At 41.6% G+C, this 143,493-nt stretch overlaps 4 protein-coding genes across 6 annotated transcripts in view; 2 read left to right on the top strand and 2 right to left on the bottom strand.

Moving 5' to 3' along the window:
• The window catches only part of LOC129364909 (uncharacterized), a 23,530-nt gene extending 5,387 nt beyond the window's left edge, over positions 1-18,143 (bottom strand). Inside the window, 20 exon segments of the mRNA XM_055037859.1 lie at positions 295-681; positions 7,255-7,287; positions 7,406-7,660; positions 7,935-8,237; positions 8,566-8,952; positions 9,426-9,458; positions 9,577-9,831; positions 10,106-10,405; positions 10,748-11,134; positions 11,323-11,410; positions 14,186-14,225; positions 15,016-15,100; positions 15,515-15,550; positions 15,676-15,835; positions 15,838-15,929; positions 16,006-16,151; positions 16,153-16,306; positions 16,582-17,094; positions 17,273-17,360; positions 18,012-18,143. Coding sequence (XP_054893834.1) covers positions 295-681; positions 7,255-7,287; positions 7,406-7,660; positions 7,935-8,237; positions 8,566-8,952; positions 9,426-9,458; positions 9,577-9,831; positions 10,106-10,405; positions 10,748-11,134; positions 11,323-11,410; positions 14,186-14,225; positions 15,016-15,100; positions 15,515-15,550; positions 15,676-15,835; positions 15,838-15,929; positions 16,006-16,151; positions 16,153-16,306; positions 16,582-17,094; positions 17,273-17,357 — 3,739 coding nt within the window. The 5' untranslated portion in view covers positions 17,358-17,360; positions 18,012-18,143.
• A 15,890-nt stretch (positions 18,144-34,033) lies between these two features.
• aoc1 (amine oxidase copper containing 1) lies at positions 34,034-39,215 on the bottom strand. Of its 2 annotated transcripts, none has more exons than XM_055037834.1 (5): positions 39,100-39,215; positions 37,052-38,590; positions 36,053-36,341; positions 35,620-35,752; positions 34,034-35,343 (listed from the first exon to the last, which is right to left on the bottom strand). In XM_055037834.1, exons 2-5 carry the CDS (start codon positions 38,586-38,588, stop codon positions 35,074-35,076), a joined length of 2,229 nt encoding a protein of 742 aa, XP_054893809.1. In that variant the 5' UTR covers positions 38,589-38,590; positions 39,100-39,215; the 3' UTR covers positions 34,034-35,073. The 2 variants fall into 2 exon arrangements, with proteins under 2 accessions (XP_054893809.1, XP_054893810.1); XM_055037835.1 differs by lacking the exon at positions 39,100-39,215 and adding an exon at positions 39,001-39,056.
• A 2,782-nt stretch (positions 39,216-41,997) lies between these two features.
• On the top strand, positions 41,998-109,691 carry sspo (SCO-spondin). The gene is made up of 118 exons (XM_055037722.1): positions 41,998-42,074; positions 42,351-42,435; positions 43,203-43,412; positions 43,885-43,967; positions 44,162-44,332; positions 44,434-44,657; positions 44,763-44,865; positions 45,675-45,833; positions 45,937-46,022; positions 46,211-46,336; positions 46,972-47,128; positions 47,258-47,510; positions 47,607-47,748; positions 47,838-47,979; positions 49,261-49,433; positions 49,595-49,813; positions 49,892-50,060; positions 50,224-50,485; positions 51,726-51,936; positions 52,877-52,971; positions 53,046-53,302; positions 53,852-53,986; positions 54,103-54,305; positions 54,389-54,516; positions 54,742-54,851; positions 55,630-55,779; positions 56,211-56,304; positions 56,404-56,613; positions 57,318-57,523; positions 57,672-57,786; positions 58,121-58,242; positions 58,472-58,627; positions 59,219-59,452; positions 59,548-59,670; positions 60,447-60,544; positions 60,742-60,973; positions 61,070-61,222; positions 61,983-62,120; positions 62,270-62,452; positions 62,799-62,949; positions 63,122-63,281; positions 63,977-64,025; positions 64,216-64,317; positions 64,400-64,527; positions 64,722-64,842; positions 64,989-65,116; positions 65,202-65,343; positions 65,431-65,601; positions 66,259-66,436; positions 66,525-66,600; positions 66,856-66,877; positions 66,961-67,081; positions 67,450-67,663; positions 67,759-67,900; positions 68,356-68,517; positions 68,594-68,773; positions 68,862-68,939; positions 69,029-69,184; positions 69,773-69,931; positions 70,016-70,180; positions 70,252-70,443; positions 70,590-70,712; positions 71,017-71,146; positions 71,262-71,387; positions 72,126-72,217; positions 72,350-72,553; positions 72,946-73,116; positions 73,219-73,474; positions 74,097-74,143; positions 74,258-74,428; positions 74,521-74,655; positions 74,913-75,049; positions 75,994-76,088; positions 76,167-76,216; positions 76,294-76,464; positions 76,621-76,791; positions 77,369-77,448; positions 77,657-77,826; positions 77,928-77,974; positions 78,287-78,487; positions 79,149-79,319; positions 79,465-79,665; positions 79,768-79,867; positions 79,960-80,180; positions 80,319-80,471; positions 80,940-81,106; positions 81,191-81,336; positions 81,421-81,641; positions 81,726-81,761; positions 82,469-82,633; positions 83,379-83,585; positions 83,665-83,832; positions 84,067-84,201; positions 84,797-85,034; positions 85,362-85,514; positions 85,621-85,667; positions 86,141-86,311; positions 86,805-86,981; positions 87,184-87,339; positions 87,492-87,616; positions 88,177-88,316; positions 89,071-89,117; positions 89,195-89,434; positions 90,227-90,388; positions 93,590-93,706; positions 93,808-93,946; positions 94,133-94,329; positions 94,419-94,589; positions 95,635-95,762; positions 95,852-96,006; positions 96,659-96,705; positions 98,571-98,735; positions 99,665-99,882; positions 101,490-101,585; positions 106,578-106,638; positions 107,111-107,241; positions 107,730-107,880; positions 109,287-109,691. The coding sequence occupies exons 2-118, from the start codon at positions 42,377-42,379 to the stop codon at positions 109,307-109,309; spliced, it is 17,211 nt and encodes a 5,736-aa protein (XP_054893697.1). The 5' UTR covers positions 41,998-42,074; positions 42,351-42,376; the 3' UTR covers positions 109,310-109,691.
• Positions 109,692-112,253: 2,562 nt separating this feature from the next.
• Positions 112,254-143,493, top strand: part of kcnh2b (potassium voltage-gated channel, subfamily H (eag-related), member 2b) — a 192,224-nt gene continuing 160,984 nt past the window's right edge. Inside the window, exons 1-3 of one of the 2 annotated variants that reach the window (XM_055037476.1) lie at positions 112,254-112,320; positions 113,038-113,657; positions 136,235-136,465. In XM_055037476.1, the coding sequence (XP_054893451.1) occupies positions 113,582-113,657; positions 136,235-136,465 (307 nt within the window). In that variant the 5' untranslated portion in view covers positions 112,254-112,320; positions 113,038-113,581. Of the gene's footprint in view, positions 112,321-112,967; positions 113,658-136,234; positions 136,466-143,493 lie in introns of those variants that run through there. The other variant, XM_055037475.1, reaches the window with a different exon arrangement.

Genomic DNA, 143,493 nt, shown 5'->3' with positions numbered 1-143,493 from the left:
TTTTACACAGTGAGATACAGCATACTGACTCCTCCTTAGACACTTGTTGGGCATAACAAGATGGCGGATGATAAATATGACAGTTAGAGCACATTGAAAGATAAAGTTAGATAAAATATCCACTTTGTGTTCACAAATTGCTTTCTTTAACTCTCGACTCTGATCCTGTTGTCCAGAAGATGTGTAATTTTGCAGTGAAAACTCAGCTCATGGAATTTGTTTTACATCAAAAATGCATAATTCATTTTCTCGACATCTAAATATCAAATATAAATGAAAATAAAAGGCTCTCACCTCTAATTATTAAAAGAACAGGATCACAGACAGCAAACGATCTGAGCAGCCCATTCTCAATAATGAAGAAGTAACGGTCTGTATGACTTGGATGTATATTAGAAAACACAGTTGTGCAGTTTCTCTCACTCAGATTTCCAATCATTTTCATTTCATATTTGTTTTTTGACCAACTGCTGTTGAAAACCACAAGATGTGCATAACTGTCAACCCAGACTGCAGCTCTTATCCAAATTCCTGATGGTTTTGTGTTGTCATCAAACTTCATTGTCTTGTCGTCAGTAAAGCTACATGGAATTAGCAAACAGGATCCACTCAGAGCGCTAAGATGCTTTGGCGCAGTAATGTTGATTCCCTTGTGAGTCGAATGACATTCAGTCTGAACTCCTGTAAAAGTAGAGTAAAGATGGACACAATGTGAATCAATTGTGTCCATCTCCAGTGTGAATGATACCCAATGTGGCCTGGGTATCCGACGAGTATCGGATACCCAGGGGATACGTATCATGAAGAGAAGTTTCCTAACCTGTAAAGCACTGAAACAAAATCAAGATCTATCTCTTGGAACAAGAAAAATATATGTTTCCAGTAATGTCTTCAAATAACAGTGAGTGAACTAAGGCTGTGTTTACACTGCAGCCTGAAGTGATCCAATTCCATTTTTTTTGATGTAATGCGACCAGTATCTGATCTTTTCATTACAGTCTGAACACCACAGGTCGGATTCTTTTTGAATGTGACCCAGGCCACTTGGGTATCCGATACATATCCGGTTCAAATGTCATCCAACCTGAACATTATTGATACTCGACAAAAGACACTATTCCGCGTTCTGATACGACCGAGCGGGAAGACAATAATGAGGATTAAGCTATTAATATGGTGCTCCGATCAGACAACTTCAAATGGCAATTGGCAAAACACAGAGAACACTGACGTTATTGCGTCCTCTACTGCGCATGCGAGACACTTTCAGGTCATTTTCCCATTCACACTGGAGAACACAGACAGGTCACATATATCTGGAAGTGTGAAGAGTCACCGCAAAAAAATCCGATTTGACAAAATATCGGAATTGGGTCACTTCAGGCGCCAGTGACCCGATTCCTGGCTCACCTGGAAGAAACAAGACACTCAATAACACACTGAATGTCAGCACGTTCTCAGTCAAGGATGCCATCACTCTGTTATATTCCTCCATCAGCTCACAGAGACAAGATGAAAGAAAATCGTAAGTTTAAAGAAATCATTAATTGAAATATCAAGTTATGTCAGAGAAATGTCACATTTAATACAAAATGCATAAAAAAAGAGTAAAACAAAAATATTAAAATTCTGGCATTACACAATTAGTTAACAAAATTAGTAGAATAATAAGACTGTATAATATCTGATCATATATTACTATTTGACTTATTTACGTCATTAATCCATATAACCAACGTTATCTTTGACATAAATAGCATATATTGCACATTCAAAGACTATCATCCTATTGGTAAATAAAACATTACTTTCTATCAAAACTTAAAACATACCTAATGAGAGAAAAAGTTAAGCAAGTGGTTAAGATCAGTCCAGCAGCTTCTGCCCCTACAGATTAAATAGAATCCATTAAATAACCATAAACAGTCCCCACGACACAGCAATGGCTCCCAATGAACAGTTGACAACAGTTAACAGTTGGAAAATTAAACACAGTAAAAAATAACATTAGTTCTGATAACAGTTAAAAACATATTCAAAATGGCAAAACATGGCAAAATTACACATGAAAACCTGTATTTAGTTAAGTTAGTCTGAACTATATACTAAAAAAAAAACACAGAACTGATTCCCATACATACCAGTTTCAGATGGCAACAGAAAAAGGGAATGATCCCAGTTACTAGTTACTACGGTAACCATTAAGTATCAAGGGTAACATAACTTATATAGAATATAGAAGAATAGAATGTACTTTATTGGTCCCCAAGGGGAAATTGCTTATTAGTTGACAAGCTACTCCATCCAAATACTCCATGAAATATTAATAAAACAAATATATCCATAATAGATAAAAGGAAGGTGGGTTCCTCCACCGTCAGAGTGACGCAAGTAATTCAATATGACAGAATAAAAATAAACTAGCAAGCATGTACATGCAAATATGTTAAATCTATAAATAATCAGTTCATCAGAGAAAATTAGATTTTAGTTGATAAGAGTTGGGCATTGCAGAGTTTGATGACATTGAGCTGCAGGTGGTTCAGCCCACACCATGTGACAAAGCCATGCAGCTGCCCTGTCCTCAGTCTCATCACCCTTACTGATACAACCAACCGCAGCTGAGTCATCTGAGAACTTCTGTAGATGACAGGTCTCAGTGCAATAGCTGAAGTCTAATGTATAGATGCTGAAGAGGAAGGGAGAGAAGACAGTCTGTTGTGCAGTCTCTGTGTGTCTGACACACAGTGTCACAGGCGCACAAAGTGTAATTTGCCAATTAGATAGTCCACAATCCAGGACTATCTAACTACAGGTAGGCGATCCACCTGAATTGCCGTCGTCTTCTCACCCAGTAGAACAGGACGGATGAACAAGAGAAGTCACAAAACATAATTCTCACCATCATCACCGGTTGGTCGAGGTGAGTATATACACGGTTGAGCAGGAAGATGATGGCGCCCTCAACTCCAAGTTTGGATGATAGGTAAACTGCAAGGGTCCAAAGTGTGATTGTACCAGGGGTAGGAGCTGTGCTGGACGAGTCTCTCCACAGACTTCATGATGTGGGAGGTCAGCGCTACAGACCTGTAATCCTTGGAAACACAAGGATGCTGCATTTTTGGCACCGGAACAATGCAGGATTTTTTCTACATCACAGAGACCCTCTCAAGGAATAGGCTCATGTTGAAGATATGCTGGAAGACAACACAGAAGTTGATAGCAGAGGGTGGAACACCCTCTGGCTCACACCATTAGGGCCAAATTAGAAAATCAGTTCATATATTAAATGTTTTTTTAACCATTTTGATGGCGACATACAGACAAGAGGAACATGTTCCCATCAAATGGCAGCCAGGGCAATTCGGGAGAGTTCGTGGAATCCAAGGTGAAGCTCAGCTCTTTGCTGCCTCTCCACTTACGCTTCCAAACATTTTAACGGAAAATCCTGTTTTCAGATTGAAAATGTATGCTCCTGGATTATGACATAAAAATTCCACCAAGAGAGCGGAGAGCTTTGCAAGCAAAGATTTGCTCCGAGCAGTAAGCACAAGGACACGTATTGAAAAGAAAGACAGGAAGACTTGCTTTTGAAATTAAAATGTAAGCAGAAGTATGAAAAGTTTTGAGAACAAAAGACATGAAATCCTCCTTTCAGACTGAAAATTTGTGCTCTTGGATTATGGCAGAAAAAAAATCCTCCATACCTAAGTGACTGTCATTATTACAAAGGCCAATGGTTTTGTTGTGATGAAAAGAAGCTTCCAATCATTTAACAGTTAGCAGTAAGAAACCAGACATTAGGTTCATTAGACCAAAAGAGGTCTGTGTTTATTCCCTTGTGTGTTGATGACCTCTGGGCAGTCAGACTCTGCTGAGCTGCTTTTCACCTTGGAGATCTGTGTGTATGCCGTCTCCTGTTGCTGTCTGCATGGAAGAAGCTGTTTAAGCAAGAGGTTAAGATCCTCATGTTAAACAGCTCCCTCAGTGGTACTGGCTCACAATTCAAGGCCCAGTTAGTCAATAAATCTATGGGAAATTAGAAGGGAAAACAGAAAATATAAAAACAAAATCAGATAAAACTGTCATGGTTACCATCAGCTGAATTTCACTAATTTAAAGAGCATACACCATGTTCCAAATTATTATGCAAGTGATATTTTCTCAGATTTTCCTTAACAGTCAATGCAAATGATGGTCAAAGTTCATAACTTTCAAGTCATGAACTATTACTATTACCGCATAAATCAAATTTTCCTGAACAAAGCTCCCTGTGAGAACTGCATTTTTTTCAAAAATAAAAAACTCAAAATGTACTGTTCCAAATTACTACACACAACAGATTTTCTAAACATTTTATGGATTACAAAGAACTGCCAACGGCCATTCTTTGAATGTGCAGCATTAAGTGGTCACATGTACAGAAATCAAGAGTTGTTTCAAATAAAAACATCTTAACAGACCGAGTTATATGTTAACATAGGATCTTTCTTTGATATCACCTGCACAATTCTTGCATCAATTGAAACTGTGAGTTTGTTGAAAGTTTCTGCATGAATTTCTTTGCAGGATGTCAGAATACCTTCCCAAAGCTGCTCAGAAAAGATCTGAGGGTGGGATATGAACTGCATCCCACCCTCAGATCTTCTGCTTGAGGAAACTCCAAAGGTTCTCAATAGGGTTGAGGTCAGAGGAGAATGGTGACCACGCCATGAGTTTCTTCCCTTTATGCTCATAGCAGCCAATGACACAGCCAGTGATATTCCTTGCAGCATGAGATGGTGAATTTTTATGCATGAACATGAGTTCGCTACGTAAGGTACGGCTCTTCTTTTTAAACCATGAAAAAAAGTGATAATCAGAAAGTCCATATACTTTGCTGAGGTCATTTTTACACTTTTGGGGACTCTGAAGGGGCTGACCAGCCCTCTCTCTCCCCATAATTTCGGCCCAAAATATGACTCCACCATCTCCTTGCTGACATCACAGCCATGTTGGGACGTGGTGGCCATCCAGCACCAATCCACTACTGCGTCCATCTGGACCATCCAGGGTTGCACAGCAGTCATCTGTGAACAAGTCTGTTTGAAAATTAATCTTCATCTATGGCTGGACCCATTGCGACCATTTGAGCACTGGTTAGGGGTGGCCTAACCTCCAAACCTCTGGAGGATCCTCCACCTTGAGGTTCCGGAGGCACCAGCAGCTTCAAATAACTTTTTTCAGCTTTTTAACAGCTGAACTCTTAATCCGATGAATTTGTCCAACAGAAACCTTCCTCATTATGTTTTTTTCTGTACAAACCCATCTTTGTTCTGAATCAGCCACAAATCTCTTCAGTTTTCGTTTCATACCTTGTCATACGGCACTACACTATCTGATGATTTTTGTCAGCAGAGGGATCCTTTCTCTTTCCCATATTATGTGAAACATGTGGCCTGTTTAATAATGTGGAACATCCTTTTTAAGTAGATTTCCTTTTATTGAGCTCACCAGACAAATTAATCAACCCAGCTCTCTGAAATTAATTATAGTGATTCAAATATCATCTATAAATTTGATAGCACAACAAAAATGCAATCTTTATGACACTTAGATCCAATTTGCATAATAATTTGGAACACGGTGTATTGATACATCATTTGTTTGGGGAGATTTTCTATCATGAGAACAGTGTAGTGCTACACCTACACCAAGCTGTTATGCAGTTTCGGGTGTCTTCCTGTGAAACCTGGAAGAAATTACAGAGCAGTCAGAATTATTGTTGTGTTTGGTGATATGGGAGAAGAACCAGTTCTGAAATTAGTAGTGAGTGAGTCTGTAGGATGCAGATGTTTTTGGAGCTATTAATGTAGTAGCTGTGGATGGAAAAAATATATTATACTCAGAAAAGTGAGCAATAACCTATGCCATTTATATATTTATAGCCTGGAGGAAGTCTGACCAGACAGGACCGACCCTCCTAGCACTTCAGCAGAGCTTTCATTTTCTCTTCTTTCAATTAAGAAGTTTATTTGAATTACCATTATGAACAATGGTATATTTTGATGATACAGAGTAAATGTCATGTCAAAGTTTTAGTAGAAAGTTGCACAGTTGATTTAGAAAAAAAAAATAGATGAGGTAAAAAGATATATATATTTTCTTTATTTATCAGTTACAGTTTCAATAAAGGTTTTCACTTGAAAAGTATTTAAGGTTTTACTTTTACACAAGTACCAACATTGTTATATTTAACTGTGGACCTATTCTTGATTTATTTTTCTTTGCATTTACTTATGTGAATACTTTGAGTTTTCTGTTTGTTAAATTTTTCCAGAATTTGCACAATACATTTTTTGCCCCACATCATCATAATAGGGGATCTCTGTCGAATTTGTTTAGAAAAGAAATAATTTAGTACATTTAGGACTAAGAAAATATTGAACCAAATGAAGGAACAGTGAAGTAACTTTAATAGACTTAAGTACACTTCTAAGTACACAAACTCACCATAGGATGATTTTCAGAACACAGGCAATCATCACAATCCCTAACGTTGTCAGAACTGGGATTTGGACTTCAGAACTATCAATTCCTGGGAAAATAAGAAATGAAAAAACTGAATACATGCAAGATATAACAGCAGAATATACATTAAAATCTACAATTGTAATGGCTTTCAAAAGTATGGAAGTACTGTACGTTCTGCAAAACTTCCTTTTCCTCCTAAACTGCTAGGCATCATATTTTTGTTTCATTAATTTTTTTGATGACTCAAACAAATAAAATTAGCTACTTTGCATCAATGAAAAAGAAAAAGTGAGTGCAAAGAAAATTCTTCAGAGAAGTATTTGAGTACCTTTTTTTCCAAGAACTTCAGAGTCCTCAAACCCTGAATGGAGAAAAAATAAATCGGAATCAATCTGATTCCTTTAAAAATAAATGCTTCTGATAAAAATTACTTATTTTTTAGAATTCTTGATCTAAGACTTGAGTTTGAAATTTATATCACAAGCAAAAATTGAGAAATGATCTGACAATAATTCTTGAGTCCTCACTTTAATGCTGAATCTAAAATCTGCAATTGTAACAGCTTTGAAAAGTATGGAGGTACTGTATGCTCTGCAAAACTTCATTTTCCAAATATGATGATAGGCATCATATTTTTGTTTCATTCACTTGTTGCTGATTCAGACAAATAAAATGAGCTAGTTTGCCACAATCCAAAAAAAGTGACTCCACAGAAAATTCTTCAGAAAAGTATTTGAGTACCTTTTGTTCCAAGAACGTCAGAGTCCTCAAACCCTGAATGGAGAAAAAATAAATCGGAATCAATCTGATTCCTTTAATGTTTCCATCTGTAACTTTCAAATGATCCTGGTGACTCAGTCACAGTAACATCCTTCCATATTCCTCTATTTACCTATTGCTGGAAGAGTCAGACGAATCTCTGGAGATGTCTGACTACCAACATCATTCCTGGCCACACAGTGATAAGTTGTCCCCTCAGTGACATGGACTCCATAATTTTCTCCTTCACCTACTTCCATGGCTCCATTTGCGGTGTTCTTGAACCAGGTGAAGATGCTGACAGGAGGATTGGCTCTGCTGGAGCAACGCAGTTCCACCCATCTACCTTTTCTTAAAGTGATGGATGCTGAGGTGTTCTTGGGAGAATCTGAGGAAAATGTAACACACCTCAAGATTATTGATGGGAACCAGCTGAACCATGATGTTCCATCAGGATCATTTACAGCAGCTGTGCCCAAAGTCGGCATCCTGCATGTTTTTGTTCTCTCCCTGGTGGTAGAAACAACCGTTTCCGGATGTCAATGTTCCACTTAGGCCTTCTAATGAGCCGTCATTTAATCCAGGTGGATTAAACCAGAAAGGGAACTAAAACATGCAGTATGTCGGCCATCCAGGATCAACTTTGGGCACCATTGACTTACAGGAAACACTGAGAGTCACATCTGTATTTGCTGTCTTGTGTTTTCCTCCAGCTACAGGATATCTGGCAAAGCAGGTGATCTTGTATCCATCATGGATCTCTGACAGAATGATGTTCTGCTGGATTATACTTGTAAATGTTCCATCTGTGTTCCTCTCCATTTGTCTGTGAGGGTTTGGTTGGAGGTTCAAGGTGAGTTCAGGAGGTGATTGTGGACAGGGAGTGAGAGCGGAGCAGGTTACGGTGACAGACTTCTTCTCCCTCAAGTCACCTGAGATTTCAATCCTGGGGCTCCAGGCAGAATCTGTGCTTTCACATCACACACATTTTACACAGTGAGATACAGCAGACTGACTCCACTTCAGACAGGTGAAGTATAACAAGATGACATATTATAACGAAAAGATCACATTGAAAAAAAATTACATCAAGCATCCTCTTTTATGTTGACAAGCTGCTTTCTTTAACTCTGGTTTCTGATTCTGTTGATGATCAGAAACCAGAGTATGCTATGTTTAGCTTTCACGGTAAAGCTAAACATAGCAGATGTTTAGCACTCAGTTTATGGAGTTTTTCTTAACCGTAATTCATTCTCTCTTAATATCACATACATAAAAATAAAATGCTCTCACCTTTAACTACTACTTGAACAGGATCACAGGAAGCAAATGATCTGAATGGCCCGCTTTCAACTCTGAAGTAGTATTTACCTCGATCGACGTTAGACATACGAGAAAACAAAGTTGTGCAGTTTCTCTCACTCAGATTTCCAATAATATTGATTCCATATGGGCTTTCTGACCAACTGCTGTTGTAAACTATCTTATTTGAATGAGTGACAATATACATTGTAGTTTTTGTCCAGATTCCAAATGTTTGACTTCGGCCGTCAAACTTCATTATCTTGTCGTCAGTAAAGCTACATGGAATTAGCAAACAGGATCCACTCAGAGCATTAAGATGCTTTGGCACAGAAATGTTGATTCCCCTGTGAGTCGAATGACATTCAGTCTGAACTCCTGTAAAAGTAGAGTAAAGATGGACACAATTTGAATCAAAATGGTCATAAAGAGAAGGTTCCTCACCTGTAAACTGCAGCCTTTCACGTGAGGACCATTTAAACAGAACAGGATCTATTTCTTGGGACTAGAAAAATAAATGCTTCTGATAAAAATTACTTATTTTTTAGAATTCTTGATCTAAGACTTGAGTTTGAAATTCATATCACAAGCAAAAATTGAGAAATGATCTGACAATAAACAATTCTTGAGTCCTCACTTTAATGCTGAATCTAAAATCTGCAATTGTAACAGCTTTGAAAAGTATGGAGGTACTGTATGCTCTGCAAAACTTCATTTTCCAAATATGATGATAGGCATCATATTTTTGTTTCATTCACTTGTTGCTGATTCAGACAACTAAAATGAGCTAGTTTGCCACAATCCAAAAAAAGTGACTCCACAGAAAATTCTTCAGAAAAGTATTTGAGTACCTTTTGTTCCAAGAACTTCAGAGTCCTCAAACCCTGAATGGAGAAAAAATAAATCGGAATCAATCTGATTCCTTTAATGTTTCCATCTGTAACTTTCAAATGATCCTGGTGACTCAGTCACAGTAACATCCTTCCATATTCCTCTATTTACCTATTGCTGGAAGAGTCAGACGAATCTCTGGAGATGTCTGACTACCAACATCATTCCTGGCCACACAGTGATAAGTTGTCCCCTCAGTGACATGGACTCCATAATTTTCTCCTTCACCTACTTCTATGGCTCCATTTGCGGTGTTCTTGAACCAGGTGAAGATGCTGACAGGAGGATTGGCTCTGCTGGAGCAACGCAGTTCCACCCATCTACCTTTTCTTAAAGTGATGGATGCTGAGGTGTTCTTGGGAGAATCTGAGGAAAATGTAACACACCTCAAGATTATTGATGGGAACCAGCTGAACCATGATGTTCCATCAGGATCATTTACAGCAGCTGTGCCCAAAGTCGGCATCCTGCATGTTTTTGTTCTCTCCCTGGTGGTAGAAACAACCGTTTCCGGATGTCAATGTTCCACTTAGGCCTTCTAATGAGCCGTCATTTAATCCAGGTGGATTAAACCAGAAAGGGAACTAAAACATGCAGTATGTCGGCCATCCAGGATCAACTTTGGGCACCATTGACTTACAGGAAACACTGAGAGTCACATCTGTATTTGCTGTCTTGTGTTTTCCTCCAGCTACAGGATATCTGGCAAAGCAGGTGATCTTGTATCCATCATGGATCTCTGACAGAATGTTCTGCTGGATTATACTTGTAAATGTTCCATCTGTGTTCCTCTCCATTTGTCTGTGAGGGTTTGGTTGGAGGTTCAAGGTGAGTTCAGGAGGTGATTGTGGACAGGGAGTGAGAGCGGAGCAGGTTACGGTGACAGACTTCTTCTCCCTCAAGTCACCTGAGATTTCAATCCTGGGGCTCCAGGCAGAATCTGTGCTTTCACATCACACACATTTTACACAGTGAGATACAGCAGACTGACTCCACTTCAGACAGGTGAAGTATAACAAGATGACATATTATAACGAAAAGATCACATTGAAAAATAAAATTACATCAAGCATCCACTTTTATGTTGACAAGCTGCTTTCTTTAACTCTGGTTTCTGATTCTGTTGATGATCAGAAACCAGAGTATGCTATGTTTAGCTTTCACGGTAAAGCTAAACATAGCAGATGTTTAGCTTTACCGTCAATACTCAGTTTATGGAGTTTTTCTTAACCGTAATTCATTCTCTCTTAATATCACATACATAAAAATAAAATGCTCTCACCTTTAACTACTACTTGAACAGGATCACAGGAAGCAAATGATCTGAATGGCCCGCTTTCAACTCTGAAGTAGTATTTACCTCGATCAGCATTAGACATATGAGAAAACATAGTTGTGCAGTTTTTCTCACTCAGATTTCCAATAATATTGATTCCATATGGGCTTTCTGACCAACTGCTGTTGTAAACTATCTTATTTGAATGAGTGACAATATACATTGTAGTTTTTGTCCAGATTCCAAATGTTTGTCTTCGGCCGTCAAACTTCATTATCTTGTCGTCAGTAAAGCTACATGGAATTAGCAAACAGGATCCACTCAGAGCGCTAAGATGCTTTGGCGCAGTAATGTTGATTCCCCTGTGAGTCGAATGACATTTAGTCTGAACTCCTGTAAAAGTAGAGTAAAGATGGACACAATGTGAATCAAAATGGTAATGAAGTCAAGTTTCCTCACCTGTAAACTGCAGCCTTTCACATGTGAACCATTTAAACAGAACAGGATCTATTTATTGGGACTAGAAAAATAAGTGCTTCCAGTAATGTCTCCAAATGAAAGTGAGAGAAGTAACAGTTCACCTGGAAGAAAAAAGACACTCAGTAACATGCAGACTGGCAGCAAGTTCTCAGATAGGGGTGCCATCACTCTCGTATGTCCCTCCATCAGCTCACAGAGACAAGATGAAAGAAAAGTTTCAGTTTAAATAAACCTGGATAATTAAATAGAATACCATCTGAATGCCACAGCATAAATTGAGACTCATCTGACCAGGCAACATTTTCCAATCTTCAATTGTCCAATTTTGCCTGTGCGAATTATATAGTCAGCTAAGAGCACACCGACAACCAGTGTGGTCATCTGCTGCTGTAACCCATTCATTCGCCTCAGGGTTCGATCGATGTTTTGCACATTCAGAGTTTCTCGTCTGCATACCTCGGATGTACGGAGTGGTTATTTGAGCTCGAATCAGTCTGGCCATTCGCCTCTGACCTCTCAACAAGAGATTTGCGCCCACAGAACTTTTGCTCACTGGATATTTTCTCTTTTTCGGACCACTCTCTGTGAGCCCCAGACATGGTTGCGCATGAAAACCTCAGTAGATCAGCAGTTTCTGAAATACTCAGAGCGGCCTCTGTGGCACCAACAACTACACCACGTTCAAGGTCACCTTCATTCCCCATTTTGATGCTCGGTGTGAACTACAGCAGATCGTCTTGGCCATGTCTGCATGCCTAAATGTATCGAGTTGCTTCCATATGATTGGCTGATTTGACATTCAGCAGTTGGACAAGTGGAGCTACTAAAGTGGCCGATGAGTGTATCTCACATTCAAAGACTGTCAGACAAATGACAGTCTTTGAATGACACACAAATGATTATTTCGTATCAAGATTTATAACATACCTAACAGGAAAAAAGGTGAAGTTGGTGGATCAGTCCAGCAGCGTCTGAACCTAAAGAATAAATAAAAATTCAATAAATAACCATAAACTATCCCGACTACCGAACAATGCTTCACTGAACAGCTAATGCCAATTAACATTAAACACAGTAAAAAAAAAAAAAATGACATTATAACGGTTAACGTACATACAAAACTTGGCAAAATTACACATGAAACACAATATGAAACTAAATTTGTCTAAAATATAACACTTGTAAAGAAAACATCGAAGCAATCCTCGAACATACCGCAGTTACAGATGTTAAGACAAGGGCTCGAGATGACGGTTATTGGTTGCTCTGGTAACCACCCACTGTAGCTTGGTATAGGTTACGTTCACACGGAAGTGACGCAATTCCAATTTTTTTTTTGACAGATCGGGTTTTCTTGGCGCGCTCATTCGCATTTCCAAATATATGCGACTCGTACGTCATCTCCGGTGTGAACTGCAAAGACCTGAAAGTGTCCCGCATGCGCACCAGAGGGCGCAATAAACACACACGTAGGCTTGATTATTCTCATTGCGTTTTAATATTTGTGACATGATGTGGTTTTATCTGTCACAATTCGTGTCTTCTGATTAAACCTGCCAGGTTTTTGCGTTGTGTCTCGAGCGCACCAGGGCGTCTCTTCTCCTGCATCTTAATGTATGATTCTGCTGATGTTTATTATCATTCTGTTATATTTTTTCCCTGGACAGTTCTATGTTTGCTTATGAAGCATTTGAGAACAACATGGTTGTCCAAAGTGATACAGAATAAGTCACCCGCTCTGTTCATCGTGACACTGCTACAGTTCGTTGTTTCACAGCAGGTCTGATAGTCAGAGTGAAAGTGGTGCTAATTTGCCCTGATTGGCTCATGGGTTAGAGAGTAACCAATCAGGAATCAAGGAAGCCCTACAGCCCTTGTCCTGGTTGGTTAATTGACTCATGTATTGCTGCTTTACTCTTAGGGGTTTGGGGTACCCTGTACAGTCCCATCACATAGGTTTCTATCTGTTAAAAAAACTATGTAAGTAGGTCAGTGACCCCTTGTAATGCTTTGCTGAGCTTTTTTGTTAGATCATATTACCAGAGGTTTCTTTTCCTTTATTTTTCACTAGATGACAGTTAGGCCCTGTTTTGTTTTATTTTCTTTGGCACAAGCTAATTGTCAGAACAAGTTGTGCAACCTTTTGGGATTTTTGCAAAAAAAAAAATCTTTATTTTTTTTAGAAGGACTCAACTTGAGCCCAACTCAAGAGGATCTGGGAAAGCTGTAGACTGGTTTTAATAATCTGTCAACAAAACTGTGATAATGAAAAGAAGTAACGTCTTAAACAGTCTGTGCAAATAATCAATCTAAATGTGATTCACTTCACGAATGCACTTTTTAAATATTCAAATTCCTTGAATATGACTATAGATTTCTTTTCAAGATTGAATGAAGACTTTTGTTCAAAAATTGCATAGTTATTTCCATGAATCCTAAATAATTTCGGGCATAAATTTCAAACAGATGAATTGGATCTGTTTCGAAATTTACTACAAAATTAGGCCAATGTTTTTGGTTGTGAATAGAGCTTCAAATTATTTTAACAAGTTGCTGTAAAATCCCAATAAAACAGGTTTTCCAATGAGAAACAGACATTCCACAGAAAGAGGTCAATGTTTATTCCCTCTGGGCAGTCAGACTCTGCTGAGCTGCTATTTCTTAGAGATCTGGAGATTTGTGTTTACATCGTCTCCTGTCGCTGTCTGCAGTTACGCGTGGAGGAAGTTGTTTAATCAAGAGGTTTAGATCCTCATGGTAAACATTTCCCTCAGTGGTACTGGCTCACAATTTAAGACCCAGTTAGTCATCAAGTGAAGCCTGTGGGAAATCAGAAGGAAAAACAGAAATATATATAGAAAAACTGCCATGGATACCAACAGGTGATTTTGATTCTTTTCAGAAGCATAATTATACATCATTTGTTCATTCTCTATAATGAGAACAGTCTACTACTGCACTTACATTGACCTGTTTTGGAGTTTTATGCCTGAACTTATAAACCCTGGAAGAAATAATAGAACAGACAGAATCATTCTTGTGTTTCATGATCCAAGACAGGAACAAGTTCTAAAATTAGTAGTAAGTGAGTCTGTAGGATTTATACTTTTTTGGAGCTCAAACTACAAAGATATATTTTTACACATAAAAAGTTCAAGTACAACAGCACATTCGGAAAATATTCATAGCGACTTATTTTTTTATTTGTTACAGCCTTATTCCCAAAGAAATTTTGGGGTGTTTTGTAAATTTATATATATAAAAAAACAACAACAGAGAAATCACATTTATATAAGTATTCATAATCTCTGCTTAGATAGGCTTAAGGGCCCTGATAATGGCTGATCAAATTGTACTAATTGGTCACCGTCTCTAAAACACAATTTATGCACAAATATTTTTATTTTATTTTAAAGCAATCTAAACACATGTGAGGACATATGAAGGTCCATCAGGCATTGCAGGGTCTACTAAAAATACACTACTGAAAATATACCAAGCCTCCTGGCACTTCGTCAGAGCCTTTATTTTATCTTCTTAAAAGTGAGAAGTCAAATCCATTTACCATTGTGGAAACGAAATAAGCAGTGTTAATATTGTGTTCCCAATTATGTTATAATTCAGTGTTAGATACAACTTCTTTTCTCTCATACTGATGGATTTGTGTGCAGGAAAGTAATTAATTTAATACAATTAGAAATAAGAAAGTATTCAACGTAATGTAGAAACAGGCAAGTGTTGGGAACAGACTCAACGTCACTTCTTTGTACACTTACTCAAATTCTCACACTCACCACAAGATGATTTTGAGCAGACAGACAAGGACAAGGACCCCCACCCCTGAAAATATTGTCATCTGAATATGTTGAGAGTCAGCTCCTGGAAAAATAAATAGTGAATAAAACTGAAGATATGTACAGTATTTTTAGAGTTCATATATTTCTGGTTCAGTCTTTTGAGAAAACTTCATGCAATGTGATACCATTTGATAACCACAGACTTTTAAAGAGAAGTTCAGCATGGCTGGAACACTAATGACAGCTAACCTTTACTGTGAAGTAGAATATAAAACTTGAAAATTTAATAAGTCTAGAAAACTATGGAGCAAATGCAGTCTGACCAAAACTTCACCAAAACATTTTCTTTAGGAACACCTTATTCCTAAAGAAATTCATTTTAGAAATAAAATGTTTTTGTTTTTTTTAACTGAAAAAGGACAAAGAATTTAAGCTAGTTTGCAACAATTAAGAGAAATGAGTGAACAGAACATTTTCCAGTGAAGCAGATGAGTACCTTTTCTTTCAACAACTTCATCAGCTGGCTCATACGCTGAATGGAGAAAAACAAAGGGAATATGTTAAGAAACATATTCCTTAAATATGTTTCCATCTGTAACTTTCAAATGATCCTGGTGACTCAGTCACAGTAACATCCTTCCATATTCCTCTATTTACCTATTGCTGGAAGAGTCAGACGAATCTCTGGAGATGTCTGACTACCAACATCATTCCTGGCCACACAGTGATAAGTTGTCCCCTCAGTGACATTGACTCCATAATTTTCTCCTTCACCTACTTCCATGGCTCCATTTGCGGTGTTCTTGAACCAGTGAAGATGCTGACAGGAGGATTGGCTCTGCTGGAGCAACGCAGTTCCACCCATCTACCTTTTCTTAAAGTGATGGATGCTGAGGTGTTCTTGGGAGAATCTGAGGAAAATGTAACACACCTCAAGATTATTGATGGGAACCAGCTGAACCATGATGTCCTGACAGGATTATTTACAGGAAACACTGAGAGTCACATCTGTATTTGCTGTCTTGTGTTTTCCTCCAGCTACAGGATATCTGGCAAAGCAGGTGATGATGTATCCATCATGGATCTCTGACAGAATGATGTTCTGCTGGATTATACTTGTAAATGTCCATGTGTGTCCTCTCCATTTGTCTGTGAGGGTTTGGTTGGAGGTTCAAGGTGAGTTCAGGAGGTGATTGTGGACAGGGAGTGAGAGCGGAGCAGGTTACGGTGACAGACTTCTTCTCCCTCAAGTCACCTGAGATTTCAATCCTGGGGCTCCAGGCAGAATCTATGCTTTCACATCACACACATTTTACACAGTGAGATACAGCAGACCGACTCCACTTCAGACATGTGGAGCATAAAAAATAGAGAAGTGAAGGTAAGAATTCACTGAAAAATACATTTAGATTAAACATCCACTTTGTGCTCACAAACCGCTTTCTTTAACTCTGATCCTGTTGATGTTTAACTTTATAATAAAGTCTCAGTTAATGCATCATAATTTTTTTCCCTCTGTTCAACATGAACATTACACATAAATCAAAACGAAAACTTTCTCACCTCTAATTGTTATTTGAACAGGATCACAGACTGCCGTGGCCCTGAACGGCCCATTCTCCATCCTGAAGTAGAATTTCGTCGCTTGAATAGGTTGTATGCTAGAAAAGAGGGTGGTGCAGTTCTTCTCTTTCAGGTTCCCAATAATGTTCACGGTGTATCTGTTTTGTGACCGACTGCTGTTATAAATCGCATTTTGATGAAAGGACTCAACCCTGTGTTTGTCTGTTATCCAAACTCCAGTCGTTTCTCTCTTGTCGTCAAACTTTTCCAGGTTTCGAGTCGTGTCCATTTCTTTTGGATGACTGCTGTTGTGAGTCACATTCTTTGAATCCTCTTCAAAGTCTGGGTGACTTTGAAGCAAAACTTCAAATTTTTCTCTCTCCTTATCAGACGTTTCTCTTGGTATCTCCAGAAAACTGCATGGGATGAGCAAACAGGATCCGCTCAGACCTTCCAGTCTTTTTGGTGCAGTTATACTGAGGGATAAGTTCTTGGAACATCCAGTCTGAACTACTGTAAAAGCAGAGTAAACATTAATAGAATGTGAGGCAAAATATTGTTTGGGAAAACTTCCTGACCCATAAACTGCAGCCTGTTACATGCAGCGCCTTTAAGAAAACCAGAATCTATTTCTTGAGATGACAAATACTGCCAGTAATGTCTAATGAAAGTAAGAGGACAAACAGCTCACCTGGAAGAAACAAGACACTCAGTAACACACTGACTGTCAGCACCTTCTCTGTCAGGGCTGCCATCACTCTCTTATATCCCTCCATCAGCTCACAGGGACAAGATGAAAGAAAAATTTTGACTTCAGTTTAAATAAAAGTGGATGACTAATTAAGTTATGTCAAATTTGAATCTGCCAAACAAAATGCATGAAAAAAGGGTCAAACCCAAATATCCAAATTCTGTCATTACACAGTAAGTTAACAAAATTAGTAGAGTGATCATTATTCTCACTGGGACTCTATGGTCTTCTGTTGACCAGCAGGAAAACAAACCCCACAATTACTCTGGTTAAAAGAACTTCATTTCCTGCTTGTTTTGTTTCAAAATAGGAAGTCATTTTTCTGTAAGGTTTTTCTAGGTATGGGCAGGCAACTCTTATTTGTTCATCAAAGGTCCAATAGGTTCACCATATTTTTTTCTAACAAGGACAAACAAAATCAAGTTGGTTTCTAACATCGGCTCTGTGACTTCTACCCCAAAGTCGCAGAAGGCAACAGAAAAAGGGGCTCTGACTGTGAGCGTATGGTGATGTCTGGTAAATTCACATCACTAATCCACATAATCTTATCTTTAACATAAATAGCAATGAATTTACATGTTTTTAGAACAGGAAATAAAATCGCTCTTATATTTCAGAATCAGAGACGATCACACAATCAGCATATAAAACATTAATTTGAATAAAAATTAAAACATACCCAACAAGAGAAAAAGTGAAGTTAGTAGTTAAGATCAGTCCAGCAGCTTCTGCCCCTACAGATTAAATAAAATCCAATAAATAACCATAAACAGTCCCCACGACACAGCAATGGATCCCAATGAACAGTTGACAACAGTTAACAGTTGGAAAATTAAACACAGCAAAAAAATAAAAAAAAACAACGACATTAATGATGATAACTGTTAAAACCGCATTCAAAACATGGCAAAATTATTCATGAAAGCCTGTATTTAGTTAAGTTAGTCTAAAATATATACTAAAATATAACACTTGTAAAACACACAGACCTTATCCCGATACATACCAGTTTCAACAGAAAAAGGGAATGATCCCAGTTACTAGTTACTATGGTAACCACTCAGCGTCAAAAACAGAATATTCTACTGGTCGTCAAGAGATAAATGTGTTTTAGTTGGCAAGCTACTATACATTTCTATTATTATATTTATAATAGAAATGTAATAATAAAAGATAAAATTAATAAAATGTACAAAAAATTCATAGAAATAATTACAAATAGCTAGAAATAAATCTCTCTCTCTCTCTCTCTCTCCACACATATACATGTATATATATCCACATATATATATGTGGTAACTTAAACTGGTGTGGTAACTTAAGCTGAAGTTGAAAAGTTATTCAGTAACTTCACAGACATCACCTTTTATTCAGTTGTCTGCAGATGATCTGAATCCATCAGAGGAATCTGACAGAAAGGAAAGGTCTATTCACCGGAAGAAGAGAATAGTTATCCTCCAGTAAAATGTTTGCAGGCCATTGTGGGCAACATTACCAAGTCAGGGTCACTTCAACTTCTTATTACTTCCAACACAGATTGTTTTGCATTTGAGTTCCACAGAATAAATGTCACATTGTTCATAGAAATGTTTTAATATTATTTCTTTTGCCTCAAAGATTTCCCAGACACCATTGATTCTGTTGCTCCCATTAAGGTGAAACTGTTCTCTTCCCCATGGCGTAATTGTCAAGGACACTATGATATGGCCCAAAATGGAAATGAATTCACACTCATGCCCTAAGAGATCAGTCTGGTAAAAATAATCTACAACATTCAAGGAGAAGTCTATGTTTTTATGCCAAATTGAGAGTTTATTAAAGCACAGAATACAAATAGAGTAGAAGAGCTAAGACCTTACATTACTCAATGAGGGATGATATTGTTGGAGACTGAACTGTTAGAGGCGGATGTTTGTTCTACATGTATCAGGTAATATTCTGCTCATTTATTGCTGCTAAGATTTAGCTATAAAAATCTTCCTGAAACATTTAATATCTCATTTAATATCTCACATAAACACCACTCACACTGAGTCCAACAGCTGGAACGTACTGAAGAAATACTTCTAATTGGCTCTCAAGCATTTCATTTGCCCTCAGATTTTAAATATATGGACCAATATTAGGACTATATGTGTGTGTAGGAAATAAAAACTTCTGTAAGTGAGAACAGCTGTGTGATGTAAAGAGACATCAGAACGCAGTGAAGAGGGATTGTGTGAACAGTGAACAGTTGTTCGTGAAGCTCAGATCTCGGTCACTCTGTTGTCGTCGTCTGCTTCTTCTGTGTCCTGAGGAAACGAGACAGCAGGAAGGTCCTGGTGTAAATTCACTGCAGGGACAAACCCAGCTGCAGACTTCCCGTCCCTCACCTTCTCTTGTATCATACACTCTTAAGACATTTGAGTCAAAAACTATCTGAAGTGGTTACTTTGCTAACCCAGGCTAAGGTTTATTTAGCAAAACAAAAAGATGCTGTGGGTCGACTCAGCATTCACTACACTGAGCTCTGACTGGTGCATTAAAGAGGCCTGTCATCCTCTTTAGCCATTGTGTAGCAAGGTTCAAAGGTTAAGGACTGTTTTCAATGTAACGTTTTTTATTTCAATAACGTGACAGATGTAGTAGGTCTGAAGTCAGAAGTCTGAAGTTTCAGGCACAAATTCACAAAATGTGGTTTTTATAGCAAAGAGAAGTCAAGATACTTTAATAAGACTCCAACTTCTTACTTTTGGCTCGATGGTCAGTGTCTCTATGTCTAAAACCTTTAGTTCCTGAGCTTCACTTTCCTCAGTGGAAACTATTTCTACACACAGTTACTGTAATGCGTCAGATTTATATTTCAATAGGATTTCAGTGTCTTTTAATTCGTGTGGCTGCAGATTTTTTTTTTTGACTGACTGACTGTCCTCTCCTTCCTGACCTCACCTCTCAGCAAAGAAAAGCGTTTAACTTTATGTCATATTTATTGCTGTTTCATATTTGGTTACTGTATTTTTTAAAATCTTTTTTATCATGTAAGGCAAGTTGATCTGCTTGTTGCTTACATATGCAATATAAACTTGACTCGACATGTATCAGGTAAAAATCAATGTTTTTGTTTTTATTTGGGCAAAAGTTTGAAATGTAATATTGAGCAGGAACACAAAGTTAAGTGTTAAAACACTTAGCACAAATCACAAGGAACACAGGGAGCTCTGACTCTGTGTTCCTTGTGATTTTGTCTTTTTGTTCATTTTTCATTAAAACAACAAAGTATTTGTTGTATTTTTCCCTTTTTCTTCTCTGCACATTTAAAACAGGAATTGATCAAATGGACAGAAAAGTTTCCACTTTTTAACTTTGACCAGGGAACTGAAAAATTGAGACCTGACAGGGCTCAGAAAAGAGGTCGTACATATTGTTTTACATCCTCATACTCAAATAGATTTCAAGCAAAAACAAATATTTTTAGAATATTTGTTTGAAAAACATTGCGCATAGAAACACTCTCACTCACACACACACACACACACACACACACACACACACACACCACACACACACACACACACGCACGCACACACACACACGCACGCACGCACGCACGCACGCACACACACACACACACACACACACACACACACACACACACACACACCACACACACACACACACACTCCAAAATGTCTACTAGCCACAGAACTTTTAATAACTCAGCTTTAGAACTGAACCTGAAGTCGCTTTATGTTTCTGCTTCTGTCTGTGCAGGTAGTAAAAACACAAATTCAGTATTTTTTTTCCAGATTAATAGGTTATTGTGTGACTCATGTGCTTTAGAGGTTATATGGCATTTAATGGAGGCGGTTCCAAACCGCACAGCTAAACTATTTAATGTGAAACAATAAATGAGGGGTTGTAGTTTAAAACTGTAGGGCCGGGATGTCAAAGTCAAATACACTGAGGGCCAAAAAAATAAATTTGCTGCAAGCCGAGGCCAAACACAGTGTATATTATTGGATAATTAAATGAATAAAGCAATATTTTCTTCTGGATCTGTCAGTAACCTCAAGGAAAACATGTTCTACAGGCAAACAGCAAAAAATTTAATTGTTTTGAAAAACTAAATATGTTTCTTAATATCAAGATAAATACATAAATTAAAGTGCATAATAATCTGAAACTACATTATTGTGCTGCTCTATGATGTTTATGTTCTTGTCTTTGTGTGTTAGTGCCTTAGATTATACTCATTACAGCCGGACTATCTACACACAGGCAGTGACTGCAGAGTTACTTTGAAAAAGTAACTTTTATCAGATTACTGATTACTCCTTGAAATAGGAATTTAGATTACTGACTACTTTATTTGGAAAGTAACTAAGTGACATTAACAGTAACTATTTACTGTTCGATAGTTATTTACTGTAGCTATTTAACAGTAAATAACTATTTGTTAGAGCCATAAATAGAAAATATGTAAGTAATTTGTTTGATGGTTTCTTTTTTATTTTATTACACTTAGATAAGATTATTTGTTCATACAATTTTTATTGTGAAGTTTAGTTTTATTTTGAAAGCCTTACTTCCTGTTGGGAATACGTTGTCAAGGAACAATTCTATTAACAGTTTGGCACTTAACGGATTATTTAGACACGGTGCAATACAGTTTTTGACCGTGTAAACTGTGTATTGTTAGAAAAGAAGGAAAAGGAAATTGTAAACGGTAGCTCTAATTTTTGTATTTATATAATTTTTATAGATAAATATTTTTCGTTAAAATTCAGTTTCACGTCCTTTACTCTCCGTGTCTAAGGAATGACACAGATATTGGATCTGTTGCCATAACATTAGTCAAAAACTCGCTGTCTCCAAGAGGAGAAAGAAACGAAGCGGAGGAAACGTTGAGAAGACGAGAGGTTAAGAGCCATTGTCAAAACTTGATTACCGTTAGATCTGCTAACTGAGGGAGCTACCAGTTACACTGCTTAAGTCGTTTGCAAGTCAAAGAGACATTAGAGCTGAAAATATTTTACGTTTATGGACTACAAAGACTTTTGTGAACATATGACAGTGTGTCTGAAGATATATTGGACCTTGATTAATAAATGGAGGAGAAACGATCGTTTGTTGCCGCATCAGACGCAATGCTGGCGGATGACCACAAGAGGGAGCCAAAATACACACAAAAGGCACTCGAGGAGAAACTCTGCATGCTTATTGGACAAAGAAGGGCAAAAATGGCTCAGATAACGACTAAAATGAAGGAAATAAACAGCATGAAAAATAATGAAGAGCATGTGGATAAAGTAAAATCGGAAACACATCAAAGTTTTCACAAGCTGCACGAAGAGTTCATATTGCTAAACAACAATGTTGCACTGATGTTACCTGAAGATGAAGCCAAAACAGATCAGTGCAACTGGTGTAACGGGTATTAAGATGAAATTCTTGCTAAAATATGTTTTGTAATTACCATGTGATGAATGGTTTTTGGCGCCCCCTACTGGTTGCCTATAAATAGAAAGCTAAACCGTAAATTCCTCGCAGTCTGTTCAGCGCTCTACTGTGGTAAGTCACCAAATCCAGTTCTTTTCTGAATAGTCATAGTAGGTGTGCTCAAAGACTGACGTGGAGTTTTATTACAGTATGCGGAGAGCTGATGGACCAGTAGTGGAGCTCACTGTGCTAATTTTTGTTGACCATTTATTACAGGTAATTATATTATATTATTTATTAGTAAATTATTTTGTCAGTTATGTTTGTCAGTTTTCTTCAGTTGAGTTGTCGGTTTGCTGTATTTACCAGCTTGTCAGTTTGTTTGTTCCCTGTTTCAGTTAGAAGTTACTGTTAAATAGTTTATTAGTTAAATTTGATTGTTGTCTGTCTATTTTTTTTGTTTTTCTTCTTTATTTATAGGAAATAGACCAGATTGTATTAAATTAATTTTAAAGAAGTATTAATAATCAAATATCACTATACGATCATTTGTTAGAAAAATATGTTGTTAAGCCAGATTGTAATGATTGTTTGTGAGGCAGTCTGTTCAGCGCTCTACTGTGTATGCGGAGAGCTGATGGACCAGTAGTGGAGCTCACTGTACTAATTTGTTGACCATTTATTACAGTTATTACAGAAAATTCAACCAACTGGCCTCCTCTGTGTGTATGACGGAACGGGCATAAAGGGGAAGCTGTCAGGGTCTGTGTTTTTCTTTTGTTCCTTTTTGTTTTTTCCTTTTTTTTTCTGTTGTGTCTCCCTGGAGCACCTGCTGCTTCCCATGGCATCCACCAGGTGCCGCTAGGATGCAGAGCCCCTGGAGTTGTGCCATGTCAACCCCGTCGACACACCTGCAGCTTGTTCGGAGGGCTCAGCCTGGGTGTTTATAGGAGCGGCGGAACGACTCCTCTCCGCCTGAGTGTTTTGTTTACCTCGGTAACGATCGTTACATGAAAGGCCCCCCGAGATCTACGTCGATTTAACCTCTGTTTTTTCTGACATTAGGTGAACCCGCCGTCTCCCTGTTGATTCCCCGAGTGGGCCGTCTGCCCCGGAACCCTTAGCCTCCAGTTTTACTCGATCGCCTCGGACGCCTCTCCAAGAAAGCAGGACTCCCTGACCGAGCTTGGATCCACCTGGAGGTGCCTTGGCCTGGGTCTAGACGGATCTCGTTCTGATCGCTTTACCTGTCCGCCCTCCCTCCAGCCCAGTTCTCCAGTGCTCTGCCAGCCGTCATACTCACACCCTCCAAAGTAAGATCCACTCTGTTTATTCCGGAGAACCTCTCTCCAACCCACTAACTAACCCGAACCATCTCATTGACAGTCTGACGAACCGGTGACCCGTTCCAGGGACCATCCCTCTTTCCTTTTCCCTCAAACTCAATAAATCATCATTGTTCATTAACCGCTCACCTGATTGTGTCCTTGCATGTGGGTTCGAAACCTTAGAGACACCATGACAGAAGCTGTTACACTGGTACGAGTCAAAGGCATCTACTATTAAACAGTTTTTGCAGGAGACTGAAAGTTGGATTCAAGAACGTAAAAGACATGTTCTAAATGAAGAGGAGGTTACTCCACATGACAGTGTTTTCGTGATAGCTGATCTTCATTGTCAAAGAAGTAATAGCAGATTGAGTTCTAGCATTGCAAGATCTTCAGTTGTGTCAAACACTAGTTCAGTGGCTCGCATGAAAGAGGAGGCTAAAAGAGCAGCTCTTCTAGCACAAGCTGAATCACTAAAAGGAAAAAAGTGATACAACTGCAGGAAGCAAAGTTAAAGGCTGAGTTGGAGGAGCTAGAGATTGAAACTGCAATAGCAGCCTCTACTGCTAAGCTCAAGGTTTTCTAGAACCATGAAGAACCCCGAGATGCAATGAATGAATATTTGAAATACAGGCTGGAAGAACCTCTGTCAAGTCTCCCAAGATCCCAACCTGTAAATGAATTCCATGCTCCAATAAAGGCTCATGATGAAGAGAGGAAAGATCATCCGATTTCTGATGTGTATGCTAGTATCACAAAACATTAGTCTCATGCATATTTGTGTCATCAGGATCACTTGGAAGGAGCCCCACCTACCGGTCTTCAGGACCCACATCTGAGAACACAGGAATGTCTCTCTTGGGTAGGAGTGATAGGCTTTGCTGCTTGACCAACATTTCAGTGATCAGGTTCTGATGATGCATCACTTCATAAAATGAAGTGATGCATAAAATGAAGTGATGCATCATCAGAACCTGATCACTGAAATGTTGGTCAAGCAGCAAAGCCTATCACTCCTACCCAAGAGAGACATTCCTGTGTTCTCAGGTGATCCACTCACATATAGATCTTTTCTCAGAGCATTTGACAATGCTATTGACAATAAGACAGAAAACGAGAAAGATAAACTCTTCTTTCTGGAGCAATATACACGTGGAGAGCCACAAGATCTGGTGAGAAGCTGTGAACACATGATCCCAGAAAAAGGTTACAGAGAAGCCAGACAACTACTTCATAAGCAATATGGCAATAATTTAAAAATAGCCATGGCTTATATCGAAAAGGCTTTAAAATGGCCACAAATAAAAACAGATGATGTTAAGGGCTTAAATGCTTACTCTCTCTTCCTGATTGGTTGTCGAAACTCAATGCAAGATGTTGACTATATGGAAGAGATGGACAATCCAACAAACATGAGAGTCATTCTGACCAAATTGCCATATAAGATGAGAGAGCGATGGCGTAATGTGGCATTTGAAATGCAGGAGGCCAGAGGAAGAAGAGCAAGGTTCACGGATCTGGTAGATTACATTGACAGACAAACAAAGATCATCTCAGATCCATTGTTTGGTGATCTCCAGGAAGTCAGTTTATCTACAAAGCAAAAGGAAAATGGTTGTTTTGAGAGGAAAGCAAAAGAACATACACCAAGAAGAAGCAGTTTTGCTACAAGTGTTGACACAGAAAAACAGAAATTTTCACAGTCAAACCAAATCACAAAGACTGATAATGGCAAAGTATCTCAGAATAATTGTTTGTTCTGTGGCAAGAATCACAGTCTGGACAATTGTGAAAAGTTCCAGAAGCAAGCACAGAAAGAAAAGATTGAATATTTGAAATCCAAAGGTTTGTGTTTTGGATGCCTTGTTCAAGGTCATTTGAGTAAAGATTGTTCAAGAAGACTGACATGTCAGTTATGTTCGCGGAAACATCCAAGCATCCTACATGTACAAAGAGAAGAAATGACATCACCTAAAAAGGAAAGAAACACCATGTCTGAATCTCCGACCATTAGTGCTGTAAGCCAGGAGATGTGTGGATACACTGGGGCCGGAAGCAAAGAAGAAGTTTTGGCCATTGTTCCGGTAAAACTCAAGTCCAAGAAAAGCACACAAATAATTGAGACATACGCCTTTATAGATCCTGGCAGTTCAGCGACGTTTTGCACAGAACAGATCAGGAGAGCACTGAACTTAAGAGGCAGAAAGACGGACATTTTGCTCCGAACTATGGGACAGGAGAAGCTTGTCCATAGTCACATCCTGTCAGAACTGGAAGTCAGTGGATTCGAAGAAGAAAAATACATTGACTTACCTTCAGTGTTCACACAACATGAAATTCCTGTCAAAAAGGCGAACATTCCCGATCAGAAAGACCTCCGGAAGTGGACATATTTGGATGAGGTGCACCTTCCAAGTATTAACGCAGAAATTGGCCTCTTGATAGGTGCTAATTCTCACAAAGCCGTGGAAAGTCATCAATAGCCAAGGAAGTGGTCCCTATGCAGTAAAAACATCAATTGGCTGGATTGTCAATGGTCCTGTGAAAGGGGAAGAAAACGTTCAACACTGTGAGAATGAGTTGCCAAGTTTAACAGCAAACAGGATATCAGTAGCCAGAATTGAGGAATTGTTGACACAGCAATATAATTTGGATTTCACAGAGCGTAGCCGTGAAGACAAAACAGAGATGTCACAAAATGATTGGCAATTTATGAAAGATGTGGAACAGTCTTGTCAGTTCGTTGATGGACATTACTGTATAAGTCTCCCATTTAAGAACAAGTCTCTAAAGATGCCCAATAATCGCAGTCTGGCTGAGCAGAGAGCTATCAGTCTCAAGAAAAAACTCATAAAGAACCCAGAGTTTCATGCTGACTACAAAGCCTTCATGTATGACATCATAGCAAAGGGTTATGCAGAAAAGGTGCCTGAAGACAGTCAGTGCAACAACGGTGAGGTGTGGTACATCCCACATCATGGGGTGTATCATCCAAAAAAGAAGAAAATCAGAGTTGTTTTTGACTGCACTGCAACATATCAGGGAGTGTCACTGAACAACCAGTTCAGTGATACAATTTTTATTTTTTATTGTGAAGTTTAGTTTTATTTTGAAAGGCTTACTTCCTGTTGGGAATATGTTGTCAAGGAACAATTCTATTAACAGTTTTGCACTTAACGGATTATTTAGACAGTGCAATACAGTTTTTTGACCGTGTAAACTGTGTATTGTTAGAAAAGAAGGAAAAGGAAATTGTAAACGGTAGCTCTAATTTTTGTATTTATATAATTTTTATAGATAAATATTTTTCGTTAAAATTCAGTTTCACGCGTCCTTTACTCTCCGTGTCTAAGGAATGACACAGATATTGGATCTGTTGCCATAACACTATTTATTTAACCGTTATTTAAATAACAGTAAATAGTTATTTACTAGTTAAATAGTTAGAGTAAATTTTATAATGATTACATCAACACTGTATCTCCAGTTATAAGGTTAAACTGAAGGGAAAACAGTACAAACAAGACTTTGGTAATTTGTGCGTCTTTTTGTGTTTCTATTGTCTGGAAAACTATCAATAGGATTTCAACAACACCTAAAACAACAACAAGTGACTTTAAAAAACCAAAACAAGCCCAAATAATCGGACGTTTGGAGTCGAACTCAAAATGCGCATCTGCCTCCACTGTTCATGTTTCTGGCGCATAAACTCTCCCGGAGCCGCAGAGAGGAAGTCAAATTTAATCACAAAGAAAATAGTAACACAAAGTGAGTTTGATAAGTCACTGTAGTCTGACTACTGGGTTTGAAAAAGCAACGCGTTAGTTACTGAATCAGTGGTTCGAAGTCAGTACTGACATCACAGCACACAGGTTTGTCTTTTAACTCCGTGAACATGAACTCTGCTTCCCGCCAGAAACCCTCTGTCCTCAGCGTCCGCTAACCATTCCATCATTCTTGAGGAGGGGGACCTGGAAGTTGATCTCTGCTCTGATTGCTGATGAAATGAAGCCACTTGTGCTGCAGCGGCTTCATTGGCCGGATCACAGGCCTTGACTTTGACATGTGCTGTAGAAAATGTAGAACCAACAGCAAACAGAAAAAGGAAATCCCACCTGAAAAAGTTCTGTCCGTCTGTCCTTCCATCCGTCTGTCTATCCGTCCTTCCATCCATCCATCCAATCGTCCATCCATCCATCTTTCCTTCCATTCATCCATCCATCCATCCTTCCATCCATCCGTCCGTCCATCCATCCGTCCGTCCATCCATCCGTCTGTCCATCCGTCCTTCCATCCATACATCCAATCGTCCATCCATCCGTCCATCCATTCATCCATCCGTCCGTCCATCCACCCATCCATCCATCCATCCATCCATCCATCCATCCATCCGTCCATTCGTCCGTCCATCCGTCCTTCCATCCATCCGTCTGTCCGTCCATCCGTCCGTCCGTCCTTCCGTTTGTCAGTCCATCCGTTCGTCCGTCCGTCCATTGTCTGCCACTAATCCAGGTCGGGTCTCGGGGGAAGCAGCTTCAGAAAGGAGGCCCAGTCTTTCCTGTCCCCAGCCACTTCTTGCAGCTCCTCTGGGGAACCCGAAGTCGTTCCCAGGCCAGCAGAGAGACATGGTCCCTCCAGCGTGTCCTGGGTCTTCCCCGGGTCTCCCTGGTCAAACGAGAGCTGCTGATCACGTCCTGATGGAGCCAATAGGACCACATCATCCACAAAAAGCAGAGAAGTGATCCTAAGTCCAACAGAACGGATCTCCTCAACACCCTGACTGCGCCTAGAAATTCTGTCCATGAAGTGATGAACAGAATCACTGAGGGCAGCCCTGCTGGAGTCCAACTCTCACTGGGAACAAGTCCGACTAACTGCCGGCAATGCAGACCAGACACCTCCGGGACCCTGCTGGGGGTGTAGAGCTGGTCCAGTGTTCCACGACCAGAACCAGAACCACACTGCTCTTCCACAATCCGAGGTCCCACTATCAGACGGAGCCTCCTCTCCGAAACTCTTCCATCGTTCAACCCAGACCTGCTCTCTGGTAGAGACCCCAACACCAACAATGCTTCAGAGAGTCGGGCGTGCTTTTTCTCAAAATTTGTTTTTTTGAGAAAAACATGGCACTCTTAAAATATCCATGATGGCACCCAGTATTTCAAAGTTTCTGAATCATACATTGTTCGAAAAGCACGCCCGACTCTCTGAAACATTGTTGGTGTTGTTTCTTCTGGCGTGTTTTCTTCAGTTTCCTTTGTGGTTGTTACAGTTTTCTCAATCTTGTTTAATTTGTCTTTGGCTTTCACTTGATCTAGTTTTAATCTTTAACACCACGATTTCCTTATTTAATTTGATGTTTTCCGCCTCCATCCAGACCCGATCTCTGGCGCTTTCCATTAATGAAAAGTGGGCGTGTCGCCGAATGGATATATGTGTCTGCTGCAGTTGTTGATTTGTGCGGGAAATGTTCTTAACCTCTTTTTTTAAAGATTTAATTGTGGCTCTCGCCTCCTGCAAATCCACATTCAGGGCCTTGATTCTATAGTCATTTTCCTTTTTTAGACTCAGAAGCCTCCTGTTCTGCTCCTCCATAAACATGAAATTGCTGTCAGAGCTGTTGGACAGGTGTTCAATTTTTGATCTGACTTTCTCCACGGTCATTTTGAGCTGCAAGTTTTCTTCTTCTAAATCCTTGAAGCGCTTCTCTAAAACTTTCACTGTTGCAGCTAAACTGTTTTGAGCCATGGTGATCTTTAAACTTTCTGAAAACGCAAATGAATCTCTCTGTGGAATCTTGGAATATAGAGACAGTCACCAATGATGTCACAGAGAGGATGAGTGACATCACAGTTTCACATCAAAGCCACAAGAAGTCTGTTGTGTGTGAGGGGGAGGAGCGGGGGCAGATGTTTTTTTGTTCCCAGACACACTGTATAAAGACAGAGTGAAAGATTTCTTTCACAAAAAACAAATACAGATAAACAGCTCAGCTAATTCAAAGCGATACAGATTTCAATTGTTTTAATAGCTACTTTTTGAGACTCTTGATATAAAACTTCATTGTATAATACAAGGCATGGCTTTCCCTACCAGGAACAATGAATATGATATTTACCGAGTGACAATAAAGGATTTATGAGAAACTAAAACAAAAACCTGCAGCAGCATCATTCTCTAACATTACCTGTCATCTTCTTTGTTATTTCTGCCAGTAGTAACATCCAGTTGTTGATCACATGACACGTGATGTGAAAATGTGTTTCTGTTGCAGTTTTGTGAAATAAACTGATTTAGTGAGAAAACCAAACGCAAAAAATTAATCAAAAACCATGTTTTTTCCATTAGGTAAATTTATTGTTGTAATTCCAACTTGCACAATAATATGATCAATGGAAACACACCTGTATATTATTTATGAGGGCAATAGCAGGAGATAATCAGTCAGTATGATTTTTATGCTATCTAAACCTGTTTATCACTCTAACCAGAAATGTTTCCATGAACAACCTTCTACCTTAATTTTCTTGTGCAAGTAATTATTGACTCCATCGAAATAACTTCCCAACACAAAGATGATGGTTTCAAAATATAGAAAAAACATTTACACACGAGGAAATAACATTTTTGAGACTGAAGTTCACTTTGGTTTTGGCTAGTTTTGGACTAGCTGTTAGCTTTAGCCTCTGGGATCAACTAATCAGGATTTATACAAAGTGAGGAGACATAAACTTTACTCTCTAAAGAACCACCTCAAATTTAGGGTCTGGATTGTGGAATAGACTATATTTGTTACCCGACTGGTAAACACTCACTATTCAATTTCAATACAGGAGAGCAAAGATTTGGACCTGATAAAGACTCATCACAATGAACACTAAAGCATGGGAACTTCAGTAACGGCTTTATTAAATTAGTGCAAAAGACAGACAGAACTCATTCAAAATGTCCTTTTTTGTTTCAGTTGGTCTTCCAGCACACGCTACGTTTCTCCGATGAGCGCGAAGATAAAAAGCAAAACAACCCAGCGAGTCTTTGTTCTTCTTCTGACGGGACGGAGAGGCGGACGGAGAGGCGGACGGAGAACGAGCCGAACCCAAACAGTCCAACAAACTCCAGTCCTGATTATGCAAATTAATCACACTTCAAAAAGGAAAACAATCAGAAACCAAAGATGTTACCGTAAAATAGTGAACACAACAATAGGCTCTAAATTCACAGAAAAGATGGTTTCCTCTTTTAAAACAGACTTACTGTGAAAGACTTGCAATCAAACTACATAAGTTAATCAATGCTGTATATTTATACAATGGTAAAAAATAAAAATATTTATATATTAGTACTTTTTTCAGGTTTACACCATGACTGTAAAGATTTACAGTTTTCCACTCTGTGATAACTAATGTGATAAAAACAAGCAAAATGAGGAAACGACTCCAGAGTCTCTTATTTTGAAGGCTTATGGCTACAACCTCGTCCTAAAAACGCCACAACCACCAACAAACTGCAGACGGAGAAAAAGGCTTCAGTCCTCTGAGACGGAAACAAGATAAACCGACCCGCTGCGACCCCCGCCGCCAGACGGGCTGCTCAGTTCGCTGGGCCGGCGGCGGGCGGACGGGTCAACGGACGGATGGACGGACGGATGGGGGATGCAGCCAGGCAGTCTTCATGGGGGAAAAGAGGTAGCCATGATGACGGGGAGAGGAGGTTTCTGCTTCATTAGTTTCTGCTTTTTCTCTCAATATCAGTTTAAATGTTCCTTCAGGATGTGGCGCGATGCCAACGCCGCTACATTCCTCGCTCTGCACCGCAGGGCGGGGCAGAAATCAATAATCAATGATGCATGGAGAGAGGGAGAGGAAAGAAAGAACACGAACGCAAGATCAGAGGTGAAGATGGAGAGGAAAAATGAAGAGGGCCAACAGGAAACAGGAAGTGACTTAAAAACAAACATGGCTGACAGGCGGCGGCGCTGCTCCAGGGAGAAACTTCGAGATTTGCTTGTTAGATTTCGTCGAGGTGAGAAGATTTCCTCCTCTTCTCCTGATTCGTCTTTGCTTCTCAGTGGTGCGAAAAGGACAATGAGACGTTTCAGCAGGACTTACAGGCCTGGAGCAGGGTCAAGGGTCAGGGTCAGGGTGGGGGGATGGGAGGAGGAAACAAAAAGAAGAAGAGTGAATATCATGGAGAAGAGCCCAGTTCACCTGGATCTGTTCATGATTTTCCAGGTACTTGCAAGGTTCTGTGGAGCAGTTAGGAGCCGTCAGTATCCAACCTGCAGTCAGACGGATCTCTGATTGGAGAATCACAAACTCACCTGTCAGCCTGAACAGGTGAGAAAGAAAGAAATCAATAATCAATGCTGCAAACGGAACTTCAGTGAAACTTCACTTCTGGCTCTGGAAGTTCAGGTTTCATGTTTATGTCACCTGGAGAGATTGAACATTTACAAGACCTGAGAACAAGAAACTTTTTCCAGCCCTTCTAGATTAAAATGTTACTTTACTTGGCCTCATGTTAACTGACATGTCTTTCAGTTTAAGTTGGGGAATAATGCCTTTAAGATTAAATTTCACCGGAATGCCCTTTACATTCTGAGACTACTTCCTGGTTTAGACCACAACCCCCATTACATCAGAACCCAGGCTAAGGTTAATTTAGCAAAACAAAAAGATGCTGTGGGTCGACTCAGCATTCACTACACTGAGCTCTGACTGGTGCATTAAAGAGGCCTGTCATCCTCTTTAGCCATTGTGTAGCAAGGTTCAAAGGTTAAGGACTGTTTTCAATGTAACGTTTTTTATTTCAATAACGTGACAGATGTAGTAGGTCTGAAGTCAGAAGTCTGAAGTTTCAGGCACAAATTCACAAAATGTGGTTTTTATAGCAAAGAGAAGTCAAGATACTTTAATAAGACTCCAACTTCTTACTTTTGGCTCGATGGTCAGTGTCTCTATGTCTAAAACCTTTAGTTCCTGAGCTTCACTTTCCTCAGTGGAAACTATTTCTACACACAGTTACTGTAATGCGTCAGGTTTATATTTCAATAGGATTTCAGTGTCTTATAACTCATGTGGCTGGAAATGTTTTTTTTGACTGACTGACTGTCCTCTCCTTCCTGACCTCACCTCTCAGCAAAGAAAAGCGTTTAACTTTATGTCATATTTATTGCTGTTTCATATTTGGTTACTGTATTTTTTAAAATCTTTTTTATCATGTAAGGCAAGTTGATCTGCTTGTTGCTTACATATGCAATATAAACTTGACTCGACATGTATCAGGTAAAAATCAATGTTTTATGTCTTATATGGGCAAAAGTTTGAAATGTAAAATGGAGCAGGAACACAAAGTTAAGTGTTAAAACATAATCAACTGTTTTTGTGACACCTGAGAAACACTGAGCACTCAATGGCAGCACCTCTCAGGCTGGCAGCTCAACCTTTCTTTGAGATCCAAAGGAGTTTCTCATTCTCCACAAGCGAAGTGCTAAATGCATTTTGTCTCATTTATTTTTCAAATATTTGGTGCTTGTGAATGTGGTTTAGAACTGAGAAAAATCTACACTCTGCAAGTATGCAAATAAAGATAAATCTAATCCGATTTTGAAAGAACAGCAATGTAAATGAGATTTCTAATGAATGGTGATGGCTTGTACAATAATGGAGTCACCAAAACATCCCACGGAGATGAAAAAAATCTCACCCTGAGGCTGAATCTACAGAGAAAACCCTGCAGACAATTTTTGTCGTAACAAAATAATGGTGACATCAATGTCACCATTGCCGTGGGGATGTCTTTTGTTACCCGTGTCACCTCTATGGTTCCTGTTCTGGTGCAGTCCATCTACAGACTGCTCTCTCTGACTGTTCCCTCTTTTACTGCGCACACTGTAAAACATCAGCACACACTGATTAAAAAAAAAAAAAAAAAAGGTTGTTTGACTGTGAGAAGCTGTTGGGAGGATTCCTTTATTCCAAAGCACAAAGTGTTTACTCTTCTCACAATCCAGCTGGCTGCTACAAAATCCATCCTAGCCCAACCAATTGGCTCTGTGTTCTGAAGTGTAAAATATCAAAAAAGGCCAACATTTGCCTTGAAATCAGATACAAGGTAGTTCAGTTATTTAATATGCAATCAGATCAAGACAGTTTGATTTGTCATGAAAGTACAACGGTAGGCATACGTGCATACATGAGGGGCAGAGCTGCTGTATGTGCCTTTTATGCTCTCCACAGTAAAACTTTGGTTTCCAGGGGCAACAGCACAACCAGGTGGCATCCTGATGTGTTTGCTCGGAAGCATCCGGAATCGCACTGTTTGCTTTCCAAGCCCTGATGTGTCTCCAGTGAAAACATTCCTGGCATGGGGGCAGGCAGGGTGTCCTCCCTGCCCTCCCCCCCACAACGGAGCGGGTGGAGGGGGCAGCAGGCTTACACCAGGCAGGGCGGATGTGGAGGATCCTGAATCCTGGATGCTCACTGTTGATAAAGCTCATCCATGGAGACCCAAAGTGGGATTAGAATGGTTCCCAAATGTTGACTCATAGCATCTTTTAGCTTCTCATACCATCATGTGTGTACCTTACCCTGCCATAGTTTACAGTACATAACCTAGCAGTAGCAGAATTACAGTACCTGCCTGACAGCAGGTACATTACCCGTTAAATTCAATGGTGAAATAAAGAACATGACAAACTTACAAAGGTGTAGATTAAATTCAACATACAGTGTTCTATCTGTCGATCAAATTTTCCTTTCGAAAAACATTTAGTCAAAAATGTAAAACAAACCCAAAAAAATAATAATGAAAGAGAAAAGAAATAAAACACGTCTCAAGAGTTGTCACATTTTCATGGATTATGAACTGAGAATGTCCATAATCTCAGCTGTATGCTTTCCTGCTCATACAGCACTATAATTTTGATTCCCGTGTTTTTCCTTCAGCATCGACAAACACAGTTTACCGTGTGACACTATGTCGCATTCTATGCTTCTAAACGCCAGCGTAGGTTCCGTTGTAAAAAAATGCCTTGTCTGTCACACAGTGACCTACGACCTCCGGTGTCCACCTCTGAACTTTAGGTTTGCCGTCCTGCCCCGGCCGGACGATGACGGTGCTTTTGGATGCTAGAGAGGGATCTTCGTTGAAGAAGTTGAAGGGTCGGAGGAAGAAGCCCACCGCGTTGCCGGGTGTTGCCGTGTTGGGGATGTCTTCTGAATGAGGGACGTGCAGGAAGCCCACCGTAACCCAGGCAACCAGATCCTACGCACAATGCAGAAAATGCACATTTTTCTCTCTAATAGCCAAGACTAGTTATACTCTCTAGTTATAACTCAGATAACTGATTTTAAGCAATTTGAAAAAGACAAGATGGGATTATGATGTGATGGCTTTGAAACCGAGGATATAACAGAAATACTGAAACCACATCTCAACAAGAACAAGACTCTGCCTTTTAAAGAACAACTTGATGTTTCCACAGCGTTGAATGCATCATGGGAGCAGAAGCATTTTGAAGAGGACCAGAATGTCCATTACTTGGTTGACGATGTCTTCATTGTTGCGGATGTAGTCCTCAAAGGACACTGCAGGCTCCCAGGGGTCGCACTGAGTGAAGATACTGCTGCTGGTGGCTTCACTGTCTCTGTGGCGGGTCACAGCCAGAGGATATCTGGGGAGAGATTATCCAAGATACATGTCTTCTATACATTTCTTCTATATACAGAAGAAATAAGCAGGAATGGGCAGATTAACATTAGTTACCAACCAGGGCAACCAAGGTTTTAGAAAATTACAAGTTCAAAACTTCAGATACATTTTATCACTCCCTTTCCTGGAGTTAAAGACCTTGTTATGAAATGCCAGAGAAATTGCAGTGCAGAAAAAAAGTTGAGTTACAAGACAGATAAACATATCTGCTTCGACATGATACCGATACTTTGAGAACATTGTGATGAAGAATTTGATTTACCTTGACCAACTGATGCCAACTTCCTCTCTCCAGCCTTTAGGAAGGACACTGTGTGCATGGGAATTAAACTGAATTCGATAACCCTTCTGGTGGCCCCACTTGTTTTTCTCACTGGGGTTGTAAAAGTGCACATAGCGAGGGAACTTTTTGCCAAAGCGGAATGCAGCCGATCGCTCCGTCTTGTGCTCCGTCCTGTGAAGTTTGGACTGGACGATGAAATGATTTGGGCTCCATGGATTGGTGAAGTTCACATATTTCAGGTCTATTGTTTCAAAGCTGTTATCTCGACCTGCATCCCAGAAAACACAAGAAGTTTGAGAAAGTTTTGTGTGTCAGGATATGGTGTCTATTGACAACATTTTGTATTCCATGTGACAATTAGGAATCAAAATCAGGAAAATTACCTCATATAACCAAATAGAATCGAGTTTTCACTTACGAAGCACTGATAATGTTCAACAACTGATTCAAGCCTTGCAGTTAAAGGCTTAATTTTCATTAAACAATGGCTCAGAAAGACTCTGGAGACTTCTGGAGTCCTTTATAGTCTAGATGCCGATGAGCTGTATGTCCTAAGCCATGAATATTTTGGGTTCAGGCACTCAGGAATTCTATTTTCACCTTTAAACCCCCTTAAAGTCATAAGGACATTGGTGTCCTCATAGAGCCATTGACTTACATAAGTGTTTTGTTGGAAAATACCAAAAAGCATCATTATTCTACCATCATCTGTCTAACATCTTGGTGAAAAATAATCCAAATTTTGTGCAATTTGAAACATAATTGTTTTTGCAATGAATTATTTAGAACAATATATTGTGTTTGAGACAAATTATACTGAGTAGAAGAGATCAATTTTCAATGTGGGCCTACAATTTCAGAATGATCCATAGACTTCAGTAGTTAGTTATTTGGCTGATTTGTCTCCTGATGTCAAATTTGGGTTCATTAATTATGGAGTTGAATCAAGGCACTTGTTGATTGCTTCATAATACTCACCAACAATATCAAGGTCCACTTTGTAGTGGATGAGGTGAGTGTGCAGGTTGCCCAGCACGTAGTCGTACACTTTTGTACCATAGTGAAGTCCATTAGGTGTGAAGAAAGTGGCATGGATGTATCCGGTAGCACTGACCTTTACCTCCACCACTCCATTAGGGTAAAACAGGAAGTCCCAGATGTAATCATAGTTGTAAACTGTTGAAGTTGTCCGCAAAACCAGCACGGTGTTCTCCAGACCTCCAAAGAAGTTGTATCCTCCTTGAAAGTTGGAGTTAAAATGCCTCCGGAGGGGCATGGCAGTGGTCATTTCAAAAATACACAAAGCATTTTTGTGGAGTGTGGGTTTGTCTGTGTCAAAGTAATGGTAAAGGTCGACAAAGGTGGCGATCTCTGGGCAGTCAATTCCAGGCGCCAGTTCATAAGTTGAGGTTCCCATTGCCCAGCCTGCGTCGATGTACTTTGTTTGCATGGCAGCAGGAGTATCCCCAGCGTAGAAGGCTATAGCTTCCTGAAGACTGATCTCATAAGCGATCCTCTCTCCATTAAAGCGAAGGTCAAAGACTTGAAGGCCAGCAGACGAGCGAACTCTGTAGGCGAAGGACCACCCAGCGTACTCAACAAAGTTACGATCTATGGAGTAGCGATGTCCCTGGGGCTCAACAAGCTTTGGCCCATGAATATTAGTTGGTGTGTTACTGTGACCTCGAGGGATGTATGTAGAGTAAAGGTCTTCATCGTTGTGATCTGGCAGTTTCAGCTTCTCCACTTCTCCCGATTCATACTTCTCTACCAGCTCCTCAACACTGTCAAAATACATGCTGTTGTACCAGACCTTCTCAACCACCCACTTTTCTGGATCTAGATCCCGATGGTTGACCAATACTTCAAATCCTATTGGATGAATGAAATAACCTTCTACAAACTTCTGCAGCATGATCCATGTCCTTCTTTCACCTGGAGCAAGGCCTCGGGGAGCGATGTCTGAGAACGTCAGGCAGCGGTTGGAGCAGTTTGTGTAAGAAAAGCCTCCTGTAGTCTCAAAAAGAAGCTTGTAAGCTTGAACTGCAATCTTCTTCAGGAGGTTTTCAATGTGGTCATACTCAACAACGGTGATCGGCCGGGACTCAAATTGGACCGGTTTCTTTCCCTTAAAGGTTCTGACTTCGTGAGACCTTGGGGATGGAAGCGGTCCCACAATGTACTCTGTGATGTTCGGTGTGGTCTGGTTCCCAAACTGGATGATCGCTCGAGCTTGGCGGGGGGGTCTGGCCTGACCGCGGTCCAGTGCTCTCAGGGCCTCATGTTTCTTCGGCAAGTGGAGTTCTATCAGTAGGATACTGTTTTTCTTCAGAATTGTACTTCGAGGATCTGTCAGTTTCATCTCTGGAATGCCGTGCAGGTAGGATCGGACGGCTTTCATCTCCTGCACAGTGAGGTCGGCAAACATTGGGGCACCATGGTGAGCCCACTCTCTGGTTCTGGCAGCACTGAAGGCAACCAAACAGGCCAGCTGCAGCATGCAGAGAACCTTCATGGCTGAAATACAATAAGAAAATGACATCCTGAATCCATGAACATCTTGCCATACTCAAACGTTTAATTGTAGCAAATTTATTTTCACTCACATTCAGTTCAGATCATCATTATTGCAAAAATTTCTAACTGCCTAATTTATGTACTTCATTTCAGAATTAGCATAATCCTTACCCCATTATTTTAACTGGTTTTCAATGTCAGTCTGTCCCTCTAACAGAACGCAAACAGTATTGTCCAGAGTACTAAAGACGTCTCGGCCAACTTTGTCCTGACTGTCTATCGCAAACAGCAGCAGGACAACTACTCACTTTACTCTACTACTAAGTCTGTATATTTTTTCTCAGTTTTCAAGGTGCAAAACCCTTTCAGCTTTGGTCTCAGGATGAGCTCATACAATAGCCTTCATGTACCTTTGACATGCAGATGTAGAAATGTGACCCATGCAGTGTTAAAAAAATATATATATATATTACTTGCAGTGTTAAAAAATATATATATATATATATTACTTGCAGTTTTCCCTCAATTGCTGTAGGACAGGTTTGTCCAGTTGTCCAGGTTCAGCAGCTGTTCGGAAGTCTGTGGTCCAGTTGAGAAGCAAAGCTGATTGTCTGTCTGCAGCCCTTCTTGGCCAAGACTTCGAGTGATTGATTTGCAGATGGTCGTAAAATATGACGAAATACTTAATAAGCGTCCAAAAGGCACCATAAGCATGAAACGGTCTTCTTTCAGGAGCAAAAAAAAAAAAGAATATTTGAAAGATGGATGGAAGAAATAATTTAACACAGTTAAATTATAAATCAATTCAAAAATACTTTTTTCATCCCAAATGGAAATTAATTGTTATTTTGCTTGGGAAAACATGTGTCCTGAAGCAGATCAGTAATATTCCAATAAGAACAATCTTTTGCACCTTTTTTTTCTTTTCATTTTGATCATTTATGACAAACAATAACAAGTACAAAAACAACACTCAGCGTGCAGCATCATGCTGACACATCACAATCATCAGCAGACCTGCAAAACAGACTCATAAGAAAAAACTGAGAACACTTACACGTTTGAGAAAGTCCAGTTGTGTGTGCATCCAGGTTATTAGGCTAGAATTTCCCAGTGCAAATGATGTAAGACATGAAGCCAATAAGTTAGTCAAACACTTAAGTAAAAAAAGGTCAGGATATATAATCTATTATATATTCTCATATCCCTTTCCAAATTATTCTTAACCCATGCCTACGCTTTTGTGACGTGGCTGTAGAGGTATTCATTGATAATTGTTCATTGATTTCTAAAGACAGGCCACTTAGAGATTCCATGAATATATAAAACTGGTTAAACTTCTCAACCTGTACAAAGCTATTTTGATTTTTGAGTATTTGACGTGTGAACATTTTTTTCAATTCATGGCTTCAGACAGGATTTTGGTGTCACATATTATTAAAGACTTTATTTGATATAATGCTCTTTGAGATTGAAATTGACCTGGTTTTAAGATATGTGATTTGTTGAGGTTCTTACAAATGGGGTTAATTGTCCTTTAATGCATGATCCATGAAGTAATTTCCTGCAACATTTTCAATGTGGTTGTATCATGGATGGTCCGTCTGGCCCAGGGGCAAACTGTCGTAACTGAACCTTGGCTCATTGCTTTCATTTTATGACCCTCCAGTAAAAGAAAAAAAAAGCAAATTTAAGTTAACCATTAAATATTTTTATCTGCAGATATGATAAAGGAATTGTTCAGAACAGGTGAACATTAGCAGATTTACTGTACTTTGTCTTTAGCTGTTTGTATTTTTTCCCATGTAACTGAGACTTCCAACATTTCCATTTTTCATTCTGTGATGGATGAAACAACCAATTCATCAGGTGAACTGACTCAACAGCTTCTTGAAAAAGTTACTCAGTTAATCACATGGAGGCATGTGAAAACTTTTAGACATCTAAAAATGTCTTCTGAAATTGAAATGGAGCACTAAAATGATGAACAGAGCAGATTTACAGTAGGTTGCTGGTTGAAACCTACTCAGTACATCTTAGTGGTCAGAGGGTCCATTGTTCTGATGCCTAGTTTATGCCAGACTGGTTCAGGGCAGTAGCTCACCATCACTGCATGAATGACTGAAAGTAGTGTGAAGTGCCTTGGGGTCTTCTGGACTTAATGAAATACTCTACCACTACAGAGCATTTACCAAACTGCACCCAAATCCACCACCTACCAAATGATTAAGAATTTCAAATAGGTAGGTTTAGCCTCAGTGAAGAAAGCTTTCAGTATGGGACAGGACAGCCAACGTATGGGCTTGTTGTGCTAAGGAGCTTCTGATGTTGCTTCACAACCAAACCCTGCTGGAGACGTCCTTGGTTGTCATGATGCTGTTGGTCCTTTGATATTCCCTTATGAGTGAAGAGCTGAGGATAGAAATGTTTGGCACCCTGTTAGAAAAAAATCCCAATGAAATACATCGAGGTGTGTTGCAGTACGCTGAAATAAAATGTGAAAAAGTTTTAGAAGTAAACATACATCTTCTAAGGCCAAATGAAAATTTGCTTATGATTAACTTAGCAAATATACCCATGGTGACCATAGTAGTTGAATTCATATTCTATGTGACTCTCTGTTACAGAACACCAGATTCATATGATTGCATGACCTTACCTGCATGCCAGTAACAGCTAACAGAAGCCAGTTAATCACACTCTGATTCCCCCCAGGCAAGAGGGAAACACCTAAAACTCTCAGGGCAGTGGCCCCTGAGGACCGGAGCTGAGTTTGTATTTCTGATTTGTTCTCTCAGTGTCTCATCAGAACCACTGACTCAACTCATTATCTGTACCAATATACCGACTGCTGCTGTCTGACAGTGAGATTAGCGTACATGTACACAACCTGCCAGCTCTGTGGCAGAACCTCCAGGTAGCATCATTACTGCTGCTTCTCTTTTCTTTTGTTACTGTGGTCACAGCTGTGCTTGAGTCTCCTTTCACTCCCATCAGGAGGTCAATAGTTAGTATACTGCTGATTCTGAAAGCTTTGCACCTTCACGTCTGCTGCCACGTTTGACTGAATAAATGACCCCATCATCCTTCAAGAAACACCTTTCTTTACGCGATTAAGCTCAGACAAGCATCTCTTTGTTCTGCAGCTGAGGCTCCGCCGCCACACTAACATCGGCACCCCCATAGCTTTGGTTGGTGTTAAATCAGAGGCGCTTAGGTCACAGGTTCAGTGTCCAATACCTGAGTTCCCAGCTGTTACCCTGACCCTCGTGTCCAATGGCAGCTGGCTGAAATGCCACTGTACATCCCATGGGTCACCCCCACACTCAAAACCCCCACGAGTTCAGCTCTGCCACATCTCACTCCACAAAGTTTTTATTACTCTCAATCCAGGAAGAGCAAGGAAAAGAAAAACAACAGACATATTGACAGCGTTTTTGAGAGGAATGAACTTTTAAACATTATCCCACGCTTGTTCTTTTAGGTGAGTGTTCCTTTTTATTAACGTACGAAGACGTGAACTGTTTTATTGCCTCAGTTGGTGTTATGTATTCTGTCTCTGTATAAAATTAATTGACCTGCTTACAACTCTTCACCAGGCTGTAAACCTTTCGGCGTTTTATGGTTTTATGTCTTGAACTGTGCAAATTTTTTTTTGTGTGTTTTATCTCGGGGAGACTATTAATGCTGTGAAATTTATGATAGAATTTCAATTTAAGAATGCAACAATGGAACATGAAAACATGTCATCTTTCCATAGAAGCTGTAAAGCCAAACATTGTGAAGATGAACTTGGAAGCAGGTCTTGTGGTTCTGCTGGGTCTGCGGCTGGCGGTGGGAGCTGGGTGAGTTCCAGCGGAGCTCCTGCTTCCTGAACAACAAACATCAACAAACATTTTAACCAATGTTCTTAAGCCAGAAAAGTGTTTTACAAAAGGTGACATTATTTTGCAAAAACAAATTAGTAACGTAATACTATCCCATTATTTCATCAACTTGTATTCTAGATCTTTAGCTGAAAAACAGCTACTTGCCATTAAACGTTGCAGTTTTTGTTCTTTTTTCTTTAGCAACACTTTAAAATATTAATACATACAAAAAAATGACCCAATAAAATACAATACAGATGATAAAACTTCTTGCTTTTTGTTCCAGATTTTTGAACTGGCAGTTCTCTTGACTGAAACTTTTTGCTTTGCTTTTTATGGCTACAAATATACAGATTTTATTGAAGATATTATGGCTTATTTAGAAATTGTTCCCATGTCTTTGAAATTTAGGCTTAAAGATGTTTGTTAAAGAAATGTTTCCTCTGGCTGGAAGGGACATTGACTCTTGACATTGCCCAGTTGGTCATTCTTACTGTCTGATAATGTCTTTGGTATCAAAAAAGACTTTTCTGCTTATTATTGAGAAAAATTCCAAAATCAAATTCATAAAAAAGCTTTAAGAATAAATAAATATATGATAAGTAGGGTACTACCTTTATGTAGTTGTTCTTTAATGACTCTAGATTTCAGTCATTAAAAACGTCCTTGGTTAAAAAGCAGAACATAAAAAAATAAAAAAAAATCTGGAAATCCTGGCTTTAACCCTTTATCTCCCATTGCAGACACTGGTGTGAACATGTGGTGGAAGACAGAGTGGAGTGGGTTCTGTCCCCACGGCTGCAGCTGGAAGTGGGCTGCTCTGAAGTGTACCAGTACAACACACAGGGATGGAGGCTGGATGTGGACAGGATGCGCACCGCGCATGGAGGGGACGACGGAATCGCTCAATATTACAAACAGCAGGGACAGACGGCGTCCTGCTTCTTGTACAAGTAAGCCAAAGAGAAGGTTCTTGAAAACTTCATGTCGTGTGAAAATATAATGTGTAAGGGTAACACTTTATTTGACGGGTTGTGAATAAGACTGTCTCAGGTTGATTCCATAACATGCAGCATGACACACATCTAGTTGTTAACCACTTATCATTCATGGGAAAACTACTTTTTTATTCATGCAGCTCATCTTTGAAATAAAAATTAGTTTGATGATCTAAAATATTTATTTGTGACACAAATGCAAAGTGAGAAAATCATGATTTTTTTTTTTGAGTGAGGCTGTTCATTTGTTCTGAATTTGTTTGAAATTCTCTCTGAAATAATAATAATAGTAAAAATGATTATAACATATAAACACTAATTGTTTCTCTGTTAGTTAATAAGCGAATAGTTTCAGTAGAAAGAAATTCTTCCTTGTAGATATAAACCTGTACATTGTGGTTTAGTTTGCACGTGTTTCTGTCCTCAGACCGCCGGAGATGGAGAGCCGAGCCGTGAATAAGACGGTGAGGACCTGCTGTGAGGGGTGGGCAGGACCTCACTGCTCTCAGGGTAAGAGAAGAGACCACTGGCCTGTCTGCTTCTACATGATGCCATGACAGGAGTAAATGAAGTCAATAAAAATGTGTTAAGATTTTAACAAACGAACAAAAAAGCACAAAATAACAGTTAAAAGTTGGGCAAAATCTGCTGTCAAAATGACCACAAGGGCTACATGTTCATCTTTCGTTTCCTTTGACTCTCAGGTGTTGGGGTGCGTGGTCGGTGCTATTCCACGTGGAACTGTGAGAAATTCCCAGGAGTTCATAACTCCTCGCTCATGCCGATGGAGCAATGCTGCAGCACCCTGTGGGGACTGAGCTGGAAGAACGCCTCGGACCAAACCTGTTTGACTTGCACCTTCACTCTGCTGCCAGGTCTGAAGCAGCTACACTGGGAAAACACACCACAGGAATGGAACATTACAAAGCCATGTGAAGGATGTCTGACATGCAGTGCCTCTCTACCTCATCTCTAGACTCCCAGTCCTCTCCTCTGGTGCGGAGTGGACTGCTGGGTACCGCCAGGGTTCCCCTGGGCTCGGCCACATGCATGTCTTGGGGAGGAGCCCACTATCGCACTTTTGACAGGAAGCACTTCCACTTCCAGGGAAGCTGCACGTACCTGCTGGCCTCGTCTACCGATGGCACCTGGGCAGTCTACATCAGTACAATCTGTGACCAGAGAGGAGACTGTAACAAGGTGATTCAAACCCATCCTGTAGTAGAGGATGTTTTGTATGTCGGCACGAAGCACATCTTTGGACAACATACAAATAATCAAATATCTGTTCCAATATCATTCCAGGCGCTGAGGATGATGCTGGGTCTGGATTTGGTTTCTATTCATCATAAAAATGTAACACTGAACAGCCTGCCTGTTCCGAATGGCGAGCCACTCTTTCAAAATGGTAAGACAATTATTAGAAAATCAATCATTTTCTGGCTCTATGTGGAAAATCTAATCTTCTGAACTTCATAACTGGTTGAACCACCATTTGCAGCAACGAGTCATCAAGTATTTGCAGTAAAACGATTAAAAGGCTTTTAAACCACTGTGGAAGAATTCTGGTTCACTCTTTGAGGTAGAATTCATCCCACTGGAGTGTCACATGGGGAAGTTATAAACAGGTTTATACGACTCTTTCTTCTTAATAAGTGAATTCATCATTTGAAACATGACAAAATAGAGAAAGAAAATGGAAGTCATGAGATACGGGAAACCATTGTAAAATCTTTTGTCGTAAATAACAAGCAAGTCTTTTAGTTTTCTCTCCATTTTGATGAAGGAATGTCATTCTCAAGATTTTGGAATCAAACAAAAGTTGAGAGAGGTGGAGCGTCGGCCATGTATGTTAATGTTGAAGAAGACACCCAAACTTGGCTACCAGTTTCCATGGTAGCCAACTGGACAATGGATGGAAGCTGACCTTGTGACCTTTAACCTCTATTCAAACATTAATTGATATGGACATACAGTTACACGACCTGCAGACTCAGAGAGTCAGTCAAAACCAGAAGTAGCACTTATAGCTGTATGTGCTTCCCTAAGTTCCCTAAGTTGTATCATGTGGTCAGTCTTCCTCTTGGCCCGGTTTCCCACCATTCAACCTTGCGTATTGGTATTTGTGAAAATGCTTTTTTTAATTATTATTATTTTTACTGTTAATCAAAAGTTATGCATTTCGCTTACATGAAGAGTTTTTCTCTTTGCCTTTAGGAGTGAGCGTCTATTGGCTTGGGGACTATGTGTTTGTGGAGAGTGGGGTGGGGGTCAGGGTGAAGTTCGACATGGTCAACACGGTGTATGTGACGGTGACCTCTGAGCAGCTGGGAACCACCAGGGGACTCTGTGGAGTCTTTAACAACAATGCTGATGGTAAGAGGACCCACATGCATGTTCACCACGCTGTGCTGCAGTTTTCCACTTTGTTTGGTTTCTCTGGGTACATTTGAATTGCTGTCTGTATAAATGATCACAGATGATTTCACCACGGTGGCTGGAGCCGTTTCTTCATACGCTGCCAGTTTTGGCAACTCGTGGAAAATTCCAGACCAGCACAACGAGGTTCTGTCATTCAAACATTTCTTCTGAGAGTCTTCACCGCTTTCATTTTTCAGTTTTCTTTGGCTCTTTCTACTAAGTTATGATGCTTTTTTGGTTGACATCAAAAATTTTACAAATACAGCTTTAGTTGTCTAAATGTTCTTCACATGTGGGGCCGTACTGACTGAGGCTGGTTATTCGACCATCAGGACTGCAGTGATGCAGCTGAGCTTGGCCACAGCTGTGATGTCACAGGAGATCCGGCTCTACAGCGGCAGGCAGAAGCAGTGTGTCGTCAGCTGCTGGAAAAACCCTTCACACACTGCCACAGCCAGGTCAGAAACTCGGGAAATGAAGTGAAGACACACACTCATCAGAACGTCGCGGGCTACTTCTGATCTCCAGGTTTTACAAAGCTTTGGCCTGGTGATGATGAGTTTCACCAGATTAGCTTTTTCTTCAATAACAATACACACTTCACACAGATCTTGTATTTTATCATCCTGGTCGCTGTTGGATTCTAACCTGAAACAGTCTTTTTCTCACCTGATCAACTGTTTTAGATCATTACCTAAAAGAACCTGGAAACAGACAAGAGTTTAAAAAAAAATATATATATATTTCTCCATAGAGAGGAGACTCATTGCTGGTGTTGATCACCTGAAAATTTCTGCTTCTAAAAATTGTCCACATTTCCAAATCCTACATACTAATCATGATTAAGAAAAATAAGCATCCTCAAACATTAATTTTTGTCTAATAAATCTATATATGATGTCAAAATTCTTCAAACATATTAAGTGGGTGATGGTACATACAAATCCCTTGTACATGTGAAAGGAAAACTTTGAGAATGGGTTCTCCTTTGCTCTGTCTGGTCACTAACTGGGGCAAGTTAGAAGAAACATTTTGGTGAAATTAATCGACTACTATGTTAAAAATGTTCTAGTTAAATGTCTTTAACTCACAGGTGGATCCAGGAGCCTACATGGACACCTGTCAGTATCTGTACTGCAGCCTCTCACCCAAAGAGAGGCAGGAAGCAGTGTGTGACACGCTGGCCAGCTACGCCCGGGAATGTGCTGAACAACACATCATCATAATGTGGAGGACCGCAACAATATGTGGTGCAGAAATATAGGATATTTGACTTAGAGACAAAAACTGGGAATGTTATTATGCTCCTCCATCAAGTGATGCAAAAGCAGCAGTTTGGTTTGACTGTGTTTTTTTCAAAATGCCCCTTGTCCCCCCAGACCGTGTCTGCCCCAGAGGACGGGTCTTTTCAGACTGCGTGTCCTCCTGTCCTCCGAGCTGCTCCTCACCTCACCGCCCGGGACCTGCTGCAGCTGTGAGTCGGTGCAGAGAGGAGTGTGTGGGGGGCTGCGAGTGTCCTCCTGATCGCTACCTTCACCAGGGTCTCTGTTTGAAAAGAGAAGACTGTCCCTGTTTCCACCGCAGGCACACCTACCAGCCTGGGGACAGGATACAGATGAGATGCAACACCTGGTGAGAAACGACTCCACTTGTCCTGCAACAGCATCCCAAAAAGCCTTGTGCACGTTCTCATTCTGATCCTCCATAATGTCTCCCTTCTTCCCCCAGTGTGTGCAGGGCAGGTCAGTGGGAGTGTACAGGAGAGAAGTGTGCTGGCCAGTGCACTCTGATGGGGGCATTGCAGGTGACCACATTTGACAAAAAATGGTATGCACTGCCTGGAGGAGACTGTCCTTTCATCGCTGTGGAGGTGAGACACAAACGACAGTGCACACAGTGACGCATGCTAAGACCTTTGGGTGGGTGCTGATTGCTGTTTGCTCCCGTTTTTGTGTCCAGGACTTTGTGGACAGGAAGTTGGTGGTGAGAGTGCGTTGTGGAGAGTGTGCATCTGAGGATGGGGCGGGGGGAGGAGAAATGGGGTGTTTAAAGGAGATAACAGTGACGGCTCTGCACACAACAGTCACCGTTACACGCACTGGTGAGTTGCAACTCCTAAAAAGTTGTCAGGAATTGGCATAAATATGTCATGATGTTGAAAATGTTGACTAACTGAGTAACTGTAAGGAACTAAATATGAATAACAGAATTATCTGTAGTAAAACTAGATGTTGGTGAACACAGAAAACAAATGTTCAAGTTGAGTTTAGGAAATAAGCAGACTTAAGAGTTTTCTCTTCTTGGAAAGAAAATGTGCAGAAGTAGGGCTGGATAAAGACCTTTGCTCAGTACTGCTTGTTCCCTGGATAAGGCAGCCATAGAGAAACACACAACAATTGAGGGGTGTGATAAGAAGGTGTTTCACTGATAAACTTTACTGATTGTGCCAGAGTAGATTCTTACTTGGTCTTTTCATATCTAGGTACATTCACTTTCACCATTCACATAGTTTCATTCTCAGACATCAGTCACTAAGCAAGCTATATTTCACACCAAACAAGCATTTTTTCTCAGATTTGATGCGACTCTAGCAAATGTTCTTTGCCAGTTTCTGCTCCTCTTGCTGACAAATCTCATTCTCTTGGATCTGTTCTCTCTGTGGAATGTGTGAGAGGGCAAATGAGTAATCCTGCTGTCAGATGGAAAACAAATGCTTCTGATGTGTGTGTGAGAAGTCTATTTATCTTTGGTTTGCTCCCAGTTACACATCCAAAGCCTTGTGACTGCCCCTTACATTGATGTGTCTATTAGCAGGTCAATAATTAGAGCCCATTGCAGACACCCAGTCGTGCTGAGTATGAATGGCTTGGAGAGTTTGATATGTTGCCAGTTCATTACCGGGAAACACAAAGACACACAGGACAAACAACCATACACACACACTAAGGACAATTTAGATAGATCAAGTATCCTAGCATATATTTTTTACTTGTTGAAGAAAACAGGTACCTCAAGTAGACACACATTCATTTAGATATGCAAATAGTAAATTACCTGTATTTTTAAAGCATTTCATCAAGTCCAGAGGAAACAAAAGCTCTCCACACTATGTCCAGTAAGTCATCCATTCACAATGCTGATGGTGGTAAGCTACATTGTATCCACAGCTGGCTTGGGGCAGTGTGATAGAAGTGAGGCTGCCATGAATCAGACCCACTGGGTCCTCTGACCAACTGGCAAAGTGGGTGATGTGTCTTGCTCGAGGACACAATGTCTTTGACAGACGGAGCGGGGGTTTGAACCTGTGGCCCGGTTGCAGAAAGGACTTCTACTATCTGAGCCTCCCAAAACCAATGCTTTAGGACAGAATTGTTCTTTTTAGGCACTGTGACTCTGAATGGCCAAAGGGAGATGATGCCTGTGATGACTGGAGACCTGGTGTTGCGCAAGGCCACCTCTTCATTCATCGTCATCCAGACTTTTGGAGCCCAACTTCTATGGTACTTAGATGGATCCTTTACCCTCATCAGCCTACAGCCTGGTTTTGCCAACAAGGTGATACTGAGATTCTTTCTTAGACGTCCACTTCTAGAAAAAACAGATTCCTGAATGCTTATTTGGTTACCTGCTTGAAGAAAAAACTTACTTTCTAAGCTGTCATGTTTATGTGAATGTTCTGTTAGCAGTGGTGAATGGATGCACATGTTGTGTTTAAGGTGCGTGGTCTATGTGGAACTCTGACTTGGAGCCAGCATGATGACTTTACCACGCCAGAGGGAGATGTGGAGAACAATGTTTTATCCTTCGCAGAGAAATTCACAAGTGAGCCCTGCACCCTGCCTGGAGGAACTCCAGCTGATCCCTGCTCCACATACACCCAGAGGAGAATCTACGCCCAAACAGTGTGTGCCATCATACATAGCCCTGTCTTTCAGGTGAGTGTGTACAAAGAGAGTTTTGTCTTCCCAGCTCTCTCTACTTGATTAAACAATCGTCACACCTCCACCCTGCAGGTGTGTCATGATGTGGTGGACAGGGAGCCATATTTCCGTCTCTGCCTGTCGGAGGTGTGTGGTTGTGTTCCACAGAGGACATCATGTCACTGTACCGTCCTCACTGCCTACAGCCGACTCTGCGCTCAGGAGGGCGTCACAGTTCAGTGGCGGAACCAAACTCTCTGCCGTAAGATGGTCCCTCTTATAAAAGATGACTTATTTACAGTTCAACTTGTCTGAACAAAAACACACACAATTGGTACCTCTAACTAAGTTGCCCACTCATTATTTAAAACAATTGTTTGCCTCCCAGATGCATGTGTGTTGAAAGTAGATCTCTTCCTACCCAGCGGTCCAGTGCTCAGGGGGCCAGGTGTACCAGGAGTGCGGTCGTGCCTGTGGTGGCTCCTGCTCAGACCAGCATCAGGGCTGGAGCTGTGACCAGTTCAGCTCTGAGACAGGACGCAGCATGTGTGTTTCAGGTTGTCAGTGTCCAGCAGGACTTGTGCAGGACCAGCAAGGCCAGTGTGTGCCTATCTCTCTGTGCCGCTGCATGGAAGGAGACAAGCTGTATCCAGCAGGCACTGTGGTCCAGAAAGGCTGCAACACTTGGTAGGTAGAGAGGTGAAGGAAATTACACAAATTATGTCAAGTCAGATGTTTCTTAAATCATGCCTAAGCCAGAACAACAATGGTCCGTTATTGGGAAAGAGTCATGATCCAAGAAAAATAAGGCCAAATCAACATAGAGATGGTTCACCAGACACAATATATTTATTCCAGTGTCATCATAGTGCCCAAACCTGCAGTCAACTGAGGCAGTTGGGTCATTTATTAATCATTTCTGAGTTTCAGATCCATCATTTTGTTGATTCACTTTTGTAATTTTTTACAAAAATGAATAAATGCTAAATGTACATTTACATTAAATCTAATACGGGTATTATTTAGCTCCCTATTTATGATGACCAAAAAACACAGTAGACTAGCTCAATATCAATATATCAAAGAAGGAGAAAGACACCATAGAAGTCCTGATTACTGACTTATGTGGTTCTATATCTGATATGTAAGAGCATATCAGAAAATCAACGACTTTCTGACATGTTGAGTTTATATGTGCCGCTTTCACCATCTGATGGTGGAGACGAGGTGTGGAAGTTTAGCTAGAATTAAACATGAAACTTGAATGTGACACTGAAAAGATGTTTTCAAACGAATGCTTCTTGTGCCGATAAAAGTAAAACAAAACTGTGTGAAATGTTTCCATTAGAGCATCGATCTCCTTCACAGTTTGAAGAAACATTCTGTCTCAAGAGGAGACCCTGTGGTGAGAGAGCTCTGATGAAATCACTCTATGATCCTGCTCCCTGGTCCAGGATAGGTTGATTTCATTGCATTTCTTCACCACATCACAACGCGTGCAGTTTCCTCAAACTGCCCTCTTAAAGCCGCCTGATCTGATATCTACGCTAAGCTCTATGTGCAGTAGACATTGTCTTTCGACTGCCGACAGCAATCTGTCTGTTGAGCTGACTCACTGTACTGCGAAATGGCTAATGATTCCATAGATAAAACCATATATAGTCAATGCCTTGAGCAACACTTCTTGGTAGCAAAAGGATCGTAATAAAAGTGAAGCACGTTTTGTTGACATGAAAATTTATGGACGTGTCGTAAACCTGACTGAGAGAGCAGAAATGTAGCAAGCATGACAGATCAGGAATGCATTTCAAGCCACTCAGCAGGTTTATCTGGAAATATTTTTCTGTGTCACATGCAGAACTTGCAGTTTTCAGATAACTTTTAAAACGTTCGTGAACAGCTGACATTATTCTCCCTTGTGTTCCAGCGTGTGTGAGCAGGGAGTGTTTAACTGCACCCAGGAGCTCTGTGAGGAGGTACAACTGTGCCCCCACTCTCTGGTCTACTCTCCACGCTCCTGCCTCCTGACCTGCTCCAGTCTGGCGCCTCCTGGCCATCAGTCTGTGTCCAGCGTCTCACAGTCCAGCTGCAGGGAGCCGCTGTCTGGCTGCGTCTGTCCTCAGGGAACTGTCTCTCTAGTAGGTGAAAATTCACTTGCTAAATGGGGCAGAGATAAGCAGCTGGTCGTCCATCACCTTGCAAAAGTATGAAAGAAGGCCGATGCTGCCACCGCCGTGTTCTATTTGATGGACGTTGTGGAGATTATTGTAGTTTCACTTTTCCCCCACATTCAGGAGACTGCATGTCTGAACAAAATGATTAATTTTACGTCACAAGATCGCCATTCACAACTTGGAACTTGGAACTGGGACTATAAAAATGTGTTTAAAAAAACAATGGAAATGTCACCATGTACATGTTCACATGTGCTTGCTTTTGAGAGAGGGAGTAATTACCGTACGTGAATTGCAAAAACTCAGCAAGTAGATCCCAGTTAAATAGTTCAGAATAAGACAGTAAAGCAGGCGAAAGCTTTTAAAGCTGCTTTCGTTCTGCTATAGATTTTCTGTCAGGGTTCCGGGGTGTTTTAGATTTGCTTTTTATTCTACAGTTCTGATTTAGTATATATTCTTATTTTGGTTCAGATCAGCCTGTTTCTGTTTTCTTTTGGTTCAGTACTGTCTTAGTTGCTAGTCATGTTTCTTATGCTTAGTCGTTCTTTAGAGGTAAATTCATTTCTTAGTTCCAGTGTTTCTGTCTCTCCTCTCACACCTGCCACCTGTTAGCTGATTAGCTCTTTCTGCTTATGTATCATTTCTATTCCTTTGAACCAGAATGGAATAAACAAGTTGCAAAGTCTTCTCTTCACTCAGGCAGATTGCTCTAATCCCTCCATTAACTCCTAACATAGAAAAGTCCAAATTTAACTTGAGGCAAATTTGAATAAAGATGAAGCTACTGAAGTTAACACAATAAAAAGTGTAAATGAATAAAGCACATAGCTCTACTGGTAGGATGGCCCTGGAGACATGGCAGGAATCATCTGTGCTCTCAACTCTGCCTCTTCACATGTTTCAGGAGGATCGCTGTGTTCCACCAGAGGAGTGTCCATGTCACCACAACGGCCAGCTTTATTACACCAATGACACCATCACTAAAGACTGCAACACATGGTAACATCTACAGCTGTGGGTTGGCATCGCCACCCTGCAACTCCACCAAACAAAGTTTTTTCCCCCCCCTGCAGTGTGTGTAAGGAGCGGCGCTGGCACTGCACCCAGACTGTCTGTGCTGGTGTGTGCGTTGCCACCGGAGATCCGCACTATGTGACTTTTGACGGCCGCTGCTACTCGTTCCTGGGTGACTGCCAGTACGTGCTGGCCCGGGAAAACAGCGGCTTGTTCAGCGTGACGGCAGAGAACGTGCCGTGTGGCAGCACTGGGGTCACCTGCACCAAGTCTGTCACCCTGAGCCTCGGAAACACGGTCATACACCTACTGAGAGGTAGCACACAGACACACACACACACAGACACACACACACACACACACACACACACACACACACACACACACACACACACACACACACACACACACACACACACACACACACACACACACACACACACGCATGTTTACGTGAGGAGGACACCAGGTGATTTTTTTAAGACCTTTGCTCATCACTGATCTCCCAATAGTAAGGAAATTGGTGCCAATAAATTGACTGGCACCTCTAGTAATATCTCATATTATCATTCTCAAAAGGCATCACTGCAGCCTTTTCAGGATTGGTCATGTCTGTGTTTATACATTGGTGAAATGACCAATAAGAGCGCCTTTGTTTGTTTGATTCTAACTTTTAAACTTGAATTCAAGGATTTCTTAAAAAAAAAAAAACACTTTGTAACTTTCAGTGGACAGCTTTTTCCATCACATTTAAGACTATTTTAGAGGGAAATGTACAGAATATGCATCTTTTTCATCAGAATATATTTCCTAGGAAGCATGAAGGTAGTTTGGTGACTTAGCACATCTCGTCTGTGGCCTTCAGGTAAAGCAGTGACGGTGAACGGAATGCCTGTTTCCTTACCAAAGTCCTACAGCGGCAGTGGTCTGGCTCTGGAGAGAGCAGGCATATTTGTCGCTCTCTCTTCCCGACTAGGAATCACCTTGCTCTGGGATGGAGGTAGGCCGACTTCCAGATCAGGGTTTTCTTTCTCACATTTGCCATGATGCCTGTAATAGTTCTTGGTGTTTGCTATTGACGTTCATCCTGTGTTGTTGCTTTTTTGTTTCCACCAGGGATGCGTGTGTATGTGCGCTTGGCACCTCACCTGCGGGGTCAGGTGGAAGGGCTGTGCGGGAACTTTGACGGAGACACAGAGAACGACTTCACAACACGCCAAGGAATCATGGAGTCCACGCCGGAGCTGTTTGGAAATTCGTGGAAGGTCAGCCCTTCCTGCCCCGACGTGGAAAACCAGGACCTCAGAGATCCCTGCGCTGTAAGTTCACCATGGACATCCGTCTGTGTGGTCATTCTGGCAGTGGCACAAAGCATCGCTGATGACGGTTGTTGCCTTCTCAGCTGAATCCCCACAGAGTGACCTGGGCCAGGAAGAGGTGTGCAGTGCTGACTCAGGAGCTGTTTTCGCGCTGCCATGCTGAGGTTTCCTTCCAGCAGTATTATGACTGGTGTGTCTTTGATGCTTGTGGGTGAGTGACACCACTAATCACAGCGTTATGGCTTTGAGATCTGCATTGTGCATCTAGTAGTTCTGCTGCCATGCAAGCAAAAAACACAAAAACAAACTGAGTTTGCACTCCAGATTATTTTTATTATTTGGAGAGTTTTTATGTTTTGTTTGGTTTTGCGGTCCATATTTTGTAATACCTTCAAGGTTGAGCATGTGTTTTGTTTGCTCCCGCTGGCGTGTTCAGCTGTGACTCCGGTGGGGACTGTGAATGTCTCTGCACAGCTGTTGCTTCATATGCAGAGGAGTGCAGCCGCAGAGGAGTCTACATCCGCTGGAGGTCTCAGGATCTCTGCCGTACGTCACACCAAACACTCCCCAAATGTCAGAAAACACCTCTTAAAACTACACAAATTAAATTAAAATAACATTTTAATAGTAATTTTTTTCATGGCAATATGGAGAACATGAGACTGTTTTTCAGCTCTACTTACCGTTTAATGGAGGAAGTGAACGAAACTAATTGATCACTGCTATTAAGAAATGTCTTCATTGATTACCAATTTTGTTCTTAAAATGTCAGAAATTAATTTTAAAGAGCTTTGAGCTTTTCACATATTCAGATGAAAGTAGTAAGTTGAGTAGGAAGAACATGTTTTTTTCATTTAATAGCGTAATAATTCTGTACAAAATGTCATCAATTTAGTCAGAATATCAGATTTCTCTAAGTCAAATTGGAGTATAAATCTGACCTTATTGAGTGAAATGCATGTCATTTGTGGATTCAGCGGTGCAAAATGGTCCAAATTTTGCATAGACAACTTCCATAAAATATCTTTTTGTAACCCAGTGTAGCAGCCTGATAATTGAGCACATATAGATGTTCTCCTAAGAAAGTCAGAACCTCACTTTTAGTGTCTTTTTTAGTTTAGCGCTCATGTTTGAGGCTTATTAACATTTTTGGGTTAACCGAGAGAAATTGTGTAGAGGATAAATGTTATGTTAAGGGTAGGAAGAGTTTAAAAATGATTTCTGATGGTCTCATCTTTTGTACTTCACAAGCCACTGTTTGGTTAAGTTTTCATGTCCGCTGGTGAGCCTGTATTTGAGGAACTTCTGCTTCCGTTCTCTGCAGCTCTTCAGTGTGATGAAGGGCAGCTCTACGATCCATGCGGTCCAGCCTGCGCTCCGTCCTGCCCCGGTGTCCAGCAGAGTCCACACTCTCAGTGTGGGGTGCTGTCCTGTGTGGAGGGCTGCTTCTGCCCTGCTGGCACAGTCAGACATGGTATCAAAACGATGCGGTGTAATTATTTACAATAGGTCCATTAGGGACCTACAAACTACATAGCAGTAGTTTATACAGATATTATAAACAATCTGGTTATCTGCATGTGAAATTGAATATTCAGCTTCTTAACTAAATATTTTGGGTTAGCATCCTAAATAAATGGTTAACTAAATAATCACCTTGCTTAATTTGGAGCTTAGTACTTAGTTTGTATTTGTGACATTTAGAAATGAATGAGACAATTTGACCCTTTTTATCTCTTATGTCAAGCTAAAAAAACCCAAAATATTGCAGTTAATGTTTTACTGCAACTTTTCAAAAAGTATCCTATAAAACTGCAAAATAGCCCAGGAAAATCTTTACAAATTTTTCAGATAAGGTTCGCAGGGATTAACTTTCAGATCAATGTGCTTCATATGGCTTCATAGGTGACAGCTGTATAGAACCCACCCAGTGTCCCTGTGAATGGGAAGGCTCCATGTTTCCACCTGGAAGTGCCATCACCATTCACTGTCAGAACTGGTCCGTCTAAAACCATGTGAAAAAAATAAAATAAAATCTGTTTTAATGTTAGAGAAACAGTCGGCCTGAAAATCTGACACCTGCCGTCGTTTTGTGCAGTTCCTGTGAAGAGGGCGTGTGGCGCTGTGAAGGCGTGTCTTGTCCTCCTCCCCCGCCTCCCTGCCTGGAGTCGGAGTTTTCCTGTGCCAGCGGACGCTGCATCTCCTCTCAGTGGGTGTGTGACAATGAGGACGACTGTGGAGACGGTTCGGATGAGGTCTGCCCATCCACCTGCTCCCCGGAGCAGTTCAGATGTGCCAGCAGCCCGAGGTGATTACATTTTTTTTGTACACAATTTGAACCAGGTCATGTTAAAACTGCCATATTAAAAGTTCTGGGTGCAACCAGCCTTGTCACAATAATACATTTTGTTGGACGAGAAATTTCTCCAGAAGTTATTGTGATAAACGATATTATTGTTTCTTTTGAAACTATTTTTAAGTAATATAATGGTTATGGCAAAATAATAATACGAGAGCACATTCTGAAAGATCAGTAAACTTTATGTTTTAATGGAACTGGAAGACTTTTTAAATATTCAAAATAAACAACACAACAAATAAAATGAATTATGAAATCTTTGTAAAGACTAAGCCACCAAACTCAAGACTTTTATCATCCAGCCTTTGGTAGAGAGAGAAAAGAGAGATAAATGATAAATTATGCCAATAGAAATTATTGTGACAGCCCTAGGTGCAACATAGATTTTTTATTACTTTAATTGAAAAATTTATGTTTTTTTTATATTTAATTACTGCTCTGACTGAGTTGCTGCTTTTTGTGAGTCTGTTTACTCTGGTTAGTAACGATTCGTTAACAAGTATTTCAATAATCAACTCGTCACGATTAACCCGATTAATGGTTTCAAATAAATAAAACCTTTGCTGTCATGACTTGAGTCACTTTGTCAGTCAGTCTTTCTGCAGGACTAAAACTCTTAAAGTGAATTAAGTGAGATAACCCCGACCTTGCAGTGGACCATGTTTGAACCTGGCTCTGCGTTGTGATGGCCACCCAGACTGTGCTGACCAATCGGATGAGGAGTTCTGCGGACCCCCCACCCTGGCGCCTCTATGTCCTCCCGGAGAGTTTCAGTGTGCCAACGGAAAGTGTCTTCCAGCCAGCCGTGTGTGTGACGGACGGCTGGACTGTGGCTTCGCTGATGGGTCTGATGAGCAAGGTAAACACACACAGAGAATAACATTTTTAGCAGGTAAATAAATGAACTTCATGGTTCATGTTCATCCTGCTTCTTTTTCTCTGTTTGCTGATGTGTTTTTATCGACTGCTCTGCTATTGCTGTGTGCTGTGATCCATCACCTGTTCAGACTGCGGTGTGGTGTGTGATGAAGGGGAGTTCCTGTGTCCAGGAGGACGCTGCATCCTCTACATCCACCGCTGTGATGGCCATGATGACTGTGGAGACCTCAGTGATGAAAGGGGGTGTGTTTCCCTTATATTATTCAAATTTTTGATATTTTAAACACATTTTTGAGCATCGAAGAGACTAAAATTGGTTCCTTTGTTTAGTTTTTCTGCTAGTGTTTTTCTGCTTTGTTTACTTTTTCTGCTAGTGTTTCTGCTAGTTTTCTGCTAGTTTTTCTGCTAGTGTTAATCAGTGCCCATAATACAAATATTTCAAACAAGTCGCAGTGTTTTATAAGATTTGCTGAAAAACATCTTGACGCTACGCAGCTAGCGTTTTCCTTATTGTTTCTGTGACCTCATACTGCGGCCGGGTCTTTGAAGGATCTCATCCAGACTCTCTGATTTGCAGGTGTGTTTGCTCACCAGGAGAGTTTCAGTGTCCTGACGATCGGTGTGTCCCTGCACACACACTCTGTGACGGCCAGAGAGACTGCCCTTCAGGAACAGATGAAGCTGTCTGCCCAAGGAAAGGTGAACAGTAAAATTCCAATGCCTAGACTACCAGCTGTGTCCAACCGGACACAGCTGGTTTGGCTTGTTTGGTCGAAAGTATGACACATGGCTGACACTGCTTAATGTGCGTACCCCTTTAAAAGCCTTGAAAAAAGGCTTTGTTTTACCTCATGTTCTTTGAAACGGTATATTGTGGTCTCTTAAATTTGAGTGACCCAACATGTTGTGTGTTTTCTTGGCATTGCAGTGACCTGTGCTCCTCATCAGTTTGCCTGCAGTGATGGTTCATGTGTTGCCAAAACCAAGCTGTGCGATGGAACAGTGGACTGTCCGGGCCGAGAGGATGAGAACAGAACCAGCTGCTACGCTGGAGTCACAACATCACCTGTCACGACGTCTTCAGGTAATAAATTATCTTAAACAAATAATTGTTAGAAATAATGACTAAATAAATCAATTAAGTATTATTACTTGTAGAGGTGGCACTCATCTTTAAGGTTTTAAAGTTTTCCTCATCCGTCATCATCCAGTTTGCAGAAAATGGACAATACCTGATAAACAATGGGTTCTTGTTTGTAACAACCAACAATTGTTACAATTGTAATTCTTTTTTCCTGCATATGTTTAATGTCTCAACACCCAGCTCTTGTCTTCCACAAACCGGCTGGTGGTCTCTCTCCTGAATGTCGATCATACCAACACAGAAAAACAATCTCTGTTCTTCTTTCACACCTTCTTCTTTACATTTTCCGAGTAGAGAGTTCCAAAACCAAAATGCTACAGTTTGTAGGCATGTCTGAGACATGCCCTGAAATTCTTTCTGAAGGTTCAGTCAACGAGTCCTGGGTCTTTCCAAAGGTTTACTGAATCCTAATCTAACAGAAAGTGATATGTCTGCAAAGGATCAGACTTCTGTGCATCTCTAAAGTGATATTGACGTAACATCTTCCAAGATAAATGTCCAGCTTTGTCAATGAAAGCTCCCTTGGTGCAGTTTGCAGGTCCTATGAGTTGAGGTGCGCCAGTGGGGGTCAGTGTGTGCCTCAGGCGTGGCGTTGTGACGGGGAAACGGACTGCATGGACGGCAGTGACGAGCAGCAGTGTGCTGCTCCCTGTGGACTGGGCCAGGCGCTCTGCCTCAGTGGGGACCAGTGTGTGGATTACCAGCAGCTCTGTGACGGGACCCCCCACTGCAAAGACTCATCTGATGAGAGCATCAACACCTGCGGTGAGTTTGCAGTGATGCTGTTGTGCGCGTATCGGTTCCACAGAGGAAATGTTGTAACGTTTTGTTTAATTGGAAACGAACCGTCCATCTCCCAGGCTCCATTCAGATACCATCCTGTCCGGGAAGCTTCCCGTGTGACAACCACACCTGTGTGAACGTGACCCAAGTCTGCAATGGCGTCCCAGACTGCCCACGTGGCCATGATGAGTTGGTGTGTGGTGAGTTCACATTACATGAGGAGAAGAGGGAGATAAAGTATAGAAAGTGGGGATGATGAGACAATAGAACATATTATTTTGCATTATAGGAACTACCGGATTCAGAGAAACCAGTTAGTTTGGAACCTTAGTAATTTGAAAATAAAATCTGACATTGTTGATTCATTGCAAAAGGATTCAGGAAGCTGAGGATATCAAGCTATATTTGATTTTTTTTGAAACAGTGCAAGTTGTTTAATAGGATCTAGTTTTATTCTTTCTTGTTTTGTTTAGTTTTGTTTTGTGTCATGTTGCCTGCACTCCTTACCGGTTGGTGGTGGTAATTCTCACCTAACATTTTTTGCCAACTGCCAATAAATTTCAAGAAAAAAAAAGGGAGGTGAGGGGGAAAAAAAGAAAGAAGGTGAGAATTTGAAGAATTTAAAATACAGTCTTGCAAAAGCAATACTATTGTTTCTTGTCCATACTCTGTCACCTTACAACCACAAACTTCACTGTATTTTATTGGGATTTTATGCAACGACTAACACAAAGTTAGATTATGCTGATGAAGAAGTGCCTAATGGTTTAGTTGAATAAAACGTTTACATGGTTAGGAAAGATTGATCTGTAAAGTCACAAATAAAATTTATTAAAGTTAAAGTTCACGTTTCAGCGGGAGTTGGGAAATTAATTTCATGCGCAATATTTGACATCGGAGACACACAAGAGGAACAAATATGATAGTTATCAATTGAAATGTGTTTGCTGAACGTTGAACATGTTCTTGTTTCAAGATCAAACCGTTTCAGCAGCGCCCCCTGGCAGTCGAAACCTCTCTGTGCCCTGCACCGAGTTCACCTGTATGGATGGAAGCTGTTTACCATTTAACAGGGTGCGTATCCAACCACCATGTTAATCAGCTCTGGCACACAAACGTCTTTAGTAACGTTGGTAATTTGATGAGCAAAATCATAAAAGAACTATGTATGAGACTTAAAATCTGTTAAAAATTACACATTTTTAGATGTTTCAAAATCAAACTTTTTGGATGTCAAGGGATTGATGATGTTTGACCTTGTTTTTTGTTAGGTGTGTAATGGGGTTGCAGACTGTCCTGACTCTTCACTGATCCCATCTGGGGGCCCCACAGATGAGCACGGATGTAGAGCTTGGGGCTCTTGGGGCCCCTGGAGCTCCTGCAGTGCCTCCTGTGGATTAGGTACCATGAGCCGGTGGAGATCCTGTCCCCCAGGTGACCCACTTCACCGCTGCCTGGGCCAACACACGCAGAAGCAGCAATGCTTCAACACCACCTGCCCCGGTAAGCAGATGGAGAACAACTATACTTTAGACATTTGTTTTTATTAGTTAGATTGGGAGTGAGATGTTACATGGTCGTTGTTTTGCTTGTCCTCAGTGGACGGTCAGTGGTTATCATGGAGCAGCTGGTCCAGCTGTTCCAGTGGTTGCGGCGGGGTGCAGGTGAGGCTCAGAGACTGCAGTCCTCCTCGCTATGGAGGTCGGCTCTGTTCCCAGCTCCCTGGACCTTCTAACATCTCCATGGAGATCAGTAAGAACTCAGCTGTCAACATACAGCTTACAGGTTTATTGAACCAGAATCATGTGTTACGGTGTTCCACTGGACTCTGAAGGAGGACCAGTTATAGTCTTTTAGGACTTATATTCATGGATATGATTTAGATTTCCTGTTATTCTGACGAGTCACATTTATTTATTCATGACATCAAATAACAAGATAATTTTAAGAAATGTAGACGTTTAGCAGCTTGTCTTCAAAATGTCTGGTTGAGCTGTAAACTGTTTTGAACTTAGTCTGAATCAAAGTCATGTGTCACTTCAGACAAGTGTGTGCAGCAAGATTCATTTTAAGTGTGCAGAATTACAAAAATGAACTATTTTCACAAAGTGGTGTCACATTAAATCTTTATTTTCTCCAGAAAAAAGCGAAGCTCTCATTGGTAGAACAGATAAAAGATGGCAATCTTCCCCAAAAAAGCATTTAGAGTAACTTTTAAAATTAGTTATATTAGTATATGTTTAGTATGCTTTTAGAAGCTTTTAGAATGTGTTGTACTATGTGCAAGTTTGTGGCTTTTTGGGTCACACTATTCAAAAACATCACCTACTCAACCCATAAGAGCATTTGACTCCTAAAATGTATTTTCCATGTATTTCTGTTTAACATAAAAACATTCAGGGTTTTGAAGAAAGTGTCTAGAACAAGCATTGCAACAAAAAACAGTTGACAGTTGGTTTTATGGTCCTACAATCATGGGATCAGAACATCAGTTCCACTTGTTGTTCTCCAGAACCATGTCCTGATGATGGCTGTGCTGACACCAGCTGTCCTCCTGGCCTGGTGAGGCACCGCTGTGCTCCGTGCCCCGTCTCCTGCGCCCACATCAGCAGTGGGTCAACCTGTGACTCTGCGACGCCCTGCTTCTCTGGTCGGTCGACACTTTACAGCGCAGGAAGAGTTTAAATTGTGATTTCAATTTAAACTCTTTAAATTCAATTTAAACTCTTTAAACTCTCTAAATTACACCGACCTGGAAACTGTTGCTGTGAATCGTCACATTTCCCTCTTTTCCTTCAGGCTGCTGGTGCCCCGAAGGCCAAGTGATGAGCCACACACAGCAGTGTGTGTCACCCAGAGAGTGTGTGTGTGAGGTGGCTGGTGTTCGCTACTGGCCGGGTCAGCAGATGAAAGTGGACTGTGACCTCTGTGTGTGTGAGAGGGGAAGGCCTCAGAGGTGTCGGCCCAACCCAGACTGCTCAGGTGGGAAACACACACTTCTGTTTCTCTATGTTTGCAGGGAGTTTCAATTGACTTCCATTCACTTCTTCATCTTACCACTTACCCAAACCTTAACCCTTACAAGTACCTAACCATAAACCTAACCAAAAGTCAGTTCACACCTAAACCTGAACCCTGACCTAAAACCACCACTTCCTCTAGTGGGACCACAGTGCTCACAATGTAATATGTGTTAGGAAAATAGTCGCTGCAATGTCTCAAATACATGGCACACACACACACGTGCACCCACGCACACACACATACAGTATGTCAACACATGATCCATTCTGTTCTGACTCCACACATCTGTCTCTGACCCCCTTAGTGCACTGCGGCTGGTCGTCCTGGTCTGAGTGGGGAGAGTGTTTGGGCCCCTGTGGGGTCCAGAGTGTCCAGTGGTCATTCCGGAGCCCCAATAATCCAACCAAGCATGGGGCTGGGAGGGTGTGCAGAGGGATTTACAGAAAGGCTCGCCGGTATGAATCATCCATTTCACTTTTTGTCATTTCATATCCTTTGCATGATGTTTGTATGAATAATTCTTCAATATCAGAGCCATCATCATATAAAGTCGAGTGAAAAATAAAACTGTCCAGCGGGGCATTAATCAGTAGCCATGCCGACACTTGTGTCCGTGTCTGTGTGCAGGTGTCAAACTGAACCATGTGATCAGTGTCACCATCAGAGTCGATCCCATGTAGTTGGAGAAAGATGGAAGGTGGAGCCCTGCCAGTTATGCCACTGTCTTCCCAACCTCACAGTGCAGTGCGCCCCCTACTGTCCATATGCAGTCACTGGGTGCCCTATGGTGAGAGAACGTGTGTCAGAGCTACACTGTGTTCACTGTGAGAATGAGCTGAGAAGCTTCTAAGCAAAATTGTAAATTAAACATATCAGCATTAGCCAAGAAATGGTACTTATATTTCTTCTACATGCAAACACATTCACTTCAATAAATATTATTTATTTTTCTTTTTTATTAACCTTTATGTGAACCTGAGTCACTGAGGCTGTAATTACAGGATGATTCTTTCTACTGAAGCTTCTCGCCTGATGCATGCAGTGTTGTGAAAAAGCATTTTCCCTCTGATAGAGTTCCTCTGGTTTTTGTTTGTTTCATTTAAATATTTTAGACCATGAAACACATCTTAACATCAGCCAAAGACCAGCAAAGCAAATGCCAAAACTGGTGGTTTCATTTATTTAGGGACAAAAGCCTTTAGACAAGTCAAATGTAAAATCATGAAATAGTTGTGATTTGATTTACTTTCCTGCTGCCTGACCTGTAGAATCAACAAAATAACTTGTCTGAATTTTTGTCTACTTGGTGGTGTCACACATTCACAACACATCCTGCTAAGACCGAGCCATTGACGTCTATCTTTAATATTAAGAATTGTTTATCATATTTAGATGTTAAAGAAAAAAATCTAAGAACTCTGAATGGGGACTAATACTTCTTCACAGCACCTCATAAAACTGTGAATCTTTTTTGTTTTTTAGGGTCTAAAGCTCATCAATGGAGAGGAGAACAGGTGCTGCTTCTGCCAAGGTAGTTTATATAGGTACACACACACACACACACACACACACACACACACACACACACACAGATATATATATATATATCTATATCTATCTATCTATCTATCTATATAGATCTATATATATTTAAATATATATACATCATTTACTGTTTGATTTTAGACCCTTGAACATAATTTGTTTTTAACGATCTGTAGGGGAAAATGGGACAACGATGGTAACAGAAAGCCCTGGCTTTATCACATCCAAACCCAGGGATGTTACTCCTGTAGTACCTACATATCCATTTCCATCTGGAGGTTGGTGTCTTCTTTTACACACAGCGAGTGTTCCAGCACATTACCATTCAGTATATTTAAATAATTCATTCTTCCTATTAAGATGAGTGTTGGGTTCCTCTGGGTGTCCAGACGCTCCCAGTGTCTAGTTTCACTGCCTCGTCGCACCAGGACGGCCACCCACCCGAAGCAGCACGTCTTCATGGGTGGGACCCCCGTAGAGATCTCCAGGTCCTTCACACATTCTCAGCTTTCTGTCACCTAACCTGATCAGGATCATCAATCCAGTCTGTATTTAACTTAATCCTTAAAGTCTGAACCAGCTCTGCTGGCGTAACAAAACATAAATGGTAGGGATTTTATTTGCAGTCAGATCAAGTCATGAACCCGACACCGGTTATTTTCTGTTTGCCGTTTACATACAGGGCTGGAGTCCAGAACCAGAGGAGTATAAAGACCTGCCACAAAAGAGACGCGAAGGACAGAGTGTCAACACACAAAGCCCCTACATTCAGATCGACTTACTCAAACCTTACAACATCACTGGTAAAGATTCCCACAGGTGCTTTCAAACAGCTGAAATTGAAACTGCTGATTTAGTGTCTTGTGTTTAATTCTGTGAACCAATAGCTTTGTTGTGTGATTATCCCTCGTTCATTTATTAAAATATGTGATGGCTGATCTGATTCTAGGTGTTCTGACCCAGGGAGGTGGGGTGTTTGGCACATTTGTCTCCAGCTTCTATCTTGAGTTCAGCCATGATGGAAAACGTTGGCACAGTTACAAGGAGCTTCCTTCTGATGCGCCACCGAGAGCTAAGGTCAAAGATCAAACAACTCGAAACGTTCAAGCAGCTTCCACAGTTTCCACATCGTCAAATCAATGTTTCTCTGCCCTTCCTGCAGGTTTTTCTCGGTAACCATGATGATCGAGGCGTGACGGAGAGTAGACTGGAAAGGATGGTGTCGGCTCGGTTTGTTCGACTGTTGCCTCACGACTTCCAGAATGGCATCTACCTTCGGCTGGAGATCATGGGCTGTGATGATGGTCAGCAGATTGATGGCAATGGTGTTTTGCTGACCTTGAAGAAAATGACACGTTTTTGTAGAACATTCTTCTTTATCTCCTCTCAAGGTTTCCCCAGGTTAACTTTCCCAACCCCTCCTTCACCAGTCTCTCAGGCTGAAGGTTGCAGAGAGAGAGAATTCCGGTGTGACAATGGTCGCTGTGTGCCGGCCGGCTCTCTGGGAGTTGTCTGTGACGGAGTCAATGACTGTGGGGACGGATCGGATGAGAAGTACTGCGGTGAGTTTTCTGCTCTCATTAGTCTGTGTAAATAAATTCCCATAGTGCACTGTCAACCAGATAATGGTGGAATGTTCTGTTCGTATTGGGAAAAGCTGAAGGTGTTACATGCGTAGCTTGAGAAATTGTCTTTTGCTAGAGACAAAAGAGAAATCCTACAACTGCTGAAACCTCACACTACTCAGTGGTTCTTAGCGTAGCGGCACCACAGTGCAGCGTGAAAGTGAAAATGTAATAAATGTGGAGATTTTGGTCCCTCATTGAACCGAGTACCAGACTATCCGGTGTGAAAACGCCCTTCAAAATAAGGTGAGGAGATCAAATGTCTCCTGGCAGCTTGGAGTAGAACTAGTATTTTTTCTTCTCTTAAATTAAGTCGGTTTTATTTGGAGGTTTTCAGACCTATCCAGGAGACCTTAAGACATTCTCAACCAAATGCAAGAAAGTAAATGTTTTGGGTTCTGTTCTGAACTTTCTCTCCAAAACCCAATCTCCAATAAGTGGAAGACAGTGAATGGATATTTGTATTTTTTGTCTTGGGTTTAATTCACATTATGTCATCATTTTTCTATTTCAGTTTTTATTTTGGAAGTTAAAAAAATGAGTGTTACATTTATTGGACAGTTTCCTGATGTGTGTGTAAAACATCTTTTGCAGGCACCCAACCGTCCTCCATAACCACCAGTCCACGCAGCTGTCCTGTTGGTCACTTCTCTTGCCCGCCACCAGGGGGCTGCATTGAGGTAGACAGGCGTTGTGATGGTATCCCTGACTGTCCTAAAGGGGAGGATGAAAATGGATGCCACCGACATGACATCACTACACTGTCAGACAGGTAAGGAGCGAACTCTAAACCGGATGCTTATTTTTGTTCACCAAAATTACTTTTGTTCCTTATTGCAATTTTATTTTCCCACTTGCAGGCCACACACACCCACACCTTCTCCTCTGAAGACTCCATCAATGGCTGTTGTTACTCTTTCTGCTGCAACACCGACTGTAAGGAAAATTATATTCCCTGTACAATGTAAACCAAATCCAAAACCCACAGTTAATAGTTCTGTCTTGAAATTGTATAAGCTCTAAAAACGTGACATTTTCTCCTCACTATTAAACTTACAGCATTGTGCCAATCATGCAGCCACTGTTTCAAACTTTAAAAGACAAACGATTATGGATGTTGCTGCTGTTTTAGTTTATTTGTTCCTTGTTGCTCACACTAACATGTTCTAATGTGGATGCTTTTATGGAAAGGACGGCGGTCCAGGATACCACGGTAAGTTTCTGCTCTTTCTGTAGAACTTATTGAAATACCTTAAATTTTTCAGCGTTTCCATTAATAAACGTCACATTTCACAGGCCTTTGCTCCTCTCCTCTTGGACTGGAGGATGGGAGGATTCACTACGGCCAGCTGTCCTCATCCTCACAGCGTGAGAACAACCCCGCTGATGCCGGGAGACTAAACATCGTCCCCAACATGTGGGTGATGGCATTCAACTTTGCTTATAGTTTCCTGGTGTTGTTGACATTTAATATTGGGGGTGCACTAATTGTAGTTTTCTGGTCAGTCAATGACCTCTCGAAAATCTGTCTTGCTGATTCCGATTTGGTTGATTAGCAACAGTGGAGTGACTATTGCTACATGCAATTATGACCTTGTGTTAGTCAGCTTTCTATTGCCGCAGAGCATAAGGGGACAGTGACTGATTTTTGTGAATTGGCCGGTTGCCAATTTCCCAAAATGAAGGAAATCGGGGCAGATGTATCGACAGACACCTATTTGAATGATCATTTGAAAACAAGGCTTCAAGTGATCAAAACTACATATTATTATCTCTTTCCTGCAGCCCAGTTATGGAGCCTGGTTGGAGCCCCTTACCTGGGGACCCCCAGCCATATTTTCAAGTGGATTTCCTGGAGCCCACTTGGGTGTCAGGAGTGGTGACTCAGGGCAATGAGCGCATGTGGGGTTACCTCACCAAATACCGCCTGGCCTTTGCCCCCCAGAGTGCCCTCTTCTCAGATTTCACAGCCAATGGAAAGTTTGACGGCCCTGCCAAGGTGCTGGTTGTTTAATACTAAGTAATTTATAAATCAATGAGATAAAACTCAGATTAAGTTTTGTGTAGAACTGTGTATGATTTTTTGTCCATTAGGTGTTTGAGGTTCGGATGGTGGGCAGGACCCCCGTGACCCGCTGGTTGGGTCGGCTGATAAGAGCTCGGTACATCAGAATCATCCCTGTGGAGTTCAGGCAAACATTCTACCTTCGTGTGGAGATTCTTGGCTGCAGAGGAGGTAAAGAACTTTAACAAGCGTACACCGCTATGAAAGCACGATGAACAAAATATTTAAAGAGAAATTGTATAACAAAACCATTTGGACCTTAAGACATTTTGTCACATTTAAGCTACAATGTTCAGTGGTTTTATTCAGATTTTATCAGACTCGCACAAACCAGCCCATAAGGCTGAAGCAGAAATGATACATTGCTTTGTAATATTTCTGAAAAGTGTGACATTAATTTCTATTCAACTTTCCTGAGATAGTAATTTGCTTTGCAAACAGGAAGAGGATTCATAAAGAGAACTGGAATATATTTAGTTGTGTTGGAGTAAGGAAGATAAATACAAATATGAAAAGTGTCTATTAGTATATGTAATTTATACAGCTTAGTAAAGGGGTCTAAGTGTAAAATTTCTTTAAGAGTTCCTTATAGGCTCATAAAAACAACGTCTCCCTGACATATGCAGATGAGTTTGTGACCACATCGCCCTCTGTGGTCAGCACAGTGACAGTGCAGCGCTGCAAGCCAGGCCAGTTTCTATGCCTTGGCAGTGAGGAGTGCATCCCTGTGTCTTTGCTTTGTGACGGTCAGCCAAACTGTAAGGACTACTCTGATGAGACGAACTGTGGTGAGAGTCACGCAAAATTTAGCATTTAACAACAGATCAGTCCTTTGTCTTAAAATTTTCCCTTTGTCCTCTCCAGGAACTGCTCCCACCAGAGGCTTTCCAGGCCTCCGCAATCAGACCACCTACACTGGAAGACCTGGTATCCATGGTGACAACACAACAGGCAGCCCTGGACTACACACTACCAAGTCTGAAGATGGCTTTCCTGGTGTGGCATCATCTGCAGTCACACCCAGATCTCAGCCGCCGAGTTCAGGTTACTGTGATTGTCTGATTCTCTTGTGTAGGTTGAATTACTTGTGTGTGCATTTGGTTCTAAATGATCAAGACATTATTATTAACAGGAGTCACAACAGGCCAACCTGGACTCCATCTTACTGCCTCACTGCAGCCTGGAAGACCAGGTCTTCAAACCACAGAAGGTGGGACATGATTTCCCCATGTGATGTCTCTGGAATCTACCCTTTGCAGCACAGTTAGAGTATAACCAGGAGGTTCTGTTGATTCACAGCACCACCAATCATCACAAGCACACCAGATACCGGTTTACCCAGAGTGCTTTGCATGGAGGGCCAGTTCACATGCTGGTCATTTGGCTGCGTGGACTCTGCACGAGTGTGTGACGGAAGGAAGGATTGCTTAGATGGTTCAGATGAAAAACTTTGTGGTATGAAAGATTGCTCGATATTTTCTGATATGCCAAAACCAGATGTCCTCATGGCCAGCCCTCGAGGGCCGGTGTCCTGCAACTTTGAGAAGTCTCTTCTTCAACTTACCAGAGCCAGATATTGAGGCCATTAGAAAGACTCTGGAGACCTTAACTGCATGCTGAGGGGGTAATTCAGCCATTTGGTTCATGTGTGTTGGATGTTAGCCTGGTAAAAACAGGCCCCTTGTTCTATACTCTGCTTCAAACATCCATCCATCTGTCCATCTGTTCATTTATTCATCCATCCATTATCATACACGCTTATTCCTTGTGGAGTCATGAGTGGTGCTAGTGCCTCTTTCCAGTGTTCAGGGGTCAACAGGCGAGAGGTGGGGTCACCCTTGACATGTCGCCAGACTCTGCTTCAAACAAAATATAGAAATTAAAAGTGTGGTTAACACAGACTGAATGGCTTCCATTCCAGGCTGGTTGGACCAGGGACACATCTAAAAGTTGCTGGACACCTGCCCTTTCAGCCTTGTTTTGAGTAAACCCTGCTCCAAAGTTTTCAGAACATGCTGAATGTCCCTCACCATGCCGCTTCAGGCACAACAACCAGCCCAGCAGTAACTCCATGGCGCCCCCTGGTGCCCAGACCCTGCTCTCCGAAGCAGTTCTCTTGTGACACCGGCGAGTGTCTTCACAAGGATCGCAGGTGTGACCTGCAGAGGGACTGCATCGATGGATCGGATGAAAAAGACTGTGGTAGGCGTTACATACTCTCTTGCAAAGTGTTCATGTGATTAAAGGGTTTGTGTATTTCTTCCCTTTCATTCTGCTCTCCTGCAGTGGACTGCATCATGTCTCCCTGGACAGCCTGGAGTGGCTGCAGTGTGACGTGTGGTCTTGGCTCCTTGTTCCGGCAGAGGGACATTCTAAGAGACGCCCTGCCTGGAGGATCCTGTGGTGGAGCTCAGTTTGACAGTCGAGCCTGCTTTCCTCGAGCATGTCCAGGTCTGTATGCAGGACCTACATTCATCACCTATAGGGGAGCCGTTTGCCCAATAATGTGTTTCTTCTCCCAGTTCATGGTCTCTGGTCGGCATGGACTGAGTGGTCAGAGTGTGATGCTCTGTGTGGAGGAGGAGTTAGACAGAGGAACAGAACCTGCTCTGCTCCTCCTCCTAAAAACGGAGGATGGGATTGTGAGGGCATGACCCGACAGAGCCAGACCTGCAACATCCAGCCCTGCACCAACGAGACAGGCACACAGACAGGTAAGGGTCAAACGCAACCACCTCTTCTCAAAGGTGGAACTTTTCTTGCAAACTTAAGACTATTCAGAAGCTTCCAACCAGATTGGTTTGATTGTTCCTTTAGTTGACCAGAGTTGTTGTAACTCCACTAACAACCTGACCAACAGGCTGCGTCAGCGGCATGGTGCTGGTGAAAGAAGAAGACTGCAGAGCTGGACGAGTTGACCCCTGTCCGCCTACCTGCTCAGATCTGAGCATGACCAGCAACTGCTCTGCAACATGTGTCATTGGTAAGACTCAGAAGCGTGGTTTTTACATTTAAAATGAACTGCACGCGTCTTTGACATGTAGGTATAAAAAACATGGCTTTTAAGACAAAAGCTGAGTTTTTCTTCCAGCAGTTTCCATCCTCCCACTGGATACTTCTTCTGCCAGATTTTCTCAAGGTTTAACAGGACAAAGAAGGAAAAACATGCATTCGATCCCTCAGCAACACCTTCTATCTTACTTTTTGGTGATTCCCAACATAGGAGGGAAATGTATTCCCTCCAGGGAGTTTTGGATCAGAATAAATTTTTGCCTGTGTTTCCCCAGGCTGCCGCTGTCCGTACGGGCTGTACCTCCAGGACGGCCGATGTGTGAAGTCCAGCCAGTGCATCTGTCACTGGGATGATGAAACCCTGCAGCCTGGCCAGGTGATCAGCAGAGATCAGTGCACCACGTGGTGAGAGATGCAGGCACATCTTCAAACATTAACATGAAAAACACGTGTAAAAAGAGAATTTTTTCTTATTGTGAATAACAATGAATGGCTTGTTGGAATGCTTATTTGACCCTAGCATGTGCAGAGAAGGACAGGTCACCTGTGACACTTCTAGATGTCTGGAGACGTGCCAGTGGTCCACCTGGTCTGCATGGTCTCCATGTGATGTGACGTGTGGTGTGGGGTTGCAGCAACGCTACAGGTGAGCTTGTTTGTTCCTGTGTTGTTCAGGGTATGAGGCACTGATAGACCCTGAGAGTATCAACTTTTCACTGTCGTTCTTTGGTTTGAGTTTACTCTTTACCATCAATTTCCTGCTTCTGCCATCAGATGCAACATTTTACTCAAAGCACTCTGTTCCCATGACTTTTCATTAGTCCACCTAACGAGCAGATGCTCGCAAACTGATCCCAAACTGCAGGAGACATCGATCTGGGTTGTCAGCAGGTTCCCAAAGTGTTTATTTCTTACCTGAGTACAAAAACACATTGAAGCCAAAATGGAGAAATTCTCTATGTGGAAAAAGTAGACAGAGCCAAATTCAATGGCTGTATGATGATCCCAAATGATCAGCTCTCCATCGTCGTGCCTGATAATTTGGTACAAGGTTTTTCAGGCTGTTTTTGTATTTCTGTGTATCTCAGCTAAACATCTCTACTTTTGTCTCATCTGTCCAACAAACATTGATGTAGAAACAATCAATACTCATTCAGTCTTTTCCTGTTGTGTTAAGAACTATAATATAATAATGCTAAGTGACCCAAGTGACCCAAGCTGCTGTCGTCCACCTGTCAATAATGGACTTCAAGTATTTAGGAAATGACCTCTTACCTTTACCAGACTGTTGGGCAGAAGCACTTCCCTCTCTAAGGTTAATAGCAGAAAGTTATGAAGATAAAGATGAAGGACATCTTATCAAAGCTAATTTCTCTCTCCTCAGATCTGTGCTGACAGCAGCTGGACCAATCAGAGCGCAGCCCTGTTCGGGAGACGCCTCTGAGTCCCGACGCTGTTCCATCTCATGTCTCCCTGGTATCTAAGCTCACACTCACTCAACTGAATTATTTTGTTGCTTTTTTCTTTTAACAACAATTTGTCTTTTCTAGTCTAGTAGTTTCACCTCATGTATGAGCCGTATTCCACAGTCTTCTCCATGTTGTACAGTACTACCAGGCGGCACGTGGAGTAAATGGACCAGCTGGTCAGAGTGCACTAAGACATGTTTCAGTGACGTGGATGACGTGGGAATTAGACGCCGATTTCGCGGCTGCAACCAAACAACCTCAGCTTTCAGTCGCACACACACACAACCTGTGTGTGATGGAGATGATGAGGAGCATGAGCCCTGCAACACTGAGCACTGTCCAGGTACAGAACCCTTCATCCTTTATGCACATAACCAGAATATGCCTTATGCATCATTTTTCTACTTTTTTTTTTCATTTAAATGTAATTTTATTTTAACAAGTTATTACAAATCTGGTAAAAAGAAAAAAAAATATCATAAACTATTTTTAATTTAAATAAACAACAAAAATCATTTTGAGGTGTGAGTTGCTAATGGTAACAGCTCACTTTGGCGTTGGTCCTTCTAGTCTTTGCCTCCAGTACCGACTAATCTGTATTTTTATAAAATTCAGATACAGAGACTCTTCTAATGTAGGTAAAATTTGAAATGCTTTTTAGCTTTTGAAAGAATATCACTTCAAAAATTTGTGAACTACTCCTTTAACATGCTAACTTTAGCCATGTTCTTCCAGTGCATGGAGGCTGGTCGCTCTGGTCCCACTGGTCTCGGTGTTCGTCTGACTGTGACTCTGGTGTCCAGACGAGGGAGAGGCTCTGCAGTTCACCAACGCCACAACATGGGGGCAGCAACTGCTCTGGGCCCCACATACAAACTAAAGACTGCAATTCCCATCCCTGTTCAGGTACTCTGTCTACACATGCAGAAAACATTGTCCTCACGCTCTTTGGTTTGTTTTCTGTGTCAGCAGACTCTCTGTACTGAGTGTGTGTTTGTTTCCCTTTAGGTGTGTGTCCAGAGGGCATGACCTACATGACAGCAGCTGAGTGTGAGGCTCAGGGCGGAGCGTGTCCAAGGGTGTGCATGGACATGACCTCCGCAGACGTTCAGTGCGCCACCTCCTGTTACGACGGCTGCTACTGCGCCCTGGGGTTCTATCTGTTCAACAGCAGCTGTGTTCCTCTGGCGCAGTGCCCTTGTTACCACCAGGGGGAGATGCACCCAGCAGGAGCCACCCTGCCTGCTGATGCCTGTAACAACTGGTACCCCCTTTAGCAATTCTTTCACTTCAGAACACAAGTGCTGTTTCTGTTAGAACGCGTTTCGTTAAAGCTGCAGTATGTGACTTTTATTTAAAAAAATGTTTTTATTTATTTGATAGAACTGTCACCATGTCAGAACAGTTTGTTATGATGCAGGTAATCGGTGAAAAAAAATCCATCTCCTCCACCTTCCTGAGCTACTGTTGCCAGAAGAAGAAATTAACCTTTTTAAGGGGAAGGTCTTAGCGCTGGCAGTCACCCTCATGTACTCGCTTCTAAATGTGTTAATGGTGGAGAAACAGCTTTACCGTTACAGGAAAACAGTTAAGCAGTCATCGGTGGCCATGCTAACTAGCCTTAGCATTTACAACAGGCTCTGCTAGCTGCAGCACAGCAGAGAGTGGGATGAGCAGAGCCATAAGACCCACCTCCGAGCTTGGATTTGTTGTTTTCAGTTAGTCTTGGGAGAAGATGGAGGAGTAACAATTTTTTTCACAGGTCATGTTTCATACCATAGGCTACTGTCACGAGTCACATAAAGAGAGTTTCAGCAAATATATGAAAAAAATATTTTTATAAAGGTTAAATACTGCAGCTTTAACTTCTTTTGTCACGTAAACAGCACCTGCACTGATGGAGAAATGGAGTGTGGGTCTACTCCGTGCCCAGGTGAGTACTATCTGATGGACTGGTGTTTTTCTGTTCTCTGTGTTTTTTTTTTTTTTTTTTTTATGTTTTCTTCTGCTTATTATATTTGTTGTTGTTTAAAATTTTGTGTCAAAGTGGACTGTGGTTGGAGCAGCTGGACGCAGTGGAGCGCATGCACTCGGACGTGCGATGTGGGTATCAGACGGCGGTACCGCTCCGGAACCGATCCTCCTCCAGCCTTCGGAGGCCGTCCCTGCAAAGGAGAGGGAGTCGGGGTCGATACCTGCAGCGTCGAGCCCTGTCTGGGTGAGGACCACCACATCACTGATGGTGTCAAAGCGACGTGGAACGGATGCGTGGAAAAGGTGAAGGAAATGGGTGTCGTGATGTGTTTGAAGGTATCAGAGAACCGTGGAGCTCGTGGTCGGAGTGCTCTGTGACGTGCGGAGGAGGTTACCGGACCCGGACCCGCGGGCCAATCAGGACCCACGGCACAGCCCAGCAGTTCAGCTCCTGTAACCTGCAGCCGTGTGGTAACACTGATCTATATTTGTTCCGAACCACTGTCATATGCGACTGCTAGTATGTGTTTTAGAATTTAATAAACATTCCCAAAGTTTTTTCAGAAATTCTGGAAGTTTTTTTTTTTACATGTTTCTGCCAAGAATGACTGAATCCTTATACTTTAACTAATTATTGTATATGTATTGTTTTATTCTCTAAAACAATACATATGAGTAATCTATTGTTAGTTCTATTTCTTCTTTTTATTTGACTCGTCTGCTGTCAGGTGGAGGCAGGACTTGTCCTCCAGGCCAGCAGTGGACACAGTGTGTGGTGGGACCTGTGAGCTGCACTGACCTCACTCTGAACCTGAGCAGGAACTGCACTCCAGGCTGCCAGTGTCCACATGGGACTGTCCTGCAGGTCGGTCCAATTCATCATGAGACAAACGAATGAAATTTCATAAAGAAGCAACATCAACTCAGACAGATTCAGAAAAATGACTGAAAATATCTCAGTGATTTGTTTTGGAGAAGCAACTGCAAAAGCCCAGTGTTCTCCATTTTTCAACCTTAGTTTGGAAATATTAAAATCATATTATTCAGCAGATCATTCAGGTAATGGGTTGTCAGTTCATTTTAAGATTGAAAAATAAGCAGGAAGGAAGTTGTCTCAGAATCAACCCTGGAACAGAAGCAGCTGCTGCTTCTTTGGGAGGGGAGTAATGTGGTCTTGCTGGACAAGCTGCAGGCAGATGACCTGAGCTCATCCAGTGTAATGAAGGCCTAACTGACCTTGTCAAGGTCACCGAAATATAGGGACTGCTTCACCCTTGCAGTCATTTTTAACTGAAAAACATCAGCTCCCAGTGCAGCATTTGTCTGTCAAAGAGTAATTCAGAATAATTCTCAGGTTTCTGGTCAAGGCCGGTTCTTAAAGAATCAAAATCCAGCAGGTCAGAACCATATAGAGGTCAGAGAGAGACGAGCACTTGAACCTAAAGATAAACTATAAAATGAAATCTCTCCATGTTGTCTCTGCCATAGGCTTGGGGAAGTCGGCTAAATGTCTGCATTTACTTTTTCTGGTTTACTGCTTTTCCTCAAGTCAGCTTAAGAGCTAGGAAATAAAATAAAATAAACAGGTCTAAAATCAGATAAAACCATTGGGTGAAGGTTATGCTTTGTAGCAATAGACTCCACCACATCATCATTAAAACAATAAGCCAGGAAAGGAAGGTACACAGGCTCTAGATGATCGAACACCACCGAGTTAGAAGATAATGGCTGCTGGAAGCAGACGTCCATTCATACATGCACTTTCGATGTTACTCTGAAAGCTTAGCTGTGAAGCTTTTCTGTTTTCAGGATGGTAAGTGTGTGCTTCAATCAGACTGTCCCTGTGATGCCGATATAGAGCCATACAAACCCGGAGACACTGTGCCCAACAAATGCAAGAACTGGTAGGAAAATACAGCACAAACTAACTCTAAGAGCTTAAAGGGAGAGTAAAAGTGACAGACTTGTTTCTAACCTTCCAGTACCTGTGAAAGAGGAAGGCTCGTAAACTGCTCTCGGATCAGCTGCAACGGTAAGACGCATGACTCTAACTCTAACATGTATAACCTTCTAATGTTTACACGCCATTGTTGTGTGACGCGTGTCCAGTGGACGGCCAGTGGTCATCATGGACTCCCTGGAGTCAGTGCTCAGTGTCATGTGGAGCGGGTCTCCAGTCTCGGTACCGGTTCTGCTCCAGTCCCCAGCAGTCAGGCAGTGGACTCCCGTGTCTTGGTCCTCACCGCGAGGATCAAGTCTGCATCATGCCCCTGTGTGACCGTGAGTTGAGTTTTGGCTCATGAACGTTACCAAAAGCACACAAGCTGATATCGGCATGTTCTCTCACTGACTGAACTAGTTTAATGTATTTACAGTTGCAGTAATCCAAACTCCTTTTAGTCATTTTTTTCTGTTTTTGTAATGGCTTGTCTGTAGTTGACGGGGCCTGGAGTCGCTGGAGTGACTGGACGGACTGCTCCAAGTCATGCGGTGGAGGGATCCAGAGCCGGAGGAGACTCTGTGACTCCCCCAGTCCTGAGGGGGCCGGAAGCTACTGCGAGGGGCCTGGAACAGATGTCAGAGCCTGTAACACCGACCACTGTCCAGGTAGTCTGGAGGAACTCTGCTTTCATTTGTCAAAGTTTATTCATACAGCACTTTTAGAAACAGCTTAAAACTGCTCCAAAGTGCCGTACAAAGACAATAACACAATAGGATCAATTAACGAAGAGAAAATAAAACCGAAAAGTCACCACAGAAAAGTCGCAGTATCGTGCCTCAATTAAATGCCAAAGAATAAAAATAATTTTTAAGAAGCCATTTAAAGTGACCCAGACTGGGCAGCTCTAATCTGGAAAGGAAACCAGAGAGCAGCAGCAAAAAGAAAGTCTGGTTTCATCCGAGGGAGATTCAGTAACAACTTATAAATTGAGCACAAAGTTCTGGGTACAGATTGAAGTTTGAAAAGATCCTGAAGGTGAAAAGATTCTAGGCCATTCAGAATAATACGTTTTTCAAAGAATCTTCAAATCTATCTGATATGAAACAGTCAGCCTCGGTAAAGAGGCCAACATTGGCCTTATACTGTATGTTCAGACTTCCAGACGCCTGTGATGTATTTGTCTCCAGTGTGTAACATACTGTAAAAAAACGTCCTCCCAGTTTTTTCGTCTGTTTGCTCTAGTGCCGCCTTGCTCCAAGGTCCCAGGAACGGTCTTCAGCAGCTGTGGGCCGTCCTGCCCTCGATCCTGTGACGACCTGGCAGTAAGTGTAGCGCCGCAGCGTGCTCACATTCAACGTGTTTTCTTCTGAGTTTGAATAAAAATGCACGTCACACTTCCAACATTTCATTGAACATTAAAGTTGGGTGGGTGTGACAAAATGTGAAAAAGTTTAAAGTGTAGTTTTATAAGCACTGCACTCTGTGCTTTCATCCTGTTGATACAAACCGATATCCCAACTCGTCTCCCAGCACTGTGAGTGGCACTGTGAGCCGGGGTGCTACTGCACCGAGGGGAAGGTCCTCTCAGCCAATGGGACGGTCTGCGTGGCGAGGGACGGCTGTCCCTGCTTGGACATAAACACTGGGCGTCGTGTGGAGCCAGGAGAGTCCACTCAGGCCCCTGATGGCTGCAACAACTGGTCAGAGCCATGGAGACCGAAGGAACATATTGAATATCTGATCCTTTATTTATTATTATAAATCTGCAGACAAGTGTCGGCTCTGTTTCTCTGTGTTGCAGCACATGTCAGGGTGGAGAGTTCAACTGCACCACCGAGCCATGTCCAGGTGGGTAAGGTCACTTTAAAGGTCTGCGCATGTCAATCAATCAATCAATCAATCAATCATGAGTTTCTCTACAACTTGCTGGGTCATTAGTTCTTTAATCCTGGAAATGTTCTTCAGGTGATAGAAGGCTGACTTTCTTTATGTCTCTGAAGGTTCAGGTCAGAGGTCATCACTACACCCAGATTTTGGGCCTCTTCACTAATTTTGAAGCTGTAATAACTGAAGCTGCATGCAGATTGTCGATCGTTCCTCATGTGATGAATTTTTGCTTCAAAACCAGCTGGAACTAATTGGTACATCTCTGCTTCCTAGTGTCGGGTGGGTGGTGTGAGTGGTCAGAGTGGACTCCCTGCTCCAGAACCTGTGGGGCGGAGTCAGTGTCCCGCTACAGGAGCTGCAACTGTCCTGAGCCTAAAGCTGGGGGAGACCTCTGTCCCGGAGAACAGGAAACGCACAACGGGATCGGAGCACAAATACAGAGACGGCCCTGCCCTGTCGTCACATTCTGCCCAAGTAAGATCCTGACAAAAATAGAGTGGAGACGAACATTTTAAAAAGCTGTTAGTACGAAAATAGTTTTGGTAAAATAGTTATCTGATCAGAAGAAACGGTCTGCCACTGTTGAGAGGATAAAACGGAAAAAACAAGAAGGTTAGAACTGTGACTTTAAAAGGTAATATGTATTTTTACATATTACCTTTACATTATAATTTTAGAGAAATTGAGGTTGTTTCTCACGGAGCCCCCAATGGGACAAGGGAATTTATTTTTTCTCTTGCAAAACTTTTGCGTTAAAGTTTTGCAATAAGCAAATATTGCTTACTGCAATCATCGAGATGGAACTGCTCATGAAAACAGACCTTTACTGATTATTCAGACTACCATCACAGAAAAGACACTATGAAAACTGTCACATATGACGTTAGTACCCTGTGAAAATAACTCATACATAATCCAAATAGGTTGTCAAGAAAAACATATAAAACGTCAGTTATTTATTCACTCAGATGCCTGTCTCACAGTTTGTGTGTGTGTGTGTGTGTGTGTGTGTGTGTGTGTGTGTGTGTGTGTGTGTGTGTGTGTGTGTGTGTGTGTGTGTGTGTGTGTGTGTGTGTGTGTGTGTGTGTGTGTGTGTGTGTGTGTGTGTGTGTGTGTGTGTGTGTTTCACTGATAGTTCATGGCTCCTGGAGTTCCTGGTCTGCCTGGTCAGAGTGTGATGAATGTGCCGGCTCCTCCATTCGTACCAGACAGTGTAACAGTCCCCCTGTCAGGTTTGGTGGCCTCCCCTGTCTGGGCGAGAGCCGGCAGAGCCGCAGATGTCACGACAACGCCACTGTCTGCTCAGGTCAGCCCACTGAGAGGTTTCACTCTGACCGGATCTGTGTTTAGATGCAGAGATGCTCTCCAAGCCTGAGAAGCTGCGTCTTCACACGCCGTAGCACCTTCTCCCACCATCTTTGTTAAAAGTTAGATTCATCTGTGTTTCTCAGACTGCGGTGGTGGTCAGGAGGAATGGCCGTGTGGGAAGCCTTGCGCTCGCTCCTGTTCAGATCTCCACGGCGACACGGACTGCTTGGACTCCCCCCGGTGCATCCGGACCTGCGGTTGTCCGGACGACATGCTGCTGCAGGACGAAGTGTGTGTGGCAAGACAGGAGTGCCGCTGCAAATACCACAACGGCTCAGCTACCGGTTCGACACGTCTTCCGTTTACGCAGAAATAGCTTGGAAGAATCAAAAGCGGAGATCTGTTGTTAATGTGAGAAACATCAAACTGTGTATTTCTCTGTCAAGATGGTTTGGGTTCCAGGAACGTATCCTGGGTGTGGCCTGGTGGATATGACTGGCAGTTTGCAAATCCAGGGGATATCATCATCAGTGACTGTAAAAACTGGTAAAGCTGCCTCTCCAACGATGACAATCCGTTGAGAACTTTGATCAGTTCGGTATTGATTCCTCATCTTTTTATGCTTCTTTATTCCTCAGCTCGTGTGAGGGTGGCGTTTTGCAGTGCCAGTCTGTCCCCGGTTGCCATGTGGATGGGGGCTGGGGCCAATGGGGAGCCTGGACCGAGTGCTCTGTTCCTTGTGGCAGAGGCGTGACGTTCAGGAGGCGTCTGTGCGATAACCCGGCCCCTCAGGCCGGCGGCAGAGGCTGTCTGGGTGCAGCAGAGCAGAAGAAGGACTGCAACATGCAAATGTGCACAGGTCTAATACAAGCTAGCATTTCTGAATTTATTCTACCTGCAATTTAACTGCAAACTTTACACAGAATATCTAGAGTTTTGGTCTTTTTTTTTTTGTTTGTTAATTCATCCTGTGAGTTCTGGTCTGTTTTGTGTCCAGACTCGGTGGGCCCTTGGCTGCTCTGGTCTCAGTGGTCTTCTTGCTCGGTGAGCTGCGGCGGAGGGCAGCAGTCCCGTTCTCGTACCTGCACCTCTCCACCTTGCCACGGTGTCAGTCGCCAGAGCAAAATGTGCAACACACAGGTCTGCCTCGGTGGGTCTCTGTTTCTGAACCCAACATGACATTCAGTCAGATTTCAATGTCTGCAGGAGTAAAGTCATGGGGAATGGCATGAATTATCTTGTGAGGTTCCTCAAGATTCTATTTTGGGCTCTACTCTATTGCAGCTCAATGAAGTCTCAGTAGATAATGTGTCTGCATGCTGATGATATGAAATTGTATTTTTGTTTTGGGGCTTTTGCATTTTGTATTCTGTCCACCTTGACTGGGAGACAGAAATAATTGATTTGCTTCTGAAAACATTACCCGTGTTGTAAGTGAAATCCATGTATCAAAGATTGGTCTGATCAGTTGAACTTGTGAAATGTGGTGTGTTGCGTTGACAGCTCCATGTTCCTGGAGTATCACTCCACCCAACTTTTGCAGTGCTTTGCCATTATTTGAAAAAAGGTGCTGCACAAATAAAGTGACTTGCGTGTGTTTTTGCATGTTGTTGTGAAGATGTGGGCTGCCCCCCCGGTAAGCTGTACAGGGAGTGTGAGCGTGGAGAGGGCTGTCCCTTCAGCTGCGCTCAGGTCAGTGGCAGAGAGGGCTGCTACTCTGACAGCTGTGAGGAAGGCTGCCACTGCCCCCCGCACACCTACCAGCACCATGGAACGTGTACACCGGTGGGTCCTGAGCAACTTCAGGCTGGGCAGTTGAGGATGGGTTGAGACGGAACGAACTGACCCCATGTGGCCTGTGTGTTTCAGGAGTGTCCGTGTCTGGTGGATAGAGAGTTCCTGGCCCGCTTGCAGAGCGTGTCTGTCACATCCGTATCATCTCTGCTCTCCAACAACGTCTCAGAAGGGTCGGAGCTCATGTCTGGAGATGCACTGACGCATGACTGCAGCACCTGGTGAGTCCAATGTGTTGTCTAAGTCAGTCTGATCTGCTGAGCAGCTCTATGATTTACCCTGGGATCGGGTTCTGTTTCCTGTAGCGGCTGTGAGCATGGCAGGTGGAACTGTTCCCTGGAGCTCTGCCCCGTCCACGGCGGGTTGTCACCCTGGGGCCCCTGGAGCCCCTGCTCGCTCTCCTGTGGAGGTCTGGGAGTGAAGACTCGCTCCAGGGCCTGCACAGAGCCGGCTCCGGCCCACGGTGGGAGAGACTGTCAGGGGCTCCGCAAGGAGACCACCTATTGCCAGGCCCCGGATTGTCCAGGTGGGAGTTAACCTGAGAGAAAGTTGTTGATGAAATAATTTGTTGTGTGGTTACAAGACTTAATTGTTTTGCCTTTTTTTGCAGCCACTGTTGTTCCAACAGTGGAACCAACTATTCCAGGTAGCATCTTTGCTTTAATTTAAACATTTATAATCTTTTTCTTTTTCATTTTACCGTACATGCTGATCTGATCTTATTTTTGCAGTTTATACTCATTCTCTGTTTTTCAAACAGCTTTGACAAACCAACTGAAATTTCACAGACTTCTAATTTTGCTTTAACAGCCATAAAACTAGAAGACAAAATGACATTAAAAACATTTTCAGCTTACCTGCTGTGAGTGTTTATGTTGGCGTAGAAAAAACACTATGTAAATAAAAATTATGTAGAAGCATGTAGAAACCTTGGTAACTTTATATTAATCAGCAAAACAAAAAAGTTCATTCATAATTTAGTTACACTTTAACTTAATCTTTTTAAGAAGTTGGAATCTTAAAAAGATGAACCACTTTTAGTCTGTCATTCAACCTTCCTGTTATCTGCTGAATATATCAACCTCACTTAAAAAAACAAAAAACATATTTCAAAACACTGGAAAAGATGGTTTCTTCTAAATATAGCATTACATTTGTGCTTTCTTTTACTTTATGTTTAAACGCTTCACCATGACTATGAAAATAACTTACTTTTTATTAAAGTGGTAGCACTTTATTGTCCTTGATAAAGATCAGGTCTTGGTCTTTCCGACTGGCCGGTTAATGGTCAGGATCACCACTTGATCTCAAGAACCAAAGTTGCTTCAGCGCCTTTCTTCCCGTCTCCGATAGAGGAGGATTCCGGCTTCTCTCCGTGGTCGCTGTGGAGCTCCTGCACCAAAACCTGCACCGATGTTCAGACCCCTGCTGTAAAGTCTCGTCATCGACTGTGTGCCAAACCTCCCTGCTCTGGAAGCGCTCACCAGGAGAAGGCGTGCAACCTGCCCCAGTGTCCAGGTCTGACTGTCACACATCACAGTTCCCTCTCCGGGTCAATTCTGGCAGGTCTCTCTCAGAACAAACCTTCTATTTTGTTTTGTATTGTGATTTTTAAATGTAGCGATAAGTAAGAAACAGCGGGTGTGTAGTAAAACAGTGACGGAGGCGCCTTTCACTCTTTCTGAAGTTAGAACCGCAAACTAAAATATCTTTGGGAGATTTTATGCTGCAGAGCAACAGAGTGGTTCAAATTTGTGAGCTGCTTGGCAGAGGACTGACTCTGCTCATCATCCTCAGTGAAACATGCATTTCTTCAGCTGGCCAGAGTTTATGGTGACATTGGAGTTGACCTACCAAAAGAAAAAAAATCTGTTGACATTTAAGTTTGGACTGTGACACTTTGAGAACAAATTTAAGCTACATTTACCAGGCACATAGTGAATGGGTAGATGGCATATAACATGTAGTAAGGGTGCACCCACACTTTGTGTGATTGGCTAACACTTACATGTGAAATTGATCTTATCAACCTGAAAAAACTGTTATAAAATTTTTAAAAGTCTGTTGTTTTTTTAGAGATCATCGATCAGTAATTGGCCAGTAAACTTCAATTGGTGCTCCAATAGTCTGCGGTATATTACAGTAGTCTTCATTTTTTTCTCAGTCATCATAATCTGAATAAATGAGCAGTTTAATCATCAGACAATGGGCATGAGCTGCAAAGATTTGTACCGTTTGCACTACACTTTGTTCTAAACTGCAGGAGAGGTGTGTGTAGGAGCCACCTGCCCTCCAAGGAACTGCTCCTGGATGGAGTGGGGGCTGTGGGGGTCCTGCTCTCGGTCTTGTGGTGTGGGTCACCAGGAGAGGATTCGAACCTTCCTCCAGCCTGCCGGCAACGGTTCCTGGTGTGAGGACATTGTTGGAGGGAACCTGGACCATCGCTTCTGTAACATCCGGCCCTGCAGAGGTCAGTGTGGCGCCTCGCCCATTCAGTGCGCTTCACGGTGAAGTTTGAGCCAACGGCCTGACCTATCGCTGTGAAACAGTGAATGGAGGCTGGTCCAGGTGGAGTCCCTGGTCCCGCTGCGACCAGCGCTGCGGTGGCGGCCGCTCCATCCGCACCCGTTCCTGCTCCAGCCCCCCACCCAAGAACGGGGGCAGGAAGTGCGTCGGGGAGAAGAACCAGGTCAAGCCGTGTAACACCAAACCTTGTGGTGAGGCTGAGCGGAACACACCATGTGTAGATCACTGTGACCTTTCCCAGTCCTTGTCCTGCACACGAACGAAGGCTCATTAAGTCAGCATAAGGCCATGTTGGAAAAGTCAGCATTCTTGGGGAGGCATGAGATGCAGAAACAGAGCCGGCAGCATCCCCAGGACATTCATGACCTTCTGTGTGTGTGTGTGTGTGTGTGTGTGTGTGTGTGTGTGTGTGCGTGCGCCATCAGATGATGGAGGCTGTCCGATGGGCCAGGAGTTTGTGTCGTGTGCCAACCAGTGTCCTCAACGCTGCTCAGATCTCCAGCAGGGCATCGAGTGCCAGGGCAGCGCTGAATGTCAGCCTGGCTGTCGCTGCCCTCAAGGTGCTGAACCGGCTCCATGCTCTGTCACGCCGCGTGTCTTTGTTTCTTTGTTTCATATCACAGGTGATTGTTCAGGCAGTTTGTTCAGGTGTTGGACAGGCATGAATTATTCCTGCTGCTGTTCACACGGATCAGATTTAAACACGTCTTTAAAGGTTCATGTGATGGCGCGTAAAAGTAGATGGAAGCCGGTTATTTTGTAGGATATTTAATGGCTTTTTTGATTCACATTGATTGTTTTTTGTTTCATAAATAGTCAAATTTCTGTCTAAAATCTGTTCCGGAAGATGAATTATTTATCTTCCCCGGGTATTTTATTTAAATTAGCAATATCAGGAAACAAAAAATAATTGCATGTAATCCAGAATTATACTTAGTTATTATACAATGTTATGGTTTATTTACTAATATTTAGTATTTTGAGTAGATGCAGATCAGGATCTACAGCGTGTTGAAACGGCCAAACACCTGCTGAGTTTTAGAACAGGTTTTGCCGTGTGTGTGTGTGTGTGTGTGTGTGTGTGTGTGTGTGTGTGTGTGTGTGTGTGTGTATGTGCGTGTGTGTGTGTGCGTGCGTGTGTGTGTCTGTGTTCAGGTCGGTTGCAGCAGGACGGTGTGTGTGTGGAGCTGTGGCAGTGCGACTGCGTGGACTCGCTGGGCGATGTGTGGGCAGCAGGCAGCTGGCACCGGGTGGACTGCAACAACTGCAGCTGCTCTGACGGCCGGCTGCTCTGCACCAATCACAGCTGCCCGCCCGTCTGCGCGTGGAGCTCGTGGTCCAGCTGGGCAGCCTGCAGCACTTCCTGTGGGCAGGGCCAGAGAACCAGATACAGGTGAGGTAGTGGACTCTCTGTGTTGGGTTGGGAGTTTGCATTACGTGCCAGTAAAGCACTGTAGGGTAGGGGTAAAGAAGGATTCGTTCTTTAGAAGCTCTCCTGCAGAATCAACTCTCCCAGCAACAAAAGATTAGTCTGTTAACTGAAAGTGGGAATACCCTGGATCTGCAGTCTTCTACTATCATTTGAAGTACAAGTTGAATGCAATGTGTCTTTGAACTTATGACACTTTGCATTATAGTTACTTCTGTTGGTACCATCTCTGTTAGGCGGAGACGGTGATAGATGGTTTCTTTGCTGAGTCTGTGTCATACGTTGTGTCAGATCCCGGGTCCCAGAGACCGAAGGAGTAGACTGCAACTTTGAGGAGGTTCAGCACAAACCGTGCAACCCTGGACTCTGCCCCCCTCTCTGCCTACACGAGGAACAGGAACTCAGAGTGGGAGACACCTGGCTGCAGGGAGAGTGTCAGCAATGGTGAGATGGAAGAGGAGGAATGTTCGGAGCCGGGACCAGCAGAGGGCGTTTCTGCTCATGCATCAACATTTGTTCATGTTTTTCCATGCTCTGTTTTCTTTCTCAGCATTTGTACCCCAGAGGGAATCTACTGCCAAGACATCGACTGCAGAGGTAGACAGTAGATTCACTGTAATGATGACATAAAGAAAGGGGAACGGTGTACAATAATGTTGAGTTGTAACCTGGTTAGTTTGTCATTGAATTGCATTCGTGCTGCACTGTGACCAGTTAAGTTTTCACAAATACCACATTGTGCTTCTCAGGCTCTAATGCCAGAAAAAGTAAAGACAATCCAAACTTTGTGAGCTCACTAATAGAACCAGACTCTCATAAATCTTAAGCTGATGGGCCCAGTTTGGTTGGGTAGAACTGACTAAATCAGTTCTGATCGATGCAGTCACATTCTCAGTCACCTCGTCTTGTCCATTTGTTGCATTTTTCTTGCCATATCCATACGTTTCTCTACAGTAGTTCTTTTTTAATGTGAGTGTGATGCCTCCAGATAGAATTGGGGGGAATTCCCCCATGTCTAAAACTCTGATACCTCAGGAAATGGTGGCTGCCCGGATGCTTTGTGTTTGCAGTTGACGGTGCCTGGACGCCCTGGTCAGTGTGGTCCGACTGCTCAGCGACCTGCAGCCAGGGGACGCGGGTCAGAACCCGAGCCTGCATCAACCCCCCGCCACGAAACAACGGCTCTCACTGCAGCGGAGCGGCCAGAGAAACGCAGCACTGTCAGACGCCGCCGTGTCTGGGTTGGTTACACACCGGGGGCGTCAAACTCATTTTGGGCCATATCTAGATCATGAAAGTCCTTAAAGAGCCGTTTGTGACAGAATGTGTAGATAAAACTCCCTATTGATAAATTGTTAAATTACAGCTTTCTCTGAATTCAGTTTGCAATTCTTAATAAGTAATATATAACATCTTTCCACATTTAAGTCATTTGGCCTGATTTGATTTGATTGATAATATTTAAGCAGATAACAGAAATCTTGAATTTGTGTTAATGTGGCTTCCTGAAGTTTAGAGGGCCACAAAAAATGGATATGGTGGACTGGTCCCATATCCAGCCCAGCATATCTGGATATTGGACCAGTTCTAGTAAACTAAAACGAGTCTAACGCGTTCCAGCTCACTAAAACACACCCTGACACCATACTGAACCTCTCAACCTGCCGCTGCTTCCTGTTTGGATGACTTCAAATATCAGCTCCCCACCTTTTATCTCTCTTTATTCCCTTCTAGATGACCTTTGCCCATGGTCGCCATGGTCACCGTGCTCCAGGAGCTGCGGCGCCGGGTCGGTGTGGCGACGCAGGGCGTGTGTGTGTGAGGAGGGAGGCGACGCAGCGTGCCCCCCTGAGGCCGAGGCCCTGAGGAACAGAGAGGAGACCCAGCTGTGTTACCAGCGACCGTGTCCCGGTACAGAGCCAGAAAAACCCTCAATAAGACCCTACTGTGATGTCATGAAGCTGCAAAGGAAGATTCATTTGCATTATTTTCAAATATTCCAAACATTATTTAGCTTTAGCTTTGCAATTTATTGTATTACCACGTCACAAGACACTGAGGAAAAACACAGGCAGAAATAAATGTCTGTAGAAGAACTCCTGTTGTTTTCCAGAATGTCCCATGTCCGCGTGGAGCGTTTGGTCTCGTTGCTCGTGCGAGTCTCAGAGGCAGCAGCGATACCGCGTAGCGCTCACCTCGGCCGCCGGGGGGCAGCAGTGCACTCCCGTAGAAACCCAGAGCCAGGCGTGCAGCCTCAGTCAGTGTGACGGTAAGTTAGGTTTTCTGGAGCGTCTCTTCAGAGTCTTCCCCGCTGTGTCTGATTGGGCGATTCTGTTTGCGTGGCGCTTTCTACGCTGTGAAGTTTGTGCACGGTAATAAAATGAAAGACTCGTATGAACGGTGGTGTCTCCCTGTTTGCAGGCTGCGAAGCCCCGTTTGTTCACTCTGCATGCGGAGCGCCGTGTGAGAAGCAGTGCGCTCTGATGGGCAGAGAAGATCTTTGTCTGGGGGTCAGAGAGTGCACACCTGGCTGCTACTGCCCTCAGGTCAACCTCTACTCTCTAACATGATTTAGAGAGTAGTTTGGTATATACAAACAAATGTTTGTATATAACATTTTATATACAAAATATAATACTGTATAAAGAAATGCATATGAAATTGTTTTGAAAAATTCACCTCATTTATATGAATTTAAATGAAGTTGAATTAATTTGACCATGAAATTAACTAGCCTTTAACAAAGGAAACTAATTTACAACAAAGATCCTTGTAGACAGAGGAGATAAAATATCAGTACATTTCTGCCCCTCTGCCCCCCAAAAGAATCAGAAATTTCGAGATTGACTTGTGAAATTTTTGACAGAAGGCTAAGGACAGTTTTGATCTTAAAAGTCAGAAATTAGCTAATTTTTTTATTATTTTTTTTATTTGAAATGTCAAAAAAAATATTTTTTAAATAAAGGACATTTCTATGTTTTTGACATTTTAGAAAACTTACAAAAATAAAAATGACCCATTTGGAATTGTACTTTTACCCTTCTTGAATGAAGTTGCATGAAAGAAAACAAATGGTTCACGGACTCCGTTGTCTTTCTCCTTCCAGGGCCTGCTGCAGCAGAACGGCAGCTGCGTTCCTCTGCAGCAGTGTGGCTGCATGTTTCTGTGGCCCCAGGCTTCAGAGGAACCTCCCACACCCACTGTTGTCCCTCAAGGGGCCACGGTCACTGTAGACTGCAGCACCTGGTTAGAGCCACATTTTGTTTAGCATTATTTGTTGTGCAGAAAGATAGATGTCTATAGCAACCTAAAATGCACCACTGATATTGTTGCTGCAGCTGAGGGATTTCATTAACCATCTATGGCTAAAGTTGTTGGAGTTAACTGAAACTAAAGAAATAACAAAAACTGAAAACATTTTTTCATTTACTGCACTAAATAAAAATTATGATTAACGGGGAAAACTATGACTAACTGAAACTATACTGTGTGTTTTATAAAATTAACTAAAACATACTGAAATTATACATATAATTTTTTTTTAAATTGATTTATTTTTTCCACACATGCAGTTTATTTCCACTAACAGTACTCACATCAATCTGCACAATGGCGGCAGCAGAAATTCGGAGGAAACACCAGATTGTTGGTTCATTAGCAATAATTGAATGGATTTTTTTTTAATTACCCAATCAGTGTATGCATAATAACAATACAATACTTTGACCTTTTTGAATTCTGCACCAAAACCAATTAAAGTATGAAAAAAGCTAAAACTGCAACTGTAACTAATAAAAACTAAAGTGAAACTAGACAATATTTAGCTAAAATTGGCAAACACACCATAAAAACTAACTAAAAAACCTGAGTTAGACAAGAAGTCACAATGAAATGAAACTAAACAATATTGAAAAGCTCCAAACTATTATCACCCTGCAGTTCCTACTAACTCACTTTATCTTTTGTTATCTTGTCATCATGTTTTTTTCCTGTCTTCCAGCCTGTGCCATGATGGGACTTTACATTGTGACATGAGAGAGTGTGAAGGTAAGAAAACCGAATGCCTCAACGATCCCCCTCCCATCAAACCACTGGGTACTCCGTCCGGATCGTTCCTCTTCCAGTGGTCCTCAGTGAGTGGTCCCAGTGGACCCCCTGCTCTCCCTGCATGCCCCTGGCCTCCCTGCAGCTTGCTCCGTCCCTGGAGGCGCTCGTCAACGGCACCAACCTGGCCTCCGTCCAGAGACGTTTCCGGGCCTGCCTGGACATCGATTCGGGTCTCCCTATCAAGAGAGAGGAGGAGAGCCGATGTCTGGGGCCCCTGGTGGAGGACAGGCTCTGTCCAGATGCTGCCGTCTGCAGAGGTGATGCTGTTCATTCAGGAGGACGTCGCACATCACAGCCACATGTTCTTTTTTTTTGTGTATTTATTTTATTCTGCCAGAATATTTTTTGTTTTGTTTTACGCCACATTGAGGGAATGTTTGGTTTTGCTGACTCGGGAAACATGTCAGAGTCTGACGAGCAAAACATTCCAGAAAAAAACACTTCATCCAGTCGATGTAGTGATGAAACCCACCTGGTGTGTTGCTTTCATAAAAAAAAAAACCTAAAGCTGGGTCACTGACAGCGCCGTCGCACAACGACATGCCTTGGGAAGGTCACTCAGGGTCCATCACCACTGTTAGCAACACACACTGTACGATGAAACAGCTTCTGATTCACAGTTAATTGTGCTGGTCACAAAAACACACTAATGTTTGTGATTCAGTGTGATAAAGACAGATTAATAGAGTTTGGTGTGTGAATATTTCAGCAAAGTCAACTTCCCTTTAAGTTACATCAACAAGTTTTATGTCTGAGTTATTAGAATGAAATTATTTCAAATTTTCTTGAAATATTTCAAATGACTCAGCACTGATCAGTGGCTGTCTTTACGCCAGATGCATCTAATGAACAGAAAACTCATGACTTGCATGTAAATGTGTTCTCTGAGCGTCTGAACCGTCAGGAGAACGGCCATTGAAACAAATGGCCGTGTTGCTGCAGCAGAGCGTTCCATCACTTCCACAGCAGTTATTGTGATTATCACAGAGGGTGTGATGAGACTCCCGGCAGACTTCATGGTGGTTGTGCTAACGGCTGTGCTGTTCCAGATCTGTGCCACTGGAGTGTGTGGAGTGTTTGGACAGCGTGCGCACAACCGTGCAGCGGCGGAGTCAGGCAGCGCTACAGGCGACCCCTGGCCTCCCCGGCGGGGCCCCACTGCAGGAGCCAGCAGACGCAGAGCCAGAGCTGTAACACTGGACTCTGTCCAGGTACAGCCACGTTATTCCTTCTGTTCCCAAACAAACCGAAAATGTTCTGTAAAGGCTCCATAAAAGGTCCAAAAATAAAAAGGATTCAGCCAGATTTCCCAGTGTCTGCCAGCTTAGACACGAATGCTTGTGACTGATTTTATTTCAGGAGAAATTATTCTACATATGCTTCATATTTATGACAACTTGCCAAACTAAAGTGATGATCATCTACAAGAACAAAAGCAGAACATTAAAAGGAGAAAAATGTAGAGCAAATATTCAGTCACTTAATATGAATTCATCACAATGCAGTGCAAAAAATATGAGAAATATTTGTTTGAACTGTTTGAAAGTTTTTTTTCATTTCAGTAACATAAATTAGAAGAAAATTAAGAAAATGACATGAAGGTTGCTTTTTTTATGTCTCTATTATTGTCAGTTATTCATCTAGTTGCCTTCTAAAATCAAATGATCAAAACTTTAAGTTTAGCTTTCTTTTAATCGCAGCTTATTGGTCAGATTAAAAAGTGTAAAGCCGGAAACTGAATCTGTCACATGGCTTTCATGTGAAACAACAACCAAAGACATAGATTTTTAAGAACATGAATAGGGTGCACAAGTTTGAATTCATTGTGGATTTTCTTTAATCCACAAACATAGCTGATGGATTCCTGTTATTTAGCAAGATACACAGAAAAAGGACTTTGGTAGCTATTAACTAACTTCTGGCATAACTTTAATTAGCTGAAGCCTTTCAATTTCCTTTTGGCAGAAAGAAAATTGATTGCTTTCTTGGCTTGAGCTGTTAAAGGTCTGGTTTTGTTGTTGATTATGGTCTTACATGGTTTTAAACTTTCAATGATGCCGAAGTTGGAGCAATTCGAGAAATGTAATGTTAGTCCATAACTCACCCATTCCAAAATCAGCTCGGATGTGAGTATCTGTGCTTCAGCTGCAATGCAAATCCTATAAATCTGTAGTTCCTCCTTTAAAGTTCCTGTTGCATAAAGAAAACTTCTACAAGCATCACCCACATCACTGCTGTTCTTAATGAGGTAGAACATTTTAATTCAGCTTTTAACAAGCAGCATTAATTTGAATCTGTTGTAACAAAATTAAATCAAGACTGGGACATTTTCTGCCTCTGCATCTCATTTAGCAACAAGGAATAATTAAGTCATTCACTATTTTTCATCTTTAAAATATTTCAGAGGAACTATTTCTCTCCTTTGACTTTAAATTTGGGTTTTAGTATCTTTTAAAATAAATAAATAAATAAAAAACTGATAAAGTGCTGAATTACATATATTTGCTTTCTAGAAGAAATTGACAATCCTGCAGTTGTCATGGATACCCTCATTAAAATGAGGCAGAGAGCCCAATATGGCCTGTAACAAAATGACAGCAGTTTAGTCATAAATGAAATTACAGAGCAGAGTCACCATGCGACACTTCAGCTCACAGCATAATAAGCCTTGTAGCTTCATAGTTCATGACACAGTATGTGCAGTTTTTGTAACTCAGGGCTTCATCCTATCAGGATCTAATGTTTATAACGGAAATGTGTTTTTTAAACTATTATTTTGAAACAGTTGTCACATTTGTACTTGTATAAATGCCGAGAAGCAGCTTCTACAATTCAGAAAGCAACTTAACATTGCAGAACAACACTGATTCGCAGTATGTAATTTGAATATATTTGCTAGATAAACAATTGCACTATGCAAAGCTTTTTTTTTTTTTTTTTTTTTTTTTGGATTGAACTATGCTTTTGATGACGGTGATCAAAGCTGACATGTCTTTTGCTGGTTACTGGCATTGAAGAAATAAATCATGTCTTGTCAGGAATTATAATTAGCTAAAACGCTGGTAGAGAACCTGAGAGATTCTTCATCCTACACACCAGCCTGTGTCAGAAGCTTAGCAGTCTGCTTTGAAGTAAGATTCAGGGTAATGAATGGTGGCTCCGGACCTTTTCCACTACTCCTAATTAACCTTTCTGCACTGTGGACGCTTAAGTTTATGCCATGCAAAAAGAAAGAAACAAACAAACAAAAAAAAAACACAACATAAAGTAATACTAGTTGCTCTTTGGTTTGTCCAACATTGAAGCAGCATGAAGAACAGCACTTTCAGCCAACAGGCAGAACATTTGGTGGGTTTTGTTCGTCACCGAGTCGTTTTGGAGCTAGCAGACGGAGGTCTGGTGGTAAACAGTTTCTGTCAGACTGTGAGGCAGCTGTTCGCCTCGGCGCAACTCTTCTCCAGCAGGGACAATCCTCATTAGTTTAGTTTTGAACAGAATCCTCAATCGAGAGGCTTAATCAGAGATGGACTGATCAAAAGGGAAAGGAATTAAATCATGAGATGGTTTCTGTACATATTGCAGGACGTGAGCAGCTTACAAATCAAGTCTGGATCTCATTTAGTTTATGTACTAGTGGAAGTGCTCTGGATAATTCAAACTATCTCAGAGACTTTGATATCTTTTAAAAACTTTAATACAAGGAAGTACAAGAGAAGCATTCAGAATATCTTCTGCTGCACCTGCAGAATCAGAGGATATCACACCATGAGTGACAGCTGATGCTTTAAAACAGGATTTTACTGTTTCAAAACTGAGACAAAAGTTTACATTTTGACCTTTTTAAGCCGTCTTTATCATTTTACAGTAGCAATCACTATGATCGACACAACTAGCATTTAAAAACCAGCAGTCTCTCTCTGTGTATATTTTAGAGTTGACCAAGTTCAGTCCTCAAGGTCAGCCATCCTGCAACTTTTAGATGTGTCCATTTTCCAACACAGCAGAATCGAATGAAAGGTCTTCAGAGCTGAAAATCCTTCTGATGAGGGGACTCAGCCTTTTGATTGGGAAACGGAACATGCAGGATTCTGGGCCATGAGGACTGACTGGACACCACTGGATCTGGACAGCGGTTTCCTCCAGCATTTCTGAATCCAGCATTTTCCATAACAGCTCAAAGTAATTTTAATCTACTTAAACAAGTGAAACTGGGATCTTCTGGGAGAAGAACCAGACAAAAGTTACATTTTTGACTCATAAATCTTCAATACTTGTCCTTATAAGACTAATATGTATTTTCTACTTTAATTTCTGGAATAGTAAGAGAACCTTCTTCCTATGGATGATCAGGATCTCTGGATGATCACTAGTATGTATCGTTCTAAAACATAACATCCTGGCCTGTATCTCAGGTGAGCGCTGTGAGGACAGGCAGCGGATCTACCAGGAGAACTGTGCTAATCGCTGTCCTCGCAGCTGTGCAGACTTGTGGGAGCATGTGCAATGTCTGCAAGGCAGCTGTCACTCAGGTGAAAATCAAAGCTAACGTTTCCTTAACATCAAACTACAAGAACATGCTTAATTGTTGTTTGATTATTTCTTTCCCGTTTAATCTTTTCCGTGTTGTCAGGCTGTCGATGTCCTGATGGCCAGTTGCTGCAGGACGGCCGCTGTGTCCCGGTGAGCCAGTGTCGCTGTGGAATCCCATCAGCCAATGGGACTGCAGAGTTCAGCCCTGAAGAGGAGCTTGTTATTGAATGCAACACTTGGTGAGAACAGCTCTCTGTGACGAGGATTCTTGATCTTCAAAGGTCAAACCTGTAACAATGAGATGACTACAGAACCGAATTGATTTGAAGAACCTCGATTCGTACGTTGTGTTTGTATATTTTCTGTGTAAGAAAATATAGAAAATATTTTCTGTGTGAGCCTCTCCCGTCCCTCTCTGTGGGCAGTGTGTGTGAGAACGGCACTCTGGTGTGCACCGCGATTCCCTGTCCGGTTTATCAACCTTGGAGCCCGTGGAGCTCCTGCTCCGTGTCCTGTGGACCCGGACAAAGAACCAGGACACGGAGCTGCCAGGACGCACAGGGCGGTCCCCCCTGTGCTGCCACCAGCCAAACTGAGAACTGCCATCTGCCATCCTGTCCAGGTCTGCAGCAGTTTCAAGCTCTCATGATACACCACCTCCATTCCCTTTGGTGTTAAAGTTTTATCGATCCGACTCCTTCATTCCCTCAGAGGGCTGTTTGTTAAGTGAGTGGTCATCCTGGAGCGAATGCAGCAGCACGTGTGGCGGAGGAGTGTCAACACGGAACAAGACGATCCTTCAAGAAGCAGAGCCTGGTGGGGCGGTGTGTGTTGGTCCACTCAAACAGCAGACTGTCTGTAACACCAACAGCTGCTTACCTGGTAAAGCAAACACACACACACACACACACACACACACACACACACACACACCCCCCCCACACACACACACACACACACACACACACACACTGAGAGAGAAAGATGCACATTGTATGACAGACAGAGAAGCAGTGTCAGAGTTAAAAATGGAAGGAGAAGCTAAGTCTTAAACACTACATGCAGTCTGACTGAGTTAGAAATATCTTGCAACGAAGAGCAGACAAGAATAAAGTCTATCAATGTGCAAAGAAGGTCCAGCTTTGATGAAGTGGTTCTACAGAATTATTGCCTCATGGGAGTTCAGTACGAATGAAGCCCACTTTTCAGATTCTGCATTTCATTGGGTTGCTTCTAATTCTATACGTATAGCCGGACGCAGGTCGTAAAATGAAAAGGAATGATGAATAGTTCTGCACGGCACATTATCCGACTCTGCTTGTGACATTGTACAATTTGCTTTGCTGTTAAAGATAAATACATTAAAGGGGCATTCACACCTCCGCTGTTTAGTCTGCTTTACTCCAGTTTGTTTGCTTAGAGTTGTTTGTGGAGGAACAATCGAACTCTGGTGGAACCAACAGAAGTGAACTCTGGTCTGCCTAGTATCATAGGTTTCTGTTCGGTTGAAGTGAACTCTGTTGCTGTTCGAATGTGTATGTGAATGCCAATCAAGCCTTAAAGCGGTCCAACAGCAGGAAGCAGACTATAGCACAGTGCATTCTGGGTAACTAATGCGTAAATGGAGAAATGTTTAGCATTTTTCTGCTGGTGAAGAAGGAAGCTGCACTCTGTGTCGTCTTCAGAGGTTTATATGTCGTTTCCTTCAGTGGGTCTTGGCGCAGCGCCACCACAGGCGAGGAGGTGAACAGGTTTGTCAAAGGGTTTGGTTCATTTGACTCGGTTCAGTGTGGAAGTGAACCACAGCAGCTGAAAACGTAACAAATGCTGCAGTTTTGAACTGAGGCTAGCAGCTGTGAAAACACACTCACTGTATGTCTCCGTTTTTATTCCCGGCTGTTGACGTATCCCGTCTTGTGTGTTGCAGAGTGTCCCAACAGCCAGGTTTACAGCAACTGTTCAGCTTCTTGTCCTTTCACATGTGAGGACCTGTGGCCACACACCGAGTGCTTGCCTGCACCCTGTACCTCCGGCTGTTCTTGTCCTCCTGGACAGGTCCGGACATCCCTTTGTCTCCAGGTGTTTGTGTGTTTTATCCAGCTCCTCTATCGCTGTCTGTTACCATCTCATTGTGTCTTTGCTAGGTGTTGTATGAGGGCTCCTGTGTGCCTCACGCAGACTGTCCCTGTTCGTCACTCTCTTTGCCACCTGAATACCAAAGCTGGAACACAAGCGGCGAGGGCTTTACGGAGGTTCTGCTGCAGCCTGGAACAGTTATTCAGCACCGCTGCAACACATGGTGAGAGACAGGCAGAGGTGTTGATTACCAAAATGCTTAAACAGGATCTTTTGTGGACATAATCAAAAAACTAGTCTTGGTAAAAGACGGTAAACTCTTTTAATGTCTTTTTGAGTTTTATTTATTTAACTTAAGGTGACTTAAGAAAAAAATTGTATTTACAATACAACCCAGTGACTTCGCTCTTATATTTGATTTGACATTGTTCTGTTTTATATTGTGTCAGATAAGTGAATCTCTAAAATGAATCCAGGATTCTGAGGAGAGCGGTGTTCCTATGTCCGCTAATGAAAATCTCCAAATTTTGATTAAACAAGTGATGCAATCCATTCATCCTTTGTCACCATTTTCTTAAAGCACAAACTTATTGCCAGGCTAAATATTTTTATTTAAGGGCCAGGGCTGCAGTTACAGCACATATTTATAATGATAAATGCAAAAAAAAACCTCTCGATTAATTTATGAAGATAAAACAAATCTAAGGGATCTACTGAAGAGAAAACTAAGGGATCTACTGAGATCATTTCTGGTCTTCGGTATGTGGACAGATGTTTTGCGTGGTGTTTCACTGTTCTTTATTTTAAAAAGCAATAGTTAGTGAGATCTTCTCTTTCTGCTGATTGAGTCACTGACGAGTTTCTCCTCCTCTCAGTGTTTGTCAAAGCGGAGCATTCAGCTGCACCTCAGAGAGCTGCGAAGGTGAGTGAAGCTCTTCAACAACTTCCACAAACTTTCCACTAAAAAACAATAACCATGTCTGGCTGAACTCTCAGCGCTATAATGGATTAGATATTTTACTGTATGGATAATTACTCCCAGCTGTTAGTGAGCTGCAGCCGCATCAGTCACAGCTTATGAGAGCCATTACTGGCGTTTTGGTTTTGGAAAAGGATCATGACAAGTCTTTTAATGTTGTTATGAAGTTTTAGGGTGGCATAAAACCACAACTTTTTACTTATATTTATATAACGTCCAACTGCTTTTAACTTGTTGCAGGAAGGTAACTGTTGAGAATGTGTCATAAAACCAGCTGTGGGTCTCGATGAAAATTATTCCATTTTGTTCCAGCCGGTTTTTATGCAAATCATATTTGGTGACAAAGAAACGGAATGAAATGTAACAATGAAGTCAGAGATGACAAACAGTTGCTGTAGTTGTGCAACGTGAAACGGACAGAAAGGATCAAAAATGATTTCTGTTCCTTTGCAACACCTGACATTTTCATTGATTTGAGCTCCTGCTTCACCGTTTTTCCCAGCTGGTGTTGCAGTTGAAGAATGGCTTTAATTTTAGGCGGCCGCAGATTTTTCATTATAATTGTGCCGGAGCTTTATTTTTCATGCAAGTGAATTTGCTCAGATGACAGCTTTCATTCATTTTCTGCAACGGGTAAATTAAAGTCTGAGTGAAGCAGAGGAAAATCACGGTCTCCGTTTGTCACGCCGCATAAAGATGTGGTTACCGAACAATGACCATGACGTGTTTCACTTTGCAACAACGCGAGTTTACTGATGGGATTAAAATTAAGGAGGAAAAAGAATGAAGATGCAGACAGGATCAGAAGTCTGCGGAGTGATAATGAATTGGTAGGCAGAAGAAAGTTCAGGGTGATGGGATGGGGGGATGAGGGGCTCACAGAAAGCCAATGCTTTGGCTGACTCAGCAGTGTCACATCAGGGAAAATGGAAAGCAGCATAAAGAAAAAAGTGGTTATTTATCTCTTTTCATCTCTTTTTCTTGTACAAGATGGGATGAAGAAAATTAGCACATTTTTATATTAATTGTAAAACATGACTTTTTGGATTCTTAAAGGTGTACGTGGCTCATTCAGGGACTTTGGAAATTTTTTTTTGCATTTTTTTCAAGACACGGTTGTGAAAAGTAAAATACTGACATTGAAAGGTTTGACAGCATTTAAAGATGCGTTGAAACCCCGGGCTTATTAAATCCAAACTTTGTTGTTTGATAAACAACATTTGTTTAAAATCTCACCATTTTCTAACAGTATAAAATGAAGCATATAAACTGTTTACAGAGGGATCTCTTCCACCTCCTCTCTGAGCTGCCATAGCCATCTGAATAAATTCACCAGCCAATCAGAGCCAGGAGGAGGGGTTTAGTACTGTCAATTATTTTAATGGACGTGTTGCTAAAAATGGCAGAAACAAACTCACCATTACAGGAAAATATTTTATCTTCCGTCATCACAAGCTATGCTAACTTGATTTAGCGTTCTAGATTCTTATCTGGAAGAATCTGTAGCAGAGCAGAGAAGAGGGGAGGCAAGCTTGATTGACAGTGTTAAGTCCCGCCCCCTCCACTCTGATTGGTTGTTTCTCATTAATACTGGGTGAAGGCAGAAGATCTTGATTTTTTTTTTTCACATATTTTCTGTCACATACTATACTGTCACGATATGCGGTAAGTTTCAACAAATATGTAGAAAACAAACATTACATGCTGCAGATCGAACTGCTTCATGCTGCATTTAAATATTTGTCAATATTTGACCTAAACATACTGCGTGAAGTTGTTCTGACCCGCCTGGCTCTGCCCTCGTCCAGTGGCCTGCCAGTGGTCCAGCTGGTCGCCATGGAGTCCATGCTCGGCCAGCTGTGGTACCGGCCAGCAAAGCTCCACCAGACGGGTTCTGCAGCCCAGCCTGTACGGCGGAGCCCCGTGTGACGGACTGAACATCAGGAGTATGGCCTGCGAAGCTCCTGACTGCGGTGAGTGAACGCAGCGGAGAGGAGTGATGTTCAACAGATGGCCACTCCTGAAGACGTTTAAAGATGTCTGAAGCGTAGACTTTGGAACATCGCCTTACAGAAGCATTCATACTTGTTGAACTTTTTCACATTTTTTCACCGAAATCTGAAAGATGGAGCCTGTATTTATGTTTAGCCCCACTTTGTAGAGGACCAAAAGGGACATAGTTGGATGAATAAATACATCTTTAATTCTATACAATCAATTCTTTGACTTTATCCACTATCTGTGTGAATGATAGTATCCTTCTTCTGTTGTTTCCTAATTGTAAAACCTCTCCAAAGACAATCCTCCATTACAAGAACCGCCAAGCTTTTTAAAGACTCAGTCTAAAGTCGAGGAGTTCAGTGGATCAGTTTAAAAAAAGGGCTTGTGGAGACCAATGCACCAGACTGAAGAGTTTCAGCTTTCAGTTTTTGGTAGAAACGAAAACAATGATAAATTTTGCAAATGGAAATTATTGAGCTCGTTTTAATTGATCATGTCATTAATTGTTTGTTGCAACAGGCAACAACCCTGGAAAATAATCTTGACCTGAAACCTGGTGGAGTTTCATCTTCCAGCAAACATGCAGCTAAACATGCTGACATGGCTGCAGCCCAACACTGGCTCAGTCAAAGGCCAGACCAAAATCTAGCTCAGGATTGGAAGCTAGGCTTAAAAACTGGGGGTTCAATAAATCTGGCCCAATTTTCTAAATTTTGGTGATCAGCTGATAGTTCCATCTGAAGCTGATCTCATCCATCTCTCCGTTTGAGATTTTTCGATAAAACAAACAACGATTTCAGTCTCTCCATGTCCAAAGCTGGTAGAGATGTATCCAGAAGTGGAACAGCTGGGAGGGATTTTCTTCACCTTCCTTCCTTTCCCTCCCTGTCACCCTGTGCAGCGTGTCCCAACGGGGAGCGGTGGAGGCGGAGCCGCCTGGAGGAGGAGGAGGCCCCGCCGTGTGAGAGGAGCTGTGGGGACATTTACTCCACACCCCCCACCGCCTGCGGCCGCTCGGCCGGGGGCTGCGTGTGTGTGGAGGGACTGTACCGAAACCCGGCGGGCGCCTGTGTCATCCCCGCCCTCTGCCCCTGCCACGACCAGGGCGTCCTGCGAGAGGTACACACACACGCACACACACCTCACACCGGAGGTAATCAGACAGCTGGTGGCCAATGAAGCTGGCAGCTTGGTCCCGTTTTAACCGTGTGACTGTGCAGTGTGTGCATTTCGTCCGCATCCTGGTGTTTACTCATAAAGAAGAAGAACAAGAAGAGCCTGTTATAAGATGAGCGATCAGGCTCAGGGGCCACATTACACCACAAGGCCTCTCCGTCCCCGCAGCCTCATCCATTATGCAGCGGGGCCCCGTGGAAAGCCTGTTCTCCGGCTGCAACCGGGCAAACCTGCCAGGAATTATTCATGAAGGAAGGGATATTAGAGCGTTGCTGAATTAATCACACACTGACAAGAGTTCTGCTACCCTCACCTTGATCAGTCTTACTTCTTTTTTTCCCTCTTTTCTTACAGTTCAGCTTTATTTCTTTTGTGGAACAGCTGATTCTTTCCCTCTGTGCTCTCAGTCTTTCAGTCTGTATTCCTGCTTTCTGTCACATAGGCTTGACTCATGTTCTTATGAAGTTTTTTTTTTTCATTAACCTGTTACATTGTACAGCTTAGTGTAAGCAGAAACGTCTGATGAGGGAAACTTGTAATAAATAATAATTAAGATTGAAATGAATGGAACTGGCTCTGATTTTGAGTATATAACTGGTCTGTAAGTTCTATTAAGACCTGATTAGATTTAACATAATCCGTAAAACTGGATCAGTTTCTCACGTAGTATGGGACTTTTACAAGCATTGTTTTTTTTGTTTGTTTGTTTTTTACATATTTGTTAAAACTATCACTACGTGGTCACAGTGTAGCATGAGACATATATTCTGTGAAAAAAACTCTAGCTATGTGCGGTCAGACTGCCATCTGCAGAAAAAAACATAATAAAAAGAAAATAAATTACTGAAAGTGGTAAAGAACTGTATATAATGGAGCATAAAAAATGTCAGGTCAGTACCTATTAAATGTCTTACAAAATCCCTCAGGGATCCACTGAACCACAGCCCTTTCTTATATTTGTAAAGTTGAATAACTTGAGTTAAATGTAGAACTCCTATTTTCACTGACAATGGTTAAAATGAAAATCGTGGGCTCCAGAAAAATGAAAGCAGAAAAGCTGCGTTTGGGAATGAAAATGAATTTTGTAGCTTCCTCTTTACATGAAACAGCCTTAGAAAAACCTTTTGTCAAGAAAAACAGGGCCGCTTCACTGTCTGGGAAAATCAAACGCCTCAACCAGACCGCCACAAAACACTTCAGGCTCCAATAGATGTTAAGTAGGCCAATGCACAGTATTAGGTTATGATTGTTATGATTCACACAAGGTTTTTTGATAATTAATGACTCCACACAAACATTAACCAAGAGTGGCAGAAATGTTGTTTATTTTCTATCCTTATAAAAACAGCAAAGAAAAACTTAGATTTTACTAGTGAATGTATTAATGTGTGTTGTTTTCTGTGTGTTTCCTGTGTGTGTGGGTGTGTGTGTGTGTGCGGGTGTGTGTGTGCGTGCGTGTGCGTGTGTGTGTGTGTGTGTGTGCGTGTGCGTGTGTGCGTGTGTGTGTGTGTGTGTGTGTGTGTGTGTGTGTGTGTGTGTGTGTGAGGCAGGCGGGGTCGGAGTGGGAAGAGGGCTGTCTTTCATGCAGCTGTGTGAACGGGAGGACGCTGTGCCAGGTGAAGTGTCCTCCACTTTACTGCGAAGAGGTGAGAGCCAGAAATGAATAAAAGATTTGCATAACCAGGTCATGTGCTGCCAATGCTAATATCGTTTCTCCAAAATGTTCACAGTTAGAACATTAGATTTTCCTTTACATCAGGTGCAACACTGGGCTTATGCCAAATATTTCAAAATACATCCTTTCAACAACCTTACTGAACCCATTCAGCCATAACAGAGCAGAAACAACATGAATAATTTGTCAATACTACATCATTTATATGTATTTGAACACTAATTAGCTCAAGCAGCAGTAAAATAACAAAGTACATGCTGCCATTTACTGAGCTGAATGTCACTCACCAGGCTGCGGTCTCCGTTTTATTTTGTTCCAACATGTTTCTACAATAAAGTCTTGTGGTTCTAAATCTAAATTATGCAGGAACCAGGACACAGTGCATCTTGCACTGACAGATTTGTGAAACCAGCTCGCCCCCACCATCTGACCATGACTACTGCAGGTTTTTCCTAACTGGGAATGGGAGAAAAAATCAAGCAAGAAATCACGTTTTTTTCTTTAAGTCTAGGAAATTATTCCAAACTGTAAACAAGAGCAGACCTTTTGGTAATTCATCTATCTTAAAGTACATTTTATATGGGTAAAAAACAACAGCAGAGAATAAAACCGTCGCAATCTGATAAAGATGCTCAGATGTAAATATGGACTTTCACTCTATTTCAGACAAAATATGATAAATGAAGCAGAACTAATTCATTATGATGTAAATTTAATGCAGAATGCTTAGGTATTGAGCAGTAAACATGATTTTCTTGTTAAGGATCAACACGACCAAAGTGAGAGAAAACATTGGAAACATTGTCAGACCTAGACCGGTAAAATCCATCTCAATACTGTGTATTGAAGTCAGAATAAAGATTTTTAGTTTGTACTCAAAACACAGGTGGCCCAGAGAAAAAGGTGCACCGAGTCTTTCAAAGACATGTTCTGCCATGACCTCAGAATGGAACAGTCCATGTAAAGTCTCTGGTAGTCTGGTGGCCGTGGCTAAAATGACCCGTCTCCCCTGAAGGGGAAGGAAGACGACCTCTCTGGCTGAAGCAGATCAATACCAGACTTAACTGTTCTCCTTACTGTCTCGGTTCCTGTAAAGCACCGTCTTTACTTCATGAGATTAGTTCAGTTTCAGACTAATTTAACCAACATTTGATTAAAGCTGAAAGCTTCAAGTTTTATTCTCCTATCCAATGACGATGATCACCCCACCAGGAACTGGAACTGATTGCCTTGTATCAAACAATGTAGTTCGATTTTCTTCCATGTTACTTATTCTTTTTTTTTTAAAAGAAATACTCAAGTTCTTTTTTGAGGAGTTCTTTTGTATTGGTTTACTCCAGATAAACTCCTCTTCTTTAACAGAGCTATTAATGTTATCATTTGATGCTAGAGTTGTCTCAACTTGTTCAGTTTTTTGTCAGCTACATTATGACACTGTGAGTCAGGCCAGATTCAAACATTACATCAAATTTCCTACAGCTCTGTCCCAACCAACATGGGACAGCAAGCTGGAAGTTAGTTGCGCTAACCCTGAAACACTGATCATGAACATTAGTTCTGCTAACAGGAAAGTGCTATATCATCACAGTATTTAGCAAAAGCTAATTCTAAAACACTGAAGCGCTAAATCTAACCATGGTTGCATGTTTTAGGCTACGACGTGGTACGTCAACCTCAACAGAAACAAATTTGTCATTGCACACCTACCTGCAAGTTTAGATGAAACGAGGACAAAATCTAACTTTTCAGGTCTCATAAAAAAATTTCCCCTTGGAGAGCAAGTTCAAAATAAGCCACAGCAGGCAAAATCTGCCATCTCATTCTTGACACTGTGACCTGAATAGGTATTTTTAGCTCATGGTTGTTGTACGTAGGCAGTGATGAAAGTAAATGGGGCTGACACTCAAAATCCTTCCTGTTTTCTCTGAGTTATGCCTCCGTGAAGTTACACCTCAGTCGGTACGGAAAGGTCATTTAATGCCCGTTGGTTTCCGTCTCAACACTGCTTTCTGTCAGCATGCAGTGATTTATGAGTCGGCTTTGAGCTCCTTGTTCTGGGTAGTTTACTGAACGTGTCATCAAAGCTGGTGAGATAACCTGTCAGGAGGTTTTCCTCTCAAACACAGACTGCCACCCGTTAGATCCAGACACGGGTGATTGTACAACAAAGTCATTCGATGAGTTTTCAAAGGTCAAAAGACTCAAATGTAAGCATACAGCCTGAATATTATACTTTAATATTTAAACGTCCCTTAGCAAGATGCAGAGAAACTACAGATTCTTTTGTTGAAATCCACAAGCTGAGAGAACTAATTGTTTTCAATATAGTTAAGGTCATTCCAGAGTGTTGATCTCCCAAAGCCGGTGCTGATGTGTGTTTGGGATTATTTTATTCTATCCACGTTTTATCTTGCTACCTGGCAATTTGTGATAAACATAAAGAAGTTGGAGCTACTCTCCATTTCTTTTTAATATTCCTTCCTCTTTGTGTAACGTACCATTATGGACTGCACTGACCGGCCAGTCAACCGAACAAAGACACAACAAACAAGCAGAAGAATGTGAAGTGTTTTGTTTGGTAGACCCAGCAGCTGATTTGATTTTGGCTTGACTGAAGCTTTGGAGAGCTCATACATTCCTTCCTATTTGCTATGGCCTGGAAGGGAGCCACCGTACGAAGATATTAACTTTGTTCTTTTGTGACATCAGTCTCATTGTTAGTTTGTATGTGGTTGAAAGATCTGTAGATTGTTAAATTAAACAGAGGGTATTCTTGTTTTAATAAGACATTGTGTGTTGTATAAACCTTTTACCCATGAAAAGGAAGAGCTCCAATGCATTTTTATAAAGGCCAAAAGTAAATAACGATGAGCCCATGTAAAGTCCTGACTGGCATTGTAAGTATTTTACATTAACCTCTACAATTATTCCATTTTTCCCCACATTTTTCCGTATTAAGAACTCCAGAACCAGAACTGGTCTTGTAGCACAGAAGGAGATAAAAGGGTTTTTGGATGTGTGTGGATGTTTAGGTGCCACAGAGCAGTGAAGGATGCTGAGATGACTTTGGGATGTGGCAGCCACAATGCCAAAGTCTACTCTTAGACTTCCTCAGCAGCTTTTGTCAGCCCTGGGTATCACACAACACCACACATTTCATTGTCTGCATGGTGATTGTCCTGCATATCTTCTCCTTTGCAGTGTAATTCCTTCCCTCTGCGTGTTCCTACAGCCCTGTCTCCTTCGTACTATTTTTAGGCTCCTCATTTGTGTCTTGTTTTTGTCCCTTTTGCCATTTTCCACCCTGGTTTCTCTTACATAGCTGTCCTGCTATTGGGCCCAGCTTAGAAAAAGAAGAAAACAATATTGTCTTGTATTCTAGGATATGTCCTAGAATTTTTCTGAGAAAAGTCAACTACTTTTTTTTTTCCTTTTTGTGCAGTGTGACCCAAGACCAATTGAGCATTGGTCTATGGAAATATTCTGCCAGCTTTGTTCAGTCAACAGTAGCTGCAGTTGACATATTGAAAATAAATTCTTGTAATGGAAACAAGCTGCTTTTGAAAAAACTTGTCTCCTTGATAAAATGGTTGTGATTTCTTTGGTCGTATCGACATTGGTTGTTTTCCTAAAACATTAACGGAAGCACTTTTTTCACATCACACAAGTCACATGATCAACACCCAGATGTTACTACTGGCCCAGGCCATGAAGAAGATGATCACAGGAAGTAGTTGTAGGAGGATGATGCTACGGCATGTTTTTTAATGACTTATCGCGTGCACAAACTTTGTCCTGTGTGTTCCTCATTGCGTTTTGTACGTAATGGAAACACAGCAATTTTCACTTTGCGCACATTTGTAATGGAAATGCAGCTACTGTCTGCCTCACACAGAAACAGATAGCCATGCGCCCTGACTTTACAACTGACCAAAAATGAACAGGTAATCTAATCCAACCAAACTGATGAAATATAATCTAAAATGTTTGGAAAGTCTGAGAAAACACTGAACACTCCGACACAGACTTATGCAAGCAGAGGGAATCTCTGGCATCTTCCTAGCTGAAGGTCAACAAGTTCACTTTTCCAAATCAGGCAAAGTTTTAAACAGTTTTAAGTCCATTAAAACATCTGAGAAACATGGGACTGAAATTATGGCTGAAAAATCCCACAACAGGAAGAACACTGACACCAAAACATCTAACCACATACAGTATGCTGTATGTTCTCTCAAATACAAGCAGAGGCTCAATATTTTTGATTTTGATCAGATGATCACATTTAAGACACGACTAAGAAGAACCTGAAGCAGGTTTTTTGAAAAGGTGGTGGAATATTTGAATACAATGATCAAAAATTATATTTGTATGTAGCTGCATGATATTTAGGCCTGTCATGATAACACATTTCTGGATAAATTGTTCCAGAGGTTATTGTGATAAACAAAAATATTGTTGTTTTGAGACTATTTTTAAGTAATGTGATGGTGATGACAATAAAAATAATGCAACAGATCAGTAAACTTTAAATTCTGATGAACATTTAACATTGGAACTGGAAGACTTTGTAAATATACAAAATAATAAACAAAACAAATCAAATAAATATTGAATTCTTTGTAAACAAAATGGTCCTTCAAAATAAGGGTTAGTTGAGACTAAGGCACTAAACTCAAGAGTTTTACTATACAGCTTTTGGTAGAAAGAGACAAATGATAAATCATGGAAATTATTGTTTTCATTTATCATGTGATTAATTGATTAATTGATTTCTGTGACAGGCCTTCTATGACTTCAACATTTATGATATAGAATTCTGGTCTTCCTGTGGTTCCGTGGCCGACTGGATTGACCCCAATTTGCAGTTTTTAAAAGTTACACTGTAAAAAATAAAATAATAATAAAAAAATCTTCAGTAGACAATTTGAAAACTATGCTAAAGTAATCACCATCTCCTTCTCAGGGGGAAGTGAAAGTGGAGGAGCCAGGCAGCTGCTGTCCAGTCTGCAGAAAACAGTTCCCAGGTCAGTGCAACCTGCAGGAAGTTAGCGCTGTCATGGTAATCTGTGTCTCAATCGGCTCGTCAAATTCGCCGTCTCATCTTTCAACTCTTTGGGAGTTTGTACGGATTGCGACACAGAACAAAGCGGATGATGCTAATGTGAAGCAAACGGCTCTGACAAGCACATATTGAAACAGCCTTAACGGTGATGGCCTCCAATGCTCCATTCCTCATTCTTCATTTTCTAAAAGGGTAAAACCCGAGAGCTGCAGTCTCCAATTAGTGAGAGATTACATTATTTAGCCTACACTGGGGCTTTAATCTCTCCCTGTGGAAGAAATGTCACATGCTGTGAGGGCAAGGCAATGTCACTGAGCTCTCTGCTCTTCCTTCCTTCTATGCAGAAACTAAATGATTCTGTGCTTTTGCTGCATTTCGTTGTCTCTCTGTGTCCCCTTCTCCGCTGTTCTCGTCCTCATCTCTGTTTCCACCAGGTGAGCCTGAGGCGGAGTGCAGGCGCTACATCCAGGTCCGGAACATCACCAAGGGAGACTGTCGGCTTGACAACGTGGAGGTCAGCTTCTGCAGGGGACGCTGTCTGTCCTGGACTGATGTCATCATGGAGGTCTGGGCAGATAAGATGAACACACACACGTATATTGACAATCTTTCTGTGTGAACACATGACTGTTGTACTCACTACTATGAAATTTTATATTATTTAAATGTTGTATACTGGTGAATCCTGCTATATAAGGCGGGAAACTGAAGATCTGAGAATGTCATATAAAAAAGAGAAAAGACACAAAACTGCCTTTTGTGAAGTTGTTGATGTATAAAGGCATCAGAAAGTCTAAGACATGTTGCTGCCTTAACTACCTGAAAGAGACACAAGAACGGGTTGTCGACCAAATCTGGACAAAAGTTGAGCGACAGCAATTTTAAATGGCTTCCAAGACACATTTTTACTGATGAAACCATTCATACAAGAAAAGCTAGCATGACGGCACTTTTAGCTACAAAACAAGGGTCCTCTGTTTCTGTCTGGTTCTCATTTTACGACCTTCTTCCTCTCTCTTTTCTGTTGTTGTCCTCCCTCCTCTCCACATGCAGGAGCCCCACCTCCGCTCAGAGTGCGAGTGCTGCAGCTACAAGCTGGACCTGGTGAAACCGGTCCGCTTCCTTAACCTGCAGTGTGCGAGCGGAGAAAGTGAGCAGGTCTTCCTACCAGTCATTACCAGCTGCGAGTGCACCAGCTGCCACGGTGAGGAACACTGAGGGGGGATTTGCATATCTGTCTCTCATGTCGGTATGAAAATGAGGCATATGCTCAGACTGTGCACAAAAGAGAGAGTGCAGAGTGCTGACTTCTAGCCAACAACATGCTTTTCAAACAAATGGAAAGGTCAGAGATATTCTCTTGTAGACCATTGTTCTTCATAAAGCCACATTAATTATGCCTGTCTCTCATCTTTTTGAAGAAAGAGAAATTAAAGCTGTGAGGTAAAAATTTTTTTTGAAAATCTTATTATGGGAAGTTACAAAGAAACTGTTGACAGAATAATTTCCTACATAGTAAGACATATTTGTTAATAAAAACCCATTTAGGCTAATAAAAAAAATATCTAAGAAAAATGTAAAAGAACTGTTTAGCCACAAAGTTGCTAGGTAAAATGTCAAATGAAAGAAAAAATAAAGCTACAACATTGACTTTTCTTTTTCAAACTTTTCAAAGACTTAATTACTACTCAATAATTATATAACTCCACTCATGTTTCAGTCCAGTTATCCAATCAGCGCCTCAGGGCTCAAACATAAACATACAGTCACTGGTATTTTCATATATGTAGCCGATGCACATCCACTGATGTCCCAGTTAAACAGGGACTTCAGTGAAAGCAGAGCTCCGACCTCTGAAGGAGTTGCATGTTAATCCATTAATCAACCTGGTTAATTGCATCAGTTAATTGGAAAACATCACTCACCATCTCCCACAGCTACTCTGCTGCACGCATTACGCCTGACGGCTTCACTTTTAGGGACAATCCATCTCTAATGCACACACACACCCACGGTTGCACACACACACCCACGGTTGCACACATGCAGACTTCTATCACTCTAATGTGTGGACTTTCATTGACTTTCTTTCATTTCTCCAGCCTAACCTGGATCTTAAACTCAAACCTGAACACCTTTGAGTGTAAACCTAACAAAACCACAATTTATGTTTTTCTGTCACCAGAAGGTCCATATTTTATCCATCCCATTGCAGCTTTATTATTTTATTCATTTCTTATCAATGAGGGTACTACTGCAGTTTTGTTATTTTCTGGAAACATAATGACAAATAAAACACTTTATGTCTCATTTCCTATAGAAGCATGTGTGTGTGTGTGTGTTCCTACTCATATTAGGACTTGGTATTGACTTCCGTTCATTTTGGGCCTGTATCTATGCCTGACCCCAAAAGCCCCACTAATAACACCCAGTGCCAGTATATTCTTAATCCTAACCTTAACATCAATGTGTCCTTCAAGTCTTTCAGGTCAACAAAACAGAAACTGTAGGAAATCATGATGTTATAACCTGTAGGATGGAAATGTTTTTTTGTTTTGTGTGAGGTGGCGAAGCCAGCCTGCATCACTTCCCTGTTTCCTCTCCTCATAGGAGGCGACATATCCAGACGCTGAGTTGAGTTTGTGGCTCGAGTGTGTGCTTGTGCGCGTGAATGAGTGTGTGTCACATAGAGTGGGAACAGTCTGAACCCCATGCTGAGCGAAGCAGCATTCTGACAGCCAGCTCTGTGATAAATGGATGTTTCCAGGACGAGCAGATGGATGGACAGACGAGCGGCTCTTGAAGGACTCACTGCGCCGCGTAGTTTCAGTCGTAGTTTCAGGTTCTTGCTCTGCAGCTTCTTCTGCCTGTACAGTCTTTTCTACTGTGTGTTTATAGTTTGATCCAAGTTTGACCTGTTTACGCATTAAGAGATGTTTATGATTTCCTTATGTCTGCTGTCAGTCTTCTTGTTTCCAACTGTTGAGCTTATCAATAAAAAATGTTTATTCTGGAGTTATTCTCCGTGTCGTCCGTTTTTCATTGATTGTCATGACCAGTCACTGACATGAGGAAATCTAAAATAATGAGTGACTCAGCATTTTCTCATTTACTAATAGGTAGTGTATTGTGGATTGTAGAGGTGAAGAACACAGAAAAAAAACAAGAACGAAAAAACAAAGTAGAACAAGAGGAAGCCACCATGATGGAGGTAGCAGGGAGGAGAGCAGGAAGTGATAGGAGGATCTGACCAATGAGAAGCCAGATATGTCCATGACAAAACAGTCTTTTTGTCTGAACCGTCTTTCATTAAGTGCATCTAAACTTTTCCTCCTTTTCATAAATTTGAATTTGCATTATTTCATTCATCCTGACTGAACTGGTTTAACCGAGTTTACAGGCTGCCTTGCTCACGCACAGACCTTTAAGCTCTAACTACAAAGTTTCCATTGAACTGAGATCAGGGCTTCATGGTGACCGCTGCAGAACAGTCACTTTTTTTGTTAGATTTTTTTTCTGTTGTTCTTTAGCCACTTTGTAGCTAATTTGTTGATGTTCTCGGTTAGAATCTACATGTTGAAAGCCTCTTTTGTCCTTCAACTTTCTGGCTAATGTCTTGAGATTCTTCTTCAAAATTTTTACGTACGTTTTTTTTTTTTTTGCATCTATAAATTGAGGTGCACTTATCCCCCTCGCAGCACAGTACCTGCACTTCACCTCACACACTGCGCTGTAGGATTTGTCAGTGTGCCAGTCTGCTGGTGTTCTGAGGTAACAGAAGCTTTGCAAAAATGTTGATGCCCATAAAAAGATGTTCTTGCTATTTTCCTTCTGAGATGATTGTGACCTCAGGATCAACGTAATGTAACAGGGTGACATTTGAAGCTGACTGAAAGCAGTGTGAACCCAACCCAGAGCCTGAACATAAACAATGATGTCATCAGTATACAGATGGAATTAATAAGCCATGCTCTGAGCGGCGATATGTTCACGTTTAGACTTTTATTATCATCATATCTTTGATTATTTCCTGATATCTGAATAGTTCAGTTCATTCTTGTTTGTGTTTTTGATTTGTTTCATTAGATTTGTGTTTCTTTCTGTTTGCTGTTTCTATAGGTTTATTTCTCATTCTCTTTGCTTTTCTTCCCCCTCAGCTTGTTTTTCTTCTCTCCCTCCCAGCTGTTAATCATTTACCTCTACCTGCTCCCTTCCCCAGCTGCATCCATTCGCCTGTAATTAGCTCTTCTGGTTCCTTTTGTCAGCGTTTAAGCTCTCTTTCTTGACTCACTAGATCAATCCGTCTGCTGTGCTCTTCCTGGTCTTTCATTTTGGTGCTCCTGTGATTCTTCTCAGCTCTTGCAGGGTGTCCAAAGTGCGGCATGAGGGACATCCGTTGCCCCTTGGCTGTTTTGCATGGCCAGATATGGATACTTTTGACTTTATTTTGGCCCACATGACAAAGTTTGGACACCACAGTCCTGTGTTGTTGTAGCATCATTGCAACTTGCTTTTTAGTTTATTATTTAATATCCACCACCAAACTTAATTCCCTTTATTTCTGACTTTAACTCCAACCTCATCGCAAGCAGTGGAAGCTTAACCAACTTTCTGATTAATTCAGATAATTACGTGTAGGAAAGCACTAGATAAGAGAGACTTGAGCAATAAATAAAAATAAAATCCATATTTTTTCTTTCTGCATCATAGTTTTTGATTTTTTTTAACAGTCTTTAAAAGGCCAAGACCAAAATAGATTAGTCTCCTGTCTGAATCCCATTTTTTGTCCATTGATGTTCAACTTAATCTGCTGTTTTTGTTCTCCACTTATGAAAGTTGGCAGCTTTAAGAATTTTTATGTGGATAATAAATGTAGCAAGAGCACATCAAGGATCTGTGGTGACCGTTTCTCATGTGTGCAGACAAAATAAACAAGCGTTACAACCTTGGATGCTTCCATTCTTTGAAAATAAACCATATTTTTCTTTTCCTCCTCGTTTTCTCTCTCCTCCTCCATCCTTCCCTCCCTGCTTTTCCTCTTTTTCTGACTAAATAAGGGAGTTGGAAGGAGGGAAAGTTGTTCAGCCGCTGTAACAGGATCACCAACTGATGCATTTTTAATGTCACACTTTGATGGATGGGTCTTTCTGCCTGGCAGTAGTTCGTCACGATCCGTCAGTCCTTCCGAGTCCGATCACAGGAGTGAAAACAGAATAAACAAAAGGAATAGACTAAGATACTGTGTGTGTGTGTGTGTGTGTGTGTGTGTGTGTGTGTGTGTGTGTGTGTGTGTGTGTGTGTGGAGGTGGGGGGGGGGGGGGGGATGTGCGCGTGTGTGTTAACATCTGAGTGAGATACACGGTGCACGGAAGGGAACGCAGAACCGTTTCATTCCGTCAATGCGCCTCATCCAAACGCACGGCAATAATTTCCCACTTTACTTGAACGCATCATCTCCAGCATGACGGAAGGGGGGAACCCCGACGGTGTGACGTAGCTCAGCAGGCTGAGTGGTGAATCCCAGTCCAGCCCCCGATGAAAGCAGGTTAAAGCCGCGCCACAGCCGCTTTTCCACAAAACCCGCAATAAAACCACAAAAAACGATCTGGCGCAACGGAGAAGGAGACGTTTCGTTTTTGCGCAGGTGCTTTATTTTTTTTCTCCCTTAATTTTCGTGAACGATAAAAACCTTTTCTTTTCCCCCTCTACATTTGAGAGCATGCATGGCACAGATCGGGGCAGTACAATAGAGGGGACAAACCGGGGAGGTGGCTTGTGCGTAAACTGCATTCTTTGCGGCTTCAAGAAAGAAGGCAGGTGACGCTGGGGAACACCTGGTAACGTCAGGCGTCCGTCTAAAACCTGCTGCTCCAGGTGGTGGAGGAGGAATCCGTCCTGTCTGATCTGCCGGGCAGCTGCGCCACCCCGGGCCTTCAGTCCCACCTGAGGGGGCTTCAGATCTGGCCTCTTTCAGAGAATTTTCTATCATTGCAAAGCTGCATGATGACACTCGATAGCGGTTATAATGAATTTCTGTAGTTTTGTTTGGGTCCTGAGACAGGACAGGTGAGCGCGCGCGTGGCTTCCTGTCCATTACCAAAGGTGTGGTGGGCTCCGCTCGGACGCGCAAAGGGTTAAAAAAAAGAGGCGCAGCTAGTCGCCAGGGGAGCTGAAGTCATCCGGCAGCGCGCACAGCTAGGAGGAGGAGAGATCCACAGAACACCTTATAAATACACACGCACGCACACACACACACACACACACACACACACACACACACATGCAGGACGATTCAAGCTGTCAACCCGCGCGCAGCTGTTTTCCTTTCATGATCACTCCGCTCTTTTTTCCCCCTCTGCAGCCAAACACCAGGAGCTTCAGAGGCAAAACAAAGAGAAGAAAGAGGAGGTGGAGTGAGAGAGAAATAAATAGAAACGCGCAGCCCAGCGCCTCCAACTATGGCTCCAACGGTGATCATCAGAGAACTCGCCCAGTCCGCCTCCAAGCAGCGGGCTGACGCGCAGGATGAGCGCCGCGCTGCGCTCCTCCGGGTGTGAGAGAAGCATCGGCGGACCAGACACGGACAGCCGCCCCGCTCCCAGCCTGGAGGCTGGAAGCCGCCCGATCCTCCGCGCGTTACAGCGCGCCTCCGTTCCAGAACTCTCTGATTTTTATTATTTTTATTGTATATTTTTGTTTACTCCCAAAACCTTCAGGAGTCAGAGTCCACCAGAACACCCGGGAAACTTTCCCCCCCTTCTCCCTCCATCCTGATCGGCTGCCAGTGTGGAGGGGAGCGCGGTGAGCAAAGCGCGCTCAGCGGGGCTTGAAGAGCCAAACTCGGTGTGATCTTGTCCAAAGAACCCGGAAAGTCTTTAAAAGTCCCGGCGGCCACCGCTGCGAAGATGCCGGTCCGGAGGGGCCATGTGGCCCCGCAGAACACCTTCCTGGATACTATCATCAGGAAATTTGACAGTCAAAGTAAGAGCAGAGTTTTCATCTAATTCCTTTTTTTTCTTTCCCTCACTATTGATGAATGAATAGAGCTAATCATTTATTTGCTGGTTGTTTCAACAAGCTGTTGGCTGATGAGGCTCCACTGGAGAGAAATCACAGATACATGTATTCAGTTTTACGTAAACGGGTAATAAAATAAAAATCACTTTTCCTTTAGAGTTGATAACTATTTAAAATGATTGTAGCGCAAATACATTTAATTAATCATAAATAAAGTAAGTGAATTCATGAATGAGAGCGGAAACATCCTGGTTTTGTGAAGCGGTTTTCACAATAATTGCACTTTGGATCTAAACAGATCTAATCAGGTTCCTTTTGCTGTTCGGTGACTGATGGAGCCTCATGTTGAGCTTTCCCCACAGCCAACTTTACAGAGGATTAAAACAGGTGTGTGTGTGTGTGTGTGTGGGGGGTGTGTGTGTGTGTGTGTGTGTGTGTGGTGGTGTGTGTGTGTGTGTGTGTGTGTGTGTGTGTGTGTGTGTGTGTGTGTGTGTGTGTGTGTCTGAGCTTAAGCAGAAATCCTCTGGGTGCGTGGCTGCTTCTCTTCAGCCCGCCGGACCCTGTTGTCGTGTGTTTACCTGATCCCAGTAGTTTACGTTCGGCCTCTCTGGATGAAAAGCTCATTTCCGGTGACTGATTTATTCCAGCTCACTCGGTAAAGTTTATTGCTTTCAGTTTTCCGTCCTGACGCGTCAAAGTCACCTGGTGGGCCTGCGGGTTTCCCTTCCTCAACATCCCCACTTTGCTCCACAGTTGGAGCTGCAGCTCATGTAAAAGCATCAGTTGAATAAACTGTCTGTATTTTGCTTAATAATCTTTTCCATTGTGGCGACATATATGTTCTGTAGGAACATCCATCTGGATCTCATGATACAAAGTTGAAATTCTCTCTATTATTCCAACCAATAGAATCAATGACTTATTTTCACTGGAGGCAAAACATCCCCACATCATGATGCTACTGCTACCATGTTTGACAGCAGAAACATGGCTTGCCGCTCTTCCTGTCATTATGTTCAAACAGCTCAATATTTATTATACTTACTTTGACTAGTCCACATCAGCACATTTGACCTTAAAGTGTTGATTTTCTTTTCTTTTCACATGAATAAGATAATGTTTCTCAATTAGATAAAGTGACACTAGTGTTTCCAGCATGATTTATTTTCACCCGGATGGTCACTGTTGGAGTCAGGTGGTTGAAACCTTAAAAAAAAATTAGGTTTTCCATTGAGACAGCAGCAAGCAAACATTAACTCTTGGAGTGAGACGCAGCTCCTCCTCAGAGCTTCAGCTTCCAAGCTTCTGCTTCCCCCTTCAGACTAGTCAGCAGCAGTTAGCAAACACCAGGTGGCACTGCGCATCAGCTGAGCTCATTGTTGGAACTACTCGTCAATAAAAAGTTGTTTAAAAACGTTGCTAAAGAGCTAATAGAGGAGCCATTTTGTGAACACTTCCTGAAGGCGTAGTTTCAGAAAGAGCAGCAGTTTCTTAAAAAGACAGTGGCCCAATTTTAAGGCATTAAATTATGAAGGTCCATTTTTTTTAAGTCATATTTGATGTATCAGACATTTTCATAACAACTGACGGTAACATATTTGCTTGATAGCATCATTTTATCGCACAATGTGTCTGGAAGATTCACATTTTATAATGTTATTCATTTAAAAAATCTAAATAAATAGAAAATTCACATAACAATGAATGCATAAAACACTATTGCTGCTTATACCATAGAAATACAAAGACTATGTATATTTAATTTAATTCACTGTATTTGAGCTGAGAAATTACAGATAAATATAACACTTTGTTTTTTTAGTCTTAGTTTAATGTTTATGTAAAGAAACACAAAGACAAAAAAGTTGAATGAGTTCAAATATCATAAGAAACCATTTTTCAGACAGTGTTCAGACGATGACGTTCAGTAGCTAGTATCAGTTTTGACCCGAAGCCGCGACTGCATGTCATGCTACTGTCTTTACTGATGCTGCGTGTCATGCTACTGTCTTTACTGATGCTGCGTGTCATGCTACTGTCTTTACTGATGCTGCGTGTCATGCTACTGTCTTTACTGATGCTGCGTGTCATGCTACTGTCTTTACTGATGCTGCGTGTCATGCTACTGTCTTTACTGATGCTGCGTGTCATGCTACTGTCTTTACTGATGCTGCGTGTCATGCTACTGTCTTTACTGATGCTGCGTGTCATGCTACTGTCTTTACTGATAGTTAAAGAAGCAATCTGCTGAATATTAAAATGCTACCGGGCACAGATTCAATTATTTCTGCTTCATTAATTGCATAAAACATGTTTAGCTAACAGACTTTTTAAAAATGTATTTGTTTTTTGTTGTTTTTTTTACACTTTCTTCTCTTCGCCTTGACAAAAAGATCTATAAGCTTCAGATGGAGACAGTACGGTGGCGGGGAAGCTGTTTTTCTGAGCTGCTTACTTTGCAGAAAGTCCCTGGAGGTGTGGAGTTAAAGGTCGTCTCCGTTCCGGCGTGCACAGGTGTCACCCCTCCTCACGTTCCTGCGGCGTGGATGCAAATTATTCATGTTGTTTCCATCTCTGGACTCGTGAGCGGACTGGGAACGTGGCGGAGCGGGCCCCGAAGGCACGTTTCCTCCATTAGCTCAGCTCATGAAGAAGATGAGGTCAATGAGGGCGGCAGCTTGAGGGAGGGGAAAGTGAAGCGTGCGCATCAATAAAAGCACATCTAATACACGATTTCATGGCCAGGGTCGAGGGTGTCGGGGTCCTCGGATGAAATGTGCATGATTTGACTGGGACATCTCCAGAAGGAGCCTCCTTCATGACTGTTGTACTCTAGCAGCTCAGTGGTTGAGCTGTTTAGATTCGTCTCTCTGCGTTAAAGACTCGCTTTCAACAAAGTGCTTTCAACAAGGCGTCACAAGTGACAAGCCTTCTTTCCTTTCCATCAAAGCTGCTGCATGAGTGCAGTCAAGTTGAATAATTCACATTAATCCTGCTGTGTTAATATTTCCTTCATTCTGGATAACTCTGTAAAGGTGAACATTTTCTGCTGCTCACCGGAACACTGCGGAGCCACTGAACTGTGATCAGATTTTCAGCAGGAAGGTTTCTCTGTAACAGGTTGTTACTTATTGAGAGTTCCACAGTTCCACATCCTGTTTCCAGAAAGAATACTTTGGGGAAAAAAAAAGACAAAAGTACATGTCACCTCAATGTCTGTTGTTCAGGGCTTGACGGGCAGCAGGCCTCTCTCCCCATTCAGTTCCTAAGGAACTCGTGTGATGAGGCGACCATTGCTTGCCGTCTCCACCCAACCAACCAGGGAAATTTGGACGTGTGAATTTTTGAGCTCAGAGACGTGCACATGCCGGCTTGCGATATGACGCGAGAAAGCTTTTGTCTTTCTCGCCCCCAACACCCGAGTGGTGGAGATCTTCGCCTGTCGCTGTCATTCGTTGCAACTCATGTGTTGAGTCCATTTCACGGTGTGCGCCGCTGTGGAGGGGTTTCCCTGTAGCTTTTTTATGGCTTCTGAGGCACAGAAGTCACGGGTCAAATCTTTGTGAAGAGATTAGAATACACATATTCAAATTTCTTCACGGTATCAAGGTGGAGTCATGCAATTCTGAGGTCATTGTTCTCAACCACAACAAGATGGACTGTTCTATCAACAGGCAATGTCTGAGAAGGTCAAGCACCTAGTTGTTCATGAGTGATGGCAGAGCAGAGTGAAACACCAACAGGCTTCATCTGCTGTTGTGCAGATGTTCGCTCTGTAACAGACAAAGAACTGAGCCATGAAGACTAGAAGAAGACATCAACCAACCTGGCAGGAAACAACTTAAATGAGATTAAAACTAGATTAGCATCTGCTGCCAAAATTATCACGTCATTTTGTGTAACCTTCTCAAGGAAAATATTTTAAAGCTCAATGTTACTTAAAGGTCCAGTGGATTTTTTCATTGTTTCCAAATGAGACAAAAAAAAGTAACTCAAATGTCAAGTTTTTAATTAGAGCATGCTTAGAGTGTAAAGCCGGCCGGCCGAGTGTTTTAACAGGAGGCTGTGCTGCTGACCGTGCGTCGTCTCAATTCCTCTCAGGAAGAGATGTACCATGGACTTTAAAGGTCCTTTTTCTCAGTGATCACTCACTTCCCAGGCAGATGGCTCATCCAGGAGCAACGAGCTGCAAAGATATAAACAAGAAGCACAACTATCCCCTGATCTGAATCATATCTATTTCTAACTAAAAGAAGAAAAAAAAACTCAAGACGGAGACTGAAGTTTATTTATTGATTCCCGTATCAGTGTTGTGGATCTAGTCATGGTTCAGGTAACAAGACTTTCCAGCAAATGTATTTTTAATGCATTACACTGCAGCCTCTACATTTTGGATTATGTGTTGATGTTGTGAAGTCTGTCGGCGCACACAGAGAGACGCTCGCTGCTTTAACCCGAAACCCCACAGACGTCTCTGTGTAGATCGTACGCTTAAGGTTGATTGGTAAAATTGATTGCTTAAATTGATCTTGGGGGTGTTGGTAGTGTGTCTTTTTGTTGGCTCTGTGATGAGTTGGTCAACCCGCCACCATATGTCCTTTATCGCATGGATTCCACTCCCAATGAGACCTTGGGTGTGAAAGGGGAGCACAGGAAATGACAAAGTGCCTCCTTAGAGGAAAAATGAGCATGACAATAACAAAAACCCACAGCACATCACCAACTAAAAAGTTAATGCATCCGATAGTTCAGACGGTCATGTTGCATTTATCCAACTGTTACGGCATCAGTGTGAGGCGTGTCATAATTCTGAGGCGGTAAATCTGGATGAATGGATGGCTCAAAATAATAATAAAAAACTTATGAAAGAGGTATACTGTATGTTGATGATTGTTACAACACAATCCTACCACTGTTGGTTTTGACTTTGCAGACTTCTTTACATATGTTGCAGTCAACAGTTGTATTTCCATTACAAGTGTGCGCAAAACATTGTTAATATTCCAATGGTGTTGAAAAATACAATTTAGGAGTTGATGTTTTGCAGCCATTAAATAAGAAATGCAATTACAATCAAATAGAATCACTTAAATTATGAAAACCATGCAGTGCCATCATCCTCACACTACTTCCTGTCATCTTCTTTGTGGTTTCCGCTAGTGGCAACATTCCGCTGCGACAGATTCATCTGAGGTGAAAAAAAAAATTAGCCATGCTTTCTTTTTATGAGCTTCCTTCGTGTTGGTATGCTCTTGTGACGATGCAATCGATTCCTGTTACTCAACTACGTGTCCTTGAGTGGGTTGCTTAGGGGTCATAGTTCACCTAGAACTCTTAATGCGGTTGCGGATGGAAAAAAAAAAGAATATTTAATAGCTAAAATATTGAATCTGATCATCAAGAACATATTTCTAGTTGTTCCTGAATATACTGATTCGTTTCCGTTCACATTATATTTTAAACGTTACATACGTCGAATGGCGTCTTCCAACAGTAAAATTATCCAAAGGACCTTTGGAAGCTATGGTGCTTAAAATTGAGAAAAAATGCAAGAAAAATAAAGCTCATTACTTGTGTGATGTGAAAAGTGTTTTTTTATTGCAGTTTTGTGAACCAATTCTGATACGGCCCTAAAAAAAATCCCACCTCATCCTAGTGCAAAGCTTTTTATGGAAATATGAGCTTTTTAAAAACTGGCTCATTTTATTCAGCAAATTTATTTTGGAAATGTTAAATTGCGTAACAAAATGACTCAGCAATTAATTTAGTCCAGCAGGTTAAATATATACTTGTGATCTGCTCAATTCTCAACCGTATTTAAAATGCATTAACTAGACCAAAGTATGGTGCCTGAGAGGAAACTAACCAACCAGCGAGACTAGATGAGGCACAGTACTTTTTCCTTTGAGGTGGATGAAGTTCTGCTGGAATATACAGATGCGAGTTGTTTATATGTTTGGTAGGGTTTTTTTTTAGAGTATGTGTTTAAGTGGTGACAGGTTAGTGTGTGAATCTCTCTCATACTTCTCCTGCTTGTCGTTGTGTGATGACCACAGTGTCAGTCCTCAGGCCCAGCACGGCTCAATCACTCCTGATCAGATTTCATTGACCAACCTCCTGCTCCGCTGTGACCAGAGGCCAGGCTCTGTGTTGCTCCCTGGTGCTGCTGTATTCTGGGGCGTCGCTCGCTGAGGGTGTACCATTTGTTTAAATGTGTGCTCATTTGAAAGCAGGCCTGACACAAAATGCATTATGCTTGTGGGTTGTATGTGTTCATTTCTGGTAGTTTTCAGTTTGCTCTGGATTCTCCGCGATGAAAACGACAATGGATGGAATTAGATGTCACTGTTTGAAAGCCAAAACTGGCTGGAGAAGGACAGGAAAAGCCTTCCATGTTTCCAGCTCAGCATTGTATATGTTCTATAGACTGACCTATCCACCGATCCTCTGTGCAGGTATCCCTCTCTGCTCACTGTACTGCGATCCTGAAGTCTGAAACCTGTGCTACTCTATACTCATTAGGTCGTCTCTGCGCCGGATTTAGCAACTCACCCGACCTGAGGGGGGATGCAAGGATCTTTCGGGTTGTGTCTTGTTGCCTTGTTCGCTGCTCCTCAGAGAAAGCCTTTGCCCAATTACAAGCCTCGAAGTCGCCATCCTCAAGGGATGATGCTACCTTTCTGCAGCTGAAGTGCAAATACTTTATCACCATAGCAACTGCCCCGCTGCTTCTCCACCGACGCACCCGCCCACCCTCCTGCGCACACACACACACACATGCACAGGAAACAGTGGGAAAAGGTAGAGGTGTAACGTTTCTTCTGCAGCTTCAGGTGATTTGACTTTCTTTAGTGATCCATCTCGGTATTGAATCTTCTCCCTACAAACCCGTGTCCCTGGGCTGCAGCTGAGCGACCTTTTTTCACAGTGCAAATATTGGCCTGTCACTGCTGGGGAGGCAAAGGTGAAGCAAATTTAGTTAACAATGGCTCAGCTCCATTAGAAACACCGATTAGCCACAACAGTGAGCAAGACTGTGCAATCTTTTAAAGTCTGGTTCAGCCGCTGCACTGAGAGACAAAGTTAAAAAAGAACCAGGTACACGGAGTCTGATTTGAAAAAGTAATCATGCTGGCTAGAATGACGTACATCTTTAGTTCTTGAAAAGTTAATCCGGCTCTAAAATCAGATTTCAGTTCCTTCTTGAAAGGAAGGTTTTAAAATTCTCCAGCATGGTAGTGATTATGCTGTGAAATTATGAATACAAGAATATGGATGGGGGTGATGGTGGTAGGAGTTTCCCTGCACCCTGTTGGTTGCCGGTTTGATTCCCTTTGTCGTTGTCCTTCAGCCGATCTGACACGACCATTTAAGGAAATCTGTGCAGTTATTTTCTCAAAATAATCGTTTGCAAACCTGATGCAGAAGTATAACTTTTAAAAATGCTCTACATTCCTCATTTTATCTTTAGATTTTTTTGTGTCAGTTCTTTTGAAATAACTACTAAATTCTGCTAATATTATGGCTTAATGTTGTATGATTTTATTCTCATATTATTATGATTATTTCTTGTAATGTTATGACTGTACTTGAAATTATTATTAATTATTGATTTATCTATTTATGTATCTTTGGTCTGGTCCAAATATTCCATTATATGATGGCAGTGGCGTGTTTTTTTGGTGCGCAGCACCCTGTTGTTCTTATTGTTTGTTAATTTCAGAATGGACAAGAGACATAATATAATCACATAATATGACACTTATCAATGAAGACTAGTTCCTCAAAGTACAATAAATAACATATATTTACAAAGATTAAAAAGTCATCTCTCCTATACCCACTACTGTCTGGCCTAAACTGATGGTAGATAGCAGATGAATAGAAAACTTGCACTGATTGTTAGAAAGCTTCATTTCGCTGACATCATTCCAGTAGAGGGCGTGTGCTGATGGGTTGATCTAGAATCCAAGTTTCTAAGTACAAAGGAAGTCAGTTTTTGTCTTTCCAGAGACGCTTGAATTGTGATTGAGATCCTGGAGACCATTGGCTGGTTACTGAGCACAACAACAAGCGAATCCCACTGGTTTCCCGTCTTACAGTTTGAACAAGATCTGAATTCTAATGTGTCGGAAAAAAAACCCCAACAGCATCAGAGAACACCATGATAAGCCTATCGGTGTACGGACTCGATCAATTTATCATAATTTTGTCATTTCACTCTGCTGCTCATGAGTGTCAGACAGGCAATCCTTCACTTTTCAGAGGCTGGTTCATAAATTAATAGGAAAAGAGCCCTGATGTTCTCAGAGGTGAGATAAAAATCCTCTCTTTGCTTCTGGAACTGCTGCCCGGTGCCTGCAAATGCTCCACACATCCACAGCAACGTACGGTTTGCATGCATGGATGAGGTTCTGATGAGGCATTAGAGGGTACTAACTCTGACGCAGACCAAATTACCACAACATGACCATCCCACAAGTCAAATGATTGAGCAAAACCTTTGGCAGAAAGACGTCAGAAGTAGCATCGCGCTACTGTGGAGTGAATGCCAGTTAGAGGGTCCTGTCTGGTTGTTAGCTTTATTTCTCCGCTCCATCTGTTTCATCCAGAGGGTGTAAACACAGTAATACAGCCACTCTGATGCTGGAGTCAGGAGTGAGTCAGTGCCTCAAGATTGCACTTTGCTGGTGTGAAATCGGTTTCTCTCACCGCCTTGTCTTCTTGCCTCCTCTCCTGTTCATACACTCACGCCCACACGTGCCATGCAAGGGCCACGCTGGAGAACACGCGCACCGTACCCGAGCACACTGGTGTACTTGTAAACTCGTGGAGTCTGTAAACACTCTCTCCCTGCTCCTTGTCTCATCTACCAACCTGCTTTCTGTCTGCCTCTGATCTGTCACTTCTCTGTGCTCCCAGAGCCCAGCAGAGGCCCACCGAGTCGCCATGCCAGGCTGCCTCCGATGGCATGAACGACGGCAGGGTAACGCGTGAGTTGGTGCTTCTGTAACCAAGAGAGACGAGAATATGTCCTCATTCCAAACGACAACAACAAAAACAGTCAACCAGCATATTTTTCTTTTTCTGTCTTCAGCCCATTAAATTGGAGTTCAAACGTACATAGACGCATCAGGAGTCATTGCACTGAAACAAGCTTTAAATTGAACCCATTTTTCTTTGCCAGTCTAACATTGGACAGCTTTCTTGAGCCTTCTGCCTGGTAGCCATTGTCGGCTCGAAGCTTTTTCTATCTTTATAACTTCTATTCTCCAAAGAGACAATCTGTAGACCATATGGCGGCAGAAAAAAACTTTGATCTCCAAAGAAGTTTTGAAAGAACTTTCTGCTGTAATTTGAAGGAGAAGAAAAAAAGTAAAGAAAATGAGCACCATGTAACTGTTGAGGAACCCAAGAGGCTTGTTTAGGGTCAAGGTTTAGACCCTCAGTAAGCTTGTTAGAGCCATTTCTTGTTATCAGAAATCTGGCAGCTTGTTGGAAAGAGACCAAGTGACTCTTCCAATCTGGTCCCCATAATTGGCAACCGTAAGCCCCACTGAGCAATCGCTTCAGAAGCAGGTGCTTTGCTGATATACTTAATACTTAAAAAAACAATTATATCTATTTCTTATTTGTATAGTTATGTAATTTACAAGTCATTAATTTATTAAACTAGAACACCAGTTATCAACGAGTTCCAAGTCTGACCAAAGAGAGTCTGTCTTATGATTTAGGAATTTTTAGCCAAAACACATTTTCCTTTGCAATCCTTTCCCAAGTATGGAGGTGTATGAATTTCTCTTTTTATTTTATTGTTATCAAAGTAGTTGTCAAGTTTCTCTACTACCCTGTAGAGGAGAATGATAATAATGGTTAAAGTTTAATGTCCGAACAATTACAATTGTGTCCCTGCTCTCCTGGAGCAGACAGACAGATCTTGTCCTGCCTCTTCTGCTGCCCACTCCTCAGGCTTGGAAACCTAATTAACAAGGCTAGAAGTTTTTTTTTTTTTTTTTTTTTGGTTAAAAGATCACTAAACATCTGGTGCTAGCCAACAACACTTCTCAGACTCTGAAGAAGCTTCCTGAACATTTACACCATTTACTGCATGTTGCAGCAGTTTGGGAGTAAAGAGTGACGGACAAGATATGATCGATTTGGGAACACTGTGAGAACATTGCCACTGGCTGGTGGTTACTTGCTACTGAAGGTGTCTGCTTCCATGCTCTCTGTCAGAGTATATCCAAAAGGGCTAGTTCAGTTTTTTTTTTATGATTCTAGTCTACATTTGATTTTCTTTTTTGAATATTCTGTACTGATTTGGCATTAATCAGAAATAGCAACAGAACTCCAACATAAATACCTGAGCAGCAATATTCTACACCCATCAGCTTTGTCAAATCACAGCTTATTAGTGATCCATCAGTGGTGGTCTTTGGGTTTTTTTTTATTTGTTTGTTTTCTTTCTTTTTTCAGTCCCTTTGGAGTTTTCCTCATCAGTTCATAATCTCTATGTTGTACTATGATTAGGTCATGTCTGCTCTCACCAGATAAGCTCCCTGGCTCTTACTGCTCATCCCGCAGTTTCTCCTGTATGTTCCGTGTTATTATTGAACACGTTACTCCCCGAGTGTCTGTAGACAAGAAGCACAATGTGTAAAAATAAAAAAAGCTCAAAATGCCTTGAGGATACCTTGTTCTTCAGGACACCAGTCTTTATACAACTACAACTTTAAAAAGAGCTAAACCGAAGGTCTTTAATGTAGCTCACACTGGGCTGAGACGAGGTGACCATCTAATAAATGGGTGGATATTTGCTTCAGAAGATCAGTTTTTAGCAGAAAGAGGCCTCATCAGATTCTTATGAGACATTACTTTCCACTAGTTGGAATTTCTGATAGGATTTTTAGAAATTTGTTAGTGCATATATTCGTTTTGCAACCAAGCAGCATCTAAAACGTTTACAAGAGAGAGTTAACCATTCTTCAGATTCATATTCTTCTTCTTGCCCTGGCTGGACCTAACCCTCGTCCTTTTAGTACCTTCCTCTGATCCCCTGCTCATCACATTCTCTGCCTCCATTTGGCTGCTTTATTTTCAAACTTCTTTTCTTTTGGATGACAGAAATTCAGATGTCCCAGATTCACTTTACAGCAAATATATAAGCAGAAAAGCCTTAATAAAAATGTCTTGGTCTCCAAAGGAGAGGAGACTAAGCACCATCACACTGTCACACTTCCAAACCTTTGTATGATGGATTATTGTTGTCATTATTTTAGTACGTCAAGCATAAACCTACAGTGCCTTGCAAACATATCTACATGCTTTGAACTGCCTTTACATTTAGTGACACTACAACTAAGCTCTTTTTACGTTCAACTTTTCACTGGAATCTTATGTGATACTTTGACACGTAGTGGAGACTGGTTTTAAAGTGGAAATAATTTCTTTTTAATGATGAAAACTGATCTCTGTAAGTAAACACCAGGGCAGCCATTTGCCTTCAGAGGTCCAAGTCCACCCCTGTGTCATTTTCTTTCTGTCATATGGAGTTTTTATGGAGGAACAAAGTGCAGAGGTGAGTTCAGGGCTGAAGCTTTTAGTGGAAAAACCTCAACATTCCAGGCATGTTGTGCAGAGAAGCTGGATATCATTGATGGTGACCTAATTGCATGATTGACTTCAGTAAATGAACGTTTCCCCTGGTGTCAAATTAGACAGGTTGCTCATTGAAACATGAACCTGTGCTGGTGTGACCTTTGTCTTTCTGGATTATGTGAATCTTATACTGCATGCAGACATTCTCCATGACGGCAATAAATCAGAATCATTCCTCTATTGGCAGTTCAGAGAAAGATGCACAACAAATATGCTAGTGTTGTTGTTCTAGCTGTCTTTCAACTGATGTGATGCTCTTTGATTTCTGATTAAGCTCATCAGCCTGAATGTTCGGTCTACTGAGGAGAGCCGAGAGCATGCTAGTCCCATGTTATGAGAAATATGTCTAAAAAAAGCTGCAGATGACCCAACAGCACTTTCTACAAATGGGCCTTTGTGAAATTTGTCTTAAACTTGAGAGCTGAATATTTGTGGCTGTGCAGTAACTGGAGGGGAGAGGGAGAAGCTCCCAGTTTGTTTCCTCCTAAGGTCACGTGTTGATGCCGACTCAGTGAGAGTTTTATCTCCCGTCGCATCATCCGTTTTTAATTGGCTGTTCCTTTGGAAGAAGAAAAACACGTACTGCGATGATGAAAGAGTCAGACGCTGGCCCTGTGCTCTGTTGATTCCATGGTAAGATTAACTGAAGAGGGAAGACTGAAGGCATCAACAGCACGATGTCGGGTAACACTGAGTTGTATAGAAGGCTGCTGGGTTGTATAGAAAAGAGAAGAGGATCAGATTCTTTCTCAGATCAAAAGACAGGAAGATGCAAAGATTTTAATTCCCAACAAAATCACAGAAGCTCTTTGAGAATATCCTGCTAATGGGCTGTTTGCTTCTGAGTCTGGCTTTCTGCATTATGTCTCTTCTAGTCTCTAGGGTGTGCAGTATTTAAAATGAGGCTCACCCCTTTAAAGAACTATTCTATTTTGATAAACTTAAATGTTTCAGAATTCATAAATTCATCCATTACCTCCATTGATCGTCAATGAGGCAGGATACAGCATCACAGAGATGCACAACCAGTAACTTAAAAACAAATGATGTTTTCAGAGTGTGGAGGGAAGCTGGAGTACACAGAGAAAACCTGGATAATGGTGAAACCAGAGAAAACCAACCAGCTTTCTGGGAAAGACCCAGAAAGCTGGTCTTTCAGCCCAAAATCCCAACCCAGGACCCAGTACCACATACTTCACTGTCTAGCTCCATGTGTCAGATCATCAAAGTATTTTTAATATCAAAGACAACCTGGGTAAATAGGTTATTATAGTCAAAGTTTCCATCTCCAAACTTTGATTGGTCCTCTCCAAAACCTTTCCATATCTGAGCCATTCAGAGGTCGACTCGGTATTGTTCCTTGGATCTTCATCCTTAACACAGGTGTGTTTGTGCTGAAGCCATTATCAGCCATTGAGGGACAATTTAGGAACAGATCTAAAAGACAGTGAGACAAAGTATGATTAAGATGTAAGACGTTTTAGTTATGAAGAATGAGTTTCCTGTGCAGGTAAAATGACTCCTATCACGGAGGTTGAAAGTTTTCATGCTTCCTGAACAGTGAAGTCGGTGGAATCTCAGACGTTTCTGGCATCTCTCTGAATTATCCTGTCAGTCTGCGCTCAGCCTTTGCTTGTGCCTCTGTTTGTCACTGTTTTATCTCCAGACAGCTGCTGTTTTCCTCTCATCCCATCATCCATCAAAAGGCCTCCACTCAAACTTCATCACATTCCTCGTTTACTCTCACTTTGTTTTCTCTCTCTCCTGTATTCTGTGCCCACCGTCACCCAGATCCACAGTGAGGGCCCGGGAAAGGTGTGGCTAACGGACTGAAGGCCCCAAGAGTCCCTGAGTGTCCTGAGGATTAGACCTCATTTACATAAATCTGCATAACCTCGTTAAGGCAGAGGAAGACACTGTGCACACTGTAGCCTGGGACACTTCAGAGCGAAACGGCCCATTAAGGATTGCAGTGATTATGGGATTATCACTCTTAACGACTGTTGTGGACTGAACTGGTTTGTGTTGTCAGAACGGCATCCCGTTGCCTCACTGAGTCCCGGGCCTTGAGGAGGAAGACTTGTGATTGGAGCCAGCTGACCTTCAGATTGGTTTTGTGACGGATTTGTTCTCAGTTATAATCTTTTTCTGCAAGGACTCCTTCAACAAAGACATGGCAGAGATGATGGGTATTTAAGCATGTAATTAATAAGCGGAGAATAAATTAAGTTCTTTATGTGTACACATTAGGACCAGTTTGGGAGGCTTTGGGTCTAATTGAATATTTACAGCACATCTCATTACTTCAAAGGTTTTTATGGAAACAGGATTTTAAGTGTTATTTGGACAATGCTGTTGCAATAAAAAATCTATTTTTATTCCAATCCAGTAAAAAAAAACAAAAAAAACAGGAGACCTTATGTTGATTTGAACAAAAGAAACAAAACAATAACACATACTTCTTTGACATGTTGTGCATCAGAGGTCCCTGACTGTAATTTCCCAGGATAAAAATACAGCCAGCGTGAGCTAAGCTCTGCAGCCTCGGCGTCTTTCTTTTGCCAAAGCCTCAGCTCTCCAGACGAAGTGCGGCGTGTCTCCCCTGATAAGGAGCTGACACAGAAAGCTACCTGCCAGCAGGTATTTTTGTCGCCACTCCAGCAGCTGAAATTCATCATTTATAGGAGGGTTTGAAAAAAAATAAAGAACTTTTCTGAAATGCAACAGCCGGAGCGCAGAAACAAATATTGGACTGTCAGAATATGACAGGACTTCTTTTTTTATTTTTATTTTTTTTCCTTCCTTCAGCAGTGAGATAATGATGACATCAGCACGTCCTCATAGTGTCCAGCCAGCTTCTCAGATAGAAGGAAATAATAACTACATCTCAGAGTAACACTGTGTTGATCTGATTTTATTTTTGTTGTGCAGAAATGCAACACGTTATCGAAAGCCCAGGAAACCAGTTGGGGGACGAATGTAATACAGCGTAGCATTAGGGCTGTTGTAGAAATTTGTATTAGCTTTCAGCTTTTATGACTTTTCGGATCTGTATAAGTGTTTCAAAAGGTGTGCATTTTCATATCATATACCCATTTTTATTTTTCAAAAGATGAAAGTCAAAATTATAGATCATAGAGCTTTGGAGTATTCCTGCCATAGGTTTCCTCGTTTTGTGCTTAATGCATATTATTACCAGAACACAGATAACCTGAGTAAATTTGAAAACCCTTTGACTAGGCCATTCGGAAACCTTATTTGAGCCATGCAGAGGTAGAATTCCTGGCTGTGGACCATTATACTGCTGCAGTTTATTTGACTTTAAGGTCAAATATTACATGAGGCTTCAATCTGTGTCATGTCACATTATCAGGACAGTTTTAAAAAAGCATGGAAGATGCATATTTTTTATGAAAGTTACATAAATATAATACACATTTATCTTAATCAAATGTCTTACTTTGTTTTAAAGGTTCCTTTAAACAGATTTATTTGATTCTTTGGGTCTGTTGATAACGGGTTGTGTGTGTGAATAGTGAAATAAGAATCAGTTTTTCAAAAAAGTGAGTTGTTTAGTTCTCAATCCATCTGGCCTTTTTAAGCAAATAAGGTTTGGTTGGTATGGATGAGTTTGTTCCACTTCCCCTTGTATGACTAAGGTTATTTTTCTCTTGATATAAAATTTGCTGGATGAGCCGAAGGATGCATAACAAGCATGCAGACAGTCTGACATTTCTGTGCGGCACACTGAGAATTCACAGAGCCATGCTTACTGACACAGCCACCACATGCCTCCAGGTATTGTGTGACAGCGATTACAACAGAAGGACAGTTTAATTCACAGCTTCTCCATATGTTGATGTATTTTTAGGCAAGACGGTAAACAGTGGGCTCGTCTAAATAATAGAAAACGGTTTACAGTTAATGCGCTTTATGTGAAGGTTTTATTCGTCCAGTACCTCTTTAAGAATCATCCTGCTAGTCGTAATGTCCCTTATTTCTCTTTGCCATTTTGTTACCTTTGCTATTCTGGATACTTTTCTGGTCACCTTGGCAACCACATCAACCCTTCTAGGTTCTTGTATTTCCTACTTAAAATAAAACATTAATAAGTTTGAACAGACCTGTGTTCAAACAGTTTTGTCCTGGCCACGGCAGGTTTTGTGTTGCCATGGACACAGTGGTCTGGTGCTCTGACTCCACTTGATTAAAGTCATTCATTTTCATCATTTGTTGGCATCGAGAGCCTTTCCTGCTCTTTCCTGGGTTCTCCTCATCACAAAGGCATGGCGGCCGTCCAGGTACTCCAACACCTGTATGTGATCTTCCTGTATTTATAACTTTCACCATGTCACGACGGATCATCTGCTGAAATGTTGAGCTCCTTCAGTTCCTCCCTAAGCTACAATTGCTGTCTGGTGAAATGCAACACTCCCAGTCTGAAACAACCAATCAGAGCCGGGAGGCGGGACTTAGTGTTGTCAATCAGTGCTGCTAAATGTGCTAATGGCAGAGATGACAAGAAAAACTGTTTATTCACCTTCATCAGTGGCCATGCTAACAAGCCTTAGTTAGCATGGCCACCAGTGACGGAGGATAACTAAGACTAGCCTCATCAGCATTAGTTAGCATAATATCATTAACCTCAGTTAATACAGCCATGTTGTGGAGAACCAGCTGTTGTCCAGCAGCGAGCAAGTTGCAGGATTTGAGCACTAGATTGATTGACAGTGTTAGGACCCTCCTCTTGGCTCTGATTGGCTGATGGTGGTTTGTGTATTTCTTCTGTTAGTACTGGGAGCACTGGGAGAAGTCAGAGCAGCTAAATTAAAAAAAAAAAACTGTTTCAACATAGTAATTTAAAAAAATATATAAAATACATATTTTTAATAAAATTTCCATTCTGCAGCTTTAACATAGCTAGCTATAAGCGCTCCGGCGTTTGCTGCGTTACGGAGCTTTTCATGTGTCAACTCTTCTGTTTCCATGGCAATAAAAACAGAAACTGGGTGATTGAAGACAGAAAATCTTCAGCCTGAAGCATAAACTACCAAATCCAGTCATACAGACCACCATGAACCACCTGCCGTGTTTTCCACCTCTATCCTCCCTACCTGTTTATTCCTCCACTATGTCTCTCTGCCCTCCTGTCCCTCGCGTCCTCTCTTCCTGTCCCTGTATCTGAAGCGGCGCTAACACACAGGCTTCCCTCCTCGTCCGCCCACACAGCTTTCTCTGGGAGATTCCAGCCATACACACACACGCTCACACACACGCCGTTTAACAGACGACAGAGCACCCGAGGTCTGGTCTTTGTGAATTATTCAGCATGCGTTGGTGGGTCTGCACATGCATCAAAGGTCTTGATGCATGTGCATCTTGATGTTTTGATGCAGAGCAGCAGCAGTTAATCAGCGTTCCCAACAGTTCCTCTTCCTTTGCCTTCTAATGCTCATTAAAGAGGAATGATGGTGAGTCAGGGCTGAAGAGTTTTACAACCACAGCTGCTTCAGGACACCTCAGCACAGAGGAGCTTCTCTGTAATTTAATCAATGTTATCTCTATGCAAAGTAACAATTCAGAAAATGCATTTAAAGAAGATCTTACTCTGTAATTGAACATTAAAGTTCCTTGCACGATTTCTTGACATTTCAACGATACATTTTCTTTATGGAATCACAACAATTTTTTGAAAAAAAAAAGTTTTCCAATAAAAAGTTTTGGTGCTAGGATGAGCTGTTTTTTTTATTTCACAAAACTGCAATGGAAACACTTTTTTCACATCACACATTATCAAACAACAAGATGTTGGCACCAACATGCAGAAGAAGAAAACAGGAAGTAGCAGAAGGATGAGGGAGTGGCATTTTTGAATGACTTCTCACTTGGACAAACTCGTCCACATGCAATTTGATTTGCTTTTCTTATTTAATGGAACCACAGCATTTCTGAAAGTGTGTCTTCAGTGTTGGAGGCATGTCGACACTTTTGTGCACATTTGTAATGGAAATGTGGATACTGTAACACAGACCACTACCTGCCATTGTCACTGTATGATAGCCTGGAGTAAGATCACTATTAATTAATTTTCAGCCATGTTGTCCTTACAAAGTACAATTAATTAAAAAATAGTCAGATAGTTCTTTGCTAAAATAGTTCTAATACATGTTCAAGTCAAACAAATAATAAAAATAATGTTTACTTGATCCAAGTGGACTGACTAAACTACTGTATGTAATGAACCAGAGTACCTTTATTTTACTGTTGGTTGAAAGCAAGAAATCTAAATTGGTGCACATACTGAGAAATTGTAAAAAATTGTGTCTGACAAATATCAAAACTGTAATGAAACAACTGAAACAATTCAGGCATTTTAGGTAAAAGTTAAACTCTTTTGGTGTCAGTGACAGAATCCTAATGGTCTTCTATGTTTGTTTTTCTTCCTAATCAGTCTTTCTGTTAGCTATGTCTAAACCGCATAGTTAACATAAACTCAAATGTTATTGCCATGTCCTCACCATGGCAAACAGAAGTCAGGAAATGATGCATGTGCTGTAATTTTCTGACCATCCTTCCCTAAATTGGACATGGACTGATTAGCTGTAAATAATTTGCTTTTGAAGAAATTGTTAATTTGGCTACATTAGGTTAATACAAAGTTTACACCAACTGGGTCTATTATGAAATGATTTATTTTATTTTTTTTTTTTTTACGTATTTGTAACATTCATGATTATGATAACAAAAGCTGCTGACTCATGAAGGTCAGCACTTGTCAAAAGCAGCAAACATCCCTGCAGGAGGCGTGTTAAAATAGAAAATCTATTTCCTGCGCTTGGTTTCCTCCCTTTCTCCTGGCTTGATTTCAGCTCCCTACCTGCTGCTTTCAAATATTGAATTTCATGTCCGTGAATACCTGAGGAGAGACGGTACCGTGTGACGCGTCTTCCTGGTGAAATAATGATAATGTTCCTGTACGTCCAGCTGCGTCCTGAACCCCGAGGAGCGTGAACTCTCATGCAGCAGCTTTTCACATTACACCTGCCGTCTTTTCTATGCTCTAAAAAACTTCATCATCTCCACTTATAGAGACACATTGCAACATGACATCACACACGCAAAACCCCACCCTGCACCTCAAAGCATAAAAAAACTTCTCACTGACAATGGCTGCCATGGGCTTCAACCGTCAGGTTGTCAACATAATATGCTGAATCTTAAATGTACGTGTTGTACATTTAAATGGGACACAGTGCTTTGCCACATTTCACAGGTTAGTGAAAAGGTTTCATTGGGAAAAGAAGGAAAGAAGAGGGAAATAGATCAGTTATGCTAGCTTGACTTTGAAAACCTTAACATGTAGATGTGCTGCAGAATTCTAAGACGGTGTCTGAAGGGCATTGTGACAGGAAAAAATGAGTCCTTTACCCCCTAAAATATAATAATTTTTTAGATTAATTCAAGAAAGTTTTAGAAAACACTTGCGCATTTCTGAGTTTTAACAGGTAACTTTTTCTTTTTTTACGAGATTATTCTCAAATTCCTGGGTTTTGTCTCTCAATTGAATGTTTTTTGGCATATATTTACTTCTTTTTAAAAAATGTTATGATTATTTCTTCCTAAAATAACCTGAATACTCTGTGGTAGAATCCTGCATGTTTCAGATGAATAAAAAAACAAAAAACAAAAAGGCGTACTGTCTGACAGACAGCTCCTCTGTAAAGCAGGTGTTAACAATAGCTAATTAGCCACTGCTGTGTTCATATGATCACTTAATAACATAAAACAAAAAAAGCCAGCAAACATTATAATGGACTGAATGTTCTTTCTTTTTGTGTGGGAAACGTTTGCATTTGATTTTGAGTCTTGATATTCTAATGGGGCTGTTGTCAGTCAGTTTCTACTGGCAACGGGTCTGTGAGTAACGTAGCCAAGATGGAGAGCGGGAAAAAATTAGTAGTGGCTTTGACTTAAATTATTCTTCAATGATTTTTCAAAATTATTTCTCTTTGTTGTGGTGCGTTACACCAAATTCATACCACCTTCATCTCCAGCTTTCATTTTGTTGGTGAAATTGTTCTAGTACAGCAAATAAAAGAATCGTCTCTTTGCCCTCCAGAGGTGTGTGAACAATAGTTCCAGACTGCAGGCTTTGTGTTCTCCTTTATCTTTCTGCTTCTGTGGCTTTTCTGAAACCCTGCTTCCCTCTCTGACCCGCTGCATTTCTTTTGACTTTGTGTTTACATTCAGCATGAGAGGCACGAATGCATCCAGATTGTGTTTTATTTTCTTTTATAGATACATTCTGAGTAAGAGCTACCTTTACACATCTGTCTTCCTAAGGGCTTCATTGGGGAAAAAAAAATCTTTTTATTTATTTTGGCCATAAATACTCACTAAAAACCATTAATTCACTCACTGGAAAATGAAACATAAGAAGTAAAGTTGCACACAGACACATTTTCCCCTTTAATATTATCTATTCTTCAGTGCAGCCAGACAAACCCATCAGGCTTTATGAGTCTCTGAGGCCTGCTGCTGCCACTGATTCACAGAGCCGGCCTATCAGGCACATCCACACAGCGCTCTCCAGTGTTTCCATGAATATGTGAGCATCTCCTGCCGCCGGTTTATGTCTCCCGTGAGAACGGCCTGTTGAACCTGGAGCAGGCGGCGTTCATAGATGATGGCTTTCCCTTCTGAAGGAAAGAGGCGGAGGCTGTGATAATGTTGTGGGAGAGACGGACACGCACAGTTTCCTCCAGCAGTCCTCCTCCGCCTGACCTCCACTTTGTGCTGGGAAGACGAGCAGAGACGACTTTGACTGATGCAGCGTGAGGCTGATTGATTGATGCCCGGTGGGCTGCAGTGTCAAGTAAAATCTCTTACATGTTATCATGTTATTCTGTGTTCAAAAACAAACATTGTTAAAGGGCCAATAGAGGAGCCATGTTGTGATGACTTCCTGGAGGGGAGTTTCAGAAAGAGCAGAAGCTTTTTTAAAGAGACAGAGGCCCAATTTTAAGCTGTAAAATCACAGCTTAAAATTGTTTGAAATTTAAGTCAAACGTGACTTAAATTTATGTTAAGTCATGTTTGACTGCAGTTATGTTGGAGCAGGAATAAATCATCAGAATGTCATGGCAGAGGCAGAGCCACGGCGCGCAAATCAAAATTCAAAATTTCGATTTGTAAACACACCCACACACACTCGGTGAGGACAGTATTATTGTGCATATCCAACTGGCCGATTAACAGCTGACGCAGACACAAGGGGCTTTTTTATGTAGGAGTTTACAAATGTATGACAGGATGCCTGAAACAAGCACAGAATAACTCCTGAAAAAGAATCAAATAAAAAGCTCGAGTCAGACGGAAGAATTCTTGACAAATGGTGAGACGTAAATCTGAACAGATGTGAATAAACTGCTGTTAAAGAGTGAATCCATGAATTCTGAACTGACATCTTTACTGAGAACAGAGTCTTGCCTCGACTCTCTGATGCAGCTTAATCGAAACCACTTATCCAGGAAACGACCCCAACGTTCAGACCATCTTCAGAATCGTCTCTTGCATGGACATCTGGAACAGGACGTTCCTGCCAAAAGGAGGCAGTGAAACTCCAGTGCATCGGTGATACAGAACACACCCAGCAATGGACAATTTAACACTGCGAAAAAAACACAAAACCTTTACAAGTATCCTCGAGCAAATATCTAGTCACACTTGAAAAGAGGCAACACTAATTTACAAGTAACTTTTCATGACTAGTACCATTGGCAGCTTTTTGTTCTAACTGGGTAAAAAATGTGTTATCAGTAAAATAACGTTTTTCACCTTCAGCCTGAGCCTGATGCCGACTGCCACAGGTTTCAGTCACTTGCATCAGAGATCTGATGTTTTTCTTTTATGATTCAAGACATTCTGAACTTTTTTTTTTTTTTTTAACTCAAAATCTTCAACACCATTCCTTTGTGAGATGAGCTATGGGTGGGCATTTATTGTATGATAAATTCCTTATGGTAAGAATTTTGATTTTGTTTTCCTTTTCACAATAAATCAAAATGAATGATTAAAAACACCCCATAATTGTCTGCGCTGTCAGTTTTTTTTATGATTATTATCCTTTGCTGTTTGTTCAATTGGAGCATAAATAAATCAGTACATTTGAAAATATGTTTAAATGAAGTTTCTGCATGCAGTTTAGTGACACTCTTCTGTTGTGACTTTTGTCTTGCTGTTGAAAAACTTGGGGATGTTTCTCAACAGCAGCATTTGTGTTTTTGTGGACTATGTAACTGCTGTGCCCCTAACAAAAGAAAAAATTGTTTTTATTGTTATCACAATAGTCCCAAAAATTGTATTGATTAATTAAAACAAACTGTCAAATAAAAGCAAGAAAAACAAGATGGCGAGCGCTTCACCCACAGTGATTGTCACGCTGAATTTGAGAATAGTTAAATAAATTATCAGAGGGCCTAGATATGATTATTCTGTTGTAACATTTATGATTAATATCTTATGACATTTCAAAGTATTAATATTGCAAAACTTTTCAAGTGTGATAACCTGAAGGTTGAGCAGCTCAACTCTTGCTACCACTATTAACACTGTGCAACTGTTTCTTTCTCTGGATATAAATACATTGTTTTCATCTATTAAAACAGTAATGATTTTCCTATTTAGTATAAATAGTTGGAAATAAGTGGATTTCAAAATTTCCACTCAAAGTTTGCAGGGCAGGTCTGGATGGATAACCTTTTCTGATTCATGTGTTTACTCTTGTCTTGAACTACGTGAACAAACCGTTGGAAGCTGTTTTGTTTAAATATCAACAGCTCATTAGAAGTTCGGAGTAACGACTCCTCTCTCCTACGCCTCAGGTCGGAAGTTCGTCATCGCCAACGCCAGAGTGGAGAACTGCGCCATCATCTTCTGCAACGACGGCTTCTGCCACCTGTGTGGCTACAGCCGAGCCGAGATCATGCAGAAGCCTTGCACGTGTAACTTCCTGTACGGGCCGGACACCAAGAGGCTGGCCATCGCCCAGATGGCGCAGGCCCTGCTGGGCTCCGAGGAGAGGAAAGTGGAGATCAACCTGTACAGGAAAGACGGTAGGAGAAGGAAAAGCTCTTGGCTTTGTGTCGGTCGGGACGCTATTGAGTTTGATTTTGTTGAGTTCTTTGGGTCTCATTACCTGGAGAAGTTGAATCTGGGAATGAAGTTTGAGTTCTCAAAGTTGAACTTTTGACAGATTTGGTTTTAGTTCAGAGCTTTTGGTGAGGATGGTTACTTTTAAGTAGTAATAGTTTTGTTTGACATCAGTTTACTTTTTTTGTTCCATTAAAAGTATTTCAACAAAATCCCACCTCTTCTTTGCCTCTTCTGTTTGACAATCTGTTAGGTCTATTATAGATGGACAGAAAAGGAGTTCTGAGCTGTGAAACTAAAAAAAAAAAAAAGCAGATTTTCTTCCTGTTCAGGTCTGATCTTGGAGAATCAAGTTTTGCAGTGTTTTACTGAAGAGGTGAGATGGGAGTTGTACATCAGAAACCTTCTAGAAAACAGAAGTAGGGTCATTTTTGCTATACTGGCAAGCGACATGAATGGGGAGTCCACAACATTTCTGACGGGTGGATAAAGTTTAGAAGTAAAATAGTTGTGCATTCCTTTCTTACCTGTTGGCCGGTGATGGAGCATAAATCATAAATTCAGTTCTGTTTCCTTCTCTGTTCCTCTCTTCGGCCGTGGAGTAGATGAGGTTGATGGCTCTGCTGGCAGCAAATCAATTTTTTTCAATGTTTTTTTTTTTTTTACGTTTTATTTTTAGTGTAAGAGTTATTTCGTTTGAGAAGAACAACCCAGGAGCTGCGATTCCATTGACCATAAAATTGCACAAATTGGAATTATGAATACAAATTTGCCTAATGGAAACATGCCAACCTTGAAAATACTCTGTTTTTGTGAAAAGGTTTCAGTGTTAGATTGAGGATTTTTTTGTTTGTATCGAAATTGGTTTTATTTCTCAAAGTTGCAATGGTGTCACTTTTCTGCATCACACGTCACATCATAAACAACCGGATGTTGCCACTGTCGCAACCCACGAAGAAGAAGATGACAGGAAGTAGTTGGAGGATGGTGGTGGAACATTTTTTAAAATAATTATATACATGAACAAACTTATTAATGTGTGATTTTTATCACAATTGCAAAATAGTTTTTTTTATTATTAAATATTGATAAAATTTTGTGCAAATATGTAATGGAAACGCTATTGTTCATTGTTGAACACACTGAGTTTGTTATAAGTTCATAATATGATCAGAAATATTACAAACCTCTGATCTGTTCAAACAGCTCTGCTATGTAGGGCCTTGTATAAAAACTTTTAATGCCTCAAACTGCCAGTTCTATACATAACAGAACTTCTCAGTGCTCACTCACTGTGACCCCAGTGAATCCTCTGTCCTAGTCATCTATGACACACACACACACCCACACACACACACACACACACACACACACACACACACACACACACACACACACACACACACACACACACACACACACACACACACACACACACACACACACACACCACACACACACGCAGGTAACCCCGGTGGGCCACCTTCAGGCCCTCAGAGAGCAGCTGATGGAACGCTGTGGACACGCCTCATCCATAATGCACAGTGAGCAGAAACACTACGCTGCCTCCTCCTGTCTCCTCTGCCTTCACGTCTCCAGCCTGTTTGCTGCAGCCAAACATGGGAGGAGAAGTAAAGAGAACTGAGAATATCGCTTTACCCACGCCAGGCGGCCTGAATATTATGGAAGTGTGTTTTTAGTAACGATAGCGCCACAACCCACAGGTCCAGCAGATATATGGAAACAATGAAAAAAAAAACATGAGAAGTCACACACAGGGACGTTGATCTGAACTCATTCATCTAGTGCCACGTCTGGGCCTTGGTGCTGATGGATCTTCTTTCCTGCTGCTGTGCTCAGCTGTCCCAAGTCCTGCTGCTCACAAGGTTCATCAGTCAGGCTATCCAAGCTAAATGCAGCAGGGAGGATGCTCTCTCTCTGACACACACACCAAGAATCAGAACAAAGCTGCTGCTCAACAATAGCCTGGTACTGGTTACAGTTTGTGGGGTTCTGTTGATCTCTGGGTTGAAACGTTGCTGACGTCATTATTGGTATTTAACACTTCTAGATGTAACAGTTGGTTGAGGCTCCTGACAGGAAGAGGACAGAAGGTTCAGTAAAACTTTATTTGACGGGTTGTGAATAAGACTGTCATGACACTGTCATAAACATGACATAACACCTGTCATAAACATGAGTAAGTCTTCATGAATATTTATGACTGTTGTCAGAAAATGTCATTCGGTAAATAGAATAGAACAGAATAGAATTCAACTTTATTGTCAAAGTAACGAAATGTAGTTTGCATCTATCCAGAAGTGCTATACAGGATATAAATATTTATAAAAAGTTGTACAAAGATATAAACAGAGAATAATATTGACATGCTGTAAATGTTTTGTACAAATATAAATATAAATCAAGACACTTTTAATACAAAGTTGACATTATTCAAAATATCTTTGTTATGAAAACTTGACATTAACCAAGAGATCATGGTCCAACATAAATTTGTTATAAAAGTATTACTGATTAAACTTTACAAGATATGTAGCTCAATGTTATTAAAGCTAAAATTTCAGCTACGTATTCTTCTTCACAACCCATCAAATAAAGTGTTACCGAAGGTTCATTTGTGTTCACATTGTCCCAGTTATTTTTCCTGATCTGACTTCCTGAAACCAATGTTTCAGAAAGAACAGGAGCTTCTTAAAGAGACAGAGACCCAATTTCAATTAGTTAAATTACAAAATCAAATTGAAATATGTATATCATTGTTATGATAGCTGATGGTAACATAGTTACTGGATTGTGCTATAAAATGATACTATGTGCCTGGAAAACACATAATACTGCCCCTTTAAATGAAAGGCAGAAGGAAAATCCACCAGCACCAGGGATGTGTTTATCAGTTTTTGCATGTGGTGAGTTTGTAAAAATGAATATTTCAGGGTGTTGATGCTGCTGTGTCAACATGTTTGGTTTCCTTGCCCTTTTGTCGATTGACACTATCTCCACAAGTCCGTTGGGAGACGATCAGGAGATGAATGGACTGGATGCCGTTGTGTATTGACTTACCCATAAGCACATGAAAAAGGGTATTAATGCCTGCTTGAACTGAAACAATGTGATCCATTTATGACCATTAATTTGGTTGCACCCAGCTGGCAACCTGCTCCACAAGCACAGTGCTGTAAAACGGGGGCTTATCCGGGACATTACAACTGCCGCTGCAAACTTAGCACACCCGGTTTCTCAGTCTGGTCACCCGATTGCTCTGCTGGGTGCCGTCATGAAGCAACTATCTCAGGAGATGTCTGTCAGTCAGACTGCGTGGGTGTCCTAAAAGCCCCATCCTTCGATAATTCAGCACCTTGAGGAATGGAGAGTCCTGTGTGACATGAGGGGTGGCGTGGAGAGGGGGTGGATTGCTTAGCAGGCGTAGCTAAGCAAAGCACTTAAGAGAGCAGGAGGCTCTCAGGAGAGGTTAGCGCTCTGCGCCGTGAATGAGTCCACCTCCACCAAAGAGCACATAATGTGCACACAAGCACGTAGTCAGTTGTCGCCCACACAACAATAACAACAACAACAAGTAACACCGGGCTTTGGAGCTAATAGCAAATCCTTCCCCCGTTTTCATACTGCTGATGGAAAGCTGTTGGTTTGTTTTGGTGGGGAAAAAAAGACAAAAGTGAATAGTGTTGTGAAATTCCACTCCGGCCAGGCTGGATGGGCATCTTCTGTGCTTCTGTATGGTGCTGTTTGCTCATGACATGAAGCAATAATAGGAGGCAAAGTGAAAAAAAAAAAAAAAAAACAATCTAGGAGCAATATAGAATAATCACGTCCACGTCTGACTAGTTCATGTTGCATTGTTCTTGTCAAACTCTAAGCTCATCATAATGTGCACATGAAGCGCCTGCAGCTACACTAGGAAAATATTACACATATGACTCCTTCAGCTGGAACTTAACTGGCACGTGGTCATAATATCATCACAGTTGGGCATGGGCCATCTGTTTTTTATCTGTTTTTATTTATTTTAGAACTTTGAGGTGTTTAATAATGAATAAATAATTACATTGTTAGCTCAAATAAAACTGCACCAACACAGGCTTAATTGTAAAATTTACCGTCACAATGACTTAGTTTACAGAAAGCAATACATTATTTATAATATTAATAACAGTTGTGATTAATAATATTGTGATCAGAAGTTGTTCACAAGCAATCAACAACTGTCAGTAATAACTGTCAGCTTATTACTGATAGTAATAGTAGTCCACATTGCTCCTCTCTCATCTTTAACTGGTTTTATCATATTGTTTATGCTTTATGAAAGTTTTCCGTCTTCCTTCATGTGCAGTCTTTGTGTTTTTTTCTTAAGACATTTCTGGGCTTCAAGCTGCAGCTTCTCTGACAAAGCACAGAGGTTCAAAGTCTCGCCTTTCATCCCTTTTTTTGGCTCCTTCACACATTTCTCACCACTTGAATCTGCATTTGGATAATATGTTAATTTTTTTTACTCCCCTTTCTCTTTTCCATGTGTGAACGTTGGAACGCGAGCGAGTCGGAGGGAAAAAGAGACTCGGCTAAGCTTCAGAGCCTCGGCCTGTTTTTCACTTTATTAGTTTTCTAATTGAGGTTTTCAGGCTCTTTTCAGTTTCAGTTCATGTTTATGGTGAAGCTACATGAATTTCAGCTCAACAGATTAATGAAGCTGAGCTACCATCGGTGATTATGGTTAGACCTGAAATATTAATGCAGTCAATAGCATAGGATGCATATTAGCATTTGACTGTTGAGCTTTTTCTACAAACGGAAAGATTGAAGCTTCTCCATAACCGTATGTACAATAACTCCTTCACTCTCCTGTCAACAGTGAGAATCTATAACCTTTATCTATAACTTAACTCTTCATTTTTTTCATAAGGGTCTAATTAAACTGAATAATGGTCAAAGTTAAATGGATCTATATAACAGTAAAATCAGTTCTCAACATATATTCATTCTTAACTTTTTGTTTTGTTTATTGTTAATTAGCCCCTTTTATTACCAATATTCTATACCTGCTATTTTTTCTTCACCAGTTAATCTGCCAAAAGTGAATATTTACAAATCATGTCACATTTTTTTCAAAGCAGTTGTTTGCAAGCATTATGTCTTCTTAATTAAATTAGTTACCATTAATGAATGAATGTCTTGTAGCAGGATATTTCTCCCATGTTATAAGTTAAATCATTTTCCAGTGAAACTAGAACTATTTCATAAACATTAAGGTATTATTTATTAAAACAAAACAAAAAAACCCTTATATTTCTTATAAGTTAGTTTTGTTTGATTTCTAGTGCACCAGTTCAAAAATACCTGGTGTTTTTGCAGTTTACCTACAAAAAGCAAAATGTTGATTTGGGGTTTAGGAACTCTTTAAATTCTGCAAATTGTTAATCAGATTCTTAGACCAGACAATAATAACAGGGGTCAATAAATGAAACAGTTCTCAATGACTGATTTTATTTATTAATGGAGAAAAACTAAACCAGTCTAGGAATGGGTAGGGGACGTCCCTTTATTATAACTGGCTACATTTTTGTGAAAGCTGAGTCACATTTCTGCCTGATTGATGTCAGACCTGCAGAATCAATGAATCTTTTAAATAAAACCCATCAGACAAAATAAGTTCTGGACTAGCAGGTCTCAGAAAGTCACGCAGCGTTAATGCCCACGAAGGAAATCCAAAGCACAGGAAGTCTCTGACTCTAATTGGGCTTTATAAACTATTTCTCATGAACTGCAGTCAGAGACGGTTTCATCCAACGGAGAAAACACAGAACAGAGATGAACCGTGACAGCAGCGAACAAATCCAACTAACTGTTGGCTTTTTGATGAAAACTAAACATCCAGGCGTAAATGTAGGGAACAGACATAACTATTTAGAAGACATCACATTGTTTTACAGCTGTTTCTTACGAGTTTCATTTAAATGTGTAGACAGAGTAGTGAGGCCTAAGCTGGCTGTTGTCTCTATCTTCAGCTGTTTGCTTGCGTTGTGGTATTATTTTTTGTGTGTGTGTGTGTGTGTGTGTGTGTGTGTGTGTGTGTGTGTGTGTTTCAGTTGAAGTGTGTGGGCCCTCTGCTTCCTGTGGCCCATCCAAAGGAAATGGGTAGAACCATTATCTCTGGTCCTATCCCTGCTCCTGCCTCTCCTTTGTCCAAGACTATAATGAAAATGGAGTCCCATCAGCTCCCTCAGGCTCTCCTTCACTCACTCTGTATAGATTTTCCAATCAATCCTGTGATTTAATTCAGTTTGGGTCTCTCAAAAAAAAAAAAGAAAAAAAAAAGAGGAAAATACCACTGTTTTGTCTTCCTCTTCTTGTTGCTTCTTGTTCCATTATTTTATTGCACTATTTAGAATTGAAAGGGTGAAGCGTTAGCTTTTCTTTGACTCTAAACAGCCGACATTAGAGTCTTTGAGTCGGTCCAGACGTTGAATGGCTCTACCTCAGCACAGTTGTCCACATTGAGTCATTAATCGGTCTGTTTGCTCCCTGGAGTCCATCCTACTGTTTGTTCTGGCAGAATTCACATTTAATGTGGCAGTTCATAGTGACTGTGTTTTATGAAAGCCTTTATTTTCAGGATGTTGCGAGAGGGCATTATTGGCACTCTGTACCCGCAGATGTCCGCTCAGCCTTTTTAGCAGTACTCAGTTGTTTCTCATGTGTGACGCGTTGAAATAATTCGGCTGCTGTTGTTGGAATAACTTGACTTATTTGGGGGGATCTTTAGGCCTTCATGTGTTTTAAAGGGGAACAGTAGGAAGTGGCCCTTGAGTCAGGAATGATCCCAATTCCTACTTCAATAATTTGTGGCACATATGTTTTCAACGTGTCTTCTAGCAGTGGTTTGAAATCTTGCAATTATGAATTTATTGTTTTGTACCTTGAAGGTATACTTCAGAAGCCTGCTGCTTGAAAAAGAGCC

The sequence above is a fragment of the Poeciliopsis prolifica genome, unplaced genomic scaffold (assembly GCF_027474105.1).
Source record: "Poeciliopsis prolifica strain line A6 unplaced genomic scaffold, Auburn_PproV2 SCAFFOLD012, whole genome shotgun sequence".
Classification (NCBI taxonomy): domain Eukaryota; kingdom Metazoa; phylum Chordata; class Actinopteri; order Cyprinodontiformes; family Poeciliidae; genus Poeciliopsis; species Poeciliopsis prolifica.
The sequence above is the reverse complement of the archived record's forward strand: the minus strand, read 5'-3'. Positions and strand labels throughout refer to the sequence as shown.

What these genes read in the sequence shown, in the direction of transcription:
- sspo (XM_055037722.1), top strand. Translation starts at nt 42,377, where the DNA reads ATGAACTTGGAAGCAGGTCTTGTGGTTCTGCTGGGTCTGCGGCTGGCG. An exon ending in TGCGACGCCCTGCTTCTCTG is followed by an intron (nt 62,121 to 62,269) that starts GTCGGTCGACAC and finishes CTTTTCCTTCAG; the next exon opens with GCTGCTGGTGCCCCGAAGGC. An exon ending in CTCTCGGATCAGCTGCAACG is followed by an intron (nt 76,217 to 76,293) that starts GTAAGACGCATG and finishes ACGCGTGTCCAG; the next exon opens with TGGACGGCCAGTGGTCATCA.
- aoc1 (XM_055037834.1), bottom strand. Translation starts at nt 38,588, where the DNA reads ATGAAGGTTCTCTGCATGCTGCAGCTGGCCTGTTTGGTTGCCTTCAGT. An exon ending in AGTGGACCTTGATATTGTTG is followed by an intron (nt 36,342 to 37,051) that starts GTGAGTATTATG and finishes TCTGGGATGCAG; the next exon opens with GTCGAGATAACAGCTTTGAA. An exon ending in ATGAAGACATCGTCAACCAA is followed by an intron (nt 35,344 to 35,619) that starts GTAATGGACATT and finishes CATTGTGCGTAG; the next exon opens with GATCTGGTTGCCTGGGTTAC.